Raw genomic sequence first — 112,988 nt, forward strand, 5'->3', positions numbered from 1 at the left:
GCAGTTTCTAAGAATGCTAGGAACGTGTAGATCGAGTTCCCGCGGCAAAAAGACAAGTTCAGAATCCTCTTCAGTGCACCTTTAATCTTGAGGTTATTCAACACTCTTTGAAGGAATCTGCTGACATTAATTTGCCATGTTCCCCTTTCTCTTACAATTGTACGGAGCGGGGCATCATGTTTATGGGTCTTCACAGTGAAAAACACGTGTAACCCACGACTTTCACTATTTGTGATTGCTTTAGCAAGAGGCAATAGCTCTAAACGCTTACAAAAATCCGCGAATTTGCCTTTAATCTGGGTGTCCCGTTTATTCACTGCCACGAAATTTTTCTTCACTGCTTGCAAAGCTTTCTCATTAAACATGGCTCTAGGCATGGCAACAAAACCAGTGACCTTATCTGCCTGTAAAAGACAAAGCTCATTATGAGTGAAAAAATTCACGATACCAGTCAAACATTTTTTAGCCTTGTCTTGTCTCACAAACTTCACATTCTTTGCCAGACAATCTATGCCATCTAAAACGCAACGTCCCTGATTTTCCTGAGCTGCCTTCTCGGCTATGCGCCGGTTCAGGCCCACAAGCTCATGAGGGGGCACACAAGGTTCCAGACCGAATTTCGGACCCTTTTCAAGCAAGTTCGAGATGTTGGCAGGGACAGAAGCCCCACCCATCACTACAAGTCCACCCTTGCTGCGCTCTTGTTGCTTAGGCTTCCTGGAGCTAGCAACAATCCATTTGTGTATTTAAGCTGTGTGTGCGTCCTTAAAAAAACAGTTGACAGTCAGCGCTGTGTTCGTCCCTCTTCTCTCCCTGCTTCTTTTCTTTGGCCGTGTGCCGTTGCGCTGAAAAACTGAGTGTAAATCAAGAATACCAATTAGCCCAAGAAATAACTCTACTGAAGAAACTTTAAGACCAAGAATGTTGATACCTCTAGTGTATTTCATAGACTCAAACATTAAAAACCTGGTTTTGCTTTCTGTTGTCACGGACAAGCGCAGTAATACAACACCATGTGGGCCGTTGGCCATTGTTGTCAACTTCTGTTCCTTTAAGCTGAATTTCTTCCATTGGTCTTGGTTCGACTCAACAGAAATGCGACCGCCGTGACCGAGATTCGATTCCATGACTGGCGGTTCAGCAACCGAACTCCAAAACCATTGAGCCATAGCGGCGGGTGGAATGCAAAGTGATCAAGTGTGAAGTGGACGCTGAACTAATCGAAACAGGCCGCTGCCGATTTGCTTGCTGCCTCGTATTAGTAGTCGAAACTTTCCGCTACGATCAGCCTCAATCAATAAAAGCATAAATAAATAAAAGCATACACTTGATTTACGTCGTAGGGCCCATTTAATGCAAGGTTAATAAGTTCTCCAGGTAACTTCTGCTGATTATAACTGTCCATACTTGTCGGAAAATACCAGCGTACACTCGTAACTAAACCTCCCAACGGGCACTTTGACTCGTCCTGAACAATCGCAGGACGTTCATGGGAGTTTAAATGTGTTTATAGCGCGCCCTACTCCGAAAAAGGCATAACACCGCTGAGCTGATTATATGGAGCTTTCTGTTCACTCAGGAGCCTAAATCCCTGTTGGCTCAAACAGATTTCAGGCAGAGAGGCGAAAAGATATTTCGTGACAAACAGACTAAAAATCTCTTCACCTGTTTCAGAGAGTCGCTCTTAACATCCATCCACCTATTCGGCACTGCCTGACTTATTAGCGCTGCAACCCTCTTCATTCAAGAACTGACACCCGAGCATGAGCCTTGAATTTACGCGGTCCCATGTGGCGCTTCTCGAGTACTCGGACAGATGGCGCGGTTGGTCCGCCCATTATATTATTGTTGCAGACGGCGCGTGCAATTCCCAAAGCACGCATGGGTTGTCTGTACATGCGTGCTCGTTGGTGGGAAAACCCAATCTCGAGTCCGTGAAATGAGCGAGCAGCAGAAAAAACACGCTACTCAGTTTAACCGGACACAAAGGCTATGAGTATAGTGCGTGCGTGCATGTCTGCCGGGCTGCTATCCGGTTCGTGGCGTCGAGATTTACGTTACGAAGCATGTCCGTTGCGGTTCTCTCGCAGCGACATTCGTGGAAAGAAAAAGGTATAAACCCTCTGTTAATTTTTATACTGATGGTCAATAGAAATTCTACAGAGGGTGCGCGATAAGCCTCTGGGGTTTCAAAATTAACCAATGTAATGAGAAGTAAGGGAAGAGTAAGCAAAAGGGAGTAAGCTGTCATCTAGCGCGAAAAGGGGTGCGCTGGAAGAAAACCTACTCCCTTTAACTCCCATATAGGCATGTTCATATTTAGAGTGTACGCTGGTCACGAGATAAGACAATGTATGTATTCCCAATTGATTATACGAAGTAGTATTTTACATACGGAACAGAGTGTTATAACGTACTTTTTATCAGGTACTGCTGTGTACACAGAGCACAATTCAATGGAACTCCTTTTAAAATAGGGTATGTTGTGGCTGGTCTGGCTTTTGAGGGTTCTGGAGTTTCAGAGTTTTGAGAGCAGTGGTTCTCACGTGGGGGTCTGCGAAGCCTTGAATTCCCTAATCGGCTCTTATGGCGTCAGCCGACAATGACAGAGAGACAGAAGAGATAAAAAATAAAAGTTAGAGAGAAAAAAAATAATCTTCCTTTTCTACATAATACCGCTGTTCGTATAATCAGGGCTTGGATGTGTATGTCAGGGAGGCATATGGGGGTGGGGGGATGCTGGTCAAACGGTTCGACAGGTGACGGGTTTTCTTCAAGACACAAACGCGAGTAAATAATACCCTAGTCGAAAACAAGAAGAAATGGACATATGGACAGGTCCTGCAACGCGAAGCCAGGATAGCCGATGGACGTTAAGGGTTACGGACTGGATTCCAAGAGAAGGCTAGCGTATCAGGAGGCAGCAGAAAGTTAGGTGGGCGGATGAGAGGAGGGAAGTTTGCGGGGATATGGAGGTCGCTGCTGACACAGGACTTAGTTAATTGGAGAGATATGGGTGATGTCTTTGCCCTGCAGTGGGCGTTGTCAGGCTGATGATGATGATGAGGTTTTCATCAACTTTTCATACAGTTAGTGCTTCGACGAAAGAATTTGACTTCTGTTAAAAGCAACACTTTGATACAGCCATAGTAGAGTTTTTCTGTTAAAATGCATTGCCTTTTTTCTTCCTACCTGCGCCGTAGTTCTGGCTTTAAAAAGGGGCTGCTTGTTGCGTTTGCAGAAAAAAGCGAATGAAACCGCGGAGCGACGCTGATGCGCGCGTCGTAACTCCGTCTCTATACTTACACTGTTTTTCATTCGCAGCGTTACTTTACTGCGATAACCGAACTCCTCGTTTAGTGCACAAGTCAGTTATAGGCGCATGCTCGGACATCACAAAGCACTGGAGCGAAGAATTTAATAACAGCCAGCGTAATTGCGCGCTGTTAATAAATCATATCTTACATATCTTACAACACAGTGCAAACAAATAAATATAATTAGTACAAAAATACAAACATGCTGTATATTTCTGTTTAGAGAGTAACTTAATTTTTTATCGAACAGTAAAATGCCTGCTCACTCGACGCGTGCAAAAAATTATTTCTCTTATAACGCCAAGTCGTTTCGTCATCATTAAAAGAATCGTTGGGGGGGGGGGGGGGGGAAATGTGTCGTCGGTGTCAAAATTCTCTCATTGGCTGGAGGAAAATTACGTCACCAGACCGGAAGTGACATCGTTTCCGATAAACACACAATGTGATTAGGTGCCCCTGTATGTTTTCTTTTTTTTTTACCGGAACTTCGCCGCCCACGACTGAGGCTTCATCTCAATCACTGTGCTTCTACTGACCCTACCTGCGCATTCTGACCTTCCGCATTTTATTCTTCCCCTTTCAAGCCGCTGTTCTCTCTCTCTCTAATTCCTTCTCCTCCTTCTCTTTCGTGTCTGTTTCGTTGGTGTTTCTAGACGACCTTGAAACATATTCCGCAGGGTTATCCAGCTGAACTTGAAAAGGCACACAACAGCTGCGAACAAAGAAGCCCGTAGAGAAAGAAATATGCGCTAAAAAAAAGGAGAGAATAAAAGATGGCTACCGCGCGAGCACAATGCAATCCCTTCAGCATACATGCCCTGTTCACTCTCGGCGGGGTGCCGAAGAGAACGGTAACACGGTTTCCCCGAAGAAAACAAGAAGCGCTACAAAAACGAGGAAAAGACAGTCCTTAGAGTTGCAGGGGTTACGAAACTGCCGCGCTACGCTCGGTTTTACTACCATCCTTTTATTTCGAATCTTTCTTTCTTTTTTATTTCTGAGCGGCGAAATCTGTCTGAATGAGGAGGCGTGTATGCGGTCTGGGAGGGCAGGCAGGAAATGGGCGGCCAACAGAAGTGAAAGGACGCAATTCAGACGGGGAAAAACAAGCGGCTGCAAACAAACAAAATAATGGCGAGAAAAACGAACGGGAAGTGCGTGAGACAGACTGTGTACTAAGCGAAATCATAGGCCGAGTACGGGAACTCAAGTGCGCCAAAATATTCGCTAGGCGTACGTTTTTGAAGGCAGGATATCGGTGCGCTTGCGTGGAGCGCGTGTGCGACGAGAGAGCGCTGCTTTTTTCATTTTTTTTTTTTGCAGCCGCAGGTCAATACTCGAGAGGCATATATTTTGAAATAAAAGAGAAACGCACATCCCTTACAAAAGTTTTAGACAGTCTATAGATTTTCTCTAGACTTCTGTCTATAAAGTCTATAGCCTGTCTAGAGACAAATCCTAGAGAACAGTCTATAGGCAATACAAGTGTCATAGACAGTCTATAGACAATCTATAGATTTATGGCCATACACTTTTAGTTAACTTTTGTCTATAGACAGTCTATAGACTATGACAAAAAGCAATATGTATAGGAAATCAATAGAGTCAATAAGAAGTCTATAGACTGTCTATAGACCATTTTTATAAGGGATTTTTCAAACACGGGGACAAGAGGTGTTTACAAAACAGAAAAAAAGGAAACAATACAGAGAGCAACAAAGAAAAATAGAAAAAGACACAAGTTCAACACGACTGAACTGGATAAAAAGCGCTCCCAGTTTGACTTTTCGAAAAAAAGAGGGGGGGGGGGGCTAGCCAAGTAAGCTCTGTTTAGCATGTGGTGCATGTATACATAGCAGGCCCAGTTTGAACTTTTACTTTGCCTTAGGCGTCTTTCTTTATTCTCTGTTATCGGTAGAGGCTGAAAATTAAGCAACCGCTTCCAGAAACACGCGTCTCTGAATTTAATGCGCATTTCGGCCTAAACAACAGAAATCCTTTACAGAAGTAATAGGATAATTTATAGCAAAAATGAAACGCAGCGGTAGTGTTGTGTTTAAGCGCAGTTCGATCTGCGCAGCAAATAAATAAATAAATAGAAGATCAACGTTCTGACACCTGCATGGCAGAATTTTCTTCATTGTTTTTTTTTTTGCTACACAAAAAGACAGGGACACGAAAAGAGACATCGCGTCGTGGGATCATATTTTTTAAGGTGCAAAAACATGAAGTGATTCCCAATTACCCACCTCTAGATTTGTCAAAATTAGTGTCCTTTTGCAGAAAAAGAAAACGAACTGAGCGTTAAAACGAAGAAAAAAAATCCAACGGTAAAAGATGCCAAGGTTGCGAAGCGCTTCTGCATGCATGACTACGACCTACACGAGAAATGAAATAGCGATGAGGGAGCTTGACTGCTATAATATGTAATGTACTATCAGCAAGAAATGAAACGCGAACAAGGCTACTGAACCACACACTGCAAAATAAGCAGCTCTTAGCCAGGAGAAGCTGTATACTAGCTCCTGCTTGATTCATTTTGAAGGCACGAAGACTCTTCTTTAGAATTGTTATTCAACCGCGCTTGTATTTCAAATACAGGAGCTAATACGTTGGTGTTCTTGTGTTGCCACCTACGTTTTCTTGTTCGCGTTTCATTCGTGCTCATAGTACAATGAAAAGGTAAGGTGACGAACTTGAAGTACAGCGCTAATTCAAATTTTCCAGATAATGCTGGGTTTTTCAGGACTAATCAATCCATTATGTGATCTACAATAGCGATACCAGCACATGTACCGTAATCGATTTAAAAATCGTTTCTTGCTTCAACGTTGTTCTTTGCTCCATTTCCTGTAGCGCATGTTTTTTTCTTTTTCAGCAAAACGTCTTCTGCGACGTCTGTTACGCTTACTTGTCGCTTTGATATATAGGCGGGAAGGGCGTCCGCAGAACTTTTTCCAGGGGGGTGCACCCGATGGCCGGTTATGAGGGAGGCGGCAGCTGTGTAGTTGTTTTCTACTAGTGCACAAATAATATCCGTAATTCCAAGGGGGGGGGGGGGGGGGGGGCGGTTGCCCCCCCTTGCCCCCCCTTCCGGACGCCCATGGGCGGGAGGGTTTTCAATTAATACAAACCGCAGTAACAGCTACGTAAGAGGTCTTCTGAAACGCCAAGCTGTAAACGAGTCAGCTGTTTACAATTCGTCACGCAAGCAAAGTCATTCAACAACTACTCATTGGAAGCATATGTTTCTGGCTGAAAGTTTGGGGTGAGAAAACTTGTCTCATCTTCACATGAAAGGGATGCGAGCAAAAGAATACGTGTTAATACAAATGTTATGATTGGTACAGTTATATAACTATAAGCAGATAACAGCTTAGCTACCGTAGTAGGAATCTATCATCACAAGTAAACTTTGGTTTGGTTTAGGTTTGGTTTGGTTTATGGGGTTTAACGTCCCAAAGCGACTAAGGCTATGAGAGATGCCGAAGTGAAGGGCTCCGGAAATTTCGACCACCTGGGGTTCTTTAACGTGCACTGACATCGCACAGTACGCGGGCCTCTAGAATTTCTCCTCCAAAGAAATTCTAGCCGCCGCGGCCGGGATCGAACCCGCGTCTTTTGGGTCAGCAGCCGAGCACCATAACCACTGAGCCACCGCGGCGGCACAATTAAACTTTCAAGCGGTCTGGCCTGCTAAAGCGTTCATAGCTGACAGACATGTATTACGCATGATACGGATAATAAAGTGAGAAGATAGCGTCCTAATGTAACACTTCTTTTTCTCAAGTCAACGAAAACGCAAATTATGCATTAGAACATTATGGACGTTGCAAACTAATCCTGAGAGATAAAAAAAATACGAAACGCAAATGAGAAGGTACTGTCGCCTCGTGATGACGGCACGCAGACCAGAATAGAGATAAGCGGACTTGCGTCCAACTCAAACTGTTTACTGGGGCCCCTAGAAAGAAAGAAACCGGATGGCGGCTATAGCGCCGCGTACACTCCACCGTAGTCGTAATCACAATTTAAAGATTTGAATAGACAGACAATAGAGAGTCCATAGATGGGCATTATTTTTGTTATCTACTTTTTATCGCTCATCAGTGACGAGCGTCTGTTGGACTGTCTGACGATATACTGACCGAGGGAGAAATTTCCGTTTGGAAAGGTGCACTAGCCGCCAATTTTTGGACAAACAATGTTGAAGGCATGCATTGTGCAGATTGTTAGGTATAGTTTAGATAAAGCGTCTTGCTTGTCAGTGTAAGTAAATAAATGGATAAAAATAAAATATCAAGGGGGACACAGCTGCAAAGGTGCGTCAGATGCCTGCTGTCCCACTTTGCGATATTTTTTAATTTTTTTTTACTATTCTCTCCCGCGTGCGCGACAAACACACTCATCGGGCGCCCCCTTTGTTGTAAGACGATGCGCAATGCCCGTCCAACGTCTGCCGGTGTCTCCATCGGCCGCACGATGAGTCAGCGACCCAGACTTGGAACGAGCTTCTTTGTTTGGTATCGCGGTCATTGTTCTAGCAGGAAACGGCTTGTAAGCAGCAGACTGCCGCTGAATTCTATTTTATCAAAACGTTTGGAGGACTGCCTTACTATGGCTACTATAGAAGCCTTACAATTTCGCGTAATTATGCATGTATTGGTAATTCGCGACAGCAATAATCACTACGAATATAACTAAGATAAGGAAGAAGAAACGCTATAGGAAAACGCATCTAATATTTCTTCGAGCTCTCATAATTTTTCCCCTTATTTTTCATAGTGGCGTGCGAACGAAAAATGTTTCATGCAATAAAGGACAATTCTAGAATGCCCGCCTGATATGAGAACCAAAATCTTCACTCAGCCTGTCTAACTAGTGTTGTTTCATGCAATAAAGGAAAATTCTAGAATGCCCGCCTGATATGAGAACCAAAATCTTCACTCAGCCTGTCTAACTAGTGTTGTGTTGTGTTGTGTTGGGTTTAATGGCACATAGGCAACTAAGGCCATCATGCGCCAAGAACATGTCTAACTAGTGGTAATGGTTAATCACATCAGGCAATCTGATGTGACGATCCTCCGTAAGCAGTGGTGATATTGCCTTAATTCTTTTACAGTTAAAGTTTTTAGAAATTATGCTTTTGTGTTCGGTACTTTTCAAATTTCGCCTTACCCGATGCCTGAACTTGCATCAATACATTTCGGTTTGGTTTACGCTTTATGGGGTTTAACGTCCCAAAACGACTAATGCTATGAGGGACGCCGTAGTGGAGGGCTCCGGAAATTTAGACCACCTGGGATTCTTTACCGAGCACTGAAATTGCGCAATACACAGACTTCTAACATTTCGCCTTCATCGAAATGCGACCTCCGCGGCCGGAATAGAACCCGTGTCTTTCGGGTCAGCAGCCGAGCGCCATAACCACTCAGCCACCTCAGGGGGCTTCGTTTTGTATTACTTTTGCTGGCTTACCTGAATTTGCCGTTGCAATGCATTGGCCTTTGATTAGCCTTCTCATCTGCGCTTACTGCAATGTTGCTTGGGATAAACGACTTACCCGAATGCTTGCCGCCCTCGTTTCTGAGAGATCATGATGGCCCGCCTCCACCTTCTACCCAGCGGGGTAGGGTGGGCAGGTGATGGGTGAGTGGTGCTTCTGGAAGGCAGCTAGGTTTCCCACTGCACCTTTTAATTCGACTTCTACGTCGGTTTTTAGTTCCGCTGCCGCATGGCCTGCTAGTGGGTAGAGGCAAGTGGAAGGTGTAGGTAGGTGGGTTGGTGAGGGTGGCGATTCTGGAAGGTAGAGTTGGGTGGGTGGGGATGGGTGGTGAATGGCGCCTGTGGAGGGTGAAAGTGGGCTTGAGTGGTGTGGGGTGTTGGATCGAGATCTGCGGTGGTGGGTGGGCGGGCAGCCCTCTGGCTATGGTTACAATTGCACCGCTCACAAGACAATGTCATACGTCATTTCCAACTTTGAAGCTCTTATTACTTGGTGAAGTCGACATTTAGTACGTCGGCGACTGTGACAAAAATAGCGCTTAATACTTTTCGAACTGCGAGTTTTATGGCGCATACGATGTGTGGGTGGTGCAACTGACTGGAACGGCCTTCCCCAGCATATCGCTGCCATAACTTGCCCAACAACGTTTATGACTGCTGTCAACGCTTGCACCATGTAACTCCGACCCCTTATGTAAGAGCCCACTAGGGCACTTTAACGAAAATAAAGTGATGTGATGGGATGATTCTGATGATACAAAGGTAGGAACTAAGGGGTGACCTGTGTCCTGTACATTTATTGCGATGACTGTCCACCGTCTAATTAAACGGTCGAAAGCTCCCTAGTTACGCACACCTCTCAAGGCGCCCGTACCCTCGATTTCGATGAGTGTGCGGACCAGTTGAGTTTGCTCTGTGTCTTTTTGTCGGCCGGAAGATAAGCTATCAACCACGACATGTCGAGACGCGGACTCGCTAGCCAGCTTTAGCCCCACGCGCACCAATGTCACGTGGGCGCTGCGCAGCAGCGCATGGTACAAGAAAACAGAACACTTTGGCGACATGCACCCGCCGCGATAGTTTATAGTGGTTACGGCGTTCGGCTGCTGTGGCCAAGGACGCGAGTATGAATCCCAGCAGTGGCGGACGCATTTAAGTGGAGGCGAAATGCAAACACACCCGTACGCTCTCCGATGCCAATACACGTTAGAGGACACCGGGTGGTCGAAATTAATCCGCAGCATCAACTATTGCTCCTCTGAACCACATGCAGCTATGCCATACTACTTTGCTGACGGGTAATGCAACGATTGCTTCTCAGGTGGCAGAGCGAAGCTTTTATGTATTTTCGGGTAATGCAAAAATAAGAATGTATTTCGTTCTTCTGCACGGACTGACTGTTCGCTTACCTATCGCTATGTTTGTACGCCAAAATGGAGGCCAGAGGAGAGGTTTGACAACTCTAGTGCACTTTAAAAGTGTAACCATCAAGTGTGCTTTGTGGCCATGTTAGCCACGGAAGGAAGTCACCATCAGCTACGCTGTATGAACTAGATTTTGTGATTGCTGGCTAGCGCCAAACTTTAGAGCGAAGTCTATCTACGTAAAGATTCTTTATCCGCTGGCGCTTCGCCTTTAGTCATGCCTGCCTCTCTCATTACCCTCTTTTTTTTATATATATTTTCAGCTTGCTGCCCAAATGTTTTGGTTTGGTTTGGTTTGGTTTATGGGGTTTAACGTCCCAAAGCGACTAAGGCTATGAGAGACGCCGTAGTGGAGGGCTCCGGAAATTTCGACCACCTGGGGTTCTTTAACGTGCACTGACATCGCACAGTACACGGGCCTCTAGAATTTCTCCTCCAAAAAAATTCTAGCCGCCGCGGCCAGGATCGAACCCGCGTCTTTTGGGTCAGCAGCCGAGCACCATAACCGCTGAGCCACCGCGGCGGCGCTGCCCAAATGAACTCCCAACCTCAAGTATATTTGACAGCTGCAGGATTCCTGTTTGTTTGTTTGTTTTTTTCCTCTGAGTTCAAGCTACTTACTTGACATCTTTATGCACATGCTTGCCAAATCCTCTGTTTCCTCGTTTTAAGGTTATACACGGACCACATTTTAATTGTTTTGCTACAAAACAAACAACCTCTACAGCGTTCTTCTTCTGCATCTGCCGCCGCGGTGGCTAAGTGGCTATGGTGCTCGGCTGCTGACCCAAAAGACGCGGGCTCGATCCCGGCCGCGGCGGCCAGAATTTCTTTGGAGGAGAAATTCTAGAGGCCCGTGTACTGTGCGATGTCAGTGCACGTTAAAGAACCCCAGGTGGTCGAAATTTCCGGAGCCCTCCACTACGGCGTCTCTCATAGCCTTAGTCGCTTTGAGACGTTAAACCCCACAAAACCACAAAACCAATCTTCTGCATCTATTACCCCTGATGGATGTTTTTGTGAATCGCTTTTCACGCGTTTAGCACCGCCTGCCTCTCCGTTTCTTTCTCGTTTTTTTCGCGGAAACCAAGAACACGACGAGGCGTCCACATAACTGCGAAGAAAGGACCGCTCGGCGCCGAGCCATATATATGCTTGTTGGCACGGGCCTCAAACAACGGCAGGTGAAAAAACAGAGCATGCAGCCCATCGCTATCTTTGCTTTGTCGAAGAGATAACGGGAGGGTCCCGTTGCCAAGCGAGTATACACGAGAGTTTGCTGTAGCTCGCGACCTGCCGGTCTCGTTATCTCGGGCTTCTAAATACGATCGGGTTGGCCGCCAAAGACGTTTACGGAAGACCGCAACACAATCGCTGATAGCGCGCCGAGCGGCGCCGTCGGCGGGGGGCAGGCAGCCCGTGTGCTCGACGTCGAATGCAGAGCGCTCAGGCATCTTCTCTCGCGGTTTGTTCCGCGAAGAGTATCATATGCCTCGCGTGTTTGTTTAAAACCGAGAGAACAGAGCGTCTGAGCAGTGCTGACAGCTCTGGAAATGTTATGAAAGCTTGACTGAAAGGTTATGATGTGCTTTGAATGACGGATAGCTGCCGGGCGCTTATACGCGAAGAATTGTGCTTCTATGTAGCAGTCGCCGAACGACAGGAAATAACATGAAAAATGCGTAACGGAGGATGTCATATGCATGGACAGGTAGCAATATACTGTAAGATTTATAGCATTCATTTCCGTGTTCGCGCATGTCAACATATACTATAATATATAGGGCAGTTTCCTTTTCGAGAGCTTTAAATTGGGTCTAGAGGATAGGCTGACAAATAAATGCCTTCGGTGCCTTCTTCCATTATCGTGCTTGTCATGATCTTCATTACTGACAATTCCAAAGAGGAGCGTTTGGCATCTTCCCGCTGTTCTGAAAGACAAGCTACTTTTGTAGCAGATTTTCTCGTTTTTTTAGTGAGTTCTCTATCAATATACGATTTGGACTGCTATTGTTCGGTAACCTTGAGGTAAAATCGTAATCGGCTGCACAATACTAATAACGTACGAGCAGTTAATGGTACTAAACATTGCTGAACGCTCTCTAACTTGTTCTGGAATTAATATCCTCTTACTAAATGTAGACACAACTAAAAGCGCCGGTCCTGACAGTATTCCTAATATGTCTTGCCGCCGGTTCTCGTCCATCGATGCTTTCCTGGGTTTCTATTACTGTTGGCTTCCTTCATATGTACCGTCTTTGTCAAAAGTAACCAGGCTGCATGGTTTGCTTCTATTGGCTTTCCTAAAGATCGAAAAGTGTTGGAAGGTAAGAGGAGCCCCAGTCCTTGCCTTTAACGACCACTTCAGCTTCAGAGAAGCTGTAAGAGCTCCACTGTACGAGCTAGAAGGAAACCTTGCAGCCTGGCTACTTTTGTGACAATTCGTGCACGTACACCAGTGCCTGCACAAACCCGGTCAGTGACTCCCTGGAAGCGGCCGACCGCGCCGTCCTAGCGTCGTGTCGCCACGGAGAGACAAGGACACATAGCGCATAGGATGGCCGTCGACGACTCCTGCGGTGGGGATTAAGCCCGTCACGAAGATTCCAGGGAAGAGCTGCGCGGAGTGAACCCGGTCAGCGACTTTCCCGGGAAGCGGCAGACCGCGCCATCCTGGCGTCGTGTCGCCACGGAGGGGGGCTCGACGCTGTCACGAGGAGGGAGATCTGCGCGGAGGGAACAAAAGGAAGCGGCGAGCGGGCGGCGCCGCGGGGGCGGCGAGAAGCGCACAGCGGCTACGGCGAAGGGGAGGAGGCAGAAAGAAAGAAAGAAGCAAAAGGCTTAAAAGGGGGAGCCGACGGGAGGAACAGGCAGAGAGAGGGACGATTCGAGCGGGCGAACGAGACGGAGGAAGGCAGAAGACCGGGGCGGCACATGGACCAGGGAGCCCGGGGTCTAGCCTTCGCTCGCGTTCGGCCTCCACAGCAGGCTTCAACGCCTGGCAGCTCCTCCAACGCCTGGCCGAGAACGAGAGCCGCACCGCCGTGAAGAATCCCCAGCCCGGCCGCAGCAGACATCCAGCCATTCGTCGAGCCCGTGCCACAACAAGCTGACTCAGCCCCGACGTGGACGAGCCCTACTGCATTTCCCGTAAGCGGCATCCAGCCAGATCCGTTCATTAAATCATATTCTAAAATCATTCTTGGAGTCTGTGCATCAATTTCCTCATGCCCAGTGTGGACCCAGAGCCATTTTAAGAAAATGAGCCATCACATTGGTGTCAGAAGTGGGGTCCACACTTAAATCATTGGGCAACCACTGTACGTCACAAACACTGTACATCATAACGAGCCCCTGATTTCCTTTCCCTTGTCTATTCAATAGCTGAACGAGGGCCTCGGTTGTGGCAGTCCTGATGCCATAGGCGTAAGAGGGTTGTCAGCTTTCAATTTGTGCTCAGTCCATAACCAACAAGAAATCAACGCAACATGTTTACAATGGAATTTCAACTCACAAATGGTGGCCAGTTTTCAACTGGGGGGTTCTGCAGTTCATCAACACTGTTGTCATAGAAGTTCAGCATAGATTAACAGCACACACTAAAAGAACTCTGGAGGAATTCAATAGCCTTTCAACACGCATTTTTGTGAGGGACAGCTTCCGCCCTCTCGTTTCATTGCGCTCCGCGTCACACTCGCGGAATACTACGTCGTCCGCCGCTATGGACCTACTACGTCCGCCCCTATGGACCTACTACGTCCGCCACTATGGACCTACTACGTCCGCCACTATGGACCTACTACGTCCGGCGCTATGGATGAGGGTGGCGCTGGTGAACACTTCCAAGGTTAGGTTACGCGCAGCATGAATACCCTAGAAAGTAGAAGTGTGGACAGCCACCGCAGTAGCTCAGTTAGTAGAGCACTGTACATGAAATTTGGAGGTCGTGGGTTCGGATCCCACCGGTGGCATGTGCTTGTTTTTTCTTCTAAAACAACTTTACTAAATGGTGTGTTTTCTCCTTTTTACGACTGGAACATAACTTACCAAATGGCGATTAACTTAAAGAAACGGCGACAGCGACGTTTACTAACAAAAAACAACCTTTACAATGCAGGTATAGCAATGCGGAACGCACACCGTGAAAGTGTTCACGAATTCTGGTACAGTCTTTGCCGAAAGTAACCAGGTTGCATGGTAGGCTTCCCACTCGTGTAAGGGAGCACTTGCAGCCTTACTACAGACCAAGAGTACTTTAGAAGTGAAAAAAAAAGTTCTTGCCTTACAGAGATTAACAGCTTGATATGCAGCATGAGCGGTCCACTATACGACTGGGAATCAAATCATTCACCCTGGTCAATTTTACCAAAGACGGTAACTTGGTGCACTAGTTCGCTCCACCTTAAGCGGCTTAAAGACGTTGACTTTATATGCGCAGATTCATTGCAGAAGATAGTGCACCTAAGATGAACTTGGGAAGGTGCAACTAAACCATGCAAACTAACACTCTATAAATCCCTGGTGAGGCTTCTTCTAGAACACGCGTCAGTTGTGTGGTCACCGCATCTTGTTCATGAGAAAGATAACTTGAATCAGTGGTAAAAAAAAAAGGTCATCCGATTCATTTCTGAACTCTGCAATCGTAACTTGCCCCATTCAGAGTATCACCATGTCCTGTCGCTGAATTATCTAGAGCTTCGACGAGGATGTGATCCGCTTATCGTGTTACGTAAAATTGTGCACAAGTACTTTTGTATTGCTTCCATCTTTTCGTTCACTAGGTATTCTGCACGTGTGACAGCCGGACTGATCCTTTGAGCATTGTACCACTCAAGTCTTTCCTCGACTGCTACAATTTTTTTTCCTCGAGCACAGTTGAGATGTGGAATGAACTTGGTTGTTCCCGGAGGCAGCTACTACCGGCACAGTTTGTAAAGCAAGTGCCTAGTTATGCGTAATTATCTTCTTTTTTTTTTCATTCTATGTAACCCTCCTGCAATTTCTCAAAACTGATACAGCAGTCTCTGTAAATAAATAATGAGGAGCACCGGCCACCACGGAATCCCTGAGAATCGCAGCGTTCTGACGTCGAAGTCATATCCATTTTGTACTTAGTAACTCCGTTCATCTATCCAGCACCTGCCTCTCACGGCACATTCACAAGGATAGCTGATGGCACTCGCTTTCATTTCAGCTTCGAATGTGTATTACAGTCAGAGTCGCCATGAAAGTGATCGCTCTAGCGTACAACCGACCAGGAGACCGGGGCAATTATTTTTTATTTTTTTCTGGGGTGATGATCACCCACTCGCTGGAAAAAATCTCGATGAAGTACAGAACCCAGGAGCCAGCTATGCTCATGTATTTTGTTGAATATGCTTGCAAACATCAAGTGCGGTAGAACCCTTTACCTGATTAGGTTAAGCCTAAAATGATCACCTTCATATTTATTCTCACTGCATACTATGCGGTATATACCATAACGACAGCATGTTGACCATCGAGTCTGTAGTCGGCGAAAGAAAAGAACTCGCGAAAAAGAAGATCACATCTTCTGCCGCTTGAACATGTTGAAATAGCAAAAATACACTTTTCTTCCTTTCAAAATCTTTTCCTCTGCGCGTTCCTACGTAGGCTAAGCCTAAAATTATCACCTTCATATTGATTCTCACTGTATACTATGCGGTATATACCGTAACGACAGCATGTTGACCATCGAGTCTGTAGTCAGCGAAAGAAAAAACTCGCGAAAAAGATCACATCTTCTGCCGCTTGAACATGTTGAAATAGCAAAAATACACTTTTCTTCCTTTCAAAATCTCTTCCTCTGCGCGTTCCTACGTCCCCCCCCCCCCCCCCCCCCCCCCTTCTGCGTGCCCTGAAATAGACGCTTTCGCCGCTTTGTGGCCCGGGTAGTACAGGTGCGGGGTCTGGGCCGAGGCCTGCACCGATCACGCCCCGGCTGACGCACCCACCTTTCCTTCTCTCACCACTTCCTCCTTTCCTTCGCGTACTTTTCCTTGTATATCGGCTCTTTCCCATTTTTTCTCTCCTCCTCTCCAGGCAGCAGCAGCAGCAGCACTTGCTGTACAGTCGGCAGCTGTTCGTTCCCCGGGCAACCGCGCCCGTCTCGCTTGCTTGTTTCGCTTTCCCCGCAGCATTTATGTGTCGCTCGCCCTTCTGTCGTTGTTTATTTTGGTTTTTGTTACGTGCCTGGATATACGGGCAATATATAAGCGCACGCCGGCCGGGTCGCGACGCGTACGTGGCTCGCAACGGCACGTTCGGCGACGCTATAGAGATAGAGCGCGTGTGACTGCAGCCGTACGAGGAGGCTGTGTGACGCAACCGTGGAGACGACGGAAAAAGGGGCGGATGACTCGATCCTCGCCGATTTCGATGGCTTGCGCGGAAATTTATATATAGAGATGAAACAGCAGTGACGTGGCAGTCGTCGCGACACTTGAAGCGCGCTTTTGGCACCTCCGGTTACGTGATGTATCCAGTACAGAAATGAGGTCAAGGTCAAGAGCGGCTGCGCAGGCGTCGGTTTCTGGAGGATGTCGAAAAAAGAGATGCTTCTTGAACATTCAAAAGCGGTATAGGAACGAAAACAGGGCATACTTTTTTTATTGCGTACTTGTGGAGTATTTGCTGCGCGTGTGTTAAACGCGCAACAAATAGCCGTGTATACTACGCTGTAAAAGAAGCTCTACGCTGTATCGACGACAGCTATCTAGTTTCCTCATATTGAGCGACCTTTAACAAACGTTGTGATTGGCCCTCTCGCAGTGTTCATTGATAACAACATCAAATGGTTGTGTGGAAGTAAAAGCAACGCGCAGTAACTGTCTCCCAGTAAGTGGGCCCGCAGTAACTGGCTGGACAACCTAGTCGCTCCGTGAGGTGGAGGAAATGGAGAGGGCGTGAAGGAAGGGGCTGCCAAATGGGCTTTTTTAATATGCGCTGACATCGCATGGCACGCGGCAGTCCATTGCATTTCGCCTTCGTCTAAATCCGGTTGCCGCAGCCAGGATTCGATCGTGCGACCTCGTACTCATCAATCGAACGCTGTAACCACTGCGCCATAGCGGCGGGTGTGGTAGCGTTCAAGGCGTAGGAGTGGTGCTGGCTGGAAAGAGATGTGTGGAGGAGATTGTGGAGCTAGAGGAGGAGCGGTAACTGTCTCTATTTGGATGGACGCCTGAACGCTGTCGTGAGGAAAGCGATGAACAGAGTGAAAAGAGTGAAAGGAGGCAGAAATAAAAGGGTGCATTTACAGGTGCCCGCAGGTGTTTCTGTAAGAGGAAAAGACGGGAAAAAAGCGAAGTTTCTGGGTTCCTGGAGGCGCGGCCAATATTGAGGAGTCCGCTGTTCTTGTGGCACAGAGAACAACGGAGCACACCCTTCAGATTTCGGCTGCATACCTTGATTAGACTGCGAAGAAATTAAACTTCTTCACGATCATCGTGTTCCGAAAACATTCGTGCACACTTGTACATGTCACACACTGCCTATAACTTAAGGTGTGCGGGGACGATGGTCCAACACACTTGCGTAGGTGCCGTGGTATCGCAACGCACCGCACACATGCATATCAAGTAAACACGGCGGATAACCCGGCGAACATGTTATGGTATCTAAGTACTATGCGTACGTTCATCCACACATTCGTCTTGAGCGCTCAAACGATGCGCTCTGTTGTGCATCTATGACAATCGCCGATGTCTGGTGGTCTCGATACCACTTTTAAAAGCATGAGGATTCAAACAAGATCCACGGGAATGTGCGTACGCGGTAATGTCGTGTTTCCGGCCCTAGACGCCCTACTGAAACGTTCCATAGGAGCCGGTCGCACGGAATTATAGGAATATGGAGTCCATAAGTTTAAGGAAAAATATATGTAAATCCATATCTTGTCTGTACAGCGTCCATAAGCATTTCTCATAATTTCTATACGTTTTCCATACAGTGTACATGACGTCATATTGAGTACGTTTCTGTACTTGTCTTCATACAGTCCACACCGACTCCATATGCTCCGTACCAACTCCATAAAATTCTTACGGAAACGTGTGGAATTATGGAACTCCTCATCCGCAAACTTTCAGGTACTCCGAAATGACAAGAGTACTCCCCGGTGCGCTGCTCGGGTGCTCCATGCAGGTGTGCGGACGACTGTACAAAACAGAATTGTGTGAGAGAAACTGATCCCGCGTTGAGTGACTGAGAGCGTCGAACGGAGTGAAAGGTTAGAGTAACGCAGAGACACACCGACAATCAGCTGCACGCGCACTATATATCTTGCTACAGCGTATAGCCGGCATCGTGCATGGCGTGCTATGAAACGAAGTTCTCTCTTGTATATGCTTCTTCGATTGCGGTTCGCGCGATGCGGCTGCGTGCTTCTGTCGGTGCGCCGCGCGGAGCGCGCGAGCGGTTCCTATTCCGGGAACGCACAAACGACAGCGCAGCCGCGCAGCTGTTCGCGTGCTCGGTGGTTGTCTACTTTTCCTCCTCACCGCACCTCTCCTTCTCCTCCTTATCCTTGAAGTCCAGCGTCTGTGCCGCAGTCACGGGGTTCGGGCCACGCGCAGCACATTGCGCATAGGCTGTTTCAGGGAGAGGGATAGTTTACTGCTTCGTACTAGTGAAAGAATTAAAACACATCAATAAGCAAGAAAGGAAGAGAGGAAGGCAGAAAGAAAGGAACAAAAAAGCAATACAGGAAAGGAAGAAAACATTATCTCATTATTAGTTGTAATTTGTGGCCGACAAAGGCACGGTGAGTTCAGAGACCAAAGTAATTTTTGGCCCGGAAGCACTAATCCGGAGGTTTGCAGTAAGCCTAGCGAAATCGCCTAGCTTATGTCCGAGAAGTTGGCCTAGAACTCGCGCTAGGCCAGCTCAGAGACACAAGACGACAGGTCGAGCCCAACTAACAACTGGTTAATTCAAAGGTTGACACCTCCGTTTCATTTCAACCAACTTCCTTCTGATGTCCTGAGCCTAGATTCTATCAAGCAAGCAAAACTAAGAATTCATGCATGGCTGTTTAACCACTGCGGCTAATTCTTTAATCATCACGTTCTTTCACACCTTTAAGTATTTCAATTTTTTAGTGTCATCTCAGTAATGCTTCAATTTATAATATTTCGCGAAGTACAGATTTGCGCGGCGATTTTGCCATTGTTCCTCCTCGTCATTTTTCTTTGTTGTGAAATATGTGCTGTTGTATTGTGTGCGGTATGTCCGTAACAGTTTCCCGGAATTTATAAATCGCCTATCTAGTGTGTTCTATTTCAAGCGTTTCCTTACATGCACAGCTTTCGTGTTCCTAATTTTCTGCATGCTAATGTTACGTTCTACCGTTGCACCTTGTGTACTATATAATGCGCCAAGCAGTCTATACCATGAAGAGTTCGTTTGCCGTCCTGCCTTACTTTCCCAGTGCATTACGACCTTTGTCACTGCATTCTATTTTTTGCAATTGTGGCGTCATTTCGATACTTACCTCGAACTTTACATTGTTTACTGAGCTGCTCATTACGCTCTTAAATGCTGGCGTCGCTTACCAATTGTCGTTTATCCTACACCTTCTGAAGTAAAAAAAAAAAAAGCTAACCTGTTCTATTCGACGTTCATTTTTTTCCAATTCGGCACTTGTTATGTATTTACCTTTTTACTTCTACCCCCAAGTGACATTACAGCTACTCCTGTGACTGTTACTGTTTGTTTCTGATGTTGTGCTTTGCCCTTGTAGGCTACTTAGTGCACTTTCTTCTATTTCTGTGTAGCTTGCGACTGCGTTTCTGCGTTTTTGCGTCTCAGGTGGTGTGTCCAGCCTCAGTATTCTTCTTCCTTGTCGCTCCTTATACCACAATCACCAATGCTTATGGTTTTGAATTGTGTATCCCTCCTAGTTCTTTGTACTTAATGGTGTCTATCTGAATGTTATCTTCATTTCTGCCTCTGCGTTTACGGAGAACTCGTCACTGTCAGTCGCAGTTCTCCATCCACAAGGGCAACGAAAAAATATGCGCCCCGTCCATAGGCGCTCGCGCGCTCAGATAAAACCTGTACATCTCGCAGAATGAAAGTGCATTGTATTGCATTGTATTGCATTGTATTGTATTGTATTGTATTGTATTGTATTGTATTGTATTGTATTGTATTGTATTGTATTGTATTGTATTGTATTGTATTGTATTGTATTGTTGGGTTGTGTTGTGTTGCATTGTATTTGTTCCTGTTGTATGGTTTTTTCGGTTCACCGAAGTGCTTCGTTTCTCAATACATCTTTCAAGAACTTCTTACTTGGATGTTGCTGATAACCACACACGAAACATGTGATGGTGTGTGCACCAGGAATACCACCGTCAGACAAAAGCCGGCAGCAAAAACCACGATGCAGAAATATATACAACACCTGTTTAGAAGTTGCCATAAACTTAACCACCGCAACAAAGTGGCGGAATGGTCTTTGCAGGAAGAATGTACATGGGAATTGAGTTGAGGCAGAGTGCTTTGACAGCTTTATTATTACTATTTAGCGCTTGTTTTGTATGTTCTTCGTGTTGTATCTTCTCACACTGTTAAACCATGAATGAGTACGAACTTGCCCAAATCGAAGCCTTAATTATTACAACATCCCGCTTGTATTGGGATACGTACCTTCACTCTCACCTCGCACCTTGTACATGCGACCACCGGTATACTGTCATGGACTCATGGCCGGAGCCATATATCCCCGGACCTTTCTTCTATCCCGCCACATCTGCCGCCGCTCAACAGCGTTATCATCTCAATAGCATCTGGTGAGTTGTCGCTGACTTTATGTGGCGTGCTACGCAGGAGACTGTAATCGATGTGTAATTGTTTTTTTCTCCGGGGGGGGGGGGGGGGGGGGGGATGCTTCCTACAGACAAGTCGAACTTGGTGGCGGCCTCCGACCTCTTTTGGGATCTGCGTTTTCCGAGTATGTATAGCTCTCGAATAGCTAACCAGCCGTTATGGCTTTGTTCAAAGAAAACGGACAGTGAGCACAGAGAGCTGACGTTATTGCAAGCCAATATGTTCTTAGGAATCACCTCCTCCGAATGAGGACCGCATTACACAAAACAGTATACGCAATTTGTGACTCACACGCGTGTCAACGCACTCAGAGACGCCGCAGCAGACAGGTGTAGTCCTTACAGCCTCTTTCGTGTTTTGTCTCAAAGAGGCGGCAGTTCCTCAAAACATCGGATCCACTCAACCTCCATGCGTCGCTTCTCCCTTCTTCACCTAGCTGGCTGCGACGTGCCGGCGAGCGACTGTGCTCAACACCAGAGGGTCTTGCTGTACTTCGCCTCCCGTTATGAGAGAAATGGGAAGGACGCTCCCCTCTGTCTTTCTGTGTCACTTCCTTCTGTGTCACTCCCCCTTCTTTCTGTGTCACTTGCGGTTCAGCTTGTGAGCCCAGCGGCTTTTTTTTTTCCTTCTTTTCTCATGAGGTCAGTGCCTTTAGAACCCCTATCCTAGAAAATTTCCGGCCGGTCTTCAGTCCTTTTTTGTTACCGGAAGACTACCCGCAGTCGCGCTGCCGTGTCCCTTTCTGACTTCAGACCGGTTCAGAGTAGGGGTCTTTACACCCACCTCACAAACTTCTCTAGAGCTCCTGGAACTGCTGTGGTTAACAGCCTTGGACCATGGCTGATAAGGCCCAGTAAGCTATCTCCGATGCGATTAAATCTTTTCTCTCTTCCTGTAGATGCGAGCTCAACAGTCGAAAAATAAACTGTTCGTCCCCTCGCCCTGTGTTTGTCTTCTGCTTAACGTGGAAAAAACAAACGCAGGGGTGGGAGAAAACTGGGCCCGAACAATAGTAACGCTCTCACGGGTAAACCATGCAGGACATGGCTTCAGGGTCATTGTACTACTCATTTACACACACACACCCTTGCGTTTGTTTTTTCTGCGTTAAGCAGAATCCAAACACAGGGTGCGGGGACGAGCAATTTCTTTTTTTACTGGTGAGCTCGCATCTACAGAAAGAGATAGAAGATTTAGTCTCACCGAAGATAGCTTATAGGGCCTTATCAACCATGGTCCAGGGCTGTCAACCACGGTTCCAGTTCCAGTAGCTCTGGAACAGCCTATGAGGTGAGTGTAAAGCGGACCCCTACTTCTGTACCGGTTTTCAGACAGAAAAGGGGCATGCGATGAGAATTTCGGAGAGCCGCTGGGCATGCACCGTCGAGAGCGTGCCTTGGTCAGAAGAGAATTTACAAAGGGAGCAGTCTGGCTTACTTGAAACGTGTTTGAAGTAATGAATGCAGGAGGTAGTGTTCGATGGCTTTGATGCATGTTTTTTTTTTTCTATCTCCTTACTCAACAGATGTTCGAGCATTCGCGGTCACCTTCTACATAGTCATCACTATTCATCATCATCCGACACTTTACACCACGCCGTCCGATCGTATCTCTATATAGTTCCACCAAGCCTCCACTTTGGGGAAGTGATAAATATCGAGAGAAAGAGCAAAGAATGCGAGGGCCGATAACTCAGTCGCTTGAGTGCCTTTCTTAGTATCGAGAAGCTGCAGTCCTGATTTCGTATCGATGTTCGGGAGGGAATTTGTTTCTATCAGTAAGTGACGACTGCGGGAACGCCATTTTCGAGGCAAGGGTCTGCTGACACATGGCTGATGCCGCTTTCAATATGTTTTTTTTTTAACTGTTTCCAATGAGCTTCACCTATAATTGTGCCACGAAAGAAATACGAAGCTCGTTACACCTGAAATAACGCCACCATCTTTAAACTCCACCGGCCAGAAAAGTGCTAAGGTGAATTAAGCCACTGCTTGCATCATGACTGGCCCTGGAACCGAAAACGCCGCTCTTGCGAGTTACGAATGCAGTTTACTGCGTTTTCATCGTCGACATCAGCTTGTTACGCATTCCTTTACAGGACAAAGGCCTCTCAGACTGACCTCCAATTAACCCTGTACTGCGCTAGCTCCGGCCAACCTGTCGCTGCAAATTTTCTAATTCCATTTGACGCCCTATACTCTACTTCTTGCCCTTTCGCTGGCACCCGCTGCCTGGTGTAGGGACTGGGCATTCCGCCTGCTGCCACTATTGCGCAGAGCTGAACGACGGAACGGTCACAGCGACGGTGAGTTAACGAAACATTTATATACAGTATGTACAAGGGCGTTACATAGTTGGCACAGGGGCCGAGAACGTAACGGGCTCGTACAAAGGAGCGCGGCAATGACCCGGAAGCGAGGGTGGGCAAGTCGGGCAAGCTTGGATGAGTCATGCTGCAAGCCACGACATGTCCGAGAGCCAGGGCTTGTTTTGCACCATGCCGGGCGGGCAGTGCTGGTCTCCACGGGTACAGTCGGAATGCGTGCTCGGGCACAACACCCAGCAGACCGTCATTTTCCTGTTCTCAGCACTGCATTTCATTAGCAAACCCATTTCCTTGTTTTTTTTTTTTCATTATTTCAGCTATAGAGCATCGTTAAGTGACATTTTGGTGCGCTAGCACTACATGCCTCGCTAGCGAAAAAGCCGTTCTGTCTGCGGACGAAGCCTCGGAATAACTCGGGTAAGTTCGGGTTAGCTCGGAGGAACGTCGCTCAACCTGCAGCCAATGGGAGGAGGGCGAGGGAAGCGAAGAGGAGGACGACGAATAGGAAGATGGAGGCGAAAAATTATCCAAATACTAAACTCCTTGCACATGAGTGCGTTTGTATCCCCTATGCACCCTGGCATATCCCCCGCCGTGGGTATATGCCATTGAGCCTGAGGACATCATCATCATCAATGAAACCGCCAGAGGAACGTTCAGTGCAGCAAACGGTAAATCACGGAAAAAGCCGGTCTTACGACAGATTCCGAACAACGTACATGGCAAGCTGGGCAGCAACTCAAAAGAAGACAGTCAACCGATCCATTGGGTAAAGTGAGGCGGCAAGCCGAAGCAGAGCGGCGAAGGCAGTATAACCTTGCTAAACGGGAAGTGGAAACAGGTGAATAGCGAGAAATGCGAGGAAGAGAGCGAAAGAAGGGGCGAATGACGAAGTCGCCGCAGGAAAATGCATTCGAGAGGCGTGTAAAAGTGTCTTCATAGATCGCCGAACAAAGGGAAGCACGGCTCTAATCGCAACGAGAAGAGGCGGCATATCGCAAGAGGAAAACCGAGGAAAGACTGCAAGAACATTTGGGTGCAACTCGAAATTTCAAGCTTTTGAAAAGCTTGCGCAGGGCAATGATGGCGTGGAGGCGGAGCATCCGCCTCGCGTGTAAGAGGACCGGGGTTCGTATCCCGGTGCCGTGCGATTCTCCTGCGGGTTTAAAAAAAAAAACTCCGCGTGTCGATAGAATTTCATAACCAGGTAGGCCTGATCTCAGTGACCAGAACCGACAACTCACTCCGTCACCAGAGCAGGATTTGGCCACTCTGGTGTAGTACTTGGCCGCAACCTTTTATGAACAAACCAATTTAAAAAGCTAAACAGGGGCAAACGGGCAACACTACTCAAACGTTCCATACTAGTCGCTCGTATGGAATTATGGGAATATGGAGTCCATATGATGTGGAAAAATATATGGACATCCATACATTTTTGTATGGAGTCCACAATCATTCTACTATATTTCCATATAGCTTCATTAAAAAGTGCATGGCGTCTTATGGAGTACGTAAGTTTCCATACATGCTTTAAATAAAGTTTTTACCGACTCCATACACTCCATACTGCCTCTATATAATCCATATGGAAATATATGGAATTGTGGGACTCGCCTTATGGAAACTTTCAGGAGGGAGCGCACCAGAGTAGCATTTAGCTTAACCAAATAAATCGCGAGCAATTTTTTTATTATTTAATCTATGTGGTGCAAGGTATCGGTAGTGCACGCGGGGTCATTGGGGCCGGTCATTCTTTCTCAGCACCCCGCTGCTGCCGTCTTCAATAGACCTTTTTCAGGTGCGCGCGGCCATCTTTCGACAGCAGCGCCGTCTTGCGTCTGGCCGATTTCTCCGCCATGTTGGCTTGGGCGGCCGCCGCTGCAATACAGGTGGCGTGTACTCGCCGCGCTGTTCAGCCTTATCCGAGTGTTGATTTTTGCATGATTTTGACCTGCAAAGTGTGGCACTGTATGCACTGAGCAACTGTGAACAAAATGGCCCGTGCTTCGGCTAGCTGCGACGCGGGTGGTTCCCTGCAAGTTGTGCCGAAAATCGGCATTGGAGGTGCGCTTGTACGCAAGTGTGCCCAATTCATTTAACGGCTTTCCGGTATCTATAATGGAGACATTTATTAATGCGAGCACGAAACTTGCTGAGCGCTTCCATGTTGTAGTTATAATTGTAAAAAAAAAAAACTGCTCCATTCCGAGCTAACAGCAGTGTTGCTGTCAAGCGCTCAAGCGGTCTGCTCTGCGTTGCGCCGGTGACACGAACAGATTGAAACTGCGTTCGACCGCGCCTTTCACTACATGTTCCCTCTGGACTGTCCTAAAAAACGGTACTTTCTGTAGTGCTACACGGAGGAGCACCGCTGGAGCGCATAAGAGCACAGAATTCTGATGCGGCTTTTGGCTTTGCATAAATTTCTTGATTACTTCGTACTCACGGTAAAATAACTGGTGAAGCGTGCATATGTAGGGTGTTTCACTCTTAGCGTGAACATGCGAGTGTGTGGCAGCACTCTTCGGAGCGCCAGTGCATCCGTCGGCGCCGCGCGTCGAAGCAGTGTCGCAGGAACAGAGGAAACTGGATGTGGAGCTTCGCGTCGTCTGACATTTCGCTAAACTCGGAAAAAGATGTAGTAGAGAGGCATCTGGCCTTCGAACGCGATGTAATTTATACACTCGAAACTGGTGCACCTGCTGTGACAGTCCTGAGGGGCGAATCTCCTTCGTCCGTCTCGGGTGCGGCCGCTGATTAATGCCGAAAGAGCGAGAAAGCGCGTGCGTGTGGTCGGGTGGGCATCGCGTGCCTGCTGATTGCACGATAGGCACATTTTTTTAAACAATCGGCACTTTGCATTATGGCGTCGGTTGAAAATAGCATTTGGTCGAAGCATGAGGTGTCAGGATGCAAGGTGGACACGTCTAAGCTGCGGCCTTCAGTTTTTTAAGTCCTGCTGGTTTATCGGATATTTACTGCACGCAAACAACTGTGGCATTTGTGCAATGCATCATGGTTTTTGAAGTACTGTCAAATAGCTATGTTTACAGTGCCGTTGTCGTTAATAATCAGTCGCCAGTGTCGGCAGTTAAAACAAATGTTTCACGTAACCCGCCGTGCTACTGCGTCATTTACCCAAATTATTACTTATGTTTTGATTTTGCAAGGGTCACAGACGACACATATCTTAGCAACATCAGCAGCAGGTGCTCGCGTGTAAGGTATGTGTAGCTGAAACAGCCCGCAACCGCACTGCCGCCGTGGCTCTCTGTGTTCTCCACACTGCTCCGCTTCAATCCGCCTTCGCTTCCTGTAGTTGTTTGAACAGCAGACGACTGCTCAGTGGTTTCCCGTAGACCTCGTTGCAGCTTTCATCGCGCATACACCCAAATCGGGCTACTACAGCTAAGCAACCGCATACAGTAAACACGAAGAACCACAGAGAACGCACGGGACGCACGGACACCGCCTTCCCGAACCAGCCAGAGAGAAGGAAAGCAACATGGCGGTGTTCGGCGCGCTGGGAGCGAGGCTAAAACTGAAAAAGGTCTATAGACACCCCCCCCCCCCCCACCCCCCGCGCGACGGGACGGAGGGGTGCGCTTGAAGCGAAGAATGACACTTCTTGGAACGATGCACGCGCGCGAAGGCGCCGGGTCGCTGTGTTGTCCATCGCCCCGCGGTACTGATTCGCGCCGGCTATTCAGTGAGCGCTGAGAGCCGCCGCCGTTGACGAGGGGGGCAACAGAGATGAGGAATAGCCGGCGACAGCGCGGCTAGCCGGGAGCAGCGAAGGCCCGAGTTGGCTGACGCTACTGACCGGGTGTCGGTGAGGTGCCGACTAAACAGCCTTGGTACGCGGGTCCGAGCTTGCAGTGGCAGTTACAGCGGTAACTGCCCGCTTAGGCCCGATAATCCCCAATTCCGAGACGACGCCAAGGTCGGGGGGTCATTGGGGAAACCGACGGCACGTGCTCGCACGGGTGTGTTTTGTGTTTGTTTTTAATTTTATTTTGTGAGGGGAGAGAATGTTCTACCCCGCACGTGCTGGCATGACTGAGCGTTTGTGTTTGTTTTTGCTTTTATTTTGATATGGAGAGGGTGGTTTACCGTATAGAAGCCGCAGGGCTGGCCATGCCCTTGAAGAGCCAATCATGTTAAGAGTGCAACATGATTGGAAGCTGCCAAATGTGGGCCGGGACTTTAGGGCTTTAAAACCGGGCCCCGGAGCCGGAAAAAGGGGTTCTGAGCTAAGGTCAGGGGCTATGCATCTTCGGCTATGCCGAGTAGGGGCCTCCCCTAGTGTTAGCCAGTTCCGCCTTTTTGTTGTTTGTCTTTTTGCCGCTTAATTTGTCTCCAGTGCCTAAGTTTGTATGCGATGTAAATATCTGTATATAAAACTTGAAGTATTCCCTTTATCCCTGCTTCTCAAGGCATCGTAAGACCGTCTCTGACGGGGCACCCCTGGTGCGAAGATAACGCTTCAGTCTTCCAGTTAAACAACCGTCTCTGGCGGGGCACCCCTGGTGCAAGGAAGGAAGAGAACTTGTGAACTTTACTTGTGGTTTAAATGCTAGCCCTAATATTTCCCCCTCCATTACCGTCTGCACTCTTCTTTAATTAATTCTAGCACTTCCAGTTAGCCTCTGTCTGTAATAACTATAGATAAAAAATTGCGAGGACGCTTTGGCAACTGAAGTGTTGAGAGTCGAGAGCCGAGGACACTATGCCGTGACGACTTCTGATGGATGTGACGTCACACCATTCCAGTGGCTATATTGATACCCAAATTATACATCTTTCGGGCATCTTAAGTGTTAATTACGCATAATTCCACATTTATCCATCTAATTTCACACAAATCCGCCGTTTTTCCGACCATTCTGTGACAATTTTCACTATGCCGTGACGACTTCCGGTGGATGTGACGTCACATTGTTCCCATGGCTACGTCAACATCCGCGTTATTTTGACGCAATTTTAACATCTTTGACGGTAATTAATTTACAAATTAATCTAGACATCAAACTTGGCTTTTAGATTCATTTCTTCCTCCTCAATCTGAAGAAACGATTGATTTTCTTCTATCTTTTTTTAGTTGCCGAGTTAAACGCGTCTGACACGCTTTGTTAACAGACGACAGTATGAGCCATTAAAGTCTTTTGCCTTAATATGGCCGCCGCGGTGGCTCTGTGGTTATGGGGCTCGGCTGCTGACCCGAAAGACGCGGGTTCGATACCGGCCGCGGCGGTTGAATTTCTTTGGAGGAGAAATTCTAGAGGCCCGTGTACTGTGCGATGTCAGTGCACGTTAAAGAACCCCAGGTGGTCGACATTTCCGGAGCCCTTCACTACGGCGTCCCTCATAGCCTGAGTCGCTTTGGGACGCTAAACCACAATAAACCAAACCAAACCAAACGGCCGAGCGCTCGTGCGTGCACCATGCCGACTCATATGTAGCGTCAGCTGTCGGCGCTGACACAGACGCTCAACGGATACGTCGCTCGTACAGGGCCTTCAGCGGGGGAATATCGAAGAGCGCCGCCGAGCGAAGTACGTAGCTTCCTGCTCCCCGTGTATAACGGCACGCCGCTGCGCCCTGCACGACACTTCCCGCGAAATCTGGCCTCCGCTTCGATATAATAGAGTGTTGACGCTTCGCGAGAAGGATCGATCGCAGTCGGCGTTTCCTGGGAGTGCAGGTGCGCGGGTTTACATACCATGTGGCCGGCTCCCAGTCCGCCAGTTTGTTCCTCAAGTTATTTCATCGTACGTGTACAGGGTGTTTCACCTTAGATTTTGCACTATTTTTAAAGATAGGCTTTTTGAGTTAGAAGAGCGCTTTTTTTTTTTGGCATGGTATTGTCAGCGCTGTAGTATGCATCAGAATACAGATAAGATTTGCTAATTAACAGGCTGGTTAACTAATATTAATAGCTAACTTTTTAACTATTAGAGTTAGGCTCGTTCTGAGTCGTGTGTAGCCCACCGCAAGTAATATCCATATCAGTTTTTAGAATTTCGAAAACGCCCTCGGCGCGGGGACCCAACGAATTCTGGCTACATCGTGCCAAGGTACCGTCTTTGTCAAAAGTAACCAGGCTACATGGTTTGCTTCTAGCTTGTTTAGTGGAGCCCTTGTGGCTTTCTTAAAGATCCAAACGTGTTGTAAGGTAAGAAGACCCCCAGTCCTTACCTTTAACGACCATTTAAGCTTCAGGGAAGCTGTAAGGGCTCCACTGTACGAGCTAGAAGCAAACCGTGCAGCCTGGTTACTTTTGACAAAGACTGTACGTGCCCTTTCGAGAAGCTTGCAGGCAAAGCAACTTGTCCAATGGATGTATTTCGTCGAAACAGTCAAAATTTTGGGGGGCCAGAGCGTTGATAGTAACCTCGTTTTAGAAATTCTAGAAACTCATATGGATATTACTTGCGGTGGGCTACACGCCTCTCAGTAATTAAGCATCCTAACAGTGATAGACGAAAGCTTAATTATTCAGTATTAGTTAACCAGCCTGCTAGTTAGCACATCTCAGCTGTAATCCGATGTACTACACAGCTGAAAAGCTATGCCGAAAAATGCAGTCTTAAATCAAAAAGCCTATCTTTAAAAATTGTGTAAAGCCTTAGTTTAAACACCCTGTATATCGTGCACAGAATGAATAAGAAATGGTGGAAAGCCGTCATTATCATACAAGTGCACGAGGAGGTCAAGAAAACCCTCTTGTCTGCGCCTCGTCTGACGCGAAGGCCGATCGATGCGGGCGAAACTTCTCCTCACGCGACGACGGATTGCGCCTTGCGGCGGCAAGGAGGGAGTGCGGACGAGGTTTCCGAGTGGGATATTTTTGAGCGGTTCGGCTTTAGTTCCTCTTTCCAGGAATCGCACGAGACAGGAGCCACGCTTTCCTCATACGTGTGTCTTCTACGAGCTGTTATCACCGCAGCGATACTCAGGAGCGATACTCCGGGCAGAGTCGGGCGGACATGCATTGTCGAGGACAAAAGAAAGGAGCGATCGGATCCGCAAATATTTCTCAGTGTATCTAGAGACAAGAATATGCGAAACGTATTCATCTGAGACAGACATGTAGAAACGCTTTCGACGTATGCCACCTAAGCATCGAATGCTGTTGAGATGGATGAATGAAATCACGCAGAGTTTTATGGCAAGGCGAGGAAGCTGCTTACTACGCCCTAAATACAGGCGTATCAATCGATCAATCAATCAAGCAAGCGAGCAATCGATCAGTCAGTCAGTCAATCAATCAATCAATCAATCAATCAATCATTACTGCACAAAATACAGGCAAATCATTCAATCATTCAATCAATGAGTCAGTCTGTAAATCAATCAATCATTACTGCACCCAAAATACAGGCAAATCAATCAATCAGTCTGTCTCTCAACATCAAATTGTTTTCGTACGAATACATGTGATTTTTACTTTTTACTGTTATTGATACTTTACGTGCTTTTTGTGTCAGTTATGCCCACAGCGCTTGAGAAAAACGGAATGAGTGAGTCAACGAACGGACTAATAACTGTATGAATTAATTAATCAACAAATAAATTAGCATGCTTTTACGCCATCACCATGCGGAACAATACGTTTTCCCTCTATCGCACTGTCACTTATTCACGGATGTACACCCGTTGCAACCGCAGTCAAGGTCGCAGTCCGGCGTAGGGTTCACGTGGGAGAAAAGAGCAGCAATGCACGAAACAAGAAGACGAGCCCCGCGCTGGCTCCGCGGGCGACCGGAGCGCTATATGATCGACGCATGCTGTTCGGCAGAGCACGGCTCCATTGTTCGGTCTCGCAGTGCGCTCCGTGCCGCCGCGGTTGCGCGGGCAAAATGCCAACGGCGGCGGAATGTACCGAGGGTGGAGGAGCGTCTCGTATCCCCGCAGACACGTTCGAGGACGGCACGTAGTACAGTGCTTGTGAGACCGAAGATCGGGTGCTGAATCTGACTCACGGAGAACCTGTCCTGCGCAATGACGCAGACACTGGATAAGAAATAAAGAAAAAAAAAGCATAGATGCAAAGGACTGTTTGTGTACTGAAGGATTTCTTAGCGTTGAAGGAACCTTGCTAGACGCGGAATTACGGCAGCGCAAAAGAGCATGTGCCTCTGGGCTGTGTTTGCATCGAGCAGTTTTTAGTGAGGTGCGCATGCCCTTAGTGAACGTCACAACTGTAGGATAAAAACTACGTTGGCTGATGTGATGGACCCCTTGTACAGTGCTTTGTCCGTTACTGACTCAGTCAGTCAATCACTATTGCACCCAAAATACAGGCAGATCAATCAATCAATCAATCAATCAGTCAATAAATCTGTTTTTTGTCCGTTACTGACTCAGTTACTGAACCGTAACACGTTACTGACCCATAACGTACCAGCCGTCGTAGCGCTGTTTTTTGTTTGTTTTTTTTTTTTTACTTTCCTCGGAGGAATGGAGTAGACAAGGTGGGTAATTATTATGTCCTTTCGTGGTGCGCAATTGAAAATTCAGCGAGATAGACCTCGCGTGACCAAACCACATCAGAAACAGTCAGGCCCAGTCCGCAACACTCCAGAGCACGGCACGCCATACCAGACCACGCCAGGTCAAACCAGAACGTCTGAGTACGTACATGACCGCACAAGCAGGCGCGTAGGAAAACAACAGACACCACACAGTTCTAATTTCAATGGTGTTGGAGCTCGCACTTTAAACAACACAAAGCGCGACTTCTAAAAGCCGCGCTTTGAAGCTGAAGTTCCATCAGAACTTCACCAATACAAAGCGCTGCGTCTAACAGCGTTGTCGTTGGGATTTCCGAAGAAGTTTGGGGCATTGTGGTGTCTCTGTTTGTCCGAGTCTGCTTTCGCTTTCATGCCCTCAGCTAGTCCAATATTCATTTCTCCAGACCATATCTAAACAAAGCAAACCAGGACAAAAGGGAACCAGAACGTAGTAGAAGAGCACAGACCAGGAAAGCGCAGTGGATAAAATGTTTGTACTTACAATCTCAGAATTTATCACGACTTAGCAGAAGGCAACTCAACTGTAAACTGAGTCTTTGCTCGAGAACTTGCTCGATTACGATAATAAAATTGTGCAATAATATATCGCTGTCGTCATCAGCAGACTACGTCCACTGTATATGAGAGATGCCTCTCCCATATCCCCCCAATTTAACCCTGTCCGGTGCCTGCTGCAGCAACCTTATCCCAGTAAATTTTCTAATCTCATCAGCCAACCTGACCCTCTGTCATCCCCTGCTCGGTTTTGCGCTAAATACAGGCAACGTTAAAAATAAAAGAAACTTTCAAAGGCGTATAATTCATAATGACGATGTTTGATCCCCAGATTATATACTGTTTTGCTGTAATAGGCGGAAATGTTAGTATTGTATGAAAGAAAGTCGAGAGCAAATAATTACGGCGAAGTGAGAAATTCGACGTAAAGTAAGTATATGTGCTGGGCGCAATAAAATTTTGCAGGAGCTTGAGCATTCTAGCAACATGCCACATAGGTCACTGTGCTGAGCCCGTCAAGTCCTCAGAGGCAAATTATGTGACTCCTTGCTTCCAAGTCGGGCTGAGGAGAGAGCTGATAGCCATGGAGGTTCGTTCCTTTACACCACAAATGGCTTACTTAGATAAATCAACTCGCATTAATTTTCTTTTTTTTTTAAATTGGTGGCGGCTATAGAGCTGAATCTAGAGTCTCGTGTCTTTTCCAGGAGGAGACGCTCTGAGTAAATATCTCGGCTGCTTAGATTCACCTCAATAATCCAGCTACAAAACAAAAGCAGCTGCTTCCCTTTCAACACCATTAGCCAATCCATTATTAGTTAAAGCCCCTGGCTCCATACTTACTCTCGCCGACACTTTAAAGATAGATCGTTTTTTCTTCAACCTTCAAGGAAGGAAGGGAAAACTTTATTTACAGTAATGGTTCTTCTGCGGTTTGGGGGCTTCTTCAGAGACGTCTTGGTTCTACCCCCAGGAGCCTTCTCTGTCGAAGTCGTCCGCCTCTAACCAGTGGTCGGTTGCCCTCAGTCCAGGGCTCCGCTGGCCACTGCCGCCCGTTGAGCTCGCTGTACCAGACCTTGTTGGTCTTCGCAGCGGTCGCTGGACAGCAGAGTCTCCCACTGCTCCGCACTCGGGTTTTGTATTTTGGGGACCACGTCTATGTTTTGGCAGGCCCATGTGATGTGGTATAGTGTAGGTTTTTCGTCGCACCAGGGACATTTGTTCGTGTATATCGTAGGGTGCATTTTGTTTAGTATATGTAGGTTTGGGAAAGAGCCTGTTTGTAATTGTCTCCAAGTGACAGCTTCCTCTCTGCTGAGAGATTTGTGCGGTGGGGGATATCGCATTCTTCTGCCTCTATAGTTTTGTAGTATGGCCGAGTATTCCCTTCAAGAACAAAAACCCGGTGTCTCACCGCAAGCTGAGTGCAAAAGTGCTGTAAGTGCAAAGGTGCGAAAACAAGTATAGGTGGGTGGTATATATATAGACTGAAGTATTCGTGTCTTTCTTCTTATTTTACCTCGTTTGTGACGCTCGTTAATTAACGCCCTCAATTAACAACCCGTTCCAACGCGCCCGCCCCAAAGCTCTGATAGCCTCGAACCGCCTACTCCCTCCAGGTCACACCCATTTACACACCTTTATATGTACACGTAATAACCAACCATAATCAACCGCCACGCGGAGGGAAAAAAAAAGACTAATTCAGGCCGCCTTCGGGCCTTGCATAATGACCACATATATATGCATCGAGAAAAGGGCGTGTGAAAGTAAAGCAAAGCAAAACAAAGGAAGAAAAGGCAAAATAGAACAAAAGACATTGCGAGGTCTCTCCACGAGCAAAGCGAGGGCGAAGAAAATGAGAGAAAGGGTCGTGTAACTGGTGCAAGCGACCCTTAGAAGTTGCACGGTCTGGCCTCGAAAATGTGAAAACGGGCCATGCTTCGTAGAGGGCTGCACCAGAGTATAGGAACTTTGTTCGCACACAAACACGTATACAGGGTGTTTCACCTAAGATTTTGCACAATTTTAAAAAATAGGCTTTTTGAGTTAAAAGAACGCTTTTTTCGGCAATGGCACTGTGAGCCGTGTAGCACATCAGAATACAGCTAAGACGTGCTAACTAGCGGGATGGTTAATTAATATTGAATAGTTAACTTTCTAACTGTTACCGTTTGGCTCCTTAATTACTGAGAGGCATGCAAGCTGCGGAAAGTAACATTTATATCAGTTTAAGAATTTCGATAAAGCTGTTACCCTCAGCGCTGTGGCCAAACAATTTTTTTGGCTATTTCGACGAGTTACGTGCACTGGAGAGATTGCTTTGCCTAAAAGGTCCTCCAAAGCGCATATATTTTGGCGCGATGTAGTCAAAATTTGTTGGGCCACAGCGCCGAGGGTAACCATGTTTTGGAAATTCTAATAACTGACATGGATATTACTTACGGTGGGCTACACGCCTCGTAATAATCAAGGAGCCTTACGTCCTACGTTACGCAGAAAAAAACTGTTTTGCAGCTCAAAAAGCCTATTTTTAAAAACTGTGTTTAGTCTTAGGTGAAGCACCCCACACAACATATGCGTGCACAAACGCATACACACACGATAAATGCCCTTACTCACGAGCATACACACTCAACATGCATACGCCCTTAACGGGTATACGGGTCCCCGAACGTGCATGACGCACTCATGACATACACATATGCACAACACACACGTGCACATGCACGCACATTGGCGCTCCGTGTAGCCAGGGAGGGACGAAGCAGTTCCGTCCCAGAGAGGCCACATGTCCTCCCGACGGGTGATCTATGCGCTGACGGGGAGGGCTGCGAAGGAGAATGGCGAGCTTAATTAAGGGCGTCTCCGTATGCACACGCACACAGGGCCACCTCATGCATCCCAGTATCGCCGTCCTTTAAGAGAGGGAGGGGGCTGTATGTAGCCGGCAGTCTGGTGAGAATTAGGAGGAGGTGAGTCGGCTGGAAGGGGTGTGCTGCTCTTAATTAGAGCACACTGTCTCGCCGCCACCGCTGCGCGGCCGACAGACACCACAAGGCGCGAGCTCTGTGCCCGTATTACGTTCATGTGCCCCCCCCCCCCCCCCCCCTTCAGCCCAGCAAGCGAGGCAGTGTCTGGCCGGGCCAGACCACCACGGAAAGCCAACGGTCGCGTCTCGTTGTCGTGGCTCCTACTTTATAGGTCAGCGCGCCGTGCTCGACTTTTTATTACTTTTGTTTGTTTTTTAAAGTTTATTAATTTTGTTTATTTTTGAATATATACCGTAAGGCACCTGTAGGTCAAGCAATTGATTGTGACAAAACTGGAGCTATCATCATCATCGACAGCAACGTTACGTAATCTACAGGACAAAGGCCGCTGCCATTGGTCTGGAACCAGCCTGCATGTCTTCTGCCAGTCGCGAACTCCCCACCTCAGCAGAATATCTTGAACTAAATCCCCCCCCCCCCCCCCTTACTCCGTAGCTGGTCTATGTAGGTTCCCGTGATCCATATGTGATTCGCCTTCACTTAGCAAGAAAATGAAAAACCTTATAGGTATAGATCCCATATAATCATTATCCTCCTCTAAGAATCTTTCAGCTAACGCTCGGTGCTCAGAGGTGAACATAAAACGGCCCGAAACAAGAGGGTGGGAAGTTGTACTCGAATGTACCGAATAAACTGACGCCGTGCACCAGGCTTCATCAGGGCGCTGGTCCGGAAAAGTTTCCTTGTCATAAGGTCTTCTAGCGGAATGAGACAGTTGCGCAGTTATCCCTCTCTAATGTTTTCTGAACTAATAGCACGGCTCCCATCCTGGTGCGAGCTTGTTCTGATTAATGCTCACGTGCTTCTGTTCATCCGCAAAACTCCGCTGCATAGACACATCAGGAGCAAACGCTCACATCCTTAGTGTGCAGTGCACATGTACGTTCAGTAGAAAATGTCAGGCGTATACGTCGTACATAAAACTCCCAACTTAATCAAGTTGTTTTGCAAGTCGGAGGCTTTTCCCGAACAACGTATACGTACAGTCTTGGTCAAAAGTCCTAGAGCCACAGCATTAAGCTGCAGCGAAATGAATGTACGCAGAATGCTCCGAGTAGCGGATCATTCAATACACAGGTCAAGCAGGAAGCTTCTCTACTGCAGGAAGAAAGCTTCTGCTAGCATTTCAAGGTCCTTCAGTCTTTAATAGTGCCGCAGTGGCTCTGTTATGCGGCTGAAGCGAAAAGCCTTTGGCCTTAAGACTTCTGCTCAAGACTCTACCTCCTCGTGGCTTATGATTTGATAGTGCACTGCGGCTCCCGTTTCTTTCACCTGGGCCTCAACTTCAGCTCCTACTTCGGCTCTTTAGCCAGACCTTGCCCTCTTCACCAGCCCCACCCGTCTCCTCTCATCCACCTCCCCTCAGCGCAGTCCAGTAGTGGTGGCCCTTTTAATATGTGAGAACAGTTACAGGGCTGCGCATGCCCGTATAAAAATGGTCCATAGACAGTCTATAGACTTCTGCTAGATTTTGCTGGGAAAAAAGCGCCGGTCCTGTTCTCTTTTCTTTGTCCTTCGTCTTAGCGCTGTTTTTTTTGCCAGCAACATGTACCAACTAGCTCAACTTTCCGTTTTATTGAACTTCTGTTAGACTCTATTGCCTTTCTATAGATAGTTCTTTTTGTCATTTCATAGTGTATAGAATGTCTTTAGACAAAAATCTACTAAAAGTGTATGGTCATAAATCTATAGATTGTCTATAGACTGTCATAGCATTTGTATTGCCTATAGACTGTTCTCTAGAATTTGTCTGTAGTGAGTCTATAGACTGCATAGACAGAAGTCTATCGACAGAGTTAATTTGCTACTCTTCGATGCGACGAATAACAATGGCACGTTGGCCGATGATCGTATAGCACTTCACGTCTTCGTCCGCTCGTCCGGCGACACGTTGCCGGTTGGGGCAGCCACTCCAATCTTCTTGAGAAGCAAAACTAGTTTATTCAAGACGAGGCCAAAAATAAAAGCAACACGAGAAAAAGGCGGTTAAAAGAAAGGCTGTTTAAAAAAGGCTGTTTAAAAAAAGGCTTTTTAAAAGAAGGGCTGTAGAAAAGCGGCCGAGACTGACTCGGCGCGCTCCTGCCTGCTCTTTGTTAGCAGCGGTTTTTATCCCCTCGATAATTGGGCGGAGCTTTATTAAACCTGCTCTCGCCCAATTCCAAGCAATACTGCTGAAATGTCACTGTACATACAAGTGTGCGGGCAGGGCACTTTTTTCTTATTTCTTTTTTTAAGCCCAAACTAATATCTGTACATACAAGTGGGCGGAGCCCAGTGCTCGCCAGAGCCCGACTCTAGAGGCGCCAGTAAGTCCACTGCTTAGCTATTTCAGAAGTCGCCGACCTTACTGACCCCCCCCCCCCCCCTCTCTCTCTCTATTTGACAGCTCATCTCTCTTCAATGTGAAACGGTCGCCGACTCTCTGCAGCCCTGAGAAGGCTGTTCGCGGTCTGCTCCCCGTTTCCCGCGGCCTTGGAGAGCGCCCGAAGCGCGCGACGCGCTGTCTCCATTCTCGATCCCTCCCGACTTCAGCCGGACACGGTAGGGGGAAATTAGCTACTGGCGCCGTAGGCCTCTAGCTTAACAGACAGTCTATAGACTGTCTAAAAAATTTTTGTAAGGGCAATCCCCCATTTTTCTCATCCCCAACCCTTAGCAAACTTCCCCCACAATTCAGAACCCGACGTCGTAGCCTTGGGTGCGGCTCATTACGACAGCTGCTATCCCAATTTATTGTAGCCGCTGCGGGTGATTTCAATCATTTCGGTTGTGTAAAATCTGGGATCTGTTTTCAGCCCCCATCTCGACGGAAGAAGCCATGTCGCCGAGCACGACTCTCAAGCATAACGTGGCCTTGACTGCGTATAAAAGAAATAGTGAATGTCCTAACCCTTTCAAGCAGGGCGACACCTTCTGAGTATCGAAGTTTTCTAGGGTTAGTTGTTATGGGTGTTCGACTGCGCCCGGTGTTTTCGTTGCACCTTTAGACTGCACTTCTTTAAAAATTCGCTTGGATTAAAAGTCGAGACTTAATACACCGTATTTCAGTAGGTCCGGCATTGAATAATTTAATTGAATAAAAATAATTTAATTGAATAAAAATGGGGCGAACTGATGCGTGCCGTGAACGAACAACAGAAAAGGTCAAGACTAATGATAAATGGCCGTATGTGTGACACGAGAGAAGTAAAATGATTTTGTCAAGTAGGCATTTCAAATTATTGCCTAAACTCGTACATCCACAGACCATTGCAAGCGACACAATGCTCGCGCTGATATCATTTGATTGAATCAAAGTACCACCCTCCAACTTATTCCGATTAATGACACAAACGTAGTGCTGTCTATCATACTTTTGTAGTGAAGTGACACTGACAGCAACACGCACGATCTGTTAAATCGGGATAAGCTTCCATAGCGCTTCGCAGTTGCCGCATCGTTCTCTGCTATCCGCTATATACTCGTTTACTTTCTTTCCCCTCTCCTCATGCGTGATATACGGCTAAGCTCTGAGCGGAAATGCGCCATCATACTGTTCAGTCGGCGTGCTATACTATATTCAGACGCGGAGTCAGCCCATATGCGGATGGCAATCTGTCCCTGACTTGAGAACAGGTGCAAAATGCAGCTGTCGCCAAATGACGACGACTGGTTAAAAGGAAATAATAAAAAAAGAGCGCTTGCATATGTATAAATGCTCGTCGGTCGCGCACATTTACCGACTGATGCGGAGAGGTCGTCCGCAACGAAAAGGCGCGATGTTATATGGCTGGAATTTATGCGCTTTGCCACGGTTGTTTCTCTTCCGGGTGTCAACCTGCATGCATAACTCGGAGAGCTGTTATTGACTCAGCCCTAAAGAGAATAAGACAGATTGTGGTGAACAACAAACCATCATAATTTAAATCTATAGAAGGATGCGGGTACAGACACTGTATGAAATAGCACGCTTTCATTTATCGTCCACTTCGTTGGCAAATCCACTGCGTAAGACCGGATACCGAATGTAATGGCAGCAAGCATGAGAAACAGCGTATTTGTCATTGCACCTTCGGAAATTTCAGTGCTTTGTAATTATATGTAGTAACGATGTACGGAATTGATAGCCACGTACATTAAACGCGTGGCAGAGCACGCATGTTTGCAGACAGGTGTGCATGTAACGAACAGAGCGGTACATGACAACAACGTGGCCACGCTGTGCTAAAATTTTCTTTCAGTTCACGTACGATTCACAGTTGTTCACAGTGATATGGTTTTAATCATTCCATCTATAGTTTCGTTGTATACGAACAAAAGCGAGGTGAAGCATGCAGGTGTGTGCTGCACACTTGTCGCCGTGAACGTTCGCCAACTCTTGGTTGAACGTCACTCAAGGCCAGGTGGAAATCCAACGAATGTCAACGGCCAACAGTGTCATATTAAATGCTATATATACCGACGAGAGACATGTCACTTGTTTTGCTGCGCGCAACATTTGCGCATGTTCAGCGGCAGGTGAGCGCCCCCATGCGCGTGCGCAGTAAGCCACCCAGCTGGTCCGATATGTATACGTTTGAGCTGAATGCAAAGAAACAGAAGTGATATAGAGAGAGATTTAGCATAGCGGATACACACAGCTGATTAGGGCGCCGGCTGAGCACGTGCACATGCCCCACCTGCCCCACCCCTGCTACTGCGCATGCGCGGGAAGGGTCCGGTAATTCGGTGTATCCGCTATGCTAACTCTTCTCTTTATCGATACGACGTATACATCAAGTGGACAGTCTCGCGACAGGAAAAGAGAGGCGGCGTTCGCCCACTCGCTTCAAGGAGGCAACAAATGCTGCATCCGCTTTCCACGCAGCAACAGAAGAAGAGGAAACAAGACGAAGTCGATCAAAGCAGCTCCAACGGGAGGCGTGAGAACGGCAGGAAGGAAACTATATGGCCTCTGTTTCCGACCGAACAGTTTGCGCCAACGAAGCCACTGACGCCGCCGCACCACCCCCGGGTGTGCAGTCAGCCGGTCGGCTCTTCGCAGTTCATTGCCGATGATGGCGCTGCGGGACCCGCAGCGACTCCGCCCGGGCGGCGAATAGAGATCGACCGTCACCGCTTGTTCAGTGCAGCGTGTACAGACAGCCCGTACGTGTTGGATAGCGGACGCAATCGTATTGAAACATGTGCGCCGCCCGCTGTGGCGCCTTGCTCATTTCCGATGCCCCGCTGCCGTGGGCGGTGCGTAGTCGTGCAGTTCTGCTAGCCAAACAAACACACACACGCAATATCCAAGGAACACAGGGGATTTTTTATATTTACTTATTTTGTGGTGTTGATTAATGGAGAATATCCATAAACCTATATATGTATATATATATAAACGTTCCGATTGGGGACCAGTCTGCAGTAGACCCTTGTTATGTTCTAAGCGTGTCAATCTACTTCGTGGATACTTCTGGTTCATAGTTTTTAAATTGCGATTGTGCAGAAAAGGTGGCCCTAGCTATACTATAGCTTGCTTGTTTAGCGCTGAAACCAGTGTAAACACTTGTTCCCTTCTCCCTCTGCCCCCCCCCCCCCCCCCCCCGTGCCCTCCTCCGCGCCCCCGCCCAGCAGGTATTACACGCATGTCATACGGACACCAGCTCAAAAAATTGAAATAAAATAAAAAGGTGGTCTGATGCACTACATGTGCAGCGCAGCATTATGCTTGTTCCGGTAATTTGAAAGGCCCAGCGGAGAACAAAAAGAAAGAAAAGCTATTATATGTTTACGGCAAATTGCGGACTCGCATTATGTGGAAATGAATCTGTGATTAATAGCAACGGGTATTTGCATAACCAGGAAACGCGTTGTAGGCATGTCAAGGCCCATGACCTTCGAAACTGGCAGTATGGAAAGGGAATAAACACCTTTTATCTCGAAGCGCGTTCGCATCACGTGTGCTCTCCGGCAACGAGGTTGACCAAATCCAGACACATACACAAAAAATGCATTCTACAAAGCAAGCACACGCAGGCGCAAGAATAACAAAACAAAACTTACGGCGAGCATAAATAAACATTAAGTGCCGCAAGGCAGGCGGTTTATGCGAGCGACGAGCGCGAGTTAGTATGTGTAAGCTCACGCAAAATTTCTGCATCATTTTATATTCGCACGCATAGGAGTTTAGTGCGTTCTTCTTCGTGCATCTATTTTGTGCGAGTTATTTTCATTTCTCTTTTTGACGGCCCGCCCGGTAGTTCGTCCAGGGCAGGGACGGGTTTCCCGTTATGGGCCCTGCGGTTTGCCAGCGCGACACCGCAAATATTTATGGAGCCAGACCCGGCACGGGCAAAACGGAACAGGCAGCAGCATCCGCGTCGCCTTTGCCACGCCCGCGTTCACCTCTTTTCTTTATGCGCCGAGCATTTGCGCCCGCCGAGCGTCGCGCCGGTTAATGCGAACAGGCCTTGCAAAACGCCCTACCCGTCATTGCACAGCGGTCGAGGCGACGGCATAATGCCAGCGGCACTGTAAATTAGACGGCCTCGAAGCGCGAAGCGCGTGTATTTGTGACCAGGAGCTCGTAACAATAAACACCGAGAAAAAACTGAAAGCTTGGGTGCGCGCACGAGTCAATGGCCTATTCAAGCGATGCGCCCCTGGGCGGTGACGTCATGCAGCCGAGATAGGAAATAGTCCGCCTTGTTCGAAGCGTTGTTTTTCTCAAATAATATCGACACTCTGTATGAAGGCTATTTTAAATGCAAGTATTGTCAGGTAATTTATCATTATGGATGTACTTTGAACGCTGTAACGTTCTCTGAAGCTCAAATTCTTCAGGAGCGCAGGAATACAGCGCTCCGTCTCGCGCAGGTACGCGCTGTGTGGACACATGCGTCGAGTGTCTTGCCGTTTGTGTGTGTGTAGCCGGTTTGCTTGAAGTGTTGGAGAGTCCATCATAGGATGTTTACACTTTGAAGAGCATTCACTGTAAGTACGCTACCGTTTTCTTTCGCGGACGTCCGATGCTACGGTCATTTGATCAAAGTTTGGCGTGGTCGGCTTCTCCGCGCGGAGTTGTCACGTAAACACAAATGTCGCTCCGAGCGACGTTAGGCCTAACCTATAAAACCGGCCTTCAGGTGCAGCCGCTCTCTCCGTTGCACTGCCCGCTGACCGCTCCTTCGAGTGCTTCGTTGCGCTGGCTTGTAATTTTTTGCATTTAATCTTGCCAACCGCTTCCGACATCGCTTCGCGATTCGGCGCCGCTGTTGCGATTATAAAACACCTTGTCTCTCATGTTTTTGAGCAGCATGCCTTCTCTTGTCAGTGCCCGAGCTGGCAGGCAGCGCATCAACAAAACAAGAAAAGAGCGCTGGAGGCTGGTTTGTCAAAAGCGATGTCAACGCCCAACTCGCTGAGATCGCGCTAGGAAGAAAAAAAAAGGCGTGCTCAAGCTTCGCTGTTTCTTCGCTGATATGAGTGTCTTTTACAAACTTCCCAGAGCGATATCGTTCCGCGTTAAGTTTGCGGATCCTTTTTTCTTCGTACGCGGACGCTTTTCTCTGATGGATATCGGCAGTGTAGGCGCTGGCTGAGGCGCGTCACGCGTCGCGGTTCCTCCTTGTCTTTTTCTTTTTTTCTTTCTTGTCCAGCTTTAATACCGTGTGGAGCGTAGTTCCGCTATCTCGGCAACGCCTGATCGCGTTCTCGTACAGTCTCCCCTTTCGGCTATTTTGTGTGAGCAACTCTTCAAGCACTGGGACGAAAGAATTTCTGCCATCGACTGCGAACCGCATTCCGGACGGTTTTTCTTCTTTTTGTGCGTTTGCGCGAGGAAAGCGCCCGCCTGTGTGGACGTTCATTCGGCATAGCGCTTGTCGAGGTGTGTGCATGTATGTGCTGCGCGGCGTGCAAAGCGAATTTTTCGCTCGTGTTTCTTTGCTTGTGTCTGGCTGCCTGGGTGAAGGCCGCGCAGTTTCGCGCAGCCGCGGCGCAGGGAGGGACCGTGTATTGTCTGGCGTGGTGCAGCGCATCGCACGCTGCTGCATCTGCGCGCCTTGACATTGATGCCTTTTCGGCTCGGCGTCGGTTTGCAGCTGAGTTTTCTTTCACACGTTCTCGCGTTCAAGGACGGCCTCGCGGCCGGTGTGTGGCCGACATTAGATTAATCTGAGACCTGCTTGGTTGGGCGCGCGTTCTGTCGTCTGCTGTTCAGTGAATTGAGCCCTTCCGCAGCGGCATTGCGTTCCTTTGTTTTTGATTTTATTCTTTCTCAGTTTCGCATTGTGCGCGCGCTCAGCCTGCCTTAGTTTTGCGCCTCTTTTCAGCGACGTCGCCTTGCGGCCAGGCTACGCATGGTTTTCTAGCGGCGCGAAAGGGGTGAAGAAAACATTGTACTCAGAATTGCCTGCGTTTGTGCATATACACTGACACAGATAACGGTTTTAAAAGGCAGGGGCATGCCACGCTAGGCAGAGTATCTTGGGCTACGACGCCGTCATTTCCAGGTTAACTCGACAGGCATGGTAGCGTGATATGCAAAGGCTCGAATGTGCAAAGGCATGTTTTTGAAAAAAGAAGTATGAGTGGGCGGTCCTTTGTTGTGCATATCGCATATGTAGGGGCTGAAGAATGTTAAAGCTGTATAAAGTACACCGTAGTGATATGGAGTGTGTTAGCTTAAGACAAAGGCTCGTTCACCGACTCGCACAAATGCGGTGTTATTTTGTGGCACAGCATGACAGTGGTAAAATTGTTGCATAAAGTGTAGTGACTCATTTTCATGCAGAGCGTCTTTTTTGTTTTGTTTGAACATCATGCTAATTTCATATTAAATACGTAGAAATGTGATAAATATGTAGAAATGTGGAATTTTTACTGTTGAGGATTGTCACACTGAATGAGCATAAGTTGTTTAAATGCCACATCTTTTCCTTGTAACTAAAAACGTGTGAAAAATGTCATGATTCAGTTTCAGTGATGGCGGCAAATATTGGAGTATTTGTCGTGCAGTCACAAAAGTACACTTATATTTGAACAGACTGCAACAGTGGCACAGGTGCTGCCTTGCCATACTGACATTCTCAAGCAGCTTGTTTGCTCAGTAGTGCTGCAAGCTTGCACTTAGTTGCGTGCAGAAACTGCAATGTCTGGACACTTCAGAGGTTGACGCGTCTCTGTGGAGGTTCTATCGCTTTAAAGAGGATATGCGGTTTCTTTCCACATGCTTATTGATAGTTGACTGATTATCGTTTACAAGTGTGCTGGTAACTGCCCAGCCGCCTTTTGTGCTAACTTTACTACATTCGGGAACTTAGTTTGCCTATTGAAGTCTCTCGAAAAGTACATTACATTGTAATCGGAGGTGCATATTATAAATATAGAGAACATAACATGATGGAAAGTTGTGTTCGTACATGAAGGCCCCACAAGAAATAAACTTCTGAGATGTTTTTGTGCATGCTGTTTGCTTCTTGGCACTTCCAACTAACTAGCCCGCCGAAAACGTCATAACATTGTGAAAGTCATTCAGTTTCGTTGTTAGTCTTGACTTATCCGATAAATTGTCCCTGAAAAACTCTTATTCACACGTGCTGTTGCAAGATTCTCATGTTCTTATCTTGTACCCATTGTGTCTCATTTGAAAGTACAAGTTCCTTGTCTCTCGCTAAATTTTTTTTGCTGTGCTTCAGTAACAGGTATCTTGTCGGTTCAGGTGCCTTCAAACTCTCCGCCCATTCATCCATTGCTGTCGGCTTGTCATGGGCAAGGGGGAGAGAGATGTAGAGGGCCAGGATTAGAAACAGGAGAGGTGGCGATAGGAGGCGTCTTGTCGAGTTCATTGCTCACAAAGCCTGGGACATTCGAGTGCTCACAACAGGTCCCGTTGGTTACCGGTGCTTCCTTTCTGCTGCGTTTTGTTTTTTTTTGCTCTGGCAGCACCTGTCGGAAGGCCAGGCTGATACTGGCTTTCAAGTTTTGGGCGTGGTGTGTAGCTTTCGCATTCCCACTGCGTTGGGAGTTCTTGTACGAGTGCAGTGTGTATCTGGCTCTGAAAAGTGCAAATTCCTTTATGTGCAGGCCTGAATAGTGAAGATGCTCAAGTTCATCACAAAAAAGTCCCAGCACGTCAGTGCTGAGCGGCTCAAGGTCCAGCGAGAGCTGTTTGCGTTCAACAAGGTAAAGATTATTTCGTTTTGCTGCTGTTTCTCCCTTGCATTCTCTTATTAACACAAGTTTTCATCTTTTTCACGAGTTTGTTTAGTGACATTTCAATAGTCTGCTACCATCTCATTCATTCATAAATGTGTTGGCCCTTGATTTCATGCTTAGGGTGTGCCGCCTTGGTGGCTCGGTGGTATGGTGCGGGTTCGATCCCGGCGGTCAAATTTCGATGGAGGTGAAATTCTACACCCCTGTGTACTGTGTGATGTCAGCGCACGTTAAAGAACCCCAGGTGGTCGAAATTTCTGGATCCCTTCACTATGGCATCCCTCATAGCCTGAGTCGCTTTGGGACGTTAAACCCCAATAAACTGAAACCGAAACTGTTCTTTGGATGCAGCAATTACATCTGTAGTGAGGTTTGTTCTTATTGAGAGGTTTTTGTACACTTACTGTAAGCAGGCATTTCATGCATTTTATATATATTGTGTAGATTTAAGACATACCTTCGAGTTTAATATTTTTCATGTAAAGATCATGACTGCAGCTGCTGCATTCATTTGGGGCTGGTATCTAGTGAAAAGTGTTTTTCTATGTTTCGTATAGTCTTGTGCACAGGGTGCAGTAGAATTCTAGGAAATGAATAGACTAAAATACTAATCAGCTTTTTGGCCCATTCCAGAGAGTTTTATGTTCACATTTTTTTTTTCTCGGTCTCATCTAGGTGCACAGTCCCTCCTTTCTTTTCTTATTTTCTTACACAAGAGTCAACATGCTTCTTCTTCGACCGTGTGCGCTTTCCTGTGTTTAGTTGCTAAAGCTACATTTCAGAGGGGATAAGCTCTGCCAGTGGTGAAGGGTAGTTACACAGACCCTGCAGATAGTCCTTCCCGCAGCACACACAAGATCGTGACTCTGCCTAGGATGCTTGCTATTACGATGCTTCTGATGGTCAGAGGGTGGGTAAGGAAGAAAAACTAATAAAAGGAAGAGCAGACGTCGGACGAGACAGCTCATGCTGCTAGCATTGGCAGGCTGCCCAGTCCGGCTCTTCCTCGGCTTCGTGAAGGCCGCTGCTTCTCCGGAATGCCTAATTGCTGTGTCACAGAGTAACCAGACTTTCCGGTGCTGTCTTGTGTCAGTCTTCCCGATGTCAAAGGTTACCTGGCTACGAGAGGTCTTGGTGAGCCTGTCACTGGCATTTTCTTCGGTTCCTCTGCAGGACATGCATTTTTGGGCCGCGGTTCCCTTTTTCTCCTCTCCCCCCCCCCCCCCCCCCCTTTTTTTACATGTGGAATATGGTTGAGGAATTTTCACCCCCCCCCTCCTCTCCCTCTCATGCATTTTTTGTGAAATAGCTTACTTGGATGTAGTTTTACGACCACTATGGTATTTCTGCTCTCCCACGCTGCTGCTGATAACGGATATCTACCAGGGCCCGTTTTGCGCTTGTTCCATTCTGTGAGCAGGTAGTAGACACAACAGCGTAGAAATGTGAGAAGGGCAGAGCCAGGCTGTTGTGCCCAGCTCTGGGACGCAATTGTGGTTGCCAGGCATTTCCGTTATCGTTTTTTTTCTTCAACGTTAACTACTCTATAGTGCTAGTGTTTGCACGTTCACATATTTTATGTTTACTTACTCTGTGCCTTTTTCGAAATTTTTCTGTATGTTCCGTTTAGACTGCTTCTTGCCCCATGCATTGTATGTATAGTGTTTACGCAACCACTTGTGATTGAAGGGAACACATACCTGACTACAGTATCTAGTGTACAGTTGAATTGAACTACGTGGTATTCATTAAAAGATGCTGGTATTGCAGCGTGCTGGGTTGTTTTGACACTCAACATGTGGTTGCTACAGTCGCCTAGCTGCTCTAGCCAGGATATTGTGTTGGTATTTTATATTTGTTCTCCTCATCCAATGCTCTGCATGGAGGCAAGAAAAACAAAGGAGGCAGTGACAGTGAGACAATAGAACAAATACAGCAGGCTTGCACTCCAGCGGGCACTGTGCTGTTGACAGGCACTGCATTCCTTAGCAGTCTTTTGTCCCTGGAGAAGCACTTGTGAAGGCTGCCGAATCTGATATTGACTGTTTGCCAGCGTCGATCACCTGACTGTTATGCATTTTCACCTCTCTGAAGTTCTTGCCTGCGTTCCGAGTTGTTCGCGTGCTGATTAGCTAGCATTCAATTTTTACAAGTGTTTGCAAAATTGAATGCTAGCTAATCAGCACGCGAACAACTCGGAACGCAGACAAGAACTTCAGAGCTGCAACATGCTGCAAAGATTTTGGTGTTTTAACTGTTAAGTCTTGTGGCAACCTTTGGTAGTGGCTAGTTTGGATGGTTTGGGAAGGGGGGGGGGGGGGTAAGTTTACATGTCTTTTTCCTTTCCTCTGCAGAATGTGGTTGATATAGATTTCCTTTTCACCCCCATTCCTAATAATGGTTCCACTTTGCCATTGAGGCACAGTGGGATTATCTTGTAGTAGGGCTAGAACTAAGTGGTGCCTTTTGCCCTCCAACCTTTGACACAAACATCCCACCCCACCTGTTCAGGAAGAAAAAAAGCTAAGCATTATATAGCTCGGCATCTAGGCATGTCGGCAATGTGCTGCACTTGCTGTCTAGTACAAGCAGTAATCTTATCATTGTGGGCTTGCTTTTTTACTGACACTTGAGAGAAGAATTTTTGAAAAGTATGAGAACAACAGGGCTAAGAACCCCAAAAAGCAACAGTGAGCATTGATTTTATCTGCTGGTTGAAACTTTTGGAAGGGACTCAATACAAAATCATACACGTGAGTGATAAAAGAGTGAATGCAGCTTTCTTTTTGAACTTTGTGTCAGGCATCTACAATCTGCAGGGTGTGCTGTTGTAGAAGCAGGAGACATGTGTTTCATCAATTTCAGCTGCATTGCCCACGTCTGCTTGATGAAACGGGATGAAATTAAGCATCAAAATGACGAATAATTAATAAAATTAAGCTGTAGTTGGTGTAAAAAATGCTTTACTCACCTCTCGAATAGCGGCAGCAATCAGTCCAACAGCGTGAGTCACTACAGATGCTGGGGAGGAGTGTGGTTATGTTCTTTGGTTTTCTTTTTATTTTGTGGCCTTTGATAGAGTGTCCGAAGGCAGCTGTTCTTGGCCCCCGCAGCAGCTGGTGATTGCTTCTGTAGTGTGGTCTGTCTGCTCTACTTTGCGGATGACGCACTTTCATCGCTCTGGGAACTTCTTGCCTGTTCTTTACTGAGCAAAGCATTCATAGTTCTTGGTCTCTGTTACTGTACTGTGTCGGCTGTACTGTATACTGTACTGTTGTATAGTACTACGACTATAGAAACACCTGTCATAGAGTGAACTGGAGATCTACTTGTGTGCCGAAATAAGCCTTGGCTTCAGAAATTAACAGTGTCTCGGCTGTTTTTGTGGCATGTGTGATTGCATCTGATTTTATCTTATGTGTAGATTTCGATCAGTGAGCTGGAAGTATCACCAACTAAACAGCATTCAATAAAAAGGGGCGACTCCTTAGTTTCTGTTCTTGCCTTGTGTGATGTAGCTCGAAATAAGGTGATCATTCTGTGTGTTACTAGAAGTGATTTGTCACTGTCAGTAGCATAGTCTGTGCTTACTGACCGAGCTTCTGTGTCATTGATGAGTACCTATGCTAACAGCATTGAAGCAGCTGGCATTGAATGACTGTCATTTTGTCATGATAATGGCGTACAGCTGTGGAATAATTGGATTTGGGTAAAAATCTGGTCTATTATTTCTTGCCCTCTATGCGAGCCACAACCCTTTCGTTTTTTCCTCCTGAATAAGGTATTAGCTTTTAGTGTAATTAACATACTTAAATCGCCCTGTTTTTGTGATTTTCACCCTTGCCAGACTGCCTGCCATGGATTCCCCCACTGCCCCACAGCTCTGGCCTGGGACCCATTTCTGGAGCTTTTTGCCATTGGGACCAAGACTGGATCACTCAGGGTGTATCCTTGATGTGTGCCGGCATTGCTTACTGTGAGCGCAGCGTGTGTCAAGCGCTCATATGACTGTCATGACAAGGGAGTATTAGTGCAGCAATTAGGGAACTCTGCTCCATGTGTTGAAGCCACAGGCAGAGCATCTTTGTAGCTTGATATCTGTGCATGCATCTGTGTGCTTCACTAAAGTATCAAGAGCAACTATTGCTTAAAATGAGCTTGAGCTGTACCTTAAGGATTGCACAGACATGTGTCGCTAACGTGCAGCTCCTTGAAGTGGAAATACCAGTACTAAAGGGTCCCTGAAAAGGGTGTTCGAGGTTGGCTATGAAATTCTTGCATTATGCTTTCGTTATACCACCGAGCGTTTATGCCGCGTACAAGACCTGAAAAGCGAGCTGATAATTTACAGTACATTTGTAAAAACTCCCTCTCCCGCACCTCGCGGTGACCAGTGGTGCCGGGCTTTTGCCTGAATCCGTGCGCAACGCGTCATGTAGTGCTTGTTACATCAGCAGCGGACTGCTTTCATTGGTTCATCGGCCAACTGCGCCCTCCGGGGAATCACCACGTGTGTTGGCAGCCGGCGGAGGGGTCAAGTGAATGGGGTCGGCAGAGGAGTACCATTTCTGCGCACAAGAAGGGACGAGAGGAGAGGGAAAGGCGCGAAGACGTGGAAATTAAAATTTTTTCTACAGGTAACTCAGCTTCCACAAAAAGCTTTTAAAAAGTTCTTGCTGTAGGGTATTTGTCAAGCAGCTTCCTTTAAAATCCTAGGCATATCTCAGCATTATTGCGAGAAGAGCCCCTTTTAGAGGGGCTCCGAATCGCCTTCTCAGGACAGCACATCAACTCACTCAATCAGTGTATTGTGTCGTCATGAAAACCTGAGCCAAGTAATAATACACTTCTAGACTCAGCAGAGAACCCAATGTTGTGCGCGACAGTTGGCAAGCCCTTTCTGGCGACAATGTTACACAGCAGAAGAGGCACTCTCTTGGAGCCTCCATTTTGCCTCCTGTTTCTTGTGCTGTCTCATTTTTGACAGCCTTTGCTTTTTAAAATCAAAACCTTTGCTGCTTAGCAACACATTTACTTTTCTGAAATGCGAGGTGTGTGCACCCTTGACACCTGTCACCAGCTATGGCACTCCTGGTGTTGAATACGTGGTTGAGCACGATGCAACCAGCCCCGTGATAGAGCTGCATTTTGTGCCTAAGCAGGTGAGTGCAGTCAGCAAACAAACTGTCACTTTTTTTTTGTTCGTAGCATGCCAAGGTACAACTATGTGGAGGAACTTGTGGCAGGCTAAACTGAGTGCATCCTGTGACATTCACCCCTGTGTTGTCACTCAGTGGCTTTGTTGCAGTGCCATGCAGTGTTGTGGAAACATTAATGCTAAGAGAGACCCAATGACTGGGCGCAGTGGTGCCACGTATGTGAAGAGTGTTTGCATGCAGGCACCAAAGCACACCTATGCAGGGATTTGTGCAAGTGAATTATTTTCGTACTTGTTACCACTAAGAGCCATTGCTGGCTTCTCGAGACTGTTGCAACCAGATAGTGACATATTGAGCCGGAACAGTGCATGAGAGGGGAGCGTGGAGTTGAATGTTATTATTTGGGCTTTGCATCTCACTAACCTCACGTGTTGTGTTGCAGGGTCGGCTGATAACCCTCCTTGAGAACAACACACTGCACCTGTGGGAGATCAACATGAAGGGCGAGGAGTCGGTACTCGAACATGTCGAGTCCTGCACTGTTGACTCCAAGTGAGTTTTGTTTGTTAGTCAGTCAAATGTTTAGGGGAATCCCCCAAGGTGAAGTAGATTTGTAATAAGAGAGTAATTACTCATTGACGTCCACCTGAACGCAGCCATACAGCTACAAAGGAAAGCTGTACAGCTTTCTCATAAACTTTGCACTTAAAGAAAAATTCGTCCTGGTCCAAGGTTCGAACCCGGGACCACCGCTTCACCGGAGCAGTCGCTCTACCAATTGCGCTAACTGGGAGGGCAAGCCTATGGTAGGGCGAGAGCGAATTGGTCAATAACTCGGAAGTGGGAACTGTGGTAGTCAAATGTTTAGGGGAATCCCCCAAGGTGGAATAGATTTGTAATAAGAGTGTAATTACTCATTGTTTGGCGAGGAGTTCTTCCAGTCGTCCTGGTGTAGTAGTGTGTTGAATAGTACAGCTGGCAGATGTACGAGCAACTCCGGTTAGAAAGGGAATGCACTATCCACATTCAACTAGGCTCCTTCATAAATGAGTGAAAAGCTAACTTTTCTTCTAAAGTCTTTCCCTGTAGGCATAATTCCAACTTTCGTGCATAACTAACTGCAGCATTTGTTCTTGGTGCATACTGATTGTCCCCTTTTTGTATAGCAGGCATCTGTGCTGTGCATGTCTTGTTTAATTGTGTAGGAGGCATCATTCGTGCTGCCTGCTGTGAAGCCCTGTTTGCTCAACTCTCTTGTGTGTACTGAGCTTCTGGTTTGGTTTATGGGGTTTAACGCCCCAAAGCGACTAAGGCTATGAGAGACGCCGTAGTGGAGGGCTCCGGAAATTTCGACCACCTGGGGTTCTTTAACGTGCACTGACATTGCACAGTACACGGGCCTCTAGAATTTCTCCTCCAAAGAAATTCTAGCCGCCGCGGCCGGGATCGAACCCGCGTCTTTTGGGTCAGCCGCCGAGCACCATAACCGCTGAGCCACCGCGGCGGCTTGTACTGAGCTTCTGTTTTTGTTTGTTTTTTTTAATTAATGCTTGCCGGAGGTGTACAAAGTCTTAAAGCATCTCCATGCTAAGAGTTGTGGTGTGTGCTTTCTGTAAGCATTTTTGGAGAATAGTTTGTGGTATGCAAGGAGCGCAGCGCTGGCTACCTTGTCAGGTTCCGTTGTCAAGTTACGGATAACTTGGCATGCTTACTACAAGCCTCTTGGCTGCTCTGTCCTTGTGGCCAATAACCTGAGAAGCTGGACTGGAGTGTGTAGCTTTGCAGACTGCTGTTGCCGTGCCCAAAACATTACTAGGACTGAGCCTTGTGGCAAATCAAGCCAACCAGCTCATCACTTGTCACCAAGACAAATGCCCTATAGTTAGTAGTGCCCTGAAGCAGGCACTGTGTTTATATATTGTCAGGTTTGGGCACAGCTTGGGTGTGAGTTAATCGTCGTAACCGACACCATATGTGCGCTGCAGGTTGCGCATCTTCACCTGCTCCGTCCAGTCCTCTGGAGACCACCTCTACCTGGGCACCGAAGGGGGCAACATTCACCTGCTGGACATCAAGTCCTTCCAGATGACCGACACCATCATCTACCAAGATCTCGTCACCCAGAAGTGAGCTGCCACATCTCCTTCCCTTGGCGGCTAGCACCGCACATTGAACATTCTCAGTGGATCTGTTTGTGAATGGAGAATTGAATTGCAATCTAGGAAGTGGTGGAGACCTAATGACACCTAGTTGTCACTTGTCAGTGGCAGGTGGGAGGCTAAGATATGGATTGCTGCATCAATGGAGAGCACGTGGCAGCCTGCAGTCAACTCTTGATAATTTGAACTGAAAGGGAACTGCGTATTGGTTTGAACTAAGCAGAGCCATTTCAGTACAAGACATTGGCTCACATGTTATTCCAGCCTGCCAAAACCTGGTACTTTATTAGTGGGATTTCTCATGAGCAGTAGTCATCGTTATCATCATGAGCTGTAGCTGCTAGGTGCTCTCCCTCGTCATTATTTTTTTAGTGCAAAAGTACTTCTAGCCCCCCCCTCCTAGTTTCAGCTGTGTGTGTCTGTGTGTGCAAAGTTTCCAAGTAGTAGCAAGTGTAACTGGGTCACTGGACACCTCAGTCGCCCTGTGAGTAGGTGGTGGTGTCCACCTACGAATTGAAGCAGTTATGTGCCGTTCCTTTTCTCAGAATCGGCAGAAGGTTTAGGCTCCATTGATTTTAGAAGAGGACAGGTGCGTAACTGCCTGCCTGATTCAGTGGACACCTCAGTCGGGCTTTGAAATATGGAGGTGGTGTTCTTCTGGAAAAAAACGTTTTCTTGCTCAATATTTCGTGCTTAGCAATGCTAAACTGCCAGCCATTTTTTTTTAGTCGGCAAAACAATGTACTACTTTTTTTCTTATGAAGGAATTGGACAGCAATGTGCAGTAATTACTGTAGTGGTCTCTCTTCTGTGAATTTGTATTTGCTTGCTTTCCTTTTGGTAGAAAGAAAAGTGAGATATTGCATTCTTTGTTTGGGGCCTTACCAACATGGCTGCTTACACAGTGTTCCTGAAGACTACAAGATCAACCCTGGCGGTGTTGAGGCCATCGCAGAGCACCCCTCAGACCCAAACAAGATGGTCATTGGCTACTCGAGGGGCCTGATGGTGCTGTGGGATAACCAATCACTCAACGCTGACCAGACATACATCTGCAACAAGGTGTGTAGATTATAGCGGCAAAAGTTAATGGTTCCATGACAGACGCTGATGACTACGACGTTCTTCGGCACACTAACCTGTGACTGTGGCTTACCTTGCTGCTTGCCTTTGCTTGTCACTGCAGTTCGAACCCTCCCTTTTTATTTTTACGCTAATTGCTTGTCTCGGTTTACTTCTATAAATTTGTCAGAATTCTTTTGGTCAGTGGGGCATGTGGCATGTTGGGCCACTGTGGGGTTTCAGTATTATGCAAAATCGGCACAGATCGTGGAAATCTGGAACAGTGCACATGCATTGAAGGGAAGCGTGGTGGTTGCTCGGAGATTAAATGGAGATTGAATTGATGATTTCTTTGCGCGAGAGTTGTTCAGATGGCAGCTTAGATATTTATGCAGCCTTTTCAGTTGCCGAACAATTTTTGGCATCAGAATTGGAAATGACTGTCTTTCTGTGGTGTATCTTTCTTTTTTTTTTTTGTGCCAGGATCTCCACTCGGTGTCATGGCACGGAAGTGGCACAAAGTTCATGAGTGCCCACAATGACTGCAGCTACTTTGTCTGGGGTGTAGACACCTCCGAGGCAATTGAATCTGTGGAGCAGTGCTACGGTGAGTCCTCTGCACTGCTGTCGTGTCTGACTTAAATGGTTGGGCACTGGCTAGTTGAGCATTTGCTTGTTAATCTTGAAGACTCAAGTGCCTGTTCTGCTGATAGTGCTTTAGGTGCAATGCTTTGAAAGGCTCCTGGGACGCTTTTTGCTCTGGCCTGAACAGTTGTGAGAGCCACGCAATGTAGTCCCTGTCATGCAAACAGTGCTGTAGGGGATTTAGACAGTGAGTGGGAGTTTAACTGAGACAAGAATGCCAACCAAAAAGAACCTACTCGGCTCTTTCTTCAGATGTGACTGCAGGCGAGCTGCAGCTTGCCTTTTTTATGCCCTCGTTTAGTCAGCCGCCGGGTCACTGACCGTAGATCGTGGATGTTAGAGGGGGGGAAGAGTTCCGAGGGAGTGGTCAACATTCCTTTCCCAACCAGGCAGACCTCTGTCGAGTATTATTTTTTGAATGGGACTTGTTAGATGTTCTGATCTCAAGTGTGCAGCTAGACAAGGATATAATGAACCTCCATGTAGCGTATTCCTCTGTAGAATTAAACCTGGACATAATCAATTAGAAAAAAGTCCATGATTTTTTGTTGCATCGAGGTTTTCGTTACATGCAGCTTTTGCAGGACGACTCGAGAAAGGACAGTGAAAAACGGAAACCAAAATAAGCAATAACTGTTGGTGAAATCGTATTAAAAATGTTCACAGAAAACCCAGTTACTCGAAGTCATAAGTGCAGAGAAACCTTTCGCAATCCAAGTGGAGTTTGTGGAGGAAGGGACACCGTGGCCGAGCAAGAGAGTGCGCGCTGCTGTGCCGTCGCCAGTGGAGGCAACTGCTTCTTCCCACGTGTTCCCTTTCTTGGTCTGCTGTTGCCTCAGGAAATGGACTCTTCGCCTTGCGTCACCGGCGCTCTCCACGTGCGAGAGCTGCTAGAGCCAGAATAGTGTGCTCATCGCCAGTAGCTGGCGCAATTCAGGCACTGACAGCAGACGTGTGGGGGGAGTGGGGATGGGGGAGAGCGCCAGTAACGCAAGGCGGAAAGTCTTGTTTCCAAGGGCGATAGCAGGCGAGCAGACCAAGGGATGAGCATGCAGAAAGAGGCAGATGCTTCTGAACCCACCACCTCCCCAACTCTCCCCACCTTGTGTGCAGCAGTTTTCCGTGGTGAAGACCGTGGCTGCTGCCGCTCTCGGGCGATTGTGAAATGACCCTCCATGTTTACGACGTGGGTTTATTGTGAAGATTTCCAAGACCATTTTTGTCTACATTTATTTTTCATTTTGATCTCCGCTCTGCACAGTCCTTTCGAGTTTTCATGTGAAAATTGGATGCAACGAAAAATTTCGAACTTTTTTCAGTTTTGTTTTATCCAGGTTGAACGTTGGTAGCCTGGGAACTTTCACGAAGTACTTACATGGAGGCACCTTTGAATGTGCGTGTAGGGGTGATGTATATAGAGTACACGTTTGCAGGCTGCTTGATACTCATTTCAAACAGTGGGCATTGTGGAACACATTTTTTTAATGAACGATGCTATAAAAAGAAAAGCATCCTTTGTGTAATGCCTTCAGCTTAGGTACATAACTACGACCTGGCTTGCCCAATTTAAACTTGTCTCACTGGTAACTTATTTGTGAACTTCTTTACACCACCTTTCAGGTCCTTACCCTTGCAAGGCTATCAACAAGATCCTGTGGAAGCGGACCACTGGAAAGTGAGTACCATACCTTGTCTTGGAACTTGTTTGCAGTGTCCCACAACTCCTCCCCAGTGGAGAGAAAGCTATGAGTGCAAGATGACGGCTTCCACAAGCACTGTTGTTTACTCTCATAATGAACACAGTTTTTAAAAAAAAATCTGAAATTTAGATATGTGCATCATTATGCTGGGTAAAATCTACAGAACAATCGCACCTCTTGACAGCCAAAATAGGGTATGCGTTCACTGAGTAAATGCAGTTGCCTCATGCTTGTGGATTCGACTGCAGAGTATGGTATCTTATAGCAGCAGTTACAGAGAGCTTACAGCTAGACATTTTTGTTAATGTATTAAATAGCATTTTGATTCATCTAACAGATGTGACAAGGTGGTTAGAGCTGCCTCTTTGTAATTAATTTAATCACTGATTGCCTAGGTATGTAATGTAGATGGCTTTTCTTTTTGTATATCCAATCTGTTTCATACATGCTAAAGTCCTTGAGAGTACTTGGCAATAAGTTCTGAAGCCACATGATCCTTACGTGTGTTCACTGTAAAAGTCTAAAACTGGATCTTGTAAAAAATGGCTATGGCAGCCACATGGCCACTCACTGCAAAAGCTGCAAATGCCGTCCTGGTTTTGAGAACACCAAATTCATTGCAAGGTCAAAAGACAGATTAGAGCGTGAAATAATAGAAGCCTATTACATCAAGCAGAGGGGCGATATCTGCATAAGCAAGCCATCTGTGTCATTGTCAGAAGAAGAGATTAGGTTTCTGAGTGGGTCTCTGTCAGCGTTATAATCATTGCTTTGGTCCACTTGGCACGTGTATGTTTGTTAAATCACCCCTTTTATCTTGTTTTTCTGTATCTTTTTGCATGCAGTGTGGTTCTTAAGTGGTTTTTCTGTGAATAAACTCAGTTGGAAGTTGGCGCCAGTCCTGTCTTGTGTGTGTGTGTTGTCTTCGTTTTTTAGCACCAGTGCGTAAACATGTCATGCTACAACCAACTAGCTCAAATCAAAGTATTGCTGGATCTTGTGCCTGTGCGTATGTGCGTGCGTTACAAAGGAGGCCAGCCTACTTGTCCGGCTTTGTTATAGCTCCTAAACCGTACTTGAGGATGCCCCACGGAAGATGCAGGTGCATGAGAAATGCGCCACTGGAGATTTGTTTTCCTGGTTTTGTGGTTTCACTGCCCGGCCTCATTCTATTTTTTTTCTTCTTCTTAATGAAGGGATGACTTCATCATATTCTCGGGTGGCATGCCTCGAGCCAATTATGGTGAACGGCACACTGTCTCAGTGAAGCATGGAGGGACATCCAAGGTGCTGGATCTCACATCCAAAGTGGTCGACTTCTTCACCGTGGACAAGGAGGCTGATGACCCTGGTATGTTAAAGACGATGCCTGCACTTCTAACATATTTTCAGGCTGCTTGGCTTTTCGTCATCTTGCGACTCACCATATCCGGTGCTTGATGCACCACATCCAGTCATCGTTAACTCTGCCCTCTTCTGTGAGTTCACTGGCACTGCGATGTCTGGCCTTCAGATGCGTACTGTCTATGTGAGGTCGTAACTTCCTCAGCTATCTGTGTAGCATAGAGCTGCTTCACATGTGCCTTGAAAGACTTGTTGAAGCAGACGTCCAGTGGTTGCACCATAAAAGTCATGCCGCAGGGTATTATGGCACTGGCTGTACGTTTTTCTATGAGGCATGCTTTTTTCACTGCATAACTAAACCCCTCCACAAATTTCGCATAATACCGGCACCCCGCATCCCTACTTTTTGACCGCATTTTTTAAATTTTTGGTGTGGGTTTTCCGCGAGAAAATACAGCAGTGTTACTGGTTCATGTACAGTCGACGACCGATTTTTAGGACTCTCTAGGGACCGCGAAAACGACCGAAAAATCGGACAGTCCGGAAAATCAAATTTCACCGAAAAAATCACGAACTTATTACCACTATGCTGGAGAAAGCGGCCATTTGTATTGCACACATTCTAAAGCTCCTCATGACTATATTTCGCCGCGCGAAATACCGTATAAACGCGTATAAGGGCCGCACTTTTTTTTTTTCCAGATTCGAGGGCCAATTTTTGGGGTGCGGCCCATACACGCGATATGCGAAAAAAAAATTTTAAGTAAAAACACACCAACCAGGGAATGAGCGACATTCATTCTACGTTCAATCGTCACTCGCGAAGTATTTAGACTCCTGAGCTGGTGCACGCTCATGCCAAAAGAAGCCGCGCAGCATGTCCGCTGTCAACGCGTAGCCGTTGTTCCGAAATTCCATCACAGAGGAACAGCTCTTCTTCCAGTTCAGGAAACTCGCACGGCTTGACTCGGAAAGCGCGCTTTTTGCAGCTTGTGTTTCTCATTTGGTTGCACCATCATCGGACGCACTTCTCGGCCACGTCGAATTTCCCGCCCGCCGCACGCTTACCGACCGCGTTCGAGAGCTAACTCCCAGCCGTGTAGCTTAAGGTGCTTGCCCATCGTGCTAAAACTGTGAAGCTCGGCGACAGCACGCGAAAGCCACTATCACGGCGAACGCGCTAACACGCATGCTGACACGCCACGAAAGGCTGGAGCTGGCGATACTGATGCCGATGTGAACAGCGGAAAATCGCGACCGAGAAAAATGTTGATGATAATGATCACGGCGCCATCCATAGACGGCACTTGGAAGCTCCGGTGCGCGCGCGTGGCGTCCGCGAACGGCGCAGCGCCGGAGCAGATCGCGGCCGCGATAAGATCCAGCGGCGCGCCCGAAGCGCACTTCGATCGCGGAGGCCACGGCGTGCGCGTAGCCTCCGCGATCGTATTCGCGTTCCGTGTTCGGGACTAAAGACTCGGCACAGATGAGTTCCGTGAACTCAGACTACGGTTCAAGTTCGTGCGGCGGAAGACATTCAAGGACAGTACGAATTCGAAAACACGCGAGCGCAATGTGCCGACTCGCGCAGAATTTCAGCGTCGCAAGAGGCTCCCTTTAAGCTTGAGTTTCGTTTTGTTTGATCAAGTTTTCGATATCTCCTGCAGTCTGAATTAATGAGGTTCCACTGTACACATTATATGGCGGCTTGGGTACTGGCGGCGAGTGCGAACGAGGACCGAAAAATCGAGTGGTCAGTTGCGGTGCGTCCGAAATTTCAAGCGCTCTTACACATTGGCTCTATGGGCCATGTCGCGGTGCCACGAAAAAGTCCGAATAATCAAGCATGTCCGAAAAATCAGGCGTCCGAATTTTCGGTCGTCGACTGTATTTCAGTGTTCTTTAGTATGAGGAGTGCACCAAAGGTACTCGCAAAGAGTGGACTTTTGTGCGTTGAATAATAAAGCACAACCGTATCTAGATTAGCTAAGTGTGCAGGCATGTGCTGCCTTTGGTTTGTTTTTCATGAAGAGTGCAGCTGACAGCTTGCTATGTTGCTCAGTGCACATAAGTGTTTCAGTGAGAAATGTGCTTCTTGTCTTCAGTGTGCATTAATTAAGGCAAACCTCTGTTTACTTCAAACAGGCCCATGTTATTGCATTGATTACACGAGAAACGCTACCATATTTCCGGTATGGTTTGATGCAGCGAAGACGCAGATACCTTGCTTTCTCTGTTTGAGGGGTTTGTCATCCGCACTATCATCAGGAAGTGGGTCGCAAAGTGTGCAGGCAGGTGCTAACCCTGGAATGCAGCTTGACTTAGAGGTGGACGGATCCTCTCTAGGGAGTCGCGCTGGCTAGGTCACATAGTGCAAAAACATTTTCGTTTGAACTATGGTAAACTGTTCAGAGCTGGGATCTGTGCAGCCTCTTGGCATGTCATCTTTTGCCAATGTTTGCCAAGATTTTGCCATAGGTAGCCTCTGAGGGCCTGGTGTAGGTAGTCGGACAAGTGGTGTAGGGGAGGTGTCCAGCGCGTTCCAGTGGTGTGATGAGACGCGGTGGCTGTGCAGAGTGTGCCGAGCCTGTGGCCCTGGTGATCTTGGCCGAGGAGGAACTGGTGGTGGTGGACCTGTCCTCGGACGAGTGGCCCAGCTTTGCCCTGCCCTGCCTGTCCAGCCTGCACTCGTCGGCCATCACCTGCACCAACCACTTCTCCAACGTGCCGCAGGATGTCTGGGACAAGCTGCTCGATGTGGGCCGCAAGCAGGCAGTCAGCTGCTCAAACAAGGTACGGTCATATGGAGTGTTTGTTCACGTGAGGAGCGTATGTGGATTTGAAATAAGTCTGACTGCGCTCGGGGACCCAGTTTCATAGTATGAGATGTAAAGTGTTTCCATTCTTATGCAGCCTCACTTGTATACAGACTTTCTTGCAGCTGGCTAGAGAGAGAAAATTGTTTGGCTAAGAGATGCAATGTAGTCTGTGCTCTGTTGCACCTGTGGATGCCAAGTGACCTTGCAGTCATCTGCACTCCAGCAGCATATTCAAATCCTGCACTAGGTGGTTGTAATGCAAGTGTGTAGGCAGTGGCCATTAGTCCTGCCCTCTCAGGGCCAGTCACATGCTCATCAACAGCCATTGCTAGTGTGTGCTTGTGGTGCTTTCTCTATTGAGAAGTGTGTAGTTGTTTACCGTGGAGTGCTTGAATGCAACCCTCCATAAGTTTCTAGAAGATCGATTCAATGAATCTGGCTCAAGCTTTTCGGGAAAACTTTGCAGACCCTCTCGGTTTGAAGGTTGCCTCAGTCTCACTTGGGAAGGGCCCTGTTTTGCTGGGAGTGAACCAAAGATGTCAGACACTATTTGGCTAGGCTTTTGGACTTATTGCAAAGCTACTCACTTTAACAGACAGTGGAGGACTGGAAGGCCTGTCATGCTGTGGTGCATAGGGTCACGAAGAGTCGACCGTGGCTTAACAACTGAACAACTACAACGATATCAGTGAGGCACATGGGTTAGCCGTTAGACAGACGGGCATTTCTTGTGCAAGCACTGGTGTCGCATCACCTTGCACTTGCTGCACCTTGATGATTGTCTCCGGTTGTTGCCACAGCCGTGGCCGCTGGTGGGTGGCCGAGTGACGGGAGAGGCACCGAATCAACACGACCTGCTGGTGACCGGCCACGAGGATGGGTCGGTGCGCTTCTGGGACGCATCTGGGTCGTGCCTGAGGCAGCTGCTGACTCTGCGGACGGCACGCCTCTTTGGTGCGGGAGACGGCCCGTCTGGCTTCCACTCTGCTCAGGAGGAGGAGGAGGAAGAGGAGTGGCTGCACTTTCACAAGGTGAGTCACGGCTGTTCGTGCCACCTGTGCCAGTGTTGCATGGACCTGCCTGCCAGCCGCTGAGTCCTGCCGTCAAGGAGGTTTGTGGATGTTGGTCGGAAGCACTTGGTGTTGCTGTGCTGGTTGGCTTAGCTAGCACCTTGGTGTGAGAAAGTAGGACACAACGTAGGCTACCACAAGCTTATGGGTTCGTGCTTTTTTCTCGTGCTGTAATGAATAACAAAAAAGTCATTGCTGGTGTGTGGCCTAAGTTATTTCCACAGGAATGGATGAGAAGAAATGTGCTGGGTATTTCAATGAGTTCAGTGGCTGTTAGCAATCAACAGCTTTTGGAATGGCCTTTGAGATGTCACTTGCATCTCATTTGTTGTTGTAGGGTGGCATTTTTCTTTGAAGTTGTCGCAGAAGATGAAAGAGGAGTCTATTTGTGGAGCTGTGTGAGAATATACTCCTCAGTGATATGATTGTGGATTATGTGAATTTCTGTATGAAACGAATTCTTGAGATTCACTGGTTGATGTGCATTGAGCACAGTTGGAGACATTCAGATGTTCCAAACTCACTTTGGTGCCACTACGGATGATATGAATGTGGTAGCCGTGACGTTACCCTCTAGCAAGGATTGCATTCGCCAGTTGCGCCATGAGCTCTCAGTCACTGGTGTATGGCTCGCACATTGCCTATGCCGCGATTGTCAGTCAAGCAGCACGCACCTCAAGCACTGAACGTTGGTGTGTGTTGGTAAATAAATCCAGTCAGCTGCGAACAGATTTACTTAGATGCGGATTTTGCTCATGTTTTGGTGGTAGGATATTTTTCACGACCTCCTGAGATTTGTATACTGAGACTGTACTGTATGTGGAAAAGGCTTGGTACCTCTGGACACAGCCAGCATTTGAGTGCACATACTGCAAACTGTTGTTGTATTAGTTTGACTCTTGTACTGCTGGTCCTAGAAAGAGTCAACTTTTCATTCCTGCAAACGCTTTAAAATTGGCGTGCTGTGGTGGCTGTGAGTGTGAAGTAGTTGCTGTTGTGTTGCAAATTCTGTCTGAATTTGTTGTCTTTTAGTGTTGTGTAAACATTACAGCTTGTTTGTAATGTTGGTCTGAGACAGTGTGTGATAGTTTCGATTTTTTTCTCTTCTCTGGTGCTTCTCAGAACTGCGCCATTTTTTGAGTAGTCCCCATCCTGTGCTTTGCCACGTTGCAGGTAGGCACATTTGACCCGTACAGTGACGACCCCCGCCTGGCCGTGAAGAAGGTGCTCTTCTGCCTGCAAACGGGGCGCCTCGTGGTGGCCGGCACCGCAGGTCAAGTGGTCTGCTTCGCCTTCGACCCTGAAGAGTCCGAGAACACGCCTGAGGTGAGCTTCTCTTGTCAAGACTCATCGAGGCAGGATGCTTTCGAGCACAGACCAATATAAGCTTGTGGCATACCGTGGCAGCTTGATTCCACTTGAACACTGCTTACCAGACTAATTTCCGAACATTGCTGATGGGTGACGCAAGAAAGCACTTTGACTTGGTGTTGTGACCAACATGAATGGCGTTATAACAGCGGAGCCCGGTTTTCTTACTTCTGTCCTTACCCAATTTTCTGTGCTTGGGCAGGTTTCATCAGCATCGCAAATTTCAAAGGAAGTTACAGCTATCACGTATTTAGAGCATGGGTCATTAGTCATTACTGCTGCGTCTAGCCTAGGGCCTGACTTCAGACAAAGGCAGCGTGCAACTGTCACCTAATTTTAATACTTGCGCCTGAAAATGAGAAAAAAAGGGATGTGTAAAGTAAATCCTTGTGAGGAATTATCAAGTGTGTCTTGACCCAGAGTTAGCTCATTCCTATCTTAATGTGAACAGGAAGTCATAGCTGTATAGTAGGTTCACAACAGGCTGCGTATAGCTAATTCAGGTGCTTCACTTACCGTGTTCATTTGTGCCATGAGCAACACTCGAGGGGCTTTGTCAGATTTACAGTGTCATCTTTTGTCTCCTGGTGCTGCCGAGTCTGAGGCTGTTTGTGTGATGCCCGCTTCTCTCTGCCCTGTCGTCTCGTTGCAGGCTGTGCAGTTGAATTTTGTGGGCGACCGTGACAGCTTCGTGTGGAAGGGCCACGACCCCCTGCAGGTGAAGGGCTGTGCCGTCAAGTCGGAAGCTGGCTTCCACCCGGACCTGGTGCTGCAGCTCTCGCCACCTGCGGGAGTCACTGCCCTGGCGTTGCACTCCAAGTGGGGCCTGTAAGTGGAAGGGAGGGTGTCTCTTTTCAGACAAAACAGCGGAGCCCTGTAAATGCGGAGCATTTACAGGGCTGCAGCGCCCAGGGCTTTATGTGGCCCTGTAAATGCGGAGCATTTACAGGGCCAGTCCTTGGCTCCTTGCTGATATCGGGTGTAGCTTTTATAAAATGCAATGTTATCCGGGTGGCAGCATACGATGAGTAAGGACAAGAGATAAAAGAGTGTTGCCCAAATGTGTCTGGAAGAAGGAAGGAAGTTTCAATAGAATACATGGGCACTCCTGTGGTAGCTTCTGTTCCTTCTTAGATGCAAATGTGTCCTTATACAGTTGAACCTGGTTATATCGAACTTGAGGAAGATCATGAAATAGTTTGATATATTGATAATTTGCTATGTAGAAAATGGCAATAAACGACCTTATCTGTAATCTCGAAGCAAGAGTACGTTGCAGGCACTCTGGTGGCATTAAGCACGAGTAGATACTTTTTCATGGTATTTTCAGCGAGATGTTTTGTCTGTTTTATATAAGCAATAATTCGATATATGCAGGTTTGATATATCTGGGCTCTATTGTATGTCCTCTTCAGGTGCTGCATATGCATGTGTGGGTGCAGCCTTCAGTGAAAGATCCCTCGTATATATGGATGCAGTGTCCTCTAACGAGGTTGCGGGAAAATAGGGGTGAGACCTGAAAAACCGTGTAGAAACACATAAGCCAGGCATGCGAAATGAACGCAGAAAATAATTGTAAATTGTACACCTTCGTGTTTTACGGTAGCCTCTGATATGGCTGCAATGAGTGTGTGAGCGTAGCATGGTCAATTTTTTTTTTGTAATGGCCTCATTGAGGCATTGTGCTGCCTTTTTTCTTTTGTTTAGCAATACTGCTTCACTTGAAAGTGTGCCGAGTTGGCATTTTGTGTGGTTTTCTCTCCACAGCATTGCAGCTGGAACTGCCCACGGATTTGGCGTCCTGGACTTTGTACAGAAGAAGGTGGTCGTGTCGAAGTGCACGCTGAACCCTCACGGTATGCCTCACTTCACTTATGAGGAAGTGTGCTCGTTGATCCAGCAGTGAAACAGCGTCTTTGTGAAAACGAGTGCCTTAAGGGGGGACACGGCTCTTTGCGGCCGAAAATTGGTCAAAAAATCGCATTTTCAATCTTATCATTTTAGCGATCCTGAGGTGATTGCGCAGCTATCTACAAATTTTCGTTGAAAAATACCGCCTAATTCATGAGTTATAGCGTTCCAAAGACGTGAAACCGCGCGCGCGGCCCTTTAAATTGAGGTCTAATCGCACCGAACTTTGACTGCCCGCAGTTCGAAAAATACGTGCTCCGCCGGCGCCATTTTGGTTTCGTTTGAAAGGTCTCGATTCAGGCTATTTCCATACTCCGGTTGGCAACTATGAGCAAGCCCAAGCAGCGGCAAACAAAAACAAAATTGAGCAAAACGCGCTCTGCTATTGGTTCTCAAAATCACGTGACCAAAATGGCGACTTTTGGTTGGTTGACGGCGTCGACCGTTTGCAGCCCGGCGCCATTTTGTGTGGGTCGGGCAGTCCCACTGTCACGACGAAGTGAGGTTTGTGGAGCGCTAAGTGCGAAATATTTCAATTTACGCAAGTCTTAGTCTAAAAGCACTAAAAGATATTGATCCGAAGCGCGCTGGGAACGCTGTATCGTTGCATCCTTGTGTCTACATTCAGCAGCCACGCTCCCACAACAGTGTGATAACGCCGTAACCAGCGATGCTTAGCGTGACAGCGAAGATTGAACACTCATCCTGAGGGAACGAAAGGTATAGATAGGAAGCGCGTTGTGTACAACGCATCGTGGCATCCCGTTATCTATAATCAGCCATGCGGCGCTGACCCGTTATCTACAATCAGCGATAAAGCGCCGACCCTTCCTGATGACCTGATAACGCCACGCTCGCGACGGCGAGGAGTGATCAGGGCGATTCCTGCCACACAGCGTAATCGTGACTGTGCAGATGAAAAAGCGATACCTAAGCAGCTTCCGTTGACAGCCAGCCAGCCAGCAACGGCGCACGCGATAGATCGAGCTCTCCGATAAACCTGATGACGCGGCGCCAGCGGCGGCCGTGAAACGGCGTCCCTCAAAGCGCAGAATGGGAAACCTTGACGAAATAAATTTGCTTCTCAATGTTTTGGGGGGCAAGATGAGCAAAGAGCACGTATCGTATCATCGTTTGTTAGGGGCTGACTGCAATCACAGCGCCGTTGTGAGGTAGAATCGCGCGCTGCAGCTTGGGGGAGGTCACAGTGCAAAGGGACTCCTCCAAACAATGCCATCTATTCGCCGGCAATTTGCTTGTTGCAACTGCAGTTATGTCGACGGGAAATGGTGCTTTTATATGAGAAACTAGCCAGAACTCACTTCAGTGATTTCTAGTTACCCTTAGTGCCACAAAAATATGCCAAAAACGTTTTTTTCGATTTCTCAAAACTGAAATTTTGGCATGCACAGAATTTTGGAGGAGCGATATCTCCAATTCTATATTAGCTATTACTACAATTCTTTTTGTGCTAGAAAGATAAATGCACAGGTTGTGCAATAAGGCTAAATTTAAACTACTGCTTCCTCAGGAAAATTTTGGAAATAAATAGTTTGTCTCAGTAGTCAAAATGAGCTTTTTCTCTGTAATGTTTGACCAGCTGTAACTTTCGTCCAAGTCGTCCTAGAATGCTCATTTATGCCTTATTGCACTCCTTGGTGATTCTAGATCATTTATAAATAGTAATCTTCTCCACAAGGTCTTATGTTAATTAACCAAACTTCCTCCAAACAAAAGACATATTTTTCATGATAAATACAAAACTTACTGCTGCAGGGGGAAACTGTTTGCAGTTTTAGAATCAGCACATGAAAATGTACAAACAGTGAAAATTTGGTGTAAATCTGTCCATAAATAAAAAAAATAGTTCTAAGAGGGGTGTCCCCCCTTAAAGGGGCCCAGAAACACAATCTTAGTTAACCGTTTTGCCTGTTTATTGCATACAGTGAGTTATAATGGTGCTATTAGCGTCGGTAATACCGCGTACATTCCGTTTTTTAATATTTTAATGTCCTCCCAAAAACAGCTTCATGGTCGCCACACAGTGGCGGGTTTTTAGCAGCGGATATGACATCACCTGGCGCGAGCTTAATGACCGGACAAACAGTAAATATCCTGCAAATTGTGTGAATAAATAGAGACACATTTTGTCACCTGTCTGCGTTTTATATTAGATCAACAAAAACAATTTGTTTGTCTTAGATAAAAGCCCTGCAAAGCAAGTAAAATAAAAATACACCACCAGGGGCGCTCTGGCATAGAAACAACGCTGCCAGTCTCACAGAGAGCAGGCAACCATGGAGTACAAACTTCCGCGACGTGCTCTGGCTGGCTGTTTTGATTGGTTGCGCCAGGTGCCGTCATTGGGAGAGCGAAATAGGAGTGGGAAGCCCCGCCAAAATTGAGTTGAGGGCTGCGTTTTGTTTGCTTGTATTTTGAAATTTCTTCACTGAATAACCCCCGTTCCTGTGCATCGATTGCTGTAATTCTTTTTAAGTCAGCATCTGTGTGATATAAAGAACCCAGCTGAAGTATAGCTGGTATTCGCCCAGGCAGTGTTTCGCAGCCCCTTTAAAAAGCAAAAAAAAAAAAAAGTACTGCCCCATAACCTTTGCTTATCATAACTGCTCTTTCTTAGTCTTCAGGGTTCTCTCTCTCTCTCTCTTCACTGTTGCCGTTGTGGATGTGCTTGAAACCACAAAGGCATATGTGGTACACTACATGCAGTCCGCATGCTGTTGCCTCTTTCTTAGTCCCCCCTCCCTCTTTCGTCGAGGGTCTTAAAACTGACCTTTTTATTTGTGGCTAGAATCTCATGAAATTTTGCACACATATGTGTTTTTCTCTTCTGATTCCAAAAATGTAGTCATAATTGAGCTGGTGGTCTTAGATCAAAGGTTATCTTAAATTTTAGAGTGTAATTAGGTAATTTCTTACGCATGAACTTTCTCATTGCATTTTGTTGATAGCCAGTGTATTCCCATACCCGATGACATTCTTACTTTTTTTGTTTAGGCCCCGTATAAATAGTAATTTACAATTAGCTTAACGAGTTGCAGCGGCAAATAATGCAACCTGTTACTTTCGACGTAGTATATCAGGATGACATGCCTTTAGAGAAAAACGAAGAATGTCATTCGCTATGGGAATTCACTGGCTATCAATTCATGTAAATAAAAGCAACAAAATACGATGAGAAAGTTCATTAAAGCTGCGTAAGAAATTACCTAATTACATTCTAGACTTTGTAAGATCTAAGATCGCCAGCTCAATTATGATTACATATTTGGAATCAGAGGAGAAAAACGCATCTGTGTGCAAAATTTCCAGAGATTCTAGCCATAAATAAAAAGTTAGTTTTAAGACCCTCGTCCCCCCTTAAAGGTGCACTGAAGAGGAATCTGAACTTGTCTTTTTGCCGCGGGAACTCGATCTACACGCTCCGAGCTTTCTTAGAAACTGCGATTTACTGCCCTGTGTGGCTGATTTCCCCAGTTAAATCGAATTAACGTCCGGCTCCCGCCTTTTTTTTTAATTCTGCCTCGTACGGTGGGCGGAGTCGACCGACGCGTGGAGCGCCTTTCATCCAGTCCCGTGGCGGCTTGCCGCTCTGCCATCGGCGGAGTAATACGTAGTAGTCCGTAGTAGCAAATAGTCCGCGCATTTTTTTATTTCTTCGGGCTTATTTTACGGCTATATTATCTGCGAATGAAACTATTTATTCATGGAAACCTAAAAAACAAAATGAAGCGAAAGCAAAGCCTCCACGGGACTGGGTGAAAGGCGCTCCAAGCGTTGGTCGACTCCGCCCACCGTACGAGGCAGAATTAAAGAAAAAAGGCGGGAGCCAGACGTTAATTCGTTTTAATTGGGGAAATCGGCCACACAGGGCAATAAGTCACTGTTTCTAAGAATGCTAGGAACGTGTGGATCGAGTTCCCGCGGCAAAAAGACATGTTCAGAATCCTCTTCAGTGCACCTTTAAGAGTTTTTCACTACTAAAGGACATTCATATTTTTCAGTCAGCTTTTCAGCTTTGCTGTTGATGTCCATGCAGGCTGTTGGGAGGAGAGGGGGGAAAAAACTGCGTGGTCCCCAACCGTATTTGTCCCTTTGAGGCACTTGTTGTAACACGTCCACATGCGTGCGCAGACCTGGCTGCATCGGGTGACATGATGTCGCGCCGCAAGTCCTTCAAGAAATCCCTGCGCGAGTCCTTCCGGCGTCTGCGCAAGGGCCGCTCCCAGAGGGGCAGGAAGGACAAGTCCATGACTAAATCGCCCGAGAGTCGGAGACCCAGGTGAGTCTGGGCTTCAAACCGGGGGTGGCAAAACAAACGTTCTCCAATTTGCCTCCTGAGTAAAGAGCTTTAGGTGAAGCCACTGCCTTTCACGAAAGGTTCATGCCACAAGTTGCTGCACTTCAGGGTTGGGCACGGTCCTGGGAATGAAAATAAATAAAAAATTTGAACATGTAATCTGCTGCATGTGCTGTCATTGGACTATGCAAAACATCTGTGCCGTCGTGCTGTGAAGTTTAATTATTCACTACTTGTGCATGGGCTTTTTTTCCTCGTCTTTTTTTTTTGCATTTTGTATAGCTCCAGAGATTCCCTCAAGCTAATATTTTAGCTTTTTATCTGTGGCTTGTTTTTAACTTTTTTTGGACTAAAGCTTCAATTTCATTCAGTCTGTGCTACAAGTATTTTGTCTTAAGGGGGCACACTGGTCTTAGACCTATTTTCCTTATTTTTAGTCCCATCCTAATGAAACTGTACCACCTTGCTGAGTTTTAAATGCTGGTTTCAAGAATGAAATTACCTTTCTCATAAATTAGTCTGTTCCCAAGATAATTAATTTTAATTATTCATTCATTTGTGCCTTGGTGCAAAAAAACTGCTCAATGAAAAATAATTTTTAATCCATGGCTGCGTAGTATGGTGAGTAAAGAGTGCAATAATCAAAACCTTTTTTTACATTTTACCCCTATTAGTAATTTTACAACACTTGGAATATGAATGTTTAGGGTGTGAATGTAATGCACCGATAAACTTAGCGAAATTATAAATTTTTGAAGTGCAATTGAACAAATCTGCTTCGATTATTGCACACACTGTGCCTTCATCTTCTCTTAGCAAACAATATGACATCTCTGTCTGTCCTAGATGTTGAGATATCGACATAATAAGACAGCCAGATGTACAAAATTTTCATGCCATTAAATTGCCTGCTCCTGCATAAATTCAGCCCATAGGATGATCTCAATTTAATATTATGCTCAAAATGCTGATTTCTTGAAGGGAAAAATTGGCACAGCTGGAAAATAATTGCGTGTAGATTCCACAAATGTCATGTTTATAAAATCAATTTTTTGGTCATTTTTTGCTCTCAAAGACCAGTGTTCCCCCTTAACATTTTTTGTCTCCGCTTATTTAACTTATGTCCTGTGCTGTCCTTGGCAACTTTTCGGTGGTAAGCGCTTGTTGCTTTCTTTCGTGGTTTTTCCCGCTGCAGGAGAGGGGAGGAGGAGGGCCCCTCGTCCGCTGTGGCCAGCCCCGCTTCCCGTCACAACGAGTCCGCCATCGACCCGGGCTCACCCCTCTCGGAGGCCAAGCCCGTGGAGCGCCAAGTGGAGGCCCGTTCCTCCGACGATGCCCTCTCGTCCATGGTCCGTTGCCTCTGCTTCTCCAGCAGCTTCATCCTCCACAGTGAGTGCAGGGCAAGGAGCTTGTTGTCTCTCTTCAGATTTTTTTTATTTTCTTTTTTTAACTAAGACAGCAATTAAGGGCACGTTTCCCTGTTCCATATCGCCGTTAGCGCAATACTGAGAGAGTGGGTAGGAAGAATGATGAGTGGCGTTGCACAGAGCGTGGCTGCATGTATTCAGCGGGCACCCTTTGCACAGTGGTGCAAACTGGAGCTTGCACTGTGCTCCGCACCACAGATTTGTGGCGCCCTCTGCGTAACAGTGCGAGCTAGTGCTTGCACTGTTTTTCTTTTGCAAAGTGTTACGTTACACAATCTTGGTAACTGTCAGCGAGGTTGTTTCTATTTTCTCTCTCTCATCTTGTTCTTGAGTCTTGCGTGAATGAAGCAAAGAGCAGGAGGGAAGAGCTGGGGGCTGGGGGGGATGCCTTTGAATGTATTGGAGTGGCACAGGCCAGGACGCTTTTTTCCTTGTTTTATCCGTCCCATTATGGTATTTGTAGTGGAGTGTGATGGAGTGTTTAACACTCTTGTAACAGTAGGGGGCTAAAAACAAGCCTTGCAACTTTGCAGACATATGGGGAATTCGGCATTCTCAAAATGTGAAACAACAGTGTGGGGAATATGCAAGAAGAGTGACGAGCAGTTTTATTTTCAGTGAGCTTATGGTGTTTACCACGTCTTCGTGTGCCCCTGATTAGCATGCACTCCTTATTCTTGAAGTCAGCGAGGACAAAGTCAGCAACATGCAGTTTTGGCTTTCTTTAAAGCTCTGGGAAGCCTGCAATTGTAGCTTTAGTTGGCTGGCAAAGTTTGCTTAAAGTGTGGTTGCTAACGTGACCTCTTTGTCACTTTGCCTGTCTTATACCTAAAGCTTCCGTCCCTCTCTTCTTTTTCCCTCTTTGTCAGGTGCCGCGACCACACCCACCCTCTGGGCAGGCACCAATGCTGGTGCCATCTTTGTCTACACCCTCGCCTTCCCTCCCAGTGACAAGCGGGACTCTGACCCAGTGCAGTGCACACTTGGTAAGCACATGACACCGTGGTTATTTGCACCTGAGTTTGTGCTTTCAGGGCAGCTTGGTGTGTCCACACATCAAGTGCTTCTTTCATCAATCTTGCATATGTTATCCCTAATGGGGACTCGACTCTTCACGACTTCGGTTTGAAAGTAGATTTTCTTTTTTATTCTCTTCTCTTGTGCCAGTGTTCTGGATACCTTTCTGGACATGTTTGTGAACTTTTGTTTAAAATGTACTGCCTAATTTGTGCAGATGATTGGCTGGATATAGTAGACTCTGGTTAGAACAAATTCTTGGATTAGATGAACAATGTAATACCATTTGGTTGGTTTCCCATAGGACTCTATGTGAAAAAAGCCCGGTTAAGATGAACTTTCGCTGCGAACGACAACGACCCTGCGTAGCGGTACTCGCGGGGTGTCCACACAGCTCCAACAGGGGAAAAAAAAAAAGTTTCTACTCAAGAAAAAGCCCCCCCCCCCCCCCCCCCCCCCCGCGCAGAGATGACTTCTGGGTGCCTTTGCACAAAACTCTGGTGAAGCTGTTCAGGAAAAGCTTCCTTGCAGCGCGGAAAAGGCAGGGCACCATCACGCCTCCCTCAGACTTACACAGCATCGCAGCGGCATGTTATCATGGTGCAGAGATGGCCAGATATTGGCGTGATGTGCCTTTTTTTGGTGTTGGTATCGGCTGTGCTGCAGAAGGAGCTAGATAAAGCCAGCTACTGTGCTGGGCAGCTGCGAAGTGCTCAGAGCAGGATGGAAAGGAAAAATCCGAAAAAGGCTGCACATCAACAGCAGCTGCTGTGGGATACATTGAGAAAAAGAAAAATAGACCAGTGCCATTTTCAGGTTATAATAATGTGAGCTTTTTTCATGTTCTCAGTCTTCAGCGCACTTCATGCATGGTGCTATAAATGCTATACTATTTGCAATTATCCGCTCTCTGAAAGGTGATTTTATTCGTTGTGTTCATGTAATATGTATATGAACACAACAAGCCTTCTTTGTGGCGCTTCTGTTGAGAGGAACAAATTTTCTGGTCCTTTCAAGTTCTCCTTGAAAGGAGTTCTTTGCTGTCTCAAAGCTCCAGGCATGCTGCAGCCATGTGTAGTAAACAGGGAAACAAAGGTGCTCCCTAGGGTTTCTTTTTACACAAGCACTGAAAAGAATCTCACATGATGATTACGGGCTATCTCAACTCGCATGATGAGGACAGGGGGCAGTTCTTCACTCTCTGATGCATACTACGCAGGCAAGGAGATCCACCTGAAGCACAAGGCCCCTGTGATATCGATCCACATCATAGACGCCCGTGGCTACCCCATCTCGGACCCCTTTGAGGAGGACCCCAAGGGCCTGGTGCCACCACAGAGAGTGCTCATCTGCTCCGAGGAGCAGCTGAAGGTGCGGGCAGGCATACTCTTGGGAGCAACTGTTGCTTCTCTGCCCACCTTATGTATTTGCACTTGCTGGGTGCACATTGCAACTCCTTGGAGGTTTCTTCTCTGGGAGGTTGCTTGAATCATTTCGCGGTGAGAGCCGTTTTATACAGCCCTGGGCTGGGCATAAGTGTAATCCGGCGATGCAGTTGGCTCAAAGAGCCCTCACAGAGCCTCAGATAAGATAGAACTAAGGAGAATCGGATGTATGAGGTAAGCAGAGAAGCCCTTGCTGTGCTTGCAAACAAAAAAAAAGAAAAAAGTTTTAAAATATTGCCTCTTTTTATTGTATGTACTTGGCACAGCATAGGTGCCTGAGCTTAGTGTAGCTGCTCTGAACTACGTAAGCAAAATGAGCAAAGCAGCAATGTTTGGCACTACCTGGTTTTTTAGCTTTGTGCAGACCGTATTTTCGTCTCAAAATGAGCAGCGGTAATTTGCTTGAAACGATTTCAGTGTGAATATTTCAAGTACTCTTGGTGCTCTGAAGGGGATGACTGGCAGAATTCGACATTTTTTAAACAATTTAGTTCTGTGACTCGCGAGGCTGTTGCATACGAAAGGAAAGAGTGCTCTGAAGAAAGCGCTGAATGTAAGTGCTCTGGGCATTTTCTTTGCTCTTGACGAGTACTTCAAGACTTGGATGCAAATTTTCAGGTCAAACTATTTGTTGGAACATTTTAATATTTTCTGAAATAATTTGATCAACTATTTCCTTGTGCAAGCCTGTTTTCACATTGTCGCTGTGCTGCGCTGCAGGTTTTCACACTGCCCAGCCTGAAGCCCTTTGGCAAGCTAAAGCTGACGGCGCACGAGGGGGCCCGCCTGCGCAAGGCTGCCGTGGCGCGCTTCCACAGCCGCAGTGACCCTGCCCGCGTCGAGTACTGCCTGGCGGTGTTGTCCAACCTGGGCGAGGTGGCCCTCCACTCGCTGCCCGACCTGCGCCGCCAGATGCTCGAGGGCTGCCTCCGACGCGAGGACATCAAGTGAGTCTCGGGGTGGGGGACTGTTGGTTGTGGCCAGGGAGGACACTGGCAACTTGTAACCTGTTGACTTTGTCACCACTGAGACTCCTGGGCCTAATTTTGGGGGTGTCCTCCGCTTTGGTCCATGCTGATTGACTGGCGTCCCAAAAAGCGGAGGTGTTGGCAGTGCGATGACAGCTGATCCGTCTTCCCTGTTGCATCATGTCGGCAGAAACTGTACTTGCCGTTGGAACGGTTGCGGTATTGCAAAAGTGAATGTTACAGCTGTGGTGCTTGAGGCTTATGTTAGAGAATTCAAACTCAGAAACAGGCTGTGTGGCTAATTTAGAGATCGTAGGTGCTTCTATGCAACTAATGCTATCCGAGGTGGTGGCAGCGTTGTGCCTCCTTTTTTTTTTTTTGTATGTTTCGGAATACGGGTCCTGCAGCAGGCAGTGTTCTGCCAAAAATGCATTTTCATCAGTTTTGGAGATCTTTTATATGGCAACCGTGTAGCCTGTACGAATGTTACGTTTTCAAGTTTGCCAGCATGCATGCCATTTACCTTTGACTACTGCACATGCTTTTTTAATTCCATTCACATCCTGCGTCTTTCAGAGATAGCAGTCGACTGTCAGCCATGTGGCTGGCCCCCTTTAGCCATAGTTGCTTCTAAAGATTTCTAACTTTGTTGTCACCACTATTGTGCTCTGTGGCTGTACCGAAATTGACAATTCCTTGCCTCTTCACTCTCCACAGTGAGCTGCAGTCCTGGTTGTCATATTTGCACGTTTATCCTTTCTAAACGAAAAGCTCCTCACCATCTGCATGTTTTTAATGCGATAACGATAAGGTCCCTGTGTCACAGAAAAGCCAGCAACATCGTCATGGTGTATGAGGGAAAAAAAAATTCTTGAGAAATCCCCAAATAAGCAACCTATGTGGCAGGTGGGCCACCTAGGTCACATGACCTTGTGACATCATCACAGCCTGCCCACCGGATTGTGAACAAACTGCCCACCATGGCAGTTGGCGGTTAAACTAATGATTGGTCGTGAGAGGTTGCTCAGGAAGAGCAACCTGGGTCACACAAGACTCACCGATGGCAGCGCCTGCCATCGCAGGGCAGTGACAGTGACTGCACCACTGAGCTAGCAGTGGTATGAGGACTCTCAGGGGTATGTGAATGTAAAGTAGAAAACAACCAGTTCCGTATACAGGGCCGTTAACCCATTAATGCTACCTTGTCATACCTGCATGCATATGAGCATGGATGGCTCATATGTGCACCATCAGCAAGAACTAGATGTGGCATGGAGGTGTTCCTCTTGTAGACCTTTTCACCTTTTCTTCCAATGCAAAATGTTTTCATGGTCTTTCTCGCTACATTGCCACCTCTTCCTTGGGTTTTGTCTCCATTTAATCATGGCTCATATCCCCATGATGTCGGATATTCTCGCGGATATTCGGCTCATATCCCCATGGTGTCGGAAATATGCGCCAACCATTGCCAAATGCTTCTGAAGTTACCTGCTCCTTTTCTCTGGGCACTTGTCGTGGTAGCCCAGCCGCTTTTGCTTGACCACCTTGCTGGTGGCATTTTGAACAAAGTAGAGAGCTGAAACACTTGTGTGCTGAGATTTTCGAATGTGTCGGAGCACCCCAAGTGTTTAAAATTACCCTGGATCCAGAGGTTTGCTCCTCGTGGACCCACTTTTGAGGTGCAAAAATTTTTTCCTCTTTCTAGCCACCGATATGGCATTGAGTCTTGCCTTCGTCACTCACGGATGTGCCTTGATTTTTCACGTTCACTGCAGCGGCATCTGCAGCTTGGTGTTCACCAAGGATGGCGAGGGTTTCTACCTGAGCTCACCGTGCGAGTTCGAGCGCTTCTCCCTGTCGGCCAGGCGGCAGATTGCTCCTCACTGCCAGGTGGACCTGCCAGAGGGCGTGCGGCCGCAATCCCCTCAGCCCCAGGAACCCCAGGGTGGAAAGGAGGTGGAAGGAGCCCCCACCGAGGTAGCCACTGCTGAAGGGGACCAGAAGGAAGTGGGCGTTGAGGTGGCAGCTAGCCAAGCCAAGGCTGAGGAGACAGCCGAGTCGGCCGAGAAGAAGCCTGAACTTTCCTCTTCCCCTGCCACGTCCCCAACGTCGCCCAAGGAAGAATCCTCGGAAGGTGGCGATGATGACAAGGGTGGCTTGGATTCGCCACCAGACAGGTGAGCTCTTCTTTCCGTTTTGGTTCCCTTCTTCATTCTTCTACCTTTCCACCCTTTCATTAATCTGCAGTCACAGTGGTTTCTCATTCTTCACTGAATGTTAATGAAATAGCTCGCCTCACTGCTGGCAGCCTCGCCTTGAGGATTCGAAAGTAGCGTTATAGCTTCCTTTTGACATCAAAATTATGGTCAGTGATGGGTCGACAATTAATGGTTTTATCTACAGCTGGATCCCTAGTATATTGGTGGTCAGAGCTTTAAACCACAAAATAGTTGAGAAATATGCTTCTTCAGTCTCGCAAAATACAGGCAATAACAGAGCACTATGTTGCTTTACGCCTTGCAGCATATGTTGCACCTAACATTCAAGGTTTAAGTTTTGAGAGTGGATTCAGTGAAGAAACGATGGAAACAGCGTCAAAAGCACAATGCAAGCATCTCTAAATATAGATTCAGCTGCTCACACACTGCGAAGGGTATCGAGCACTCTCTGCTTTTGGGCTGGTGTTGCGTAGGCTGTTTTTGTCTTTCGGTGAAAGGTTTCCAAGAGTGAAAAGAACTACAGTCACCTATTCGGTGTGAAGCTTAGTTTGTGTTGGCCGCTAGGTGCATGTATGCCAAATAACCGAGATGTTCCCACACTCTTTCCTCTGCCTTCTTTCATTGGTGTGATCACCAGTGGCATCAGCAGCCTGGTGATCACCAAAAACGAGTCCAACTTCACCACCACCACAAGCACAGTGGGTGACCTCAAGTCGCTCGAGCTAGAGGACCTGCTGCCTGCCGACCACGAAGCGCTGGCCGAAAAGCTGCGCTCCGAGTGCAAGATCGAAGTGGTGCGCGAGAAGCGCACTGTCGTCGTCGTCCGGGAGGAGACCCTCGTCAATGGGTGAGCTTTTGCTTCTCATTACCAAGCCCACTGCTACTGCTGTTTGTTTGACTCGTTGGCGGAGCAGGACTGTCGAGAAGGGAAACTCCCGCTTTCTGGCATGGTGTGATCAGTGTCGGAAGCACTTGATCTTGGCTGTGGGCTGTTCGCACCCTGGAGGCATCTGGTGGACAGAGAACCTCGCGTTGCATTTCTTGTGCCGTCAGCAGTTCACCGCAAGGCATTTGCCGGCCTGCTTTCGAGCACATCCAGTTACTTTGAAGTGTGCTTGGTGGTCCTTTTCAGCGCCCCTCTTGAAGCTTGTATTTCTTGTCGTCAGGTGCCAATGTACTAGTGGTCCTCTGCTGGCGTGTCCTTTTTTATGTGACGGTAGCTGTTCGTCTCACTGTCCTTATACCAGTGGGGAAGTTGGAATGGCCCTACCTTTCAGACGTTGGGCAGTGAATGTGTACTTAACTGTTTTTTTTTTTCGATAATTGATTAGTTTTTGTTTCGTAAACCAGTGTGTATGAGGCAGGACTTGTTTCCTACAAGCTACAGGGTGTCTCAGTAGACAAGGGGAGCAGGCTGCGCTCTAGATTCCAACTGACTTCATTCCATATGGTGCATGGTTCCAGAAGCTGGTGCTGGCATGTGCCACAAGCAGTGAGGCACAGGCCTGTTGATGGCGGTGTGGTGCTGCTGAAAAAACAGCCAGGGACAAGTTGCATTGGCATCTCACCTAAAAGCAAATCAGGATATAGTATGAAGAATGCTAGGGGTGTTACAAAGCTTTGGCTTGCAGTGAATTAGAACACTTGTAATCACCTGACGTAATCTCTCTTCTTTTCGGGCTTTCTGCTGGTGTGCTGATGTGTTGAAGCTGTGCTGATGTCTAGTGTAAAAAACAAAAAGTAAGCTGCTCTATAAGTACAGCCAGTCGTTGACATCATTTATGGTAAGATTGTCATCAGCCAAAGGGACATTGAGAGTACTTTTCTTATCAGTGCAACACCTATTCCTAATGGTTAGTAGAATCTGGGTGATACGAACATGGTTTATTCAAATTTTGGGCTAATACGAATTTGTGAAATTCCCTCGCAGGTTTAGATTGTGTAAAGTGCGCACAATTGCAAGTGCTCTTCCGTGCCACTATGGATGATATGTTAGTGATAGCAGGGAGTGAAGGGGACTGATCGCACCCTTGTGCACTGCCTGTACATCGGCGATGCACGATAGCCAGTTATGCAGTTACACCACGAGCTGGGAGCGGTAGTGTACATTCCGCACATCGCCAAAGTTGCAAGTGACGTCGGCCATGCAGCAGTAAATAAAACTTGTCAGCCCTAAACAGGTCTAATGCATTTTCCATTCTTGTTCGTGTGGATGACCCCACGTGATTCATATTATCAAGGTTCTACTTAACGCTGTCTGCTGCCATTTTTGTGTGATTATGGGTCATTTGCTTTTTTGTGACTGCATTTGCTGCAAGTGAAAAACACCAACAGCCATTTGACGCTGTTTTTCTTTTTTTTTTTTCTAAACAGGAGCTCCCCAACAAATTAAAGACAGCCGTCATCAGCTAGCAGCCGCCGCTTGGAACTGTATCGTATTCACACCACGCGCATTTACAACCCCACACCCCCCTCTTTTATATTGTTTGTTCCCTCCACACTGTTGTTTTATTTTTGCAGCTAGTTCCTCGTAGCAGCAGGTGGTTTTTAAGTCTTCCCGTTACTTGTTGGTCTCTTTGTTTCGTCATTTTTTTTTCCCCTTGTGTCCTCCTTTTTTTATATATTTCTGTTTCAAGGAACAAAGCACCGTTGCATAGCGGAGCACAGATGTGTGTGCACGTGCATATTGTCTTCGAGTTTGTGCGTCCCAGCATGTGGACGTGCATTTTCTCTGCACTGTGGTTAAGGGACGCATTGCGGGAGGGAGGGAAGGAAGGATGGGAGAGTGGGAAAGTGCAGCTGCATCTGTTTGTATTTTGTCTCTTTTCCCTTCCTGGCAAAAGGAAGGGGTGGAAGGAAAGGGGGTGTTTCTTCTTTTTTTTTTTTACTTTCTCCAAAGTGCCATGTGGCGGCAGCAAGTGACGGACTGGGTCATGAAGCACCGCTCGGGACAATCCTCCTCCCCCTTTGTATTGCAGTGGTTGAAGTGCACAGTATCCACATTTTTGTAAAGCAAGGAGAAATGGGCACCTCTGATTTCGGTATGCGATCTCCACCAAGTCAGCTGCTGTGAAACGAGTGAAGCGGCTTGTCTGAGGATGACAGTCGCGTAAGGACGTAGCTGGAAGGGCACCTGTTTGCTGCGTCTTGTGTCTGACTGTTTTTGGTGTTTGTTTCTTTTTTTTTTGTCCTTTGTGCACATCTCAAGCACTTGATCCCATTTCATCTCACTGTTTTACGGTGCCAGGTTACTCGGTGGGGTTGCCCCTCTCTCTTTCTGTCTCTGCCTTTGGCTTGGCCTCTTTTTTTTTTTTACTTTGATCAGTATTAGATCATTCCAAGGTGGGCTGTGTGTACTTAGAGAGCACCGTAAGTGCCTTTTTGCCCAGGCATGCGAGCAGCTTGCTGCTGCTGCACCGTGATGCGCACGACGTGTACTGCTCTAGATGAGCACAGATATCAACGCCACAGTCAAGTCTGTCAAAGGTTTTTGGGTCAACAGAGCGGAGATGACTTCCAGAGCAGGGCATTCCCACCTTGTAATTTGGCTGCGGTCCCAGCCGTTGTATCTTTTGTAACAGTGGTCAGCACTGATTGAAGTGTTTGAATATATGCTTCGATTTTACCGTCAAGGACTTTGGTGCAGTGTTTGAGGCTCGTGCAGCGCACAGACTGAACTGCTGTTTTGGCTGGCTGCCTTTTTTTGTATTTGTTCTCTAGGTGTCTTTTCTGCAGTGCACTGTTGCCACTGTAGGAAGTGAGAGACTGACCACAGTGATGTGTTTGTCGTGCAGCTTGATGTCTACTCCTTGTATGATTATAGCCTTAGTAGTAGCGGCACTACTAGCACAGATGGCATGCTGCTGCAATGTGCACACAATTTTTGCTGCAAGAAAAGCAACCTGCCCACGTTTTTAATACCAGGCTAGGCGCGAGTGGGGGCACTTGCATACACCACTGCATGGACCATGCAGCGCACTTCTTTGCCGTGCTGTGTGGAAGTTGCAGCACCGCGTTTTCTTTGCTCTGCGTAACGTCTTATGCGCATTCCTTCATTTTCTGCTCAAACGAGAGATTCCGCGTTGTCTGACTCTCTGGGCACAGACACGGCATCTAGGGGGAGTGTGTGTGTGTTTGTTCCCTGCAGTTCCTCCCCCCATCCTGCTCCCCAGCCAATCAGCAACACTTCTCATGTCCTAATGTCACTTTCTCTGTGGGGAGGGAGACGAGGGTAAATCATCTCATAATCAAAAAGTGCCATTTTTTCAGCCTTCCAGTAAAAAAAACTAAAATGGGGAGAGGAAGAGCGAGCACTTCTCGGCAGTTTTTTTTTTTACCTGGCTTCTTAGAGCAGCAAGTGGCGGTGTTTGCATTTTTTTTTAAAGGTCTATACATATTATATATATTATAACGTATTTAAGGCTCTTTTTTTTGTCTTCTTGTTTATTGTGCTCGTCACCACAAGTCTTCTTCGCATGTTTATACAGGGCAGCTTTTGCTGCACGTGTGTATGTGTGTACGAGGGCAGCAATTTACCAAGAATCCTTCCACAGTATGCCTCGAATTATGTCACGGAAAAATGTCCATATTGGTGATGGTGGTACAACAGCTATACTACAACACGGTGTTTTTTTTTTAACGCTTTAAAACTTTTTCAAGCATTTTTTTTACAGGGCCAGTTTTGAAATAAAACGTTTGAAAATTGCTTTGGTGGTTTTATTTCTTGAACATGGCGGGCTGGTTGTTTCTTTTGCTTGATGAGGTAAATGTGATGTATTCCTTTATTTCTCATTGCTATCTTAGATGCACTGTTATTTTGGGCATAAGTTCCTAAAGCTTGTTCCAGGTTTCTAAAAATTGTGCAGCATAACCACCTTTGCTAGGCGAAGGTACTGTGTTGGGGAACAACATGTTACAGTGTAAGGTCTAGAGTGCGAGGTTTTGGTGAAAGCAAGAAATAATATTGTGCTGAACATTGCAACATTATAGAGCGACAGTAGACACTGTTATGCCGCCGCGGTGGCTCAGCGGCTATGGTGCTCGGCTGCTGACCCAAAAGACACAGGTTCGATCCCGGCCGCGGCAGCTAGAATTTCTTCTGATTTCTTCTGATAGAATTTCTTCTGAATTTCTGAGGAGAAATTCTAGAGGCCCGTGTACTGTGCGATGTCAGTGCACGTTAAGGAACCCCAGGTGGTCGAAATTTCCGGAGCCCTCCACTACGGCGTCTCTCATAGCCTTAGTCGCTTTGGGACGTTAAACCCCATAAACCAAACCAAACCAGTAGACACTGTTATACCGTTCGCCATGGTAACGTTAGTGTTACTGGAGTACCAGGAGCCTGGCCACCTCCAATGCACATGTGCAGATCACCTTGAGGGCACCAGGTGGCGCCACGTACCTGGCAGCTGCACGCATGCCTGCCTCATCGGGACCGTTCGGCGCGTGCTCGCTGGCAGTGGTCGAGATGCCGGTATTCCAGTGATGGCAACGGTAAACGATATGCTAACGATTCGTTAACCTGCTGTTTCAGTATAGAATCGGCGCTCTGCAAAACCACGCATGCGCAGTAATAAGAGTCGGCACCGTCGTACGGCAAATGTGACCAGGCAGGCACGGCAATTGTAGCAGGGGCAGCAAGTTACCGTTCTGGCCGTATTAGCCGTACGGGTATAATACTTTGTAGAAAACCAGCGAGTTGACTGCCATCGAGAGCGGCCGTTACGCGCTCTCGAATCTGAGAATGAAATGCAGCGCCATGTGGAATGCACAGGAGCGGGGTTTCCAGAGGGGAGCGGAATGGTCCATGCTGCAGTGGTTTCACCATTTGTGATTTTCTGTAAGGAAGTGGGAAATGTGTATTTTTGGCCACAGAAGTGGAAGCCTCGAACACTCTAGCTTGACCCTCGCAGGTGAAAATGACTCCAACCACCACGTGGCGTGGTTTTGTTTTTGTGCCTTCGGTTCGCAACGGCGTTTGGGGGGCCATCACGGGGCTTGGCAGGAATGCACTCCTGAATGGTGCCCCAAGGGCGACAGTGGTGAATGGATAATAAGCAAGAATAGAAGATGTTTAGTTGCAAAGTACTGCTAGTTGAAAAAAATGTTTAGTGCAACAACAGTCGGAAAAAATCTGCACCCTTCTGCTTGAAATATATTTGTAATGCTGTTGTATTGTTATTAGTCACACATAACGTTCACCAGGCTATATTGCCACTACGTTTCTTCTCGATGATGTTCCAACAATGGGAGATAGTATGTGCTCCTAACCAATTTCTGAGCATGCGGCTGCAACTTAGCAGATAGTGTTATCCTGACCAACTTATGGGCACGTTGCACAACATTATAAAACATTGGCAGCATTGCCGTAACGTTCTGCCGACATTTTGTGCTGCTAGGGAAGTTTCTCATATTGTGATCAAGCGTACCTCTGTGCTTATGGTCGCTGTCCCGGGATGCGCCTTGCATGGCTCTGGCACATGCCTACAACCGCAGCAAGCTAAAAGAGAATGCCAAGGATGTGCGCAACCATCCTGTCTCCTGGGCCAGCACCAGAAGAGTGATGACGGCGTAAGGAAGAAAAATGACGTCAATTTGCATGTATAGTTAGGCCAAAAGCGAACTTGATGTGTTAGCACTTCATTTCTCACTTCTTTTTTGGTTTTTGTTCAAGTTTCGGTTTTCAAGGTTCTCCACATTCGTAAATCTCTGCGAGTCCTCATAACACTCCTGGCACAATGGTACTCGTAATTACGAGCCAGCTCCGACCTTCCACGGTTGGCAGGTGGCAAAGTAGAGAGAGAAAAATCTCCCTCTCCACTTGTGCGGTGGTACATGAAAGCTCGCGACGAGGTTCTTATGCTATTGCATTGTCGCATCTTAAGGTAATAAGGTATCCTCCAATTTTTGCTTCAGCATGCAAAGCCCTTTCTCTAAACCTTGATTTGTTCTTGGCCCCGTTGTGGAATCACTGAAATCAGCTGTCAAAACGCGTTTTCTAGGATGCACTAGGGCAAGAATCTGTTCTTGAATTTCCTTTGTTTATGTTCAGCAAATGGATTGAAAACCAATTTATTACAAGGATCGACTTTCCTTGCAAACTGTGTTTGTGTTGCTTCTTTACATCTTATTTTAACCTCCTGTTCATCTTGGGAGGTTTTTACGTGAATTGAGACAGCAATAAGAACACTTTCGGCTCCGATCACAGAGGAAATTACTGGATGCTTAACTTGAAATGTTTTTTTTTCTTTTCTTTCAAACAATGTGCATTTGAAACCACCTCACTCCTCCCCTCCCCCTTCTGAGTTCTCTTTCTCTTCTGCATTTTTCTAAAATCGTTAAAGGGGTAGAGACATCAAATTCCAAGGTTGTACAAAAGACTGCCATACGTTTCCTTTGTAAATGAGGACCATAAGAGCGAAGTATTAAATTTAAGGGAGGTCTAGAACATATTTTAATTTCATTTTAAAGTTTGTGAAAATGCTCACTCTTGAAGTCTGAGCCATCGCTAGTGCATCAATGTGACGTAGGAACAGAGAAGAAAACACAAGCAAGTATTTCCTACGTCATTGCACAGTTTTCTGACGTACGGGACCAAGTTTTGCGGTTTCGCGGCCTAGCAACCTTGGTTACGAGTGCTCACGAGTCTCTTTTTTTTTTTTTTCTGCACGCTCGCGAGTGCGATGGTGCCGCAGGCGATGTCGTTGCCGAAAGATCCACTTTTGCAGAGGCATATTGCCCGTGCTCTAATGTAGGAAGCATTCTCTAGTATCATGGATGTTATGTATTTTCTTGTGCGAACGTGAAGTACGCCGAGCATGCCGGCCGGCCGGCCAGCCTGGATCCCGTCTGCCGGCGTCATAAAAAGGAGTTAAAGTGTGTTCTTGACGTAAATAATAAACCCTGGGATAAGAAATGTGAAAAATGTGTCATTTTTGAGGATCGCTGACGAATACTGAGCTGCTGGCAAAGGTAACGACTGTGATACGAGCAAACTTTTTGCCACAACCGCCTCGCAGCTGCCGCTGGCCCGACGTTGCGGTCCGGCTCGCCTGGCGCCCGCTCGCCTCGCTGCTGAAGACGTCGTGGAGATTTACCATACTATTATTTTATTGTGAGATGATGCTGTTGACAGTAAAGCGGTGTGTAGAGTAGGCCTTTTATTATAGCGCAGGCGACTGCCGAAGCGCCGGCCGCTGCGACTTCGATGCGGAAGAGGCTATAGGCCTAGCGACGACCACGGCAACCAGGCAGCAGAAGAGCTCGTCGCCCGGAGCTCCCGCGAGCGATGCCGTTGCCGAAAGCTCGAAACATAAGCAGGCATGCTTTGTCGCTGCTCGAGCAGTCTTTCTGAGGGACTGCTGTGCGGCGGCGAAGTGCGACACCGGTTGCGGGCGGAGCTTGGGTAGAGCGGCGCAGCGATACTCACCGCTCCGTGTCCCTGCTTACAGTGGGGCGGCGGGCGGCAGTTCGCAAGCGACGATCAGTGCGGCGCGTCGGCCAAGTGGCCATATGGCTTGATGAATGTTGCTGCGCGTGCATTATTTGTCTAAATAATGATTGCACTTCGCGCTCTGAGCTCGCTACTTGTTTTTGGTCGGCGAATGTTTTCGCTCGGCCACCGATATGCCCAAGGCACGTCGGCCAACGGGTCTCGTTTTGGTCGGCGGCGTTGTCACACTAGGACGACGCTTGGTCGTTGGGGCGTCGTCGTCGTCGTCGGTGCAGTGTGAATGGCTAGTCGGGGAACGACCAGGTTGTCCGACGCGACCGTAGGCGTCGCTGTCGCGTCGACCTCGGGGTCCCGTCCTAGTGTGAACGCGCCTGAACTGCGCGCTGCTCCCAGGCTGCCCTAGTCGTCGCTAGGCCTAGGTGGTCTCGCTTCCGCAGTTGACGGCGCTTTGGAAGTCGACTGTGCTATAATAAAAGGCCTACTATTCACATCGCTTTAGTGCGAACTCGTCCCATAATAGAAGATAAGTTCGATTTCCACGACGCCTTCATCAACGGAGCTAACAGACGATCAGCGCGCACGAAGAAGCAGCATCGAGCCGTCGGGATGGGACAACGTCGGCGTGAGGTCGGCGCTGTTGTCGGCAGAGTGTGACACACGGGTCGGCCGACGGCTGCTATCTCGGCGACGCGACGGCGATGCGCTCGTCAGGCGACGACCGGTGCTCGGTCGGCGTCTGCGCAGTGTGACAGACGCGCCGACGGCACGAAAATCGCTGCCGCCGACCATCGCCAGACTGAAATCGGCCGATCGTCGGCGTAGTGTGAACGCGCCTTTACCATTTGACGTTGCCTACACGCTCGGCGTTCGCTGGCACAATCTGAGCTGCGTCGGGCCTGACGCCTGCCTCCTCTTCGGAATCGCTGGCCAGCGGATCAAAACGAAGTGGTTGTCGGGGTTCGAACCGCGGCGTCTTCTTCCTTGTCTGCGTCATCCCGCGATTCCTCATAATCGGTGTCTTCGCCGAAATAAAACTCTTCTTTCCGACTCGGAGCTGTACGACTTGCCCTCCGCCCGGCTGTCCGTGTTTACGCGCACCACGTGCGTGTCAAGCAGACGACATGCCTACACGACGTCACGGCTTTCCGGACCCACGTGACAACGCATTGTCTGGTTTTTGACGTCATGAAAGAGCCTGGCAAAACCTGGCAACTACGAACCGAAACCGAAACTGCTGGGTACAAATAATACGATTATTAATTATATAATGCGAGTTCATGCTTCTAAGATAGTGTTCCATGCTCACTGAATCGCTACGCATTATTTACAACCCAGAGATACAACACAAAAATTTGGTGTCTCTACCCCTTTAAGGAAACATGCCAATTTATGGCATCGAGGTGAAGTAAAAAAAAATACTAGTATGAATTCAAAGGAAAATGACATGAAGATTACAGTTTGCCATTCGAGCTCCTGCACAGGGTAGAACCAGATTTGATTTTTCCGGAAAGTGTGCTCATAGATTTTTGTTTTTCATGCAATTGGGAAAAGGAAATGGTACAAATATGTTGTGATTAAATATACTTTATTGCATATAAAGTAGTCAACATCTGCGGTTATAATCATGTTCCTATAACGCTTTCTTGTAGAGTATAAAAAGCGTGATTGAACCGGTTGCACATGATAATCGTGGGAAAGACAACGTCCGTATATCACAATGCGCGTTTTCAAGTTCGACAAATGCCCCGAAGGTGGTGAGCTCGCGGTGGCGAAGCATTCATGGAAGTGCCAGGGCAACTACGTGCATGGACACCTTCAGTTCGTCACTGGCGGTGACCAGGGTTGTCTGCTCGCCAGCCGATTCATGGCTAAACCATGGAGGACATCCTTGTGGAACAGGCTCGAAAACAACATCTTCAGGCGTTTTCCGCGTAAAAGAAGTTGCCCGCAGCGGGTATGTTCGAGGGCATCTTCTGGGCGACACTGGTCACATGGAAGTTGTTCCTTTGCTGGGGAGCTACGTCAGCGCTGCTCAGACGCCTGCCGTCCTGACAGTAGACCAGGAGGGCGTAACGATGAGGTCCAGAACCTTTTGGTGGGGTGGGTCCTTCGTACGGCATCGCGACCTCGCCATCCTGGAAGCGGGACTTGTGTTCGGCGTTGATCACCATCCAGTGGAGCCAGCTTCGTGACGTGGGATTTCCCTTGCTGGGCGCGTCCGGGTCGACCATGATGAGTGTGTACGGCGAGCCGCAGTGTAGGAAGCCGTCCAGGCTCACCATAGGGGCACTGGCTGCCTGTCCAGGTGCCACTGTTTCGCCCAACTTCATCAGCGTGGTGCTTCCGAACTTCACGTCGATCAGGGCGTGCGGGGCGTCTTCCAGGGACAGGTCATCCGCGAGGCCGGACGTCCGCCACATGTTGATGTCCTCCGCCGACAGTTCCTTCAGTTTCGGAGCTTCGTTAGTCTCCGGGGAGCGTTCCTCCGCTGGGCTGTGGCCGCACAGAGACAGCAGAAGCAAAGCCGTAAGCCAGACGAAAGTCATCATCGTGTCCTCCGGTGAAGGCGGACGCACCTGATCTGGGCTGCTTCTAGGAGACCACTGACTGTAGGAGCAGCGGGCGAGACAGTGGCGGTCTCACCGCTCTGTATTGCGTATGTGGGTTTCTATTGGCAGCTCAGTTTTCCACGACAACAGGCACCGGAATGACGGATCTATCGGGTTTCCAGATACCGTCAGCGTACCGCTTCTGTTCTGCTTCTTTTCTTTAGTTTTGCGTGTCACCGGATTCCTCCAAAGACGACAGAGCAGCACTGATAGCATATCCATCCTGCGCCATGTAAGCGTGATCTCCGGATGCGAGCGGCCTGTACGTACTGTACACGTACGCTCTTTCTTTTGTAGGCTGCCCAAACCTGTACGCTGCCGAAGTTCAGCAACATGGAATGTCATCCAGCTGCGTGAAGAGTAGCAGTTGCTACCGCGCAATGTGAACTGGGGTTTCAGTTCGATATTTATTCATGCGTCAGTATTAAAAGGGTCAGTAGGGGCGGAAATGGCGACCGCTGTCTGTCTGCGGCAAGTGGGAACTTGCTCACCGGGCTACGAACGAACTTGGTATACTGCCAATATGAACTTATATCACCTCGGGTATAACGAACCTTAGTATGCCACCTCGGATGTAACGAACTTAGTACGTTGACATCGGATATAACGAAACTAAGTGTAACACCTCTGATGAAAGGAACTTTATTGTGTCCACATCGGATATAACGAACGTTTGGCTGGTACCTTTGAGGATCGCTTAAGAGATTTTTTTTTAATGCGTAAGCATTACTTGGCTCATGCGTGGCGTTAACAGAAAATGCGGACACTTACCCGATCGTACACGAGTTACTCGGTTACTCGATATTAGCAGAGGTAAGCTCGGGTAAGTTCGGAAGAGCGCCAATGGTAGGAAGCTCGGATAAGATCGGGTACTAACTCGGGTAAGTTCGGAGGAGTGCCGCGCAAGCTGCGCGAGAAGTTGCTCGGGTAGAGCAACATGAGTCGCACAATTCGTACGAGTGGCTGATAGGAACAGCCACCTGCCAATTGCAGTGGCGAATCCCTTAACTGCTGCGTCATTGCGCTGGTAGTGGTATGAGGACTCGCCGCCATGTATGAATGTCAGGTAGGTAATTACCAATTTACGTGTATGGGCGTTCATCCACGGAGCTCCGAATAGTGTGCAGCTTAGTGCCCAGTGCGAAGCAAGTGAACGAGCCTGGTGCATTTTAGACATGCATATGTTCTTTTTTTCGCATCTTTCGCACGTTTTGAAATCTTTACGTTTTTCTCAAAAGATTTTGCTCCACCTCATCTCACGCAAACTGTGATAACTTTTTTCTGAATGGATATTTTGAAATGAAATTTTGGCCACGAATTCCTCATATATAGGTATATGCAATACATAGGATAAAAAGTGAATCTATCGAAAATAATACAAATTACAGTTTAGTTTTGAAATAAATGACGAAAATAATTTTTTCTATTTGTTCAGTTTTCCAAAAGTTACTTTCTCAGTATTGATTGCATTACATTTATACTAGTTCATTGCACAGGTCATACATTCAGCTACACAAATGCCTAAGCTTTCCTCAGTTCAGCATTCCAGTAGTTATCATTGCTAGCGCGACTAGCAGTTTTAGCGTACCTTAGAGAAAAATTGACTCCTAAAATTGAATTGATCTAATTTTTGTACTTTAAACAGTTGGATAAGTTGAATAAAATATGCTTAATCAGAAAAAAAATGGTTATTAGAGTCCTGGACTTTGATTTTAAAAAAAGTTTTTCAGTGTGGCCTCGCACTTTAAGCTAGCTGAGATAGCTTGCGTTGGCTGCAGCGCAAGGTATAAATTGAAAGTAAGAATAGCAACAAAATAACAATGCGAATCCTGACCAGAGTGGCTGGCATTTTAAACCAACTGTGTCCAAGCAGCGCTGGTCATGTCTCCAGTTAGTAGTCAGCAGCAATTTTCAACTTTAAATGCAGTAAGGCAACACGAAATATCGAATCATTGAAAAATGTGGAGTTCTTATAGCTCACATTCCCAGAACGTCACAAGTAATATCTACGAGGAGTCTAGGTTAAGGCAGATGTCGTGGGTACGTCTCCAGCTTTTCCACGATAAAAGGTTGGTAAACAAGACGTCTCAGAGATTATAGCTCGGTACGTAGACGCTTAGACTTAATCCGGACATCTCTGGGAGGTTTGTGGTTTGCTGGGCATATGAAGACAAAGGTTGTGTATGGGCCATATTTCAGCAGGTTGGCTTTCCAGCCCTCTCAGTTGTCTGCGTGGTCCGCAGGAAACAACCATAAACAACCCTTAACGCTGCTATTAATGTAAGTAGGCGACGCGGTTAGGACGTGTCTGGACTCGCTCAGGACACGCGCAGGCATACATGCGTGGCAACTCGGTAAACATTCAGCATTTCTTGGGGCATAGAGATAAGACTTGGAAAGTTCCATTATTGCGGGAGAGACATCTTTCTTCTTTTTTTTTTTTTTTTTGCAAGCATAGGAACCGTTGTCTTGGCTTGATCGGTAAGCAGCTGCATCTACGGAAAGCAATAAACGACCAAAAAGTGTTTCTAGCCTAGTGTATACCTCCGGCAAACAAAGCACGTACTTCTCAGTCGGCGCTGAGTTCTTTCCGTTTTCTGGCCCTATTTGTCGCGTTTCCGTCCGAGATGACGATCTACAAGGACGGGACAGATGAGGCTCAGTGAAGCTGGGCGTGCTGGCAACCTTTTTGGGCCGATCAGCATGGCGAGTGTTGTTAGCGTCGATCGTCTCCAGTGTGGAGGTCGGCGCTTACTCGAGCTGCTCTACTTGGTGATGCAGGGCTGGCGCGGGAGATTCGGATCGACTGTCGCCCGTAGATCTTGATCCGCTGGTGGGTCGCCTAGTTGTCTTGGCACGACAAGTACATAGTTCACAGCCTCGCATATTAAGAGTTCGGCAGACTTGTACAGTTAGAAACTGCGACCTTCGACGCGTCAGTTGAATTCGTGCTCTTCATTTATAGGTACTCAGTTTTCTGTCACAAAAATTCACGCCTAACTGCGCACAAAAAGTGTAATGTTTAAAACAAACAATTCTTTGTAGGTTGTCAGTCGTGTCGGGTACGTACTGTGGAATCGGCCACTATGCACTGTTGTATCAAACGTTCAACACGATTCGACAAAATTCAACACGATGTGTCGGGCTACAAGTACTAACTTATTGTCTTATAACTAAGGTAGAGGAGCTCTGACAGCGTTCAGTAACAATGCAGAAAAAATAAAGTACACACTGCCAGATCATAAGCACTGCCATTTAAATCCGCAAATGTTCTTGCTCCAATGAGATAATTATATGTGAACCCCATGCCTTCTCCCAGACGTTAGGGTAAGCGTGTATAGCGATGTAAAATTAAAAATGTACCCAAGCAAAGAAAATTCGCATGATTGCCGGCACACTTACGACAAGGGGACCGAAGAAATGGAGTAAAACAAAATTTCGCCAAGTGCTGACATTTATTTAATTATGTGGGAAGGAATACTACTGCTATCATCGTACACAGGTATTATATAGATAGTGTTACACGGATATTTAACACAATGGCAACGGCATGCAATACACCAGCTCTAAGGCGAGTTGAGAAATGATACAAAAGCGCACGAAATTATATGTATGCTTACAGATGGGGCCAGTTTCCTATTCAACTGTGTGGGAAAATGGGTGCAGCAAGGAAGCCCCATTCCAATGAAGAATTTGCGCCTTCCTAAACGCACGCACGCACGCACGCACGCACGGCATTTCACCTAAGACTTTACGGAATTTTTAAAAATAAAAAGTTTGAGTTAGAAGAGCGCCTTTTTGCCATAGGGGTGTAGTACAACAAAATACTGCTAAGACGTGCTAACTAGCAGGCTGGTTAACTAATATTGAATAGTTAACGTTTTAGCTATTACTGTTATGCTCCTTAATCATTAAGAGGCGCGTAGCCCACCGCAAGCAATAAGTATATCAGCTTTTAGAATTTCGAAAACGCGGTTGCCTTCGGCGCTGTGGACCGGCAAATTTTGGCGACATCGCGCCAAAATACGTGCTGTTTCGAAATCTCGCAGCCAAAGCAACCTCTCCAATGCATGTAACTCGTTGAAATAGCCAAAATGGTACAAGGGCAGAATGCACATTAAAATCAAGATTACAAGAAGTCTCATAAAAAAGCGCCAGCGACTTGGGATCTGTTTGACCGCCGCCGGGCAAAAATCCGGTTTAAACAAATTCACAACCACGGGAGGCTGCTCAGGGTATCCTTACCATTTTACACTTGTTGAAAAGCTGACTGCGTTGGAGCACAGTGAGGGCTCTCTGACTATTTCCAATATGGCACCTAGGCTGTGGGAGTGATGCGTTTTTGTAGCAAAAGCAACGCTACGTTAGTCGCCGAGCCATTTTGCGAAGGTGAGGCAAGGCCACACTGCACATGCGCGAGGAGCAGTGACGTCACACGGCGCACAGCTGGCGCGCCGCCGCCGTCGCTGCGCGGGTGACTACGTGGTGCCGCCGCCGCGCTCGCCAGTTGCGCATGCGCAGTAGCAGCGCATAGCTAGCGTGCCGGGGCCGCTGCCGCGCGCTCTCCATCGCCTCTCTCTCTCTCTCTCTCTCTCTCCTCGTTGCTTTCGCAATCCTCCAGGTTTCACCACAGCTAAACCACTGCCAATTTTTTTAAAAGGATTCCGTAAAAGACAAATGTGAGTTATAACGTGCGCGGTGTCTGACGAGAATATAGCCCTACGTTCTACTGTGGAACCACTCATGTTGCTCATTAATCCACCCTCGTCATAACCTCCTCCTCCCACGGTATCCCATCCCTCTCGGTTCTTCCCGGGGCAGCCACATTCCTGTAGTTCATTCATCCGCACTTGCCGTAAGCTCCCAAGCCACTAATATAACCGTCGCATTCCACGTACCCGCTCTCTGTCTCTTCCTTCTCACATTTTCCCTATCCCTTTTCTTCCCTGAACGCGAAGCGAGAGAGGGAAGAATACCTCCATTTACTTTGCCACCGTCTAACCGTGGCAGGTGACAAAAATTATTTTAGGACTCGGAAGAAAATTTAAGAAAATAAAGTCCCAGCCTGTCCTACTGGGTGTAACGAGCTTCGTGATTGGTGACAGTTGAATTCAATTAAATTAAATTTCATTAATTAAATAAGATCAAATAAGCTCGCTAAGTATTTAAGGTGTTACGGCTGATGCTGTAGATTCCACGACAGAATGCGGGTCTAGTGCTAAGCCAAACCTACACCAGCTTTCGCAGTAGAGAGGAAGGACTTACGTGAAACGTGGATGCTTAACTTACCTTCGACACACCACTGTTTGCAGAGGGCAGGCAAGTTTGAAATTCTTGAAAGTAGGCGAAATAAACAGTCTGGTAGCCGTTTTGATCAGAGGATATATCTGTGACATAGTGTATACATATTTCAAAGCGATTTATGTGGATTCATTGGATGCACGAGGCGGCCCACCACCGCAAGATACAACGTCTTTGACGTCGTATCTTGCGAGTGCAGTGTATGCTGCAAGAAAGGACGTAATGGCGTTCAGAGTTGCAAGCTTTGATTGTTTTGCATCGGCCCCAAAAGTGCATTGTTTAGCACCGAGCATCGACGTCCTACTTAAGGCTGCACCTGTGCATCGTAGCTTATTACGACATTATTCAGCAAACTTGTTGTCGAGCGCACTCGTATTGCATATAGCTAGCCTTTCGTGTTCATAGCTTCCATTCTACCTCCACTATAATACCAAAGCTTAATTTACATCTTACAATGAATGTAGCGTTTAGGATAGTGTATGCTTTAAATGTAGATCGGGAGTCGGGGTGGCCTACAAATATTCTGTTAATGCCAATTTCAGCGTTCCTAGCCTTGTGTTACAATCCATCCCCCCCCCCCCCCCCCCCCTCTCTACGTTTTTTTGGGTTGCAAAACGCGAGACGGCGTATCCTCGTAACACAGAGCCAGCGTATATCTCGTTCCATCCTGTTCGTACCTCCTAATTTACGCTGTGCGCACGCTCATGCCGCTGTTCTGTACAGGGACATGCAACTCCTGCACCTGTGGCATACACCATGGGAGCGCAGGTGGTGGATGTGAGCAACGCGAATTTATACAGTAATGAGCAGCATGGCTCAAAAAGATGTGCGCACAGTGTATTTTTTTTGTTCAAGCACGAAGCAAACACACAAAAAAAGCAAAAGCATCATTTCAAACTTTCCCGGCAATGGTTGATCGCATTTTGCAGCTGTACTCAAAGCTCAGTAACATCCCTGCACGAGTCTTCAAGTTTAATCCTTTATTTGGTTCAAGCATGAAGCAAACAAAAAAAAAAACAAGCGAAAGCAACGTTTCGTACTACACTGGCAATGGTTGATGGCTTTTGCGAGCTGTATTCAAAGCTCAATATTATCCCCGGATGAGTCTGAGTCTCAACACTTCGCCGTTTAAACTACGTAAAAGAAGCATGCGTACACACGAGATATTAAGGGCCAGAGTACGTCACGTCGCATGTATTAAAGTGCGCATGCTCGTACCGTCTGAAAACTGCCCTGGACAGCGACGCTGTGGCACGAATGCAGCAGGGCCAGCCACATACGACCGCTTGTAGTTCTTTCATGTTGGTTCTACTGCCGGTCACCTGTAGGTTCGTTGTTGGACCGGCGCCGATTAGATACCGATCTGTCTGTTCGTAACGAACTTGCAGACGTTCCAGCTGAAGAGGCTCGAAAGCGTCGGCCTAGGTACGTTTTGCGGTAAATTCGCTATAAAAGAAATTGCCTGCTGCGGGAACTGTTGAGGCCATTGTCAGAGCAAACTTGTCGACGTCGAAGCTCTTCTTATCCTGGGGCCCCACTTCAGCGGCGTTAAGCTTCTTGCCACCCTGACAGTAGACGAGAAGCACGTAGCGATGCGGTCCCGTTCCGTTGGGTGGTCCGGGTCCCAAGTACGGCGACGCCTCCTGTCCGTCCTGAAAGTTGGCTGTATTCCCGATGTTGACCACCATCCAGTGAAGCCAGCTGCGGTACATCGGACACGATCTGCTCCGCGCGTCGGGGTCGACCATGAGCAGGGCGTACGGCGACTCGCAGTGGACGGTGCCCTTCAACGTCAACGACGGGGCCTTCGCGGCCTCTTTAGGTGTCAGCTTTTCGCCCGGTTGTGTCAGTGTCTTGCTGTCGTACTTCACCTCGAGAAGAAGGCGCGGAGCGCCGTCCAGCGCGAGGTCGTCCACCACGCCGGACGTCCTCCATATGTTGAGGTCAGCCTCTGAAAGGCCCGCCGACTCTGGGGCTGCCTTTTTGGCAGCTGAGCTCTCCTCTCCCAGGTTGTTGCCAAGCAGAGCCAACAGGAGCATGGTCACAAGACTGAAGAGTGTCATCGTCACTTGCCTTCGGCGAAGTCGGACAGCAAGACCTGGCCTGCTCTACTGCTGGGGGAAACCAACTGCCTGCTGCGTGTATGACAGGTGCCGGTGAGACAGTGGCGACGCCTCTGCGTTCTTCTGCCTGTCTGCTGTTCTTTCCGTCGCTCAGTTTCCAGCTACTGCCGGCGCCGGAAAGACGATTCTCTCACGTGTGCCTTTGTACCCGTCGGCCTGCAGCTCCCGTTTCTTTTGTGCTGAGGTATGCCGTTCGAAAGAAGCACGATTCTGCATATCCATCTTGCATCATGGTCTCTGGCATCTTGAATCATGATCATAATCATATTTGCCGTGCTGTGTGGAAGTTGCGACACCGCGTTTTCTTTGCTCTGCGTAGCATCTTATCTGCATTCCTTCGTTCTCTGCTCAAACGGAAGAATCCGCGTTGTCTGACTTCTCTCTGTGTCTCTCGGCAAGCCTTTTGTGCCATCTGGTTCTTATAGAAACGTATAGAGGTATGAAACTCGTTATACGGGAACTTTCAGTAGGGACGGGTTACCTCTGAACCCACTGACAGCGGTAAGACGGTCCGCTTGGTCAGGTCCCAGGCACCAGCCCATCGTTGGCACAGTTAAGGAATATCGTATACCAAAGGGGTGGGAGGGCGCACGGCAAGTCGGACATGGGAGACGCGAGCGGTCCCAGTCTCTGTTTGCAACGGGCTATGTGTATGGTCCCTTGAGTTGTAAATATTTGGATCTTATACACTCTGCATATTTTGCCTTTATGAAATACATACATGCAAGCTAAGTCCTTCGTTGTCACCGCAGTGTCAACCGCCTGAAATTCACCCGTACAAGAGACGGGCAAGTGCACAGAACAAAGGCCTGGACAGCCCAGCCATCGTCTTACAGTGTGCACCTTTTCGTTCAACCAGGATGCTTTAATCGCTGCACTGTTCATGCATATGCTTCCACTCCCGTAAGCAATATTGAGCCAGACAGCTGCATAGGTGTCCCAGCTAAAGTTAGCCAAAGATTAAAAACAAACCGAGGCAAGATAGGGGAGGCAAATTTGACCATGTTTTTGACCATTGTATGTAGTTGGAGTATTTTTGTATTTTGTTCAATTGGAGGTTTAAATAAACTGAAAAAAAAAGAAATACTTTCTAGCAATTCAGTTTCCGGCAAAAATTCCGGTGCCAAAAAGCACCTAATGCATATGTTTTGGTGCGAAAGCACTACTTAACGCGGTCCCAACTAATCAGGTGTGAAGCCTCGGAGTAACTCGGCTAAGCTCGGGTTAGTTCGGAAGAGCGTCGCGCAATCTGCAACCAATGGGAGGAAGCTCGGGTAAGTTCGGAGAAGCGTCCCGCCAGCTGTAGCCAATAGGAAGGTGACCTGGAGGGTGACCTTGGCCAAACCTAGCATAGCAAATGCCCACGCAGAAATAAAATATTTCCGCGGCTGGGTCTCGAACCCGCGACGGCGCGAACAGATCAGCTTCGTTGACCACTGCACGAGAGCATTATGCTATCGTCGCATTTTTTTATTTATTGCATGGAAATCAAATCCGCTGAGCTACCAAATGTTTTGCGTACACACATACTATTCCGCGATGCAGACACACATTCTTATGCCCGAACACGCCTCGTGTTAAACTGCGGCACACTCGCGCGCTGTGCATTGCACGTCGTCGTCTTCAGCTTCCATTTGCGGCGAGAACAGATCAGATCAGCTTAACCTCGATCAGAGCTTAGCCTGAGTCTAATAACGTCGCCAGACGTGACGACGACCCAACAAAGCAAAACCATGAGCCAACTTGGCTCAACACATGCTTTTGCACGTCCACTCGGTTCAACTACGTTAAAACTCTGCCGCTTTTCCATTTTTATGTGTGCTGTAGAGTTTTCCCGCGTTAAAAAGAAAGCGCCTGAAATATGAAAAAAAATTGGCTGGGGTTCAACTCGGCTGACCTAGTTTACAGAGCGGAAGCTCGATTAAGCATGGACAGACCCGGTTTGCTGTGGTTTAACGTTTCCTCGCTTTATCCTTCGCCAATGCGCCCTGTCGACATTCTTGATCGTAAGAATAATCAGATTCAGTCAGCAGTCTACGATACACAGCCGAAGCACTGGTTCCAGCTCGCGACTCTCCATGGCTATCTGCGAACGTCTTCGCCCTTTTTATTATCTTATCAGATGAACGGCCAGTCACGTGGTTCAGCGCATACATGGCAAAATTACTTTTGAAAAGCAGTCAAGTTACATTACCAATTACTTTCTCAAAAGCCGCGCAAATGTAATGAAATTACATTACAAATTACTGCTCCCAAAATATATTGACATTACACTACAATTATTTACGCAAAGTAATGTAATTACTTTAAATTACTTTTTAAATTACTTTTTATTTTCCACGCATGCAAATAAGTGCACTGGTCAGAGCTTTCAAGCTCTTCAAATTTCTTTGTTGCACCGCATGAGCAGTTGAGCTTCAAAGGGGCCGTCGGAAATTTTTCCCCGCTTTGAAGACACCGTGTCTTTGGCCATGCTGAACCGCTGCTCTACTGAAGCAGATAGTACTGCCTCAAGAGTTACAGATTTGTTGTAGAGCACAAATCTATATGAAGGTAATACAGAGGCAAGTCAGCTTGCCTCGATTTCCCTGGTCTCCTATAAGAGCATAAGCTGCCCAGAAATGCGTACAGGCGAGGTGGCCGGGGCCGCTGAGCTGGACGCCATTTTCTCAAAAGAAAGAGTAAACACGGCGACCAGGGTTGCGGGGACAGCGTAAACGCGAAATGGAAAAAGACGACAAATGCAAAATACAAAACCACAGGTCTCGAACGATTCGCTCGCTATAGCAGCGTTTTTTGTCACGCTGATGACAAATGTATTATCCACGAAGCCTGCCGGCAAAGAATTTGTTATTTTTCGCTCGCTACGAGCAACGCACTATTTTGTGTCACGGATGCAGGTTGCGCAAACAGGAGCGCTAGCTTTGGCAGCGTTGCACCTGATGTATGAAACGGAGCAGAGAGGGAAGCCACACGTGGAGACTCGCGAGCAAACGCTAGCCTAGCACAACGGACAAGGTTCCTGGGCCCGGTTTTTGAATTTCCAACGAAAGTAATTTCGAGAGTAATTAATTACTTGCTGCGGAATTAACGGTCCAAAGTAATGCATTACATTACCAAATTACTGCACCAGGAAAGTAACTCATTACATTACAAATTACCGAAAAAAGTAATTTAATTACTGTAATTAAATTACTGTAATTTAATTACTGCCATGTCTGGTTCAGCGCAACTGCGAGGTGAGCGTTGACTCACGCTGTTCAACGCAGTTGCGAAGGCGAACGAACGCCGCAGCTGCGCCGAGGCGCGGCGAGTCACATGGTATGACGTCACAGCACAGCACACACACACACACACCCCTCCGCCGCTTGAAGCTCATTCTTCGGAGCGATATGACCTTGAGGTTTTCCATGGGACGGATGGTTAACTTTATTATGCAAGCTCGCGGGTTTGGAACCTTCAAGGTCTCAGGGGAGTTGAGTTCCCGCTCCAAAATTCCAATAAAAGATAAAATAAAAACAAGCGAAAGCATCATTTCATACTTTACTGGCAATGGTTGATGGCCTTTTGCAGCTGTACTTAAAGCTCAATATTAACCTCGTACGAGGTTAAGTCACCATTTAAACTACGTAGGAGAAGCATTGCGTCGTATAAGCCACGTGACATGTATTAAAGTGCGCATGCTCGTACCGTCCGACAACCGCCTTGGACGTGACATGCCCAGAACGGCGACGCTCTGACACGCTTCTGGGAAGGCCACATACGATCGCTTGAAGATCTCACGTGTCAGTTCTACTGCCGGTCACCTGTAGGTCTGTTGTTGATCAGGCTTCGATTAGATGTCGATCTGTGTGTTCCCAACGGACTCGCAGACTTTCCAAACGAAGAGGCTCGAAAGCATTGTCCTAGGTACGTTCTGGGGTGAATTCGCTATAAAAGAAATTGCCCGCTGCAGGAACAGTTGAGGCCATAGTCAGAGCAAACTTGTCGACGTCGAAGTTCTTCTTATCCTTGGGCCCCACTTCAGCGGCGTTAAGCTTCTCGCCACCCTGACAGTAGAGTAGAAACGTGTAGCGGTGGGGCCCCGTTCCGTTAGGTGCTCCGGGTCCCACGTACGGCGCCGCCACCTCTCCGTCTTGGAAGTTGGCTGTGTTGCCGATGTTGACCACCATCCAGTGAAGCCAGCTGCGGTACATCGGACACGCTCTGCTCCGCGCGTCGGGGTCGAGCATGAGCAGGGCGTACGGTGAGTCGCAGTGGATGGTGCCCTTCAGCGTCAACGACGGGGCCTTCGCGGCCTCTTTAGGCGTCAGCTTTTCGCCCGGTTGTGTCAGTGTCTTGCTGTCGTACTTCACCTCGAGAAGAAGGCGCGGAACGCCGTCCAGCGTGAGGTCGTCCACCAGGCCAGACGTCCTCCATATGTTGAGGTCAGCCTCTGTAAGGCCCGCCGATTCTGGGGCTGCCTTTTTGGCAGCGGAGTTTTCCTCCCCCAGGTTGTTGCCGAACAGAGTCAACAGGAGCATGGTCACAAGACTGAAGAGTGTCATCGTCACTTGCCTTCTGCGAAGTCGGACAGCAAGACCTGGCCTGCTCTACTGCTGGGGGAAACCGCTGCCTGCTGCGTGTATGGCAGGTGCCGGCGAGACAGTGGCGACGCCTCTGCGTTCTTCGGCCTGTCTGCTGTCCTTTTCGTCACTCGGTTTCCAGCTAGTATCGGCGCCGGAAAGGCGATTCTCTCACGTGTGCCTTTGTACCTGTCGGCCTGCAGCTCCCGTTTCTTTTGTGTTGAGGTATGCCATTCGAAAGGAGCATGGTTCTGCATATCCATCTCGCGTAATGATCTCCGGCTGCGGACATTCTTTTCACGGTAGGTGGGGTGGTGGTGGTGGGATTAGCTGGCGGGACTAGCTTTACAGTGGCCTCGAGTAACACTGTCAAAAGAGCGAAAGGTTTCAAATACATGCGACTTCCCTCCGCACGCGGTGGCGTGCAAGTCTGGCGACCGACGGCGCCGGTTTCTGGTTCCGGAGAAACCAGGTCCGCGCTGGGGTTCACAGTAGCCAGGCACTGAAGCGACACCTCGGGGAAGCGGCCTCACGGCCGGCCGCAGGGCTGTCATGGCCTTTGCGGGACGCCGAGGAACGGGGGTGGAGTACGACTGTCAGTCCGGTGACTCCGGCGATGTTGTGGAGTAACGACGGAGTAGGCCCGGTGCTCTCACCCTAAGCCCCGTTCTTGGTTAGTGGCCCGGTCGCCCGGCCTTGGAACACTCGCTCCTCAGTAGGAGACGAGCAAGCTAGGGGAGAAAATAAGTGCATGGATGGATGGTAGGAAGCACAGATGGGTCCCCCGGGGGTGTCAGGACCGAAGCCGAGGGCCTGTGGTGCCTTGTAGGCCGACGAACTGGGGCCTCTACTGGCCGGACCCATCCCACATACTTCCGGAGTCTGAAAAACCGTGAAAAGCACTCGTCGGTTGGTAGCCGGCATGTTGGAAACAAACCCAGTCGTGGAGGGGCCCTTGAGTAGCTGCTGACCCCGTGCTGGGTTTTCCTGTCTTCGGCGGTCGGAGCCCGTTGCGTATGGTGGGTGGTCGGGCATCCCGTGAGTGGGGCCGCACCATTGGGCAATCTCGACGCTCTCCCTGTCCTGTCCAGGCAGGCCAGAAATGGAGTCGAGACAATCGAAGGATCAGAACAAAAAACTCGCTGTCCCCATTCCCCTTCTATGTCCCATTTCCCTTTCCGCTACTTCCCAGAGGAGATCAGGGGAGTCCCCCCGGGCCCGCTCCCCCGGCTGTGGGTCGCTATTGTAGTATTCCCTTATTGGTTTCTTTCCACCTTCGGGTAGTGAAATTACAATTGCCTACGGGCCAATTCATTTATTTTGATTGGCGTGAACCCGCGATACAGTAGTGGTGCGGGAGAGGCCCATTTTCTTATTCATTTATTATGCCTCGGTCTACAATTTGTGTCACTCTGTCGCTGGGTAAAGCTGTACTCCTTCCAAGTTTTTCAGAAGGTGAATATGAATTCCCCACTAATGCGTACCCGCAACTACTGCGGGGTACTCATATTAATGCGTCTATCTAACTTCTCCTTGACTTGATCTTACTAGTATTTCTATATGCTGCCTCAAACGCCTGTTCATGTACGTTCCCTTAATTTTTTTCTCGATTGTCCAATAATATCTTTAATCACTAAAATAACGCGAACGTTTTGTAGGGTTACTTATGCATGTATTCACGTCAAATGCGCGAATTGCGGAATGTGTCCGCAGAAACGCACAGCGAGGGCCACTGATGGATGGGAACAGCATCCTTTTCTTCCTTTCTCCGAAAGTATAGGAAAGGTCAAGTTAGCATATTCTTGCGGTTTTGGACTGGATTTGATCTCTTCCAGGTCTCTTGTCAGGAGTGGTACAAGGAAGTAGAGAAGCCAGAGACATTTTTTCTGTCGCGATTTGATACGTGTCCGGCGTATGCTCTTGATTATAGGTTGTTGAATGTGGTGGACGTGGGTCGTATTGCAGCGCTGCTTCTAGACCCCTGCTGCCCAACCCTCATAAATTGGTAAATTGGTTTTTGAGGAAAGGAAATGGCGCAGTATCTGTCTCACATATCCCGGCGGACACCTGAACCGCGCCGTAAAGGGAGGGAGGAAGGTAGGAGTGAAAGAAGAAAGAGAGAAAGAGGTGCCGTAGCGGAGGTGTTCGGAATAATTTCGACCACCTGGGGATCTTTAACATGCACTGACATCGCACAGCACACGGGCGCCTCTTGCGTTTCGCCTAGATCGAAACGCGGCCAGCGCGGTCGGGATCGAACCCGGGTACTCCGGCTCGGTAGACGAGCGCCTTACACCCTCATACCTTCACGTATTTCTGTCGCCTGGCTCACGTGAATGATCCGAAATAATTTTTTTTTCCACACAGCCGCCGCGCCTTGTAAACTTTCACTGCCCGTAATACGCCCTCGGAAGCTTTGTAAACGGTTAGCAATCCTTGTGGTGCGCATAAACGAACGCTGGAAAGTTGTTTTAGTGAGGGCGAGGACAACGCTTCCTAACTTTCTATTTTTACGTGCATGGCGGCGCATTATACAAGCCATTGACCTGGACTAATCGATAAGCCGCCTCACGAATGGAAAAACACAGCGAGGAAGGAGAGAAGCGCGAAGCCTGCGCCTACAGCGAGCAAGAGGCGACGAAAAAGTGTTCCAAATCTCTATAGTGGCGCCCGGAGCAACGGGGCACTTACTTCTGCCGCGTTTCCCTCCTCGCATTCTGGCTCAGTTACTCGCATTTCCGACCGAGATTGCAATCTACAAGGACGGGGCTGATGGGGCGCAGTGGCGCTGGCAGCCTTTCCGGGCCAACCAGCGCGACGAGCGTTGCTTAGCGTGGTGCCGCTGCACAATGGAGGTCATCGACTGCGCGAGGTTTGTTGTTGAAGCGCGACCATAGCGCGGGCGATTCGGATCGAGAGTTATCCGTATCTAGATAAGCAGGCAGGCAGGTCGCATGTTAGTCTTGGCATGACAAGTCCATAGTTCACAGCCTTGCACACTAATCGTTAAGTATACTTTTACATTTATAAACTGGTTTATGGTTCATGGGGTTTAACTTCCCAAAGCGACTCAGGCTATGAGGGATGCCTTAGTGAATGGCTCCAGAAATTTCGACCGCCCAGGGTTCTTTAATATGAGCTGACATCGCACAGTACATAGGCCTCTAGAATTTCGCCTCCATCGAAATTCAACCGCCGAGGCCACGATCGAACCCGCGTCTTCCAGGTCAGCAGCCGAGCGACATAACCACTGAACCGCCGCGGCAGCTGAGTCCTTAGCAGTGGCAGTTGAATTCGGGTTCTTAATCTACGCAATCACTCTTACAAGTATTCATGTCAAACTTTGCGTAAGATGTGCCGTATTTTAAGAACAAGTCACTTTTGTTGGTCCTGAATTGTGTAAGCGAGGGTAGGGAGATGAGGATTCGTTACGACGTACGTATGAAAGAAGCCAACAAACAGTCATTGAAACCAAAAAATGTCATAGAGGAATGCTTGAGTTTTTAATTTGTTGCATTTACTAAGGGAAATTAGCACTGCCATCATTTCTGCGTGAAAAATAACTAATTAGAAAATAGAAAAGCAGACAACCACATGGCACCGGTGGGATCCGAACCCAGGATCTCTGCATGTAGCGTAACGGCACTCTACCAACTGAGCTACGGTGGCGGCTGTCCACCCTTTTGCTCTCGGGTGCATTTGTGTTGCGTTTAACATAACCTCGAGAGTATTCACCAGCGCCACATCCGTCCATATCGGCGGAGGTGGAGCGTCCTGTAATGCCGCAAGTTAATTAAGCAAATCTGACCGGCTGCCTCACTGGCATGAACGCTCCAAAAGGCAGAGAAGGAGATGACGAGTATTAAGCCTACGAAATAGATTTGTAATGCGTTTCATGCCTATCCAACATGTCGAATTTGCAGCCAGTTAGCCTTACATCGCTAGCTTCGTAAGGACTGTTAGGTGCTACACAAGCCCACTATAGACCAGGCAGCAAGCTTACCTTGATCAGCTCGCTGTCTAAAAAAACAAAATGAGGAAAAGTTCTAATGAAAAACAAAAGCACGTCATTAAGTTGTCTGCTTTGTCCAACCTATACTCATGCTGCCAGCTGCAATTTGTAGCAAACACTTCCTCGTTTTAATCACTTCCTTCGGAGTGAGATCACGCCCACAAGTAGAAGGCCTTGAGCGAACAGAAGCTCCTGCTGCCAGGCATGCACGAAGTTTTCACAGCACGAATGAAGCGCAACATTTTATTAAAGTACTGTTGGCTGTCTACATCTGATTGCTTCGAACGCGAATACATTCATTAGCCAATCCTAACAGTTCTGTTACAATAAACGGTGTGCAGCGCAGCTCGGGCATTACTTGAGGGATTGCACACTGTCGAAACACTCATCACTCGGCAGACCTCACGATGAGCGCATCCCAGTGGCTGATGTGCCTAAACAGCTATAAATGTCTTAAACAAACTTCTCTAGCAAAGGGACACAGCTTGTACAGTGGCTTCCGAGGCGACGGCTGCCTACTACTCCGTCATCGGCGGTCCGGTCTTCCATGGATCCGTCGCCGTACTTTGTGGAAAGAGGCTGCGAAATTCAAAGGCTAAACTAGGCCATTGCAGGGTTTTCAGCGACGAAGAAGTTTCCGGCGAACGGTGAGCCCAGGTTCGTCTTGTTGACGAAGTCGGCCAGGTTGAAGTTCTTCCTCCCCTCTGGCGCCAAATTTTCGCCTTGCAGGCGCCTTCCGCGCTGACAGTACGCCAGGAACACGTATCGGTGCAGTCCCGATCCCTGGGGCGGAGCAGGCCCTCTGTAAGGCACCGCGGCGTCCCCTTCGTGGAGCTTCTCCGTGCTGTTGATGTTCAACACCATCCAGTGCATCACGCTGCGGTACACCGGATTCTTGCGACTGGTCGCGTCCGGGTCCACCATAAGTAGCGCGTACGGACCTTCGCAGTCAACCGTAGCATTCAGGCACAGGCACACCGTAGGAGCAGTGCTGGCTTGCTGAGGCGTAAATGTGAAGTTGCCCAGCGCCGCTTTCAAACCGCCCGCGTAGGTCACTTCCAACGTTGCGTTCGGCACTCCGGGCAGTGAAAGGTCGGCGACCAGTTCCTCCCTAATCCACACAGACTGTCCGGAATCCGCCGCCGCCGTCACGTTTGCCGTCATCTCGTTTCCCGCCGTCTGGTTTCCTGCCGTTGCCGGTTCGGCAGGCGCTGCCGTTGTGTTAGTGGCGCTGGCATCCTGAGCTTTAACGTTGTGGACGCATAATGTGAAGAGAAGCAGAGCGGACAATAGCTGAACGAACGTCATTGTCGCGACTGCGGCGGACGGAACGGACCTCCTGGGCTGCAGTACCTGTGCGTATGCTCCAAAACGCTTCTGTTCAACCGGGACAGCACACGCGTAGTCAGTGATAGCGTCGCCCTAGTAGCGCGAGGTTTTTATATACACAAGCCCTTTCTCCGCATCTGGCGCGGTTGCCAGGACGATCGCCGCCGGAAAAGCCGGTCTCTACCCTCAGCGTACGGGTGTTTGTGTGTCGCTGGCCCTTTTCTTGCTTTGTTAGCGGTTAATTTCACCAAATCAACGCCTCGCCGTGGCGGCGCCGCGAACTAATGCGAGAAGGATCGGCGCGCGCGGAATTTAGTCGTTAGCTCCCTCTGTGCGCGGTTCGCGGGCGCATTCACACGATGTTGTAAGAGCAGTGCTGTAAAAATATATCCGAGCAGCGCTGTTACATGGATGCTTGCAAGCTCAGGAGATTAAAGAGCAGCTAAACGCCACTGCACGAGTTTTCTGGTGCCATCTAAAGAGAGAACACGGGAAGAGGAAGTTTCCACGCTGGAGCGGAACGCTTCAAGGACCAGCGGCAGCACTGATCTTATCAGACACAAAGCTTATCTTTCTGAAGAGAAGATTTACCTGCACTAGATTGGCGCATGTAAATATGAGGAGCTATTCATTAAGAAACAACGCTAGGTACGGCTAACTAACGGCACATTTCAAGCGCGAATAGTTTTGTCTTTGTAATGACAGGCCATTAGACGGCGTCCGTGTATGGTTCATTTGCAAATGACAGAACAGCATTAGTCACGTGACAACGGCGCAAGCAAGGGTGCAAACTCTCAGGCTAATGTCGTTTGTTGGAAATTACGTTAAATTCGTTACCTGGCTGCACGGGCTTCTCCAGTTGCTTGGAATTCAGTGGGTTCTGCATCGCCGTTCAGTGCTTTATTCGCCGTCTCACCTCTTTTCCTCAAGATTCCTTAAATTTCTAGGATTGATCATCAATCGCGTGCGTAGCTGCTCACGTAACACACCATATTACACGATATTTGCTCTATATACGCTGCACCATTTAACACAAAACGTCACACATCACTGTACAAACGGTCGCGAACGGAAGAAGGGCGATTCCGCACAAGCTAACTAAAATGGCGCGGCAAAATGCCACGGGCAACGGCCGGCACAGCTTCCCTTGAACACAATAATTTCACAAAGAAGTTCATTCAGACAGATTGGGGGGAAGAGGCAAGAGACGTTCGACGCACGCCGAAGGTGGTAGCGCATTAAGCAATCCATCGACGCGTGAGTACGATCCATATAACGCTTTCGAAAAGCAAAGCACGAAATTTATGAACGCGGGCAGAGGCAACGAGAAAGACAACAGGGCGCCGCAGCTCACGTCAAACTCCGTCTCCTTCCCCTGGCTTCTCGAGAGGGCTCGAAGTTCGCGCGCGCCGCTTTGCCAAGGTCGTGGAGAGAGGAGGACCAGGGCCGTCAGCTGAGACGCGATGGCGGGACCGGAGCCTTCAAGCTTGCTCCAGAACAACCTCTCGCTTTCCTCGCTCTGTTCGCTCCGTCTTTCATCCTCCGCTGCCCTCTGCGCTCTCTCTTTTATCCTCCGATGTGTTCGTTCGCTCGGTTACACCGAGGCCTGCGCCGAGGCACGCCTCTCAACTCAAGAACTGGGGCTTCAGAGCTGCACTAGACAACGTGAAGGGGCATCTCGCTGCAACGACAGAAACTTGATAGTCATATAGGAAGGCAGACGACCAACGCACGCAGAGGTCAGATGATCAGGCACGCAAAGTGCCTAAAATGCACCGCAATGTTACCGGAAGAGTATGATAAAAAGATATGATAGCAAAAGCAGTGTCACCTCGACGTAGCATAAGCAGCGTCAGGCAGTCGTAGCAAAAGCAGTGCCAGATGTTTAAATCCCGAAAACAAAGCTCTAAAACCATGAAAACAACAAGAGCAACAAGTTACGACAAGAAAAATATAAAAGGACAGCAACCGCAGTCAAATAATTATGAATGAAAGGAAGTCAAAATATAAAACCATCCAGAAAGGCGACTTCTTTCTCTGAAAATTCACCTGACAGCGTACAAATGCGACTTGATTAGTTTAATGTTTATGGAGGTTTAACGCCCTAAAGCGACTCAGGCTATGAGGGACGCCGTAGTGAAGTGCTCCGGAAATTTTGACCACCTGGGGTTCTTTAAAGGGCCACTGACCAGGGTCCGGACATTTTTGAAAAACAAGCCCACTGCATAGATGAGGCATCGAAGATAACCTCTGCAAAATACTAGAGCCATGCGCGCCCCGAAAAGCTGCGAAAATTCAAATCAAAGCCCGTTCGTTCTTTCCTTCCTTCAAAAACGGGCCCGGCCCACTACTCTGCACCCCGCTGACGTCAGGGGGGGCTACTTTCGCTAAAGGCACTCCATTGGTGCATCGTTCTGACTGACGGGAGAAGGTTGGGCGTAGCCTTGGCGTCGCGTCGTCTGCACAACGCTTTCCGCAGCGCCTTCTGTTCTGGCTCATGCCTACAAACCCGCATGAAGGAACAAAAAAAAAAAAACTGCGGAGGGAGCGTGCGGCGACAGCCTTGAACCCTAGCCATAAAAAGTAAAAAAAACAGTAAAACTGAGGGAGTTGGCTCGCCCCCCCCTCCCCCTCCCCCCCCCCCCCCCCCCGCCGTGATCCCGTCACGAGACGCTCTGCGTGCGCGCTCCCTTCTCAGTTTCTTTTCTTCTATGCGAGCCCCCCAAAACAAGGTTTTAATTAGTAGTGCAGCAGAGCCTTTCCCTCGCTCGCCCACTTTACCGCTCCGCACACATACCGCTTATCTTTCGTGCATCTTGCGTACGCCTTGACTCCAATGAATGACATATGCTTTGGAGCGGAGAAAAGACACAAACACACAGAACACAAACACGCATGGAGAAAAGCAAACGGGCGGTTGCCGGGTCCGCGCTTCGCCGTTTGTTTCGAACACAACCGACTTCCGCCCCTCCGCTCGTGAAACGGTGGGGAGGCCTAAAAGAAAATGAAAAGGTGGCTCGTTAACTGGGAATGACAAACAGATGTATGAAAGGATGCGCTCGCTAACAAGTCTAGGTGGTCGAGCCGATCGCGCCTCTCGATCGTTCAGTGTGCGGAGAAAATGCAAAAACCAAGAAAAGAATTCTATTGAAGGCGGGGCCATGACGTCGCCCTGTGACGCACTCCACAGACACCACGCCTCCGGCTTACACCGGAGAAGGAAGGGGTGATTTTGCCTTGCCGAGCCTACTCGACGAGGAGCGGGAGAGAAAAATTTCGAGGAGGGAGTGGAAGGAGAGGAGGCTCGCTGAAAGAGAGGTAGAGAGTGTCTGCTGAGCTGGGGTGGTCCGTGGCCCTTTAAAGGCCCCCTGCCCACCCGCGGCCAGCAGACACTCTCTACCTCACTTTGAGCGAGCCTCCTCTCCTTCCATTCCCTCCTCAAAATTTTTCTCTCCCGCTCCTCGTCGAGTAGGCTCGGCAAGGCAAAATCACCCCTTCCTTCTCCGGTGTAAGCCGGAGGCGTGGTGTCTGTGGAGTGCGTCACAGGGCGACGTCATGGCCCCGCCTTCAATAGAATTCTTTTCTTGGTTTTTGCATTTTCTCCGCACACTGAACGATCGAGAGGCGCGATCGGCTCGACCAGACCACCTAGACTTGTTAGCGAGCGCATCCTTTCATACATCTGTTTGTCATTCCCAGTTAACGAGCCACCTTTTCATTTTCTTTTAGGCCTCCTCACCGTTTCACGAGCGGAGGGGCGGAAGTCGGTTGTGTTCGAAACACACGGCGAAGCGCGGACCCGGCAACCGCCCGTTTTCTTTTCTCCATGCGTGTTTGTGTTCTGTGTGTTTGTGTCTTTTCTCCGCTCCAAAGCATATGTCATTCATTGGAGTCAAGGCGTACGCAAGATGCACGAAAGATAAGCGGTATGTGTGCGGAGCGGTAAAGTGGGCGAGCGAGGGAAAGGCTCTGCTGCACTACTAATTAAAACCTTGTTTTGGGGGGCTCGCATAGAAGAAAAGAAACTGAGAAGGGAGCGCGCACGCAGAGCGTCTCGTGACGGGATCACGGCGGGGGGGGGGGGGGGGGGGGGCGCGAGCCAACTCCCTCAGTTTTACTGTTTTTTTACTTTTTATGGCTAGGGTTCAAGGCTGTCGCCGCACGCTCCCTCCGCAGTTTTTTTTTTTTTGTTCCTTCATGCGGGTTTGTAGGCATGAGCCAGAACAGAAGGCGCTGCGGAAAGCGTTGTGCAGACGACGCGACGCCAAGGCTACGCCCAACCTTCTCCCGTCAGTCAGAACGATGCACCAATGGAGTGCCTTTAGCGAAAGTAGCCCCCCTTGACGTCAGCGGGGTGCAGAGTAGTGGGCCGGGCCCGTTTTTGAAGGAAGGAAAGAACGAACGGGCTTTGATTTGAATTTTCGCAGCTTTTCGGGGCGCGCATGGCTCTAGTATTTTGCAGAGGTTATCTTCGATGCCTCATCTATGCAGTGGGCTTGTTTTTCAAAAATGTCCGGACCCTGGTCAGTGGCCCTTTAACGTGCATTGACATCGCACAGTACACGGGCCTCTAGAATGCGACAGGCGACCTCGGTAATAAACCAGGCTTCAATAATACCCTTCTGATACCTGTCTTCTGTGCTTTCTATTTGAGAGTCATGAAACAGTCGCTCACATTAAAATTTACATGCGGATTCAGCTTCAGGCTCGACATTTTTTTTTCAAGATGGCCGCAAGATGGCGGCCTGCATTATTACTCGCCCACCTGCGGCGCTCGCTTGTCCTGTCATTAAATATCACCGGGTCTGGCTTATATAGGAACTACCACACAATGGAATTTCATACGCAACTCTGCAGCGCATCTATTGAACTGTGCGCCGTGTCTTTTTGTGCATTCTTCGCTCTTTTTTTTTTTCCAATGATGTTGCATGCAAACTCTTGATAGCTTTCATGGAGCAGAAAACAGCACACTAACATTGTTTCGTCACGCCTCCTTTTTTAAGTTGTGCGAAAGCTTAGGGGGAGGGTGAGGGGGAGTGCGTGATCACATGCACAGGCTGCCGTTTTTCTCTGCAGTCGCCCTGTTTCTTTCGTGGTTCTATTTTCTGCAGAATTTTTTCCGAATCAGTGGAGGCCACACTTACCGAGTAGCCCACTCACTTCAATAGCTTCATTTGAACCTCAAGGCTATTCTTCGCACAAAGTTCGCAGTTTTAAGTTTTACCGTTGACGTAGCATGGTCGCAACATAGACGTAACCTGGACGTGACGTAACATGGTGGTACTATCAGTAAAGATCAGGTTCTTTTTCTCCACCTTACTGCTTCGAGGATTTGGCGTAGGACGGGTAGCAGACAGTTTTGCAGACGATGGTCGGATGAGACACGGATAAAGAGAGGAACTGGGCTTTATAATAACACTTCAACGTCAGTATAGAAACTCATATATACAAAAGCTACAGCAGCTTCACATTCAGCCACTGAAGCTGACAGAACACTGATCACTCATTTACTGAGCTCAATGCTCACGATTCATGGCTTCCCGAAACCGGGTAAAATTGGTAAATTGGGTTTTGGGGAAAGGAAATGGCGCAGTATATGTCTCACATATCTCGGCGGACACCTGAACGCGCCGTAAGGGAAGGGAGGAAGGTGGGAGTGAAAGAAGAAAGAGAGAAAGAGGTGCCGTAGTGGAGGTCTCCGGAATAATTTCGACCACCCGGGGATCTTTAACGTACACTGACATCGCACAGTACACGTGCGCCTTTTGCGTTTCGTCTCCATCTAAACGCGGCCGCCGCGGTCGGGTTCGAACCCGGGTACTCCGGCTAGGTAGACAAGCGCCTTACAACTGAGCCACCGCGGCGGGTCGAAACCGGGGCCTCTCATCATTTTTGGACTAAGCCTGACCAAGAACTTTCTAACTCTACGCAACACGCTCTTAAATAACCAAGCACCGAATTTCTAGAAGCAGGCAGCGGCGCTGAGAATGGGAGTACGCGTTAATCTGTGTCTCCCTCCCCCTGAGTTCTCTAAAGGGCTCGAACCATCTCGAGCCTTCTGCCTGCGCGCGTCGCTTCTTCAAGATTTCGGGGAGAGGAGGACCACGGTCGTGAACTAGTCGCGCTCGCGTTCGCTTTGGAGTCCTAGAAATCTCTCTCTTCATCCGGCTGGCACGCCGAAAATGTCGGGCATTATCAGTAGCGGCCTCACAGAGCGCATGAGCTGAATGTGAGACTTCTGTGCAAGTGGCGTTGTCGTCACAAGCCATAGTCGAAAAAAATCCACATGCTGGCTAGACCGAACATTATCCATGAACGTGTGGACCGCTCTGTGGGCACACTAAAGACCGTCCCAAGTATGGTCACGTGGCACGGCTGGTGCTGAGAGTCGGCGAACTAACGAGGGAGGCCCCGGGTGCGATACGCCTGTATTGTTGCCACTTGCTCAATGTGGAGAAGGCGAGAAGTCTGAATGGTTTTAGCATGCTCACACTTACTACAAAGCTCATCCAGCTTTCTAGCACTATCTGCCTGCTGGCTTGAGCAAGCGGTATCGATCGGCCACTTTCATTTTGAAGCAAATAAATTTTCTTTCTTTGTTTTGGCAACAGCAACTGCACAACCTTGGCCAAAATTAGAGGGGACACTTATGCTCCGCCTTAAGGACATGATGCGATAGCGTTAATTGATTAATATATGCGGAATTGGTCATCCTCTATCTTACGTTCATAGATAGCGGGGAGTCCTCCTGCGCAGTGGTGCAGTGTTTAAGGGTGCACTGAAGAGGAATCTAAATTCATATTTTTACCGCTGGAACTCGATCTACTCGTTCCGACCGGTCTTGGAAACTTCGAATTATTGCCCTGTGCGGCTGATTTCCCTAATTTAAATCTGATCAAACGTCCCGGCTCCCGCCTTTTACTTTTTTTGAATTCCCCGCAGACGGTGGTATAGAGTCGACCAACCTTTCACCCAGTCCCGTGAGGGCTTGCCGCTCTGCCATCGGCGGAGTGATACGTAGTGATCGGCGAAAGCAGAGTCCACGCGTATTTTTATTTCCGTGGGCATAATTTGCAGCTATGCAGTCTTTGACTAGATCTATTTATTCACGGAAACCTAAAAAAAAACAAAATAAAAGCGAAAGCAAAGCCGCCACGCGACTGCCTGAAAGGCACTCCGTGCGTTGGTCGACTCCTCCCACCGTCTGCGGGAAATTAAAAATAAAGGCGGGAACCCAACGTTAATCCGATTTAAATTAGGGAAATCGGCCGCACAGGGCAATAATCCGATGTTTCTAAGCATGTTGGGAACGTGCAGATCGAGTCACCCGCGGAAAAAAGACGAGTTCAGATTCTTCTTCAGTGCACCTTTAAGCGATGAACCGCTGCACCGGCAGGTAGCTATTTCGAACAGAGCCATCGGTGGGGTGAGGCTTGTGAGACCAAGGTTGCTTCTTCCCGAGGTGGGCAGTTTTCTTACAATCGGGTGGGCAGGGTGTGTGATGACGTCACAAAGTCACGTTACCGAGGTGGCCCACGTTCAACCGACCTCGCTTCTCTGGCGATTTTTATCTCACGCTGCCGCCGCAGCCGACGACGACGTCGGGTTTTCCGCAGAAAGGAACCTTGAACGCTACCGCGTTAAAAGTACTTGGTCCAAAGAATTTTCCGTTGGGCTGTGCTGTGGCGCGCACACGGCACTCATGAAGATCTAGAGGTTTGGAGGGGTGCGTAAAAGAGATCGCCATGTCTTCCACAAATCTGGAGCTTCAGGTATGCCGTAAATACATTCACCTACAGAACTCAGGGAAAAGTCTTTTGGCCTGGGGACTTATGATCAAGACTGTACATGCACCAGCGTTCAGGGAGGGCAACAAAGTGCGACACTCTCTTTCAGTCTAGGCAAAAGTGGGTACAGTTCCACTTTCACTTCCATTAAATTCCTGCCTCAGTGGCAAGAACTATAGTCCACCTCAGCACTATTCCGACCACAAGAAAGTTGGAATGGCTGCAGTTCTTTCCACTCCTGAATCGGAACCTGCACAACCTTGCTCCTGTTGTCCCAACTGTGGAAACAATACTGTCTAAGTGTGGGCTGTATCGTAATTATCGTTCGCCTGGAAAGGATGCACGTCCGGCCGTAGCTACGCGGATGCAGACGTGCGGAACGAGCTCGACATCCGCTTTCGAGGTCAATTTTTTTTTATCTAATATGAACCGCTCTCGCCTCCGCAAAATGAGATTGAAAATATTCCACATCGTTTTAGA

At 47.9% G+C, this 112,988-nt stretch overlaps 3 protein-coding genes and 2 pseudogenes across 5 annotated transcripts; 1 reads left to right on the forward strand and 4 right to left on the reverse strand.

Annotated features, from left to right (window-relative positions):
• The first annotated feature begins 1,987 nt into the window (after nt 1–1,987).
• On the forward strand, nt 1,988–81,035 carry l(2)gl (LLGL domain-containing protein l(2)gl). Of its 3 annotated transcripts, none has more exons than XM_089574477.1 (23): nt 1,988–2,112; nt 45,565–45,663; nt 49,544–49,641; nt 50,777–50,858; nt 51,298–51,407; nt 52,841–52,981; nt 53,920–54,076; nt 54,560–54,683; nt 56,342–56,396; nt 57,618–57,772; nt 60,341–60,558; nt 61,385–61,615; nt 62,828–62,980; nt 63,678–63,853; nt 64,793–64,881; nt 69,089–69,236; nt 70,450–70,643; nt 71,551–71,667; nt 72,918–73,069; nt 73,864–74,090; nt 75,887–76,288; nt 76,968–77,177; nt 78,704–81,035. In XM_089574477.1, exons 2-23 carry the CDS (start codon nt 45,580–45,582, stop codon nt 78,720–78,722), a joined length of 3,342 nt encoding a protein of 1,113 aa, XP_089430603.1. In that variant the 5' UTR covers nt 1,988–2,112; nt 45,565–45,579; the 3' UTR covers nt 78,723–81,035. The 3 variants fall into 3 exon arrangements, with proteins under 3 accessions (XP_089430603.1, XP_089430602.1, XP_089430604.1); XM_089574476.1 differs by lacking the exon at nt 1,988–2,112 and adding an exon at nt 42,325–42,471; XM_089574478.1 differs by lacking the exon at nt 1,988–2,112 and adding an exon at nt 43,348–43,366.
• A 5,444-nt stretch (nt 81,036–86,479) lies between these two features.
• Nucleotides 86,480–87,328, reverse strand: LOC149364515 (protein D2 pseudogene; annotated as a pseudogene).
• Nucleotides 87,329–94,113: 6,785 nt separating this feature from the next.
• LOC149364516 (protein D3-like) lies at nt 94,114–94,755 on the reverse strand. Its single transcript, XM_089568703.1, has one exon. The coding sequence runs from the start codon at nt 94,753–94,755 to the stop codon at nt 94,114–94,116; it is 642 nt and encodes a 213-aa protein (XP_089424829.1).
• A 3,965-nt stretch (nt 94,756–98,720) lies between these two features.
• LOC149364517 (protein D3-like) lies at nt 98,721–99,362 on the reverse strand. The gene has a single exon (XM_089568704.1). The coding sequence runs from the start codon at nt 99,360–99,362 to the stop codon at nt 98,721–98,723; it is 642 nt and encodes a 213-aa protein (XP_089424830.1).
• Nucleotides 99,363–103,621: 4,259 nt separating this feature from the next.
• LOC149364518 (protein D3 pseudogene) lies at nt 103,622–104,911 on the reverse strand (annotated as a pseudogene).
• Between the last annotated feature and the right edge of the window lie 8,077 nt (nt 104,912–112,988).

Source organism: Amblyomma mixtum, chromosome 2 (assembly GCF_055824585.1).
Source record: "Amblyomma mixtum isolate Tamu chromosome 2, ASM5582458v1, whole genome shotgun sequence".
In the NCBI taxonomy this organism is placed as follows: domain Eukaryota; kingdom Metazoa; phylum Arthropoda; class Arachnida; order Ixodida; family Ixodidae; genus Amblyomma; species Amblyomma mixtum.

Excerpts from the sequence above, each read along its gene's own strand:
- LOC149364516 (XM_089568703.1), bottom strand. The coding sequence starts at position 94,755 with ATGACACTCTTCAGTCTTGTGACCATGCTCCTGTTGGCTCTGCTTGGC.
- LOC149364517 (XM_089568704.1), bottom strand. The coding sequence starts at position 99,362 with ATGACACTCTTCAGTCTTGTGACCATGCTCCTGTTGACTCTGTTCGGC.